Here is a 144,179-nt window from a genome sequence, read left to right as displayed (position 1 = left end):
TGGATAGGCGAAATAGAAGAACATGACACAGAATTACACTTTAATAGTGGGATTTTACAACTAGAAGCAAATTTGAATGTGCACGACCTAGACTGCAGATCGAGCACAAGACCAGTGTGAGAAATAAAGTCAGCTCCCAATATAATGGGGCAAGACAATTGCTTGGCCACAAACAATTTAACTTTCCATGTAAACTTAAAAACACGAATTTTGACCAGTAAGGAACCTAGAATTTCTAATGGAGATGAATTAGCCGAAACGTATTGAACAGGAGAAGAGACATAGTCAGGAAGTTTACAAACCGTTTTCAATTTAGAATACCATTCAGCCGCAATAATCGAACAAACACTACCTGAATCTAAGAGAGCTGTTATAGGCTCGTTATTTACCTCAATCTTAAGAAAAGGAACAGGTGCGGGGATATCCGCCGCAATCCTAAGACATTCTTTAGGGCATTCAAAAGATGAACTTGAAGGCTGATCGTTCTCTGCATTTACAATCTGTTTACTAGGGGCTGAGTCTCGGGAAGATGGATTAGTCGACTCAGCCGAAGCCACTAGTCACTTTTTATTATTGGCATAGGTGGAATTTGCACCAGAAGTTGAGCAGGAGGGGGTGCTATTTGAGTTTGGGCAATTCTTGGCGATATGTGAGAAGGCCCCACATTTAAAACAGCCTTGTGCTGAACCAGCTCCATTATTTGCCCTACTACTTTTGACTAATGGACATTTATTGCGAAGATGGTCAGGCGACCCGCAAGCATAACATTTACGGGGCGTGACTGGTCGGCGAGGTGGAGGCCGAGTGTTACTAAAGGAAGGCGGGGGTTCTTTCGCTACACGCAAAGAATCGGCGTATCTAACTCCTTCCGCTGAGACGGCCAACGCTTCAAGTTCAGAGAAAGTTTGCGGGCACGCCGCAAAACACAAGTATGACCTATAAGATGGTGAAATGCCTTCCACAATAGCTTGTACAATTTGATCCTCAGGGAAGTGAAGAGCAAACACCCTGGTATAAAACTTAATGTCTTGTATGAAATCAGCCAAGTTTTCATCCAACCTCTGTACTCGATAATAGTACTTTTGAATCAGAGATGACCTCGCGCGGGCGGGAATAAAGTTTGCAAGCAAGTGTGCATGAAAATCTTCAATAGATGACTGTTCAGCTATGGCTCTTACTATTTTGTCGGAGAGAATACCAATAGCATACGGATAGATAATTTGCAAGATTTGACATGGAGACAGAGAAAAAACAAGGGCATGATCCTGAAATTCCACTAGAAATCTTAAAAATGAAATTACGTCACTGGTGGTATTAACAGAAAACTTGGATATACCTCTGAGCAACATTGTCAATGGATGAGGCAAGCTACTGAATCCGGGTGACATAGTAGGTAAAGGTTTCAATGGCAAGGAAGTCAATTCAGAACGGATGTTACTCAATGATGCACGACGTTCAGATTCGTTGTCCAATGGGGCAGGGATAGTTTGAGCAGCAACGGTTATCCTATTAACTTCTCCCTTGGGAGGCGCTTCCTCACTACCTGGATTCACTATGGTGGGTTGATCAGATTTGGGAGGAACTTCCCCAGTTAACAATTGAGTGACCTTACTAGATAACTCGGAAATATTTTCCAGGAGCGTACTAGCTTCCTTCCTCTGAACGTCATTCAGTTTTAGAGACAACAGATCGTTAACCCTATTCGAAAAATGATATAGCCTGCCTTGCACACGCTTAATTTGATTTGGAGACGGATCATTTTCATCAAAAAAACTAACTACAGAAGCTAGCCCAGTAATATTCTCCGTGATCGTGGAAAGAGAGTCGTCAATTTCTTTCTCTTCCAAATTGGGGATGGAAATGGGCAAATCAAGGGACTCTCTAAGCTTGTTAGTGTCTACTGCAACCGTGCCTCCAGATTGTACATTTCTAATAGTCAATTCATAGATCAACTCCTCCTTGCGCAAATAGTTAAGAAGGAGAACATCGCGAGGGCCGGGCATGATGACAGAACAAGTTGGAAAAAATCAAAAAATTCCAGCAACTGAGAAAATGGTTAGAGTTCGGAACAAACAGTGTTTAGCCGTCAAAAGGGGCTAAATTGAGACCCATTCACCCACGCTCTGCTACCACTTGTTACCGAGTTTTGGTGGTAGGTAGAGGTGTAAGAAGGTGCGGGCGTGAATGGGTCTCAAACTACGGAATCAAAGTTAATGTAAAAGTTAACAAGGTTATATTTCCTTTTCAATATTAAGTAATAACAAAGAACAGGTACTTAGTAGCCGAAACACAATTTGAAATGTACAATTACAGGGATTACAGAGTTTGGGCTTCGAGCCCTGAGTCCACAATTTTTGAGCAACTAGCCCAACTTTCCGATATACAAATTTTAACAAAGGGGCAGAAGACCCCAATCAAACCCTGGAGCACTTGCTCCAAATTACACAGTAAAGCCTCCTCGAGGCATACAACACTCCGTTTCCAAAAGAGCCACACGCTCTTTAATTTAAGCCTCTCCTAGGCCACACCAAACTCCACCTTCAAGTTGTCCTCAACGGACATAAACACAGGGGTAAAATACCCAATCTACTGAGGTCTATTAAATGAAAAGCAGGTTAATTGAATGACCTCTAAAACAATTTGAGAGGAGGCGAACTTGCACTCCTAATACACTTTGATTTTAAAACCTACTTTGGCACTAGGCCGTTATTACAAGGGCTAATCCCATACTACAGAGGTGACTTAATAGCAATTTACATTACATTACGGAAGAATTGGTTGAGAGAATAAGTTCACCTCAAGACGATGTGAGTGGGAGCTCGAGAGGGTTAAGCACTCTCTATCCCGATATGTCGTTTTAAAATAGAATAGATACCAGTTGTTTTTACATTTTAGGAAAAGGTTACATGGTTGAACGCTTAGAACCCGCCCCGAAAGTTAAACTGCTGAGCAAGAAAAGAAAGAATTTATTAATCGGCCATTACCTTATTGTTGACCGCCGCCGAGGAAAGAGGCGCTTCCCGCCTCCTGCTATGTACTTAATACACTGAAAGATGGAACAGAAGTGGCCCGGAGACCCTAAAATCAGCAGTTTATATACTCTCGCGGAAGTTTCTAGGCGTTAGGGGAATGAAAACACCCGCCCACAATGTTTTTATTGGATAGGACCCCGCAACAGATACAAGTTGGGGGAAGATACACCAGATTGGTCAGAAATTACTAAAAGAAATTCGGGATTGGATAAATCTAAAACAAGGGGAAAAAGAGGGGTATACAGCCAACTTAAACAATAACAGAAAGAAATTTAACAAGAAACAAACTTTTGAAATAAAAATTTCTCCAACAAATAGTTCTTTGACTCCGCACTAGGGTGCGCTATTGTTGATCTTCAGTAGTGTCCTCTAGAAGAGAAAGTTCACACTTCTTACTTCAAGCGAAACAAAAACACATCAAAAGTGACACAGTTCAAAAACTCAAAATTTTCCACGTGGTGACATCTTCTGAGAAAGTAGAGAATTAATAGAGTAGATAAAGTTCAACCTTCCTCCAGAAGAGGAGTTTCAACTGGCGCAACTTTTAAATAAACGGTGTAGAGGTGTACCGCCCGGTACAAATATCATTACCATTCTTTATCTGATCATTATCATATTCAGTGACTACCATCAATTAATTTATTATTATCATTAATTTCAATTATAATCCTATATTTGATTATTATCATTTGTCATCCGGGATGATTATATGCCAACCCTTGCCGACGTTTCAAACGAAGGTTCGTTCTTCCTCGTAATTTATCCGCACAATTTAATGATCAGCTTCCTAATAAATATTATTATTATTATTATTATTATTATTATTATTATTATTATTATTATTATTATTATTATTATTATTATTATATTCGTAACCATGAATCATCGCCCATTAAATATCTTAACTTCCTTTCATCATAATTATTATTCTCAAATTACTGTTGCAAGTTCTTCATCTTCTGCTTCTTCAACTTTTCATTATTATTATTATTATTATTATTATTATTATTATTATTATTTCACGTTTACACTACCGTTAGCGATATTTATGGTTAAATGCCTAAACCTTTACAATTTCAGTCTACTTTGGCACTACGCAATTGATTTAAGACAAGATTCACTTGGAGTATGATTATTATTATTATTATTATTATTATTAAAAATGGAAAGATGATATTTTAATTTCCACTCTTTAGAATATAGTCACATATGTTAAATCCCGTCATGAACCACTAAGATCTGCTTTATATCGGTCGGGACAACACGGTATTCGGGACCGTACCTTCAGTTTCGTACTGCCGTTAATTTATATGGGTACACACGTCCTCCCAAGACACATCTCACAACCTATGGCACATCGCGGCTGGGCAAATACCTCCAATGCCGGCGATTGCTAAACTATTCCTTCCAATTTGAAGTCCATTTCCTTTTATCGGAACTCTTCAAACATGTAATTCATAAATTAATCCTCGGTGCGTGGATTCTGCCACTAATAACACCGGAATATGCATTTTATATCATCTTAGGCCTTGAGATTCATCTATTTCATCATTACAAACAGTACGGCTCAATTTATTCCACGCCGGATATTCGTCCCTCATGACTTCCAACTCTAAATATGGGCTCAAACCATTCTGGGCTTTTAACATATCGTGACCATTCTAATTCACGTGCCTCTATCGCTTTTAAACAAATTTTAATGGTTAAAATAAAGTCCAAACGTGAAATCAACAATTTACGTAAAATCAAACTGATTACGCGAATTAAAGTCTTTAACGCTACATGTCATCTCCACATTGATTATTATTTGCACTAGCTAACTCACGAAGCACTGTCATTATTATTATTATACTTTAACTTGCAAACGCACAAAATATTATTATTATTATTAATTTACTTTCCTTTGCCAACTCACAAACATTATTATTATTACTAGAAATCGTGATTATCGTAACCCGTAATCATCCTTGCTATAATACTTCAACTTCTCGCTCCAAGTAGCTTCTTTTTTATTCTTCTTCTCCTCCTTCAATTATTCTCATGATTATTATTATTAGTTAAAAATCTCAAATTTTTCATTTCAACTCCCAACATCATTATTATGTCCAAAATATAAAAAAGTAAATTCTTCTTCTTCTCCTTCAAATGTTTATTATTATTATTATTATTATTATTATTATTATTATTATTATTTTTATTATTATTATTATTATTATTATTATTTTAATGACCTTCCGTACGCAACACAAATTTTACATCCTCTGGCACTTTCATAATCTGGCTGTTTGGTAGAAAATATTCCTAACTAACATACAAATAATCACCGCAGTGATTGAAATCAAATAAATGGGTTAGCACAAAAAGGAATTTAACACTTGAAATGAACTTAAGTCAAAGTATTACAAACAGCATGCATTAATTGAAAGAAATATATCCCATATTTACATTATATACAACAAACAAATACTCAAATTAATTAATCTAACCCATTATTACGTTAATATAAATTAGTTCGTCCGTCTAACAAAAAAATAAAATCATGGACTCGGGAGGCGGACCATGTTAAGTAACCATAATTAATCTACATTGAACCCCGTTTAGTCGCGATAACAAACCCAAATATTAAAATTGTGTACTCATTCCTATGCAGAATTCCATTGTCTCGTAGCGGGAGATAGGCCTCACGGCCCCATGGTGATTTACTCGTCCATCTTGTTGCACAATATAAAATTAACACAGCAAAACACTTCTGTGCGATTGCCCATGATTAACATCTTATTACACTATTTTATACAAGAATGCTAATAACAAAAAAACACTTATAGGTGCTCCTAGACCCCTGACACTCGCACAATATATTCTTCATATAAGCCCGAAACACACGTCGTGACACGTTACGACGAAGTGTCGTTCATTTGAACCGGCGCGTATCGCGTCTTCAACCGGCACTTCCTGGTTTATTTCTAAGCCGTCTTGATAATCGCCTAGCTCCTATAGTTCCCTGCTCGGATAGTTATTCACCGTCTATCTTGGGCTATTTACTTCAGGCTCCGCACACTGCCTTCCAAAGGTACTATCGGCGTTCCGTTAGTTATTTATTATTTAATCACCTGACATTTGTTAAATTCAACATACAGTTGTACTGATTATTTACACTCGGTACTATGGATAATCTCACTGTTCGTCTTCATTCTCCTAATAACTCATGCACTTTCAGCTCTAACTGACTTTGAATGCGTCCCGAGGTACTGACTTACAGAGTCAACGTGTCAGAATCTCAACTACTTCATACGACTGACACGACTGGTGACCGATAACGACTGGTGACTGGTAAGAACTGAGAGATGTGAGGTCCCACTACTGGTTATTTATGGACGACATGGTTTCCCGCCGGGGTCATCCGCGGTCATCTCCTCGGGAGGGGGTTTGGTTATCCTAAATTGGCATATGCAGGTGGATTTTGATCCCTTGCTTTATCCTACTTAATAAACTGGCGATACACATTCATGTGTTGTATTCTGAACTCATATCGTTCAGTGATCATGGAAATATCACTTAATTCCTGTCCTCCACCTTTCGCGCGCTAACTCGGCGTCCCTGGTGGCGTGTTCATCCTGACCAATGGCGAGATAGCGTGGGTCATTTCCACGAATTCATTACTTTAATTTATTATGATTACAATTGATCAACATGGGAATGATATCCCAAAACTCCCCTCTATTCAATTATGTGGTTGGAATAATTTAATTATTGTTATCGGAGAAGCTAACTGGAGTTCACTCTGAGTTTTTCTGATGTTGGTTTATCTGCAGGCCTATAATGAATTTTTCCATTGGTCAACATCGCATCGGTTAGTTTAAAATCTCTTCCTTGCAACATGACAACACAAAATGCCTTGAGGCAGTGGAAAAAACTGGTACGTCACATTCTCGGTATTGGTGATACACCTGCTCGGCCTTGGTCCGAAATATATACTCTTTCACTTCCTCGTAGTCATTACTTCTGTTGTTGTGAGCTCTAGATTTAATCCTCTTATCTTTTGACTAGGAAACCTTCTCCCCATAATGACAAGCTTAACTGTGGCGACGGCTTGTCGCGATCACGGCTGGCTATGTTGAAATTCTCCCGTCCACACAAAACTGACACTGTATTCAATTTAATATTCCTATATATCTGTATTTCTCGTATCAAAATCAAATCATGAAAGCTAGAGCCTATCTCATCAGGGTACAATATGTCATAGTTAATCCTTCGTAGTCGTCGCCCTGACTTAGTTGTTCCAAGAATGTAGCGTGCGGTGTCTTTCAGTTTAGTCCGGCTCACTTGAATATGGTGATTTGTGGCTTTTGCAACAACGTTGACCTCCTTCTTCACCATTTGATCCCATTTTGTCCAATTCCCGCGAAGAATTGGGCTCCTGCTGACTTTATCCGAAGCTTACAGGTGACTGGTCGATGTTGCATTATAACGGTTTCGTAAGGAACAACTGTTGTCTATAACATCTGAGATTTCTTCGTCTCACAGCGATGTAGTCCATATGAGTTGGATAGGAGCCACTGTAGTACGTGACTAGGTGAATATGACTATTTTTGTACCGTGTGTTTGCGATGATCAGTTTCTGCATAACCGGGAATTTGTTGACCATCATCATTCATCTGTTCATATCCATGTCCATAGACTGCGTGTTCTTCTTTTCTCCGTCAGACACGTCCACTCAGGTCACCAGCAACGATGAGATATTCAGCGGTCTTCTTGTCAGGCATGACGTTTCTCCACTCCTTCATATTCCTGCACCTCACAGATGCCTCTATACCTTCTCTCAAGTGCTGTGGCTAATTTGCTACTTCATCCATACTTTAGTGATGCGATACAGAATGGGGGTACTCGCTAACTTAGCTGTCACAGCCCGTGCGACAATAACCCTTGCATAATTTTCATGCTGACTGGGCCTTGCCAACGCGCGTCCCTTCCGGAGGACACTAAGGTTGGTTCCGATTCCATGAGTCATATTTCTGTAATAATGTGACGGTATTATTTTATGGCTGGCTTGTCTTGAAGCACTCTAGGGCTCATGACAGGAGGTAGTTACGCCACTTCGGATATGAGGAACAGACGCCTTTTCCTCTGGAGAAGGAACGCTACGCTCCATTCTGCATTAGCTTCCAGAGAGGTAGGGTACCTCTTCTGCCAACTGCTTCGTACCGAACGTCTCAAACACCGTCAAAGTTGCCATTAAGGACTTTGTGCGTGTTTGGTCCGCGAGAGCTACTATATTTCTCTCACGTCTGCCCGCAGGCCAGGGGGAACCCATATCCGTCACCTGGGACGCAGCACGAGTTACAGCAGTGTAGCTGGTTCGTGGATAATATTTATCGGGTCAAAATGAAATACCATTTTACTGAAAAACTAGTTGTGAACCTGATAAATCACTTGTGATCAACGTCACGTAATCGTGTAAAGAAGAATGACCACTGACTTTGCACATAATGCTTGGTTTGATATGCCACAGAACGTATGACATACAATCCAGTGTCGTATTTTCTGCCCCCTGTTGTCTAGTGGTGTCAACATAAATATCTTGTGTGATGATCAAGAGCTCTAGCCTGTCAAATTTGTAATCAATGTCCCCCTTTCATATGTCCACTTATCTTCTCCTAGGAGTGCAGTAACAACATGTGGTCGAGCCTCCCACTACTATGCTAGTGAGGAAATCATGCATTCGACTGGGCTATGCGAATTTTACTGAATTAGACATGAATTCTGAAGTGCTACTTCATGGTACAATGTACTGTATTTTGGCCTGCGTGATCGACTTTTCCTATGTGCCTGATCTCACTTTTAACCAAGAAATTTGAACTTCTCACTCTTCTTTCCCAGAATACGTAGAACCATTCTGCGGTGGAAAGACAGGCACAGACTTGGATGCTATCCAACAATGTTATCGTTCCACTAAAAATAAGAATTTTGTCCGTGATTTTTGAAATGAAAGGAATCTCTTTCCTTCTTTTACATAGCAGCAATATCCACTACGGAGAAATCTTAATGTCCTATCATCTCAAATTTTGTCTCAAGCCTTGATTTTCATGCTCCTTCTAGCTGTAGTGTTGAAGGAACACTTGTAAGAATATTCAAGTACATGATAGCTTGCATTTGGGTTCAAATTCAGGGTATCAGAACATTGTAATAAAACACTACTACCGAAGCCATATTCTATGTCGCCTTCATAATGCCTATGATAGCGGTATCTGGAGAAGGAATGAATGCGTCAGTGTTACGGAAAGAGATCTGCTTGTTATATTCCAGCTTTTCCAGGATTTCATCAGGATTAGTGGTTCCCGTGTTGAATACGGCCTCTATTCATGACAGTAATTAAGACATAGACCGATGTAATATGTGGTAGTAAAATCTGAACAATTTATGGGCCCACGTATTCAAAACAGGACAATGTTATAATGGTTAAATTAAAACATTTCAGCTAGTAATGGGGACTAGTTTCAACGCCAATTTTTACGTCGTCTTCAGCCAAAAATTGAAAACAATTATATACACATAGATGAAAATGCCCATACAAAGCAATGCACTAGAACAATGTATCTCTATCTTTGAAATGATTGAAATATACTAAGAGCGATAATGAACTAGGATAAATTTAAATTCACTGAGTTAAAAATATTACCATTCGTTCTATAACACTATAAAAGCCTTGTGCTTCTTTTGAAAGGCTAATTAGCTATTGAGAATTTTATTGTTCCTAAAAATGCGGTCTGTAAATCAAGAGTAATTTAGATTTTCCGGGGATTTCATTTAAATTTAAACCTAAATTGAAATATTCATCTAAGGGGATGTAACAACCTTAAGTAATAGTCAATAAGGGACCTTTATTTATGTAACACTTAGGGCAATTAAAGGCATAATTACCCCAAGTGACAGCACCAAGGGTCTGACCGTGTATCAAAGGCACGGTTCAGATACGTGGAAACGTGCTAGACAAAGACAAATAAAAGGAAAAAAGGCACTTACCATTAGAAAATAAAACAGGGCCCCCAAAGGAGCGAGTAAAATACACCTGGTCATGTCAAATTATCACCCCTTTTAAAGGAAAACACCAACACCTTGGGGACCAAAAATATTTAATCAGCATAATTAAGTATTTAAACAAATAGGAAGGAATATCCTCGCTGGAAAAAATAAAGTTAAAAATTCAAAAATTTTAAACTCAAACCAAAACCCCACGGTCGACCGTTTATAAAGAAAATAATTATTTAGTTCTTAAAGGACGTAGTAAGATAACGTAGATTAATGAAACACCTCATAAGTTTTCTTACAACCAAAAGTTCTCTTTGTACAGTACCAATGTTTTTTAACATCCTTTCAACCGTGAGAAACAACCTTGACAGAAACAGTTTTTAATATTGATACTGAAAACCCCTTTTTAGGATGTGTCAAACGACCCCCTGCAAGGATGGGTAGGTATTACGTGCACTTTTCACGAAATTAAAATAATAATAATAATAAGCTCCGAAACACCGGGAGGAAAAATGAGCAGAAGGAAAAATTAAAATCTCAAAGAAAAATTAAATGGACCAAGGTAATCCGCGCACAAGGCAGATTTCATCACAGGCACATCAAATCCCAGTCATCAATCCCATCACAACAACATCAACAACGTTAGCATTCCCATGGCAACGACCAACAATGGGTCAAGGGAAGAAAGAGGCCAATCACAGGCCGCAAACAACAATAGGCGAAAACTAACAAAGGGCAAAGAAAACAGACGCAGAAAGTAAACCAAAAACCCAAAAGGAAGAATAAAATTAAGTTAAATTAAAATAAAATTAACCAGAGAAGCAAGAAAGAAAGGTACCGGGACACACTGTACACGTAACACCCACATCCCTGAAGCGACTCGCTTGTTAAATTATTCCAGTTAAATAATAGCCTTTTAGCACAAAACTTTTAGGCCTAGAAAAGCCATTAATAAACACTAGGTTACCCAATTACGATTTCGAAGAATCCAAAACGTTCTTTCACACAGTACGCAAGCCCCAATTTAACAGACATAATTACACATGCTATAAGTTCCAATTAACAAGCCGAAAATTTGAAATTCCACAAGGCAAGACTTAGTTTTTAGATGACGCCAGTTACATAATGTCGCACACACTTTCTTCACATAGGAAAATTTTCAGGTCTTTCACCAAAAAACAGTAAAGGTTTAGTTGTAACAACACTTACAGTTTCATCCAGATGAAGTTGTGAGGACGGCTTCGGTAGTATAAGCTACTTACTTACTTTGAAGAAAAACATAACATGCAAATTCCAGACGAGGAATAATAAACCAAAACAACTTGCAGAATTCACCAGGGCAAAAGCCCTACGTATGTAACCTTAACCAGGCTCGAACATTTTCGGAGAAATCATCTCCTTAGGGAGAGAGAAGCCACACATGTCCATCTCTTCCTTTTCACCAAACAGCAATGGCGACTTCCCGAGATTCCGCAGTGCACGGCCCCAACGATCACATGTGCACAGAGGGTAAGCGCCTGAATGGTAACGTAGTTCGCGAGGTAGTACATACCTACGCCACTAGAGTGCAGGAGAATACAGTCAGGCACAGACAGGACGTGCATACGATCGGCTGGACAACAAATAACCTTCTCAGCGGCGAAGTTTCCAGCAATAAGTTTTGAAAAGAAGAAATAAAGAAGCGGCGAACCACTTCTAAGAACACAGTTTTTCCACAGCCATGAGGCTAGTTCGGAAATATTTCCCACGAGGGAAAAATTGTTACGCAGGTAACAGTCTCCCTCCCCGAAACTTGACATGTCCAGCACATGTTTTCCATCATAAGGCGATGGTCTTGAAGCAAACAAAGTTTTTGGTAGAATAGTCCGAATGTGAAAATGACCACCAATCGCCAGCCCCAGTTTATGCACCACCAGCAGAACGAGTCCAACAGTCACTAAGGACCCAAACACATGTGATTTAAATTAAAGAAACAGTACAGTTCACTTAGACGACACCAAATGTCTAGCCACTTTCAATTATAATGAAGTTCCATGCACCAAACTGTGCAACACCCAAGTCGCAGGCAAATTATTAATGGTCTAGATCACAGGGAACACTTATTCTCTAGATCTCTTGCTAAACTTTAATGCGAACTATTAACTTCCGCAAGTTCGTATGCGTCATCTGATCGGAGGTTACGCTACCTTGTGGTACATACACACCTTGAGGTAAAGTTCATAACTATTTGCTTTTAGAACATTAGGTCTTAACTGCACCCGATCACATACCTAGACTTAAATCACTACATGTTTGTCAAATTTGTAATTTTATAGGACTTGCGTTAGATATGAAACGCCTTCATTTTGTTTCCACCCTTTGGTTTGGATGGTAACGAAAACCCCAAAAAAGAAAAACCCCCAGAAAGGGAAAGGAAGAGAGAGAACAACATTGGTGAGCGTAAAACACAATCATAAGGTCCTACCGGAAAATACTTAACCTAACCTTAAACTAGATTAACATGACTTAAGATTACGGTATGACACAGGAACAGAATACGATAATTATTTAAACAATCCATACCCAAAAACCAAATTACATTACATTTAAGGTATCATGCCAACTAAAATATATGGCCAAGGATACAATTTTCAATACACAAGGAAAACAATAACCTAGGAAACCAAGATGGTTATCTCCACAAAACACCTTTCAATGCATACAACCAATTCTACCAGGATGGCTACACAATAACGTCACCATTGACAAACAGAAACCAGGAGGCAAACGTTACATAGAAAGAAAAACTTACAGACAAGCACCAACTCAAGGGTGCTGAATGATTCCCATAACTGAAATGCTAAGATAATCTCCCGTCTATACATAATATTACGAAACCAAGACCCAGACCAAGGAAAAGGATGTAGACAAACGTTACACAGAACTACAAGTTAATTAAGCTTACAACCTCCCTTAAATTAAATTTAAAACGGAATAGAACCACCAATCAGTGAGCCAATTAACAAGACGTAAACCCATTAAGTACATGACCAAGGTCAAGAAATAAATTTAGCAATAAATCAATTTTAATTCCACGTATACATCCCATGCAAAACCCAAATAAACAAGAAACAGGATTGGATATAGTTTATCCTTTTTTTAAATTACCATTAAGAGAAACTCTCAGAAATGGGATACTAAGTAAGAATCAAAATTCATGGGTCACAGTAAATAATTACTCAAGACAAGATGAATGTAGAGGCTGCAGTTGGAGACTTCAAGATCTTTCAGATGGAGGGTACGCGTATAGTTGGTCATCAGCAACGAGCCAAAAACAACACCAAGCAAAGAGTAATAGGAGGGTAGCAGAGGTTATGAAACACAATCTTGAACACCATGATGAAACGGGACAGAAATTGGCCGAAAGGAAATCGGAGTGTTACCCAATCTAAAATCATATTTCTCACAATTTTACTACACATACAAACATATACCTTAACAATGGGCGACTCAATCAATTAAAAGGTTCAATGAAGCACCTCAATCAAGCCAACGCCTTTGAATATGGGAGTACAAATCTGACAAGATTCCCTACCGGCTATCCACAAGAAACCTCGGACAAATCCGGACTAGAACAAAGTGATATCCGAGACTCACACTGTGGCCACTCAGTCACAGGTAGCTCGCCAACAATTGTACAAGGGAAATAAGATATGAAAGGTAGGTCACGAACCAGGTAACTAGAAAACACTCCAAATAACAGAGAAATAAGAAACAGAACTAAACAAACACATCACCAGATAGTGGAAAGGTTTCAGTGACGCCTATGAAGCACCAGCTGATCCCCATACTCAACTGGAGCACCGTATTATGACAAGATGATAAACGATAGCCAAGGTTTTCAAACACTCCAGAAGGAAAAAGGACCAATAGGCTGGCAGGTTATTTCGAGAAGAACATTATAGTACAGGATAATTGCATGATGACGTCAGATTACTAGGGTATGCAGAGAATTAAAATCAAAATAGACCAGGTCATACAGAAATCACACATTACATGCAAACAGATAAGACACACCTACAGAGAGTAGCAAATCCAAGCCAGAGTTTATTTCCCAATCTACCGGGACACAGGGTAAATTAAAGGCAACACCGCCCATACCGAAGCGCCACAACAAGTAACCAATACTACTCTACAACAATACAACCAAAATGGACCACAACGGACATGCGTTAACTAAAAAGGTAGGAAAACAGCAACTACCCTCAACAACATGTCGTGAAGCCATCATTCCACCTCACCAAGGTAAACCTAAAACCAAACCACGGTACCGTTTACAACATTACTAAGACAGGACCGAAACCAATACCTACAAGGCACGAAAAGAGACCGCACTCCTCAGGTTCAGCTTCCATTAGTGCAATACTTGCAAAACACCACAAAAACAAATAGACTGGGCAGGACGACATGGAGCTACAACTCGTTTAAATAACATATTACAAGAATAATACACCACATTAGAGACTAATACCAGGGAAGTAAGGACTACAGAAGAGGTTAGAATTAATACCACTTGCAAGCAGAAATACAATAAGAAACCACCTAGTTAACTGCCACAACCAGGAAGGAAAACCCAAAGAAAAATTTACCAAATTAGGTTAACCGGGGCAGGATATTATTTTTCACCAGAAAACCATCGGTACAAGAATGATTAGGAATAGATAACTCGGTGAACCGGGAATTCGCCAAGGATATTAGAGCACTCGCAACCAAGGGAAACGTGTCGCCAGAAGTTGGAGACAGAAAGCAGTGAAGACTGTGAAGTCCATGCCGTAAAGGCAAACAGCTAACCACCACCAATTCCGTCCGACAGAGTTCCGCCATTGCCATTACCCACATCCAATCCAAAACATAACCAACAGGACCATAACACCGGGTATATCCAGATCCTAGTCAACTTACACCAACAAGGAAACGAAAAGATAATTATTTTCAACAAATGCACACCTAACAAAACCACAATAGGAATAGATAACCGAAATATTACCCGCAAGGAATCAGATAACAAGAACTAGGACCAAAAACTAGGACAGGGCGAGATAAATAGGGGTTAGGAGACAAACAGCTTTCCTACCGGATTAACAACAAAGCAGAAAGCAGTAAAGCCTACAATTTACCAAATGAGTACCAAACCAAGGCAACAGCAGTACAAGAGCCAATAAATAAATTTATGATCAAAATTTTGCAAACGTAAATGATCAGGATATAATCGAATTATGATAGACGGAGTGACCTGCACCCAGACCCAAGGAGTAGTTAGATATTAACAATTAAGAAATTGGGTGCCAATAGAGCAAGAGAAAGTACACACATTTCTCGCAAACCACAATTACCTTTTCAAAATACAATGATTAGAACAAGTACACGCTAGAAAGTACTACATGGTCATGCCAAGAATCACCGGAGGCGTAAACGCAGCAGATAAGGTACCAAAGCTTAAACACGTGGTAAAAATTCTCACCCAACTAAGCAACCATGGTTGACAGGAAAAGAAGTTAAGTACAATAAGCAATACCAAAACTCCTCAAAATAAATACAGTACATGAGAAAAGGAAGAAAAAAATTACATGATAAACTTCACACTAGACCAGAATAATTACATAATAACCCACAGAGACCTACCAAATTTGCTCACTGAAAAGTAGCTCTCATCCGCAAGTCCAAACATGCGTTAACCTGTTTTTAACTGGGACAAATGAACCCGTCTAATCCTCTTGGCGATGGGGTCACTCACCTGTACCGACTCCGGAGATAAAAACTGTAAAATAGTACAGGGACCATGATACCGAGGAGCAAGTTTGGCTGAAAACTTGTTAATAGCCTTGCTAATGGGATAGGTCTTGACAAAAACTTGATTTCCAACCTTCAGCCTAGGTGACTTTCTACCCTTGTTATACTTAACCCTGCCTTTCTCATAGGATACAGACAACTTCTTCTTGGCTTCATCCCAGATTTTCAGAACGTCATTTGGTTTAGACAAGTCTGGAAGAAGATCATCAATGCCCAGAACATTGGAAATAGGGGAGTACGGAGTGTAGCAGAACATAAGTGACATGGGGGTTTTACCATGAGTTTCGTGTGTGGCAGAATTGAAGGCATGAGCCAACCAGTGCAGGCAAGAGTCCCACTTGGATTGGTTATTGTGATGATATGCAATTAGAGCAGATTTGAGGTTCCTGTTCATCCTCTCGGCGTAAGAAGGGTTAGGATAGTATGGGGTAGTGGTGACATGGGAAATGCTTAGCTCAAAAAGGTACTTCTTAAACAAGTGACCAGTGAAAGCACTGGCATTGTCAGAAACCAGAAACTTGGGAGGGCCGAAGGATGCGAATATAGAATTAAGGCAACTTATATTAGTACGAGCAGTCGTAGATCTAGTGGGGAAAATCCACGAGAATCTAGAAAACGCATCAATAGCAACGAAGATATGAGTGTTTCCCAAGGTAGAGCGAGGGAGCGGACCAACGAAATCGATGAATAACCGTTCCATAGGGCGAGAGGCTTGTGAAGAAGATAATAGACATACACGGTTGTTCAAACTAGGTTTGCTGATAGAACAAATTTTACAGGACCTAATCATGTTTCGGATATCACCATTCTTTTCCAAACGAAGAACTGTCTAATTTTCTGCCTAGTTTTAAAGGTGCCTAAATGGCCACCAATGGGACAAGAGTGATAGTACTTGAAGTTGATTGGCACTAAAACCTTGGGTACGACAATTTTGAAATTAGTGTCCCTTCGACATTTACAGCATAAGATACCCTTCACCAGAGAATAAGGTTTAACCACAACACCTTCACTAATTTTGTCGATGATTTCTCTCAAATCAGGATCAGCCTTTTGATGATCTGCATACTCATGGTACAACAAAGGTAGGTCCGAAAGAATGGCACCCACACTAGCAACATTAGTTTCATCATATTCTTCAACCTTAGATTTTTCATCAAGACCAAAACTCCCGTCAAACATTCTACTAAGGCTGTCAGCGATGACATTTTCCGACCCCCTAATATGCTTTACTTGAAAACTGAAGGCTGAGATCCTAAGCGCCCATCTAGTGATTCTGCCTGTTCTTTTGGGACGGTTCAAGACCCAAGACAGAGCCTGATTATCTTTTTCCAGATCGAAATTTACATGTTCAATGAAAGGTCTGAATTTTTCAAGAGCAAAGAGCACGGCCAAACATTCTAATTCATAGATGGAGTACTTACTCTCCAGATCATTGAGGATCCTAGACGCATAGGCAACCGGTCTACGACCATCCTCATATTCCTGTAAGAGTACACCAGCAACTGCTTTTCCAAAGGCATCGGTTTGTACAATAAAACGTTTACTAAAGTCGGGTATAGCCAACACAGGAGCATTTGACAAGGCAAGCTTCAGGGTCTCAAAGGCTTCTTGCTGGGAGGGGCCCCAGATGAACTTGACATCCTTACGTCTGAGATGATTTAGAGGAGCTGCTATCTCTGCAAAATTTGGAATGAACTTCCTGAAGAAGTTCACCATGCCTACGAACCGTGCGATGCCTTTGACATCTTTAGGGGGTTGAAAGTCCCTAATAGCCTGAGTCCTAGAGTGGTCGATGGAGACACCATCAGAAGAAACCACATGTCCAACGAAAGACATACTCGGCTTAGCAAACGCTACCTTAGACAACTTAACAGTTAGTCCGGCTTTTCGCATGCGATCCAGGACCTCTCTAACGTGTTCGACATGTTCTTCAAAGGAATTTGAGAAAATTACCAGGTCGTCCAGGTAATGAAAAACGAACTTGAATATAATACCCGAGAGTATCGAATCTAACAGCCTCGTAAGAACGGCCGCAACACAAGAGATCCCGAACGGGAGCCTCAGAAATTCGTAAAGGTTCCAATCAGTAATGAAAGCAGTCAGTGGAATAGATGACTTAGACAACGGGACTTGGTAATACGCCTGATTGAGATCTAACACAGTGAAAAACTTGGCTCCTGAGAACCACCCAAAACAAGTGTGCAAATCCGGTAAAGGGATTGATTGCAAGATGATCTTGCGGTTCATAGCCCTGTAGTCAATTACAGCACGATAGCCCCCAGAGGGTTTAGGTACTAGAAAAACAGGAGATGCATAGGGAGAAGTGGACGGTCTGATGACCCCATCGGCAAGCATCTGATCAATAATCTTTTTGAGTTCTAACATCTTAGGTGGTGAAGGACGGTAAGGAGGAGATCTAACAGGGGTGTTATCAGATAGCTCAATCTGATACTCAAGAACATCAGTAACTCCTAACTTGCTAGTGAAGACATCGGGAAATTGGTGGCACAAGTCACGCACACGATTAGCTTGCTGATAATCCAAATGACTAAGATCCAACTGATCTATTTCGTTGTTTTCCCTAGGTAGCGGCCTACCTACACAAGAAACACTGAAGGTACCCAAAGGAGCATCAATAATATTGAATTTACAATTTGGAGAAAATTTAAAGTGAAATTTCCTAGCCTGGAGGTCCAAAATTTAACCAGTTCTTGACAAGAAATCCGTACCTAAAATCATGCTACACGCTAGCTTTGGAGTTACCAAGCAAAGAACCTTCCAAGTAAAATTACCAATACGCAATTTCACATCAACGGACCCTAAAATTTTCATATTATCCTTATTAGCCGTGACACAAGTAACATTGACCTTCTTCAACTCAGGCAGCTTACAAGGGGACCTCATTTCATCATACCAATTAGCATCAATTAAGGTGACGACGCTACCCGAGTCCATAAGAGCATCTATGGGTTCATTATTCAGTTCCACTTTCGCGAAGGTACTTTTAGACTCAACCAAAGCAGAAATCTTATTGCATTCCCGCGGGTAAATAAGCTTTTCGGAATCCACGTAAAATTCTGGCGCAAGCGATTCACCAGAATTACCATTAGGCCTTAGTCATTGACTGCGTTTTTGGAACGAAGTAGGGCAATTACTTTTTAAGGTGCTGCCTCGAGCCACACAAATAACAACAAGGACCAGAGCCACGCTTGACTGAGGGGCAAGCATTCCTAAGGTGATCACGTGACCCGCTATTATAACATTTTTAGAAGACCCACTATCCCTAGTTTGAGGCGAAACAGGGTTCACAGTAGGAGGAGGGTGGCAGATAGGTCTTGCAGCATCCCCGTGCTTTACATCTTCAGCAAAGGTACACGCAGCGTCCAATTCAAGAAAATTAGTCGGACTCTTTGTGAGGGAGAGGTATGAACGATAGGCAGGGGAAATACCCTTCAGAATACGGGCCACCATTTCCTCTTCTGGCACCGAAATTCTAAATACCTTGCAATAAAACTGCAAGTCTAGTACATAGTTTAAAAGGTTTTCATGGAGCAATTGAGTCCGAAAGCAATACTGAGGAATCAAACTTTGCAATGCCAAGGAAGGAATAAACTTAGACAATACAAGTTCATGAAATTCCATAATGGTTAAATTATTTGAAATTGCTTCAGAAATTTTACGTTTAAAAATTCTCTCACAATGAGAGAATAGGGCTCGGAAAATTCCCAAGTCATCAACAGAATACACACTACCTGACTCTGTCATTTCTACCAGGAACCTCAGAAACCTGGTACTTTCTTCAATAGAATTGACGGAGAAATTTTTAACTCCGTTGAAAAGATCCTTCAGTGAAGAGTGAGAGGGAGCACAATTTAAACGGGCTAACAAATTTTCAAGAACTGGGGAGGCGGCACAACATGAAGCTTGATTATTAAGTGAGGCATCAGCATGACTAGAAGGAAATGAGGTTTCCCTCTCAACAACTGATAAATTCTCCATATCCCTACTTGCTAGCATTATATCCAGTTCAGCAGAAATACTAGAAGCAATGGTTAACAGCGTAGTACATTCAGAAACATGACTAGGTTGGGGACACACAGTAATCAAATCTTGGATGCGGCCTAAATAATGCCACACCCTAGCCTTAAGTCTCTTAATCTGCCCCTTAGTGGGGGAAGTTTCAATGAATTCTTGTCTGACAACCTCTATTTCAGTAAGGGAATCCGTAATTAAGCTTAAGGACTCACCAAAGTTGCAGCACATCTTTACAGAATCTAGATTGATAGGAACCTGGACATGCGATGTCAGCAAAGAAGCGCACTCGGCAGCAGTGTTAGCAGGATTGATACCCCTGATAGTGAGCTCATAAACTAGCTCTGATTTCCTGAGTAGGAATGGGAACAGCACAGCCCTCGCCATAGTTGATGTACATGAAAAAATAAATCAAAAAGAATTAATCCAAATAAAAGCGTTCCTTTCACAGTCAGATACTTTACAAGTTTCAGTTTTACACTTTTTGAAAACTCAAATAATTTAAAGTTCCCCAATGAGGAGGTTTTTTAAAGGGACAATGCAAAAACCATGGTGGTTGGCACAAACAAAATAGAAAAGCTTAATGAAAGGGAGATAAAGCATATAGTTCACAGTGCAAAATAAATTTAATGAGGATGCAACAAACCTACGGGTAGATGCAAGTAAGAGGCACACAAATCAATTAACCACGCTCTGCTACCACGAACTGTAACACTTAGAGCAATTAAAGGCATAATTACCCCCAAGTGACAGCACCAAGGGTCTGACCGTGTACCAAAGGCACGGTTCAGATACGTGGAAAAGTGCTAGACAAAGACAAATAAAAGGAAAAAAGGCACTTACCATTAGAAAATAAAACAGGGCCCCCAAAGGAGCGAGTAAAATACACCTGGTCATGTCAAATTATCACCCCTTTTAAAGGAAAACACCAACACCTTGGGGAGCAAAGATATTTAATCAGCATAATTAAGTAATTAAACAAATAGGAAGGAATATCCTCGCTGGAAAAAATAAAATTAAAAATTCAAAAATTTTAAACTCAAACCAAAACACCACGGTCAACCGTTTATAAAGAAAATAATTATTTAGTTCTTAAAGGACTTAGTAAGATAATGTAGATTAATGAAACACCTCATCACCTCATAAGTTTTCTTACAACCAAAAGTTTTCTTTGTACAGTACCAATTTTTTTTAACATCCTTTCAACCGTGAGAAACAACCTTGACAGAAACAGTTTTTAATATTGATACTGAAAACCCCTTTTTAGGATGTGTCAAATGACCCCCTGCAAGGATGGGTAGGTATTACGTGCGCTTTTCACGAAATTAAAATAATAATAATAAGCTCCGAAACACCGGGAGGAAAAATGAGCAGAAGGAAAAATTAAAATCTCAAAGAAAAATTAAATGGACCAAGGTAATCCGCGCACAAGGCAGATTTCATCACAGGCACATCAAATCCCAGTCATCAATCCCATCACAACAACATCAACAACGTTAGCATTCCCATGGCAACAACCAACAATGGGTCAAGGGAAGAAAGGGACCAATCACAGGCCGCAAACAACAATAGGCGAAAACTAACAAAGGACAAAGAAAACAGACGCAGAAAGTAACCCAAAAACCCAAAAGGAAGAATAAAATTAAGTTAAATTAAAATAAAATTAACCAGAGAAGCAAGATAGAAAGGTACCGGGACACACTGTACACGTAACACCCACATCCCTGAAGCGACTCGCTTGTTAAATTATTCCAGTTAAATAATAGCCTCTTAGCACAAAACTTGTAGGCCTAGAAAAGCCATTAATAAACACTAGGTTACCCAATTACGATTTCGAAGAATCCAAAACGTTCTTTCACACAGTACGCAAGCCCCAATTTAACAGACATAATTACACATGCTATAAGTTCCAATTAACAAGCCGAAAATTTGAAATTCCACAAGGCAAGACTTATTTTTTAGATGACGCCAGTTACATAATGTCGCACACACTTTCTTCACATAGGAAAATTTTCAGGTCTTTCACCAAAAAACAGTAAAGGTTTAGTTGTAACAACACTTACAGTTTCATCCAGATGAAGTTGTGAGGACGGCTTCGGTAGTATAAGCTACTTACTTACTTTGAAGAAAAACATAACATGCAAATTCCAGACGAGGAATAATAAACCAAAACAACTTGCAGAATTCACCAGGGCAAAAGCCCTACGTATGTAACCTTAACCAGGCTCGAACATTTTCGGAGAAATCATCTCCTTAGGGAGAGAGAAGCCACACATGTCCATCTCTTCCTTTTCACCAAACAGCAATGGCGACTTCCCGAGATTCCGCAGTGCACGGCCCCAACGATCACATGTGCACAGAGGGTAAGCGCCTGAATGGTAACGTAGTTCGCGAGGTAGTACATACCTACGCCACTAGAGTGCAGGAGAATACAGTCAGGCACAGACAGGACGTGCATACGATCGGCTGGACAACAAATAACCTTCTCAGCGGCGAAGTTTCCAGCAATAAGTTTTGAAAAGAAGAAATAAAGAAGCGGCGAACCACTTCTAAGAACACAGTTTTTCCACAGCCATGAGGCTAGTTCGAAAATATTTCCCACGAGGGAAAAATTGTTACGCAGGTAACAATTTACAACTTCACGATCTTGTTCAATCTCAGTAGAATTATGTTTAAATTATTTCATATGTTGGCCCACTGCTGAGAACCTCTTCAGCACTGACGTGTTCTGCATATCTAATTTGAAAATTACGTCCAATTTGGTCCAGGTACTAACTCTTGTAGTCTTGACAACAGCACCCATAGTCTCCAAATTTTGCAAAAATGCTTCTCTTATTTATTGAAGCGGATTTGTGAAGAATGTCAATATTCTGCTAACAAATGCGAAATAAATTTTCGTATTTTTTTTAATGTTAGTGATGTATTTTTCTTTATTAAAAGTGAATGTTGCAAAGCCGTCAGCTTTAGATTTATCTCTTAATTAATTAGTGGTCGGGCGATGTCTGAATTGATTGATTATTCTTGCGATGATGGTTTCTTTGAATCCATTGAATTTAACTATACCAGATGTAGTGTAAATAGGACAGTTCGGCCGTCACCTCCACCTCTGGCTCTCGGGAGAGGCCTCCACCTCCCGTGGAAAATTTGAATTTTGCTGGGAAATTTGAATTTTGGCGCGAGATTTGAATTTGTAAGCAAAGCCACGTGCTTTTTGACAGCTGTCATCGCCAACAACGCATCGCTAACCTCACTGCTGCCATCTTGACGGGCCTCAACCGCAGTGCTACCAACTTAACCTTACTAGCGCGAGATTTGAATTTGTAAACAAATCCGCGTGCTTTTTGACAGCCACGTGCTTTTTGACAGACAACGAATCGCAAACCTCAGTGCAGCCATCTTGACGGACCTAAACCTTAGTGGTTCCAACTTAACCTCACTAGCGCGAGAATTGAATTTGTAAACAAATCCACGTGCTTTTTGACAGCTGTCATCCGCCATCTTTAAACTACAGAGCACCGTGCTGCCCTCTTTATCGCAGTAGCTGCAAATTCGTCACCTGTCATCCGCAGTGCTGCCATCTTAACGGGCCTAAACCTTAGTGCTACCAACTTAACCTCACAAGCGCGATATTTGAATCAGAAAACAAACCCACGTGCTTTTCTGACAGCTGTCATCCGCCATCTTTAATCTAATAGAGCACATTGCTGCCCTCTTTAGCTACTTACCTTTAAAATGTGATGGCAGATAATTTGAAAAATGCTTTTTGACAGCAGCCATCTTTAATCCAGAGAGCACCGTGCTGCCCTCTTTAGCTAGATAACTTTGAAATGTGGTGGCAGGCAATTCCACGTGACAGCAGCCATCTTTAATCAAGAGAGCGCCGTGCTGCCCTCTTCGTGGCGGTGGCAAATTTCACGTGCTCTTGTTTGGAAAGAAACTCACGCGTTTTTTGTCATCCGCCATCTTGCATCACAAACCTCAGTGCTGCACTCTTTAGCTAGATACCTTTCAAATTTGGTGGCGGAAAATTCTATGTGCTCTTGCTTGGAAACAAAGCCACGTGCTTTTTTGACAGCTGTCATCCGCCATCTTTAATCCACAGAGCACCGTGCTGCCCTCATGCGGGCAATTTAAAAAGTTCTGTTAGCTGTCATCCGCCATCTTTAATCAAGAGAGCACCGTGCTGCCATCTTTAGCTAGATACCTTTGAAATGTGGTGGCGGCAAATTAAAAAATTCCACGTGCTCTTGTTTAGTAAACAAACTCACGCGCTTTTTTGTTAGCTGTCATCCGCCATCTTACATCGCAAACCTCAGTGCTACTCTCTTAGGTATATACCTTTGAAATATGGTGGCGGATAATTTAGAAATAACAATTTTACAGCAGCCATCTCTCGACGCTAATTGCACAAGATGGTGGCTATGCATGACTCCTTATAGGTGCTTATGCAAGATGGCCGCTATACATAGGTTCTTATGAGACGCCCTTGGGATGCTTGCGCAAGATGGCGGTTATACAAGGCTCCTTATGAGACGCCCTAGGGATGCTTCCGCAAGATGGCGGTTGGTCTTATGAGGCGGCTTAAGGGTCCTTGCATAAGATGGCTCGAGACACCCTAAGGATGCTTGCGCAAGATGGCGGACGCAAGATGGCGGCTATACACGACTCCTGATGAAACGCCTTATGGGTGCTTGCGCAAGATGGCTGCTGCTCTTATGAAGAAAGCTAGCTTAGAAGCTAACGTGTCATGTTAGTTCGATTCATTAAATTTGGGGCTTAAATACAAAATGTTAAATATCTCGAAAACGGTGCATCGTAGAGCAAAACGGACAAAATATTTCTACCCAATACCTCGGTTCGCAGTATGAGGAACATGATAGCATAAGAAAAACGTAGTCTAATGATGAGATCAGCGGTTCGGTTCCTACTTAGGCCCTTTAGCATTCACTCTGTTTTAGCTTGTATTGAAGCAAGCCTTCGTAACTTGATCAGGTCTAGCTATGGTAGAGTGTATAACGTGCCGTGCATGTTCGATTCATTAAATTTGAGGCTTAAATGCAAAATGTTAAATATCTCGAAAACGGTGCATCGTAGAGCAAAACGACAGCATCTTGCTACCTAATACCTAGATTTGCAGTATCAGGAACAAGAAAAACGTAGTCTAATGATGTGATCGACGGTTGTACTTTTTAAACGTAAATCAGTGTTCGCTTGAATATGGTTGAGCTCTTTGTAATTTGTTCCCTATGAAGCTGCATTACACGCGGCTTCATGACGTTGAGAGTTGTATGTGTTCTTGAACTCCCTTCTACAATGTTGGCATTGAAAAATTGTCCGACATGATATCTCATGACGTCTCTTGTGATAGCTTCGGGAAAATGCTTTTCCATACTCTTTGCAAATATACCTAGAAATAGGTTTTTCCATGACGGACTTTTATCTTCTGCTAACAGATTCTTCTTTAAATCTACTTGACATTTGTTACTCTCTATTTCGATGATGCGAACAGCTTATCGATTAAGAGTAAACTAACACAAATGCGTATAACCTAGGTAGCAACAGTAAGGTTTAAGCACATCAAGATGGCAAGAGTGAGGTTAGCAATTTTCTAGTGTTGGATTTTAAATTCCGCACTATAACATGCAAACGGTGGCAGCCTTGGGGTTTACCGCCGTCAAGATGGCAGCAGTGAGGTTAGCGACGCTCTATTGTCCTTCAAAGTGAGGTTATTGTCCGTCAAGACGACACTTGTCACAAAAGCAAGTGGCTTTGTTTACTAAACAAGAGCACGTGGCTGTCACGTCACGGTCACGTGGCATACTGCGTCAACATGCAAAGTTCAATATTTATACTTACGTAGTTGACACTGCTTTGTTCACAAGATTTTTTACACATAACTATTCTTTATGCTTTAAGTTCGTGTACATAGGTTATATTAAGATAGCAGCAGATACAAGCGATCTTGTAGAATTAGATAGCCTGCAATGCCAAAGGGCCTAAGTAGGAATGGAACCGTTGATCTCATCATTGGACTATGTTTTTCTTGTTCCTGATACTGCAAATCTAGGTATTATGTAGAAAAAGTTTGTCCGTTTTGCTCTACGATGCACCGTTTTCGAGATATGTAACATTTTGCATTTAAGCCTCAAATTTAATGAATCGAACCTGCACGGCACGTTATACTCTCTACCATAGCTAGACCTGATCATGCTACGAAGACTTGCTTCAGTACAAGCTAAAACAAAGCGAATGCCAAAGGGCCTAAGTAGGAACCGAACCGTTGATCTCACCAATAGACTATGTTTTACTTGTTCCCCATACTGCGAACCGAATTATTGGGTAGAAAAATTTTGTCCGTTTTGCTCTACGATGCACCGTTTTCGAGATATTTAACATTTTGCATTTAAGCCCCAAATTTAATGAATCGAACTAGCACGACACGTTAGCCTCTAAGCTAGCTTTCTTCATAACAGCAGCAGCCATCTTGCGCAAGCACCCTTAAGGCGTCTCATAAGGAGTCGTGTATAGCCGCCATCTTGCGTCCGCCATCTTGCGCAAGCATCCTTACGGCGTCTCTAGCCATCTTGTGCAAGGACCCTTAAGCCGCCTCATAAGAGCAACTGCCATCTTGCGGAAGCATCCCTAGGGCGTCTCATAAGGAGCCTTGCATAACCGCCATCTTGCGCAAGCATCCCAAGGGTGTCTCATAAGAACCTATGTATAGCGGCCATCTTGCATAAGCACCTTTAAGGAGTCATGTATAGCCACCATCTTGTGCAATTAGCGTCGAGAGATGGCTGCTGTAGAATTTTTCTTTTTAAATTATCCGCCACCATATTTCAAAGGTATGTACCTAAAGAGTGTAGCACTGAGGTTTGCGATGTAAGCTGGCCTATGACAGCTGACAAAAAAGCGCGTGAGTTTGTTTACTAACCAAGAGCACGTGGAAATTTTCAATTTGCCGCCACCACTTTTCAAAGTTATCTAGCTAAAGATGGCAGCACGGTGCTCTCTTGATTAAAGATGGCGGATGACATTTAACAGAACTTTTCAAATTGCCCGCATGAGGGCAGCACGGTTCTCTGTGTATTGAAGATGGCGAATGACAGCTGTCAAAAAGCACGTGGCTTTGTTTCCAAGCAAGATCACATAGAATTTGCCGCCACCAAATTTGAAAGGTATCTAGCTAAAGAGTGCAGCACTGAGGTTTGTGATGCAAGATGGCGGATGACAAAAAGCGCGTGAGTTTGTTTCCAAACAAGAGCACGTGGAATTTGCCACCGCCACGAAGAGGGCAGCACGGCGCTCTCTTGATTAAAGATGGCTGCTGTCACGTGGAATTGCCTGTCACCACATTTCAAAGTTATCTAGCTAAAGAGGGCAGCACGGTGCTCTCTGGATTAAAAATGGCTGCTGTCAAAAAGGATTTTTCAAATTATCCGCCACCACATTTTAAAGGTAAGTAGCTAAAGAGGGCAACACTGTGCTCTATAGATTAAAGATGGCGGATAACAGCTGTCAGAAAAGCACCTGGTTTTTTTTACCGATTCAAATCTCGCGCTTGAGAGGTTAAGTTGGTAGCACTAAGGTTTAGGCCCGTTAAGATGGCAGCACTGCGGATGACAGGTGACGAATTTGCAGCTACTGCGATAAAGAGGGCAGCACGGTGCTCTGTAGTTTAAAGATGGCGGATGACAGCTGTCAAAAAGCACGTGGATTTGTTTACAAATTCAATTCTCGCGCTAGTGAGGTTAAGTTGGTACCACTAAGGTTTAGGTCCGTCAGGATGGCTGCACTAAGGTTTGCGATACGTTGTTGTCTGTCAAAAAGCGCGTGGCTGTCAAAAAGCCCGTAGATTTGTTTACAAATTAAAATCTCGCGCTAGTAAGGTTAAGTTGGTAGCACTGAGGTTGAGGCCCGTCAAGATGGCAGCAGTGAGGTTAGCGATGCGTTGTTGTCGATGACAGCTGTCAAAAAGCGCGTGGCTTTGTTTACAAATTCAAATCTCGCGCCAAAATTCAAATTTCCCGCCAAAATTGAAATTACCCGCGGGAGGTGGAGGCCTCTCCCGAGAGCCGTAGGTGGAGGTGGCGGCCGAACTGTCCTATTTACACTACTACCGGATGATGTTGAACTCCTTATTTAGGTTCATTTTCGACATAGGTATCTGGAATGCTGGACTCCCATGTTCTTAATGATATTAGTCAGGGAACTATTTTAAAATATTACGTGTTGTTATAGAATGTATGTTAACACTTTAACTCAGAGTTGTCGAATTTCCCCTGGTTCATTATCACCCATTAGTCCAACTCAGTCATTTTAATAATAGAGCTACATTGTTCTAGCGCAATGCCCTATAAGGTTATATATCTATATGTATCTATATCTGGTTTTCAATTTTGGGCTAAAGATGACACAGTAAATAGGCATTGAAACTTGTTCCAATTAGTAATAAAAACATTGTAAGTAGTATAATTGGATGGTTCGGCCGCCTCCTCCTCCTCCCGCGGCGCGGTAAATTTGAATTCTGGAGGGAAATTTGAATTTCTGGCGGGAGATTTGAATTTTGGCGCGAGATTTGAATTTGTAAACAAAGCCACGTGCTTTTGACAGCTGTCATCGACAACAACGCATCGCTAACCTCACTGCTGCCATCTTGACGGGCCTAAACCTCAGTAGTGCCAACTTAACCTAACTAGCATGAGGTAAACAAAGCCACGTGCTTTTTGACAGACAACAACGCATCGCTAACCTCAGTACTGCCATCTTGACGGGCCTAAACCTCAGTATCTGACGGAAATTGGACAGTTTAAGGGGATTTAAAATAAGCCACATTATCATTCTGCAAAGAGCTACTTGTACTGGTGCCTCCCGCAGACAGTAGCCTCCAGTGAACTTCAAGACATGTATTGTGCTGCCCTCTTGTAGCATGTACCCAACTTAACTTGTACTGTATTGTTCCTCTACACGACCATATTTTCGGTCGTCATCTGTTTTTTTTTCTGAATGGAGGATAGAAGAAGAAAAATCTTGCTCTTGCTGTTGCATCTTTAAATTATATATTAGCAGAGGAAAAAAGGTGGAAAATGTACCCTTTTGATCCGGGGTAATTCTATCGCCGTGTGGTGATAGTCACCAGTCGGTTTTGATGTATTTTATTTGTCAACTTGGGAAACTGTAAGTAACTACAATCTTCGTTTGATCCTGGAAGAATATGAATGTGATAACAGTAATTATCAGCGAACTGTTCCGTGTCGTCGGGTATATCTACACCTAAATTGTACTAAGTAAAATTCAATTATCACTGTTAGTGAAAAATTCGATTTACCAATGAACCATTCTGTTCATTGGAGCAATTGGATTAATTTGAGTATTGGATATTGGAATAATACTAGGCCACCCACGAAGCCGATGTCTTACAGTATATGTCATAAAGGGGTCCAGAAGAAGCGTTCTTATGTGAAGTGAGCGCGAGCGTCATTATGAGAAATCTCCAGAACTCATTAAAAGGAGTTATGTCCCAAGCGAAGCCTCTTGATGAAGCTTGGGGACGCTTTCCAGTTCCCGGCTAAACTTATTCTAGGAGGGAAGAATGAAATAAATTAATATCTTTGGCTACGGAAGAGTTGCATTGGATTTGAGACAAGAATTGCAACCTGTATTATTTCTGCTTTATTTTGATAGGCATTAGGGCTGCATTCATTAATGCATTCGCTAATTTGAGCTCATGATATAATTAATGCGGGAAATTTTCCCGGGCACGCTAAGATTGCACGCAGCCAAGTGGCTTGATGACGCTACCCGGAATTATAAATTAAGGCCGCCAGGGCAGATCAGGGTCATTCGTGGAACGAGAGGCTGCGGGAACGAATCGTCATACTGCGTGTTGGTCCTGAGAACAACGCTTTGTCTTCAAGCGACACCGACTACCTGTACTGCTATTTCTGCAAAGATTTACCCCAGCATCAAGTCAGAACGAGTGTTTGACAGCATCATTCCAAAGAAGCCACAACCAGGAGCTGAAGCCAACACAACAACGGGCATCGATCCAGGAACGTTGGGAGCACCTGACCAGCACAATATCGAAGAGGACACCTTCCGACTACAGAGGGAGCTGTACGAAGACACCACACCAGCAAGAATGTCTCCAAATGGTCAGCAGTATCTGATGCAAGCTCTGCAGTCTATCAGAATGTGGTAGATCCAGTGGTCCACAGGGATGGCCGCTCCGCTATGTCCTCTTCAGAACGCTAAATTAAGGTCAGAGCTTTCCAATTCTGTTTCAAGCATGTCATTTAAATTTAGATAGGTATATGGGGGCCGTCAGTCAGCAGAAATTTGTGGTAATAGGAGAATTTCCCTTGTAATTTAGAGCTAGGCCTCAAACTCGAACCCCGTACTTTAAGGTAGATGTTATTGGTAGAGTCCTTGTTAGCGTATTTATAGTTCATTTTGATTGCGTTATTTTAACGTACGTGTTTTTGTAAGGGTCTGATTGAACTCATTTGGTCATATGAGGTTAGTCTACAGATAGGTACTTTTTGTAGATCGCATTTAGGCATTTGTTTCTGCAGACGTAGAAGTGTATAGTTATGACCAAGTCGTGACCAAGCCGTGATCAGTAATTCACCCAGATTCACTGATAGAGCGAACGAGTCCAAATATTTAAGAGTTTTGAGCCCATGAGAGGCAGAAATAAGATTTGCAGTTGGCATGAGAGAGCCCAACCATTGAGAGTTTATTGAATATATTTTGGAAATGCCTAGTATGGCAATGTGATGATCGCTTAATGATTAGTGTTTTGTAGCACCAGGATTTAGCCCATGAGAGGCAGTAGTAAGATGAGCGAGATTGCGGAAGGTATTGAGACGAGGGCAGATAGCCCAGGTATATTTAAATGAGGGCTTTAGCAGCTGACTACGTGAAGTGTTCTTTTGAAAGGCAAGACTTTTGCCTGTTTTCCCGTTTGAGCTCGTAAATTAGGGGCTGCCGCAAGTGGAGGGGTGAGAATGGAGGTCATTGAGCTTGACGTCACAGGCTGGTGTGTTGGTCGTCTGCAGTATTTCAAGTATGCTATGAGGGGAAGAAACGACCTTCTTGTTTGAACGCAGTGAGAGATTTGTTTTATGTCCTATTTGTTTTACGTAAGATTTTAACTCTGGCCCGTTTTTATACTGATACCCATGTATGTGTAGATTGGATCCTTTTATATTGTTTGCATAAGTATCTTGGACACCTTACCTGTCATAGGACTAGGGTTCGTGACCGAGTCAGGTCATTGTAAATTTTGTGGTGATTTTGTTTGCACCGGGGTTCGATGGCGCGAGGCATTGTAAATATTTTTAAAGGAATCATTGTTTTTGTGTCAGTAAGCAGATATCCATCGTTCTAAACTTCGTTACTTACCCTATGGTTACATGCTTGTTGCAGCTCACGGATTCTCGTGAAGGCAGTGAACTGATAGTCATCGGCTCAGCGTCATTTTTCCATCTCATATTAAAATGATATTTTATTTGTATATAATTCAATTTTATGTAATAAATCCCTATTTGTTAAAATTTTGAATGCAGCGGTGTTTTCTGTTAGATATTTATTTTAATTCTTTTTACTTAGTCGAATTCTTACCTGAGTAGGCACATGTCCTAGTGTTTGAGCTTTATGTTGCCCCATTATACCCATATTATCCCTGAGAAGAGCGCTCTCCCGGCTGATTGAAGAGGACAGTGTTCAGGTAAGACTATGTGCACCAGCTCACGTCTGTGAGAGTTCGTTCACTACTGTACTCTAGGTTCGAGACCGGCCTTCGCCTGGACGGAACTTTATAGTGCAGTAGGGCACATAGTTTAATTGGCGCCCAATACTCGTGGAGCTCGATAACTTAGTAAAAAGGGGCTCATTAGGCCATAGCGCCATAGTTTAATTGGCGCCGAGCAACGTGGTGGCCGAAATTCCGTAAAGGAGGCCATAGCGCCATAGTATAAATGGCCAAGCAACGATGGGGCTCGATAACTTTGAAAAAAGGGCTAACCATAGCGCCATGGTATTAATGACGACGAGTAACGAATGGCCCGATATTTCTGTAAAAGGGACCAGAGCGCCTTTGTCTACATTGTGAACTTGGTGTGGCTAACTGAGGACCCGATATTGCAGGAAGGAGGGTCATACAGCTTATTTTATTATGCCGTCAGGTGATGCTTGATATTTGTGTAAACGAGCTCACACAACCAAGTGGTATTTTGTTGATTTTCCCCATAAAATAGGGCGATAGGTCATAATGTGTGTCTATAAAGGCAGGACCTGATATTTCGGTAAAGAAAGGTCGTGCAAGGCTTGATTTCAGGCATATGTTATGACAGCTGCATTCAAGTACGTGTTGTGCAGGTATACCAAGTTTGGTCGGTGATCTGTACTGTTAGCTTGGTGATATATTTGGAGTATGTTGTTAAACTTGTGAGGTTGAATGACTGCCAGTTCAGAGAGATATTTTGTGATGTTCTGTCTTTGATCTTACCATTAGTTTATGGATATTGCTGTTGGTGGTGGTTAGCGAGGATGTGCTGATTTTGTGGTTTTCTTGAAGTTATGGATGATATTCGTGCGGGGATTTGACCTGCAAGGTGTTGTGTTTTACAGGTGTATAATCGGATAGCTTGGATTTGTGCATGTGGTAGTTTTTGCTGGTTTATGACATATTGTGGGAGAATTTTATGTTTGTGTTGTATATATATTTTGTATAATAGTGTTGTACTGACGGTTACCCTATGTTTGAATGACATGATATTAGATTGAGGTAGCCAATTTAGGCTTTGAAAGGTCGAGAGTTTAGCAGTAGGAACATTTTGATAAATTAGAAAGTGTAGGAAATTTATAGTATTTGAAATTTAAGCGAGGACATACGGAGCGGCTTTTCCCGCCGGACTTTATAACAAGTGAGTAGAATGTCGGTAGACATAGGAGAGGTGCTGAGGCAACTCAGTGAGGAGATGAAAGAACAATTTGTGGCGCTTAAAGAGGAACTTAGGGAAGATATAGGTGAACGTTTGAACGAACAAGTGACTAGGAATAGTGAGCTGTTCACGGAACAGTGTGCCAAAAGCGAGGTACAGTTTGTGGCGCTGGGGGAACGTTTGAACGAACAAGTGACTAGGAATCGTGAGCTATTGGTTCAGAACGGGGAACGTTTGAACGACCAAGTCAGTGCACAATTTAAAGAACAAGAAATTAGGAACTCGGATCAGATAAAAGAACTTAAAGTACACGTAACCGAGCAACTCACAGATCCATTCGCGGGGTTCAAAGAACGCTTGACCGAACGATTAAGACTCACAGAGGCACGGATAACGAGCCAAATAACTGAGTTTAAGGAACATCCTAGCATGCGTTTGAAGCCATTGGCCTCTAGAAATGAAGCGACTAGGGAAACCATAGCCAAGGTAGAAACGAAGATAGAGATCAATAGTAGACCATGTGTTACCCCTACAGAGGAAGTGAATAGACAGGTAGAAGAGTCACACAGGACAATAGATGAACAGATTTGTAAGGTAAAGGGCAGTATCGGAGAAATAAAACAGCCTATTGAAGAAGAGGACAAGGAGACTCAGGCCGAACTGAAAACCGTTAGAGAAGAACTGATAGCAGCAATAGATCGCATAGACCATACGCAAGAGAGGCTAGAAAAAATAGAGCAGAAAGTAGAAGACAGTATGGAGGCGAGGACTCGAGAAGGAGTTGGGAGGAAAGAGCAAACCACGGAAGAGAATAAGGAAGGTAAAGTCAGCGATAAGGTGTCCGAGGATGAAATTATCGAAGAAGTTCAGCGGTCTGATGCACCGGTTGAACCGCCCGAAAATGAAGTGATGCGAATGGAGCAATCTGATACAAACAGTCCAATGGTTCAGGAGGCAGAAGCAGAAAGGGAAGATACACCAGGAAACGAGAATATTACCGTAGCCTCAGAAGAAGGATTGAATGACACAACAAGCAAGGAAGCTGGGGAAACGGCAACTTTGGTTTGGCTACAGGAAGGAGAAGAAGAGCAGTTCAAGAATCACATTGAGCAGAGATCTGGCAACATAGCCATAGTCCTGTCAGAAGGGGCCGAGCTCAAGTACTACGCGACGACATCTGAGGGCGAAGACCTCGTAAATTCTGCGGTAGAAGAAAAGAGTCAGGAATGTGTGACAGCATCCAAGGTCGAGGCCGATGATATAGGAAGGAAAATAGCGAACAACGTTAATGGGATTTCTGGACAAATAGAAATTGGAGACCCGACCGGGGACGCACAAAATAATCAAAGGGAAACGGTTGGAAAGTATCTACAAGAAATAGCAGCCGGAAATGAAGGAGACGATCAATGGTATAACCAGCATTCGAAGCGAAATGAAGGAAAGAGAACTAAGTCATACAAGAGACGCAAGAAGAAACAAAAATACCGATACCAGTTTGGTTGGTTCGGGAAACAAGTGAGAATACGCCGGAGGTGGAAGATTGGAACCATCAAGAGAAAGAAGAAGCGGCGAAAAGAAGATATGAAAGAGGGACGAATGCTTGAACCGAGAAGCTACGTGGAACAGTTGAGGAGAAAACGTGCTGTTGCGAAGAGGTGGCTTTCCGCATGTCGTGAAATAAGGCGGAAGAAAAGTGACTGGAAAACCGAGAGAAAGGAATGTCTCTTACTCCACAAAAGAAAGAGCGGAACAGAGAGAGGGAACCTCTCTAACTACAGAAGGAAACAAACATGTAGTGCCAGGAACCTCTGAAGGCTAGAAGGCCGCATGAATGAGACAGGGTGTGAAGAAAGTTGCGAAATGGCCGTGAGACAGGGAACTTCTGTAAGTTGGGCAAATAGAAGAGCCATTTAAATAAACACCACTGTGTATAAGTAGTATTGTAAATAGAAAACTGATGATAACCAGTAGTTATAAATTTATTTTATGAATTATATTAATTGAACATCATGACGAATGAAGAGAATTTAAGATGAATTTAACAGGGATCCGCAACTAGATCACGAGTTAGTGTTAGTCAAGACACCCACTGTCTCTAACCCTACGGAGAGATACTACCATAAGTTCGCTGAGCTATACACTGGACCGTATAGAATAATTCATAGTTACGAAAATAACTCATACAAGGTACAAAGCTTGGACGCTACAGTGACTAAGGTCTTTAACTCATCAAACCTTAAGCCCTTTTTCCAACCCGGCCAATATCAATTAGACAATCAGGAAGAAGAAGAAGAAGAAGGAGGCGAAGAAGAGGAAGAAGAACCTGAGGACGAAGAGACCGAAAATATTGCCAGAGAGGAGGTTATCATTCCGGAAGAAGATGAAAATGACGGCGAAGAAGAACAACCAGAGGTACCCAATGGTGAAGAAGAAGATGAAGAAGAAGCAGAAGAAGAAGTGAATATGATTTCTCCAGGCGACCAGCAACAGCTATCTGAGCAGCGCAACGAAACGGAGTGTCAAGACTGCGAGAGTAACCACCGGAGATTTCTAGCTCTGCTGGAGGCCTATTACCAAGTTAGGAAGGATAGGGAGGCTATCATGTCTGTAGCTGAAGATAGTCCCATGCCCTGAAGTTTTGAATATTGACAGCAGATATAATTGCAATGAGAAAATGATCTTGGAATTTGGGAAAATAAAATTCTTGACAAAATTTTATTTTGTCGTTCACGGGGGGCTATGAACCATTCTGTTCATTGGAGCAATTGGATTAATTTGAGTATTGGATATTGGAATAATACTAGGCCACCCACGAAGCCGATGTCTTACAGTATATGTCATAAAGGGGTCCAGAAGAAGCGTTCTTATGTGAAGTGAGCGCGAGCGTCATTATGAGAAATCTCCAGAACTCATTAAAAGGAGTTATGTCCCAAGCGAAGCCTCTTGATGAAGCTTGGGGACGCTTTCCAGTTCCCGGCTAAACTTATTCTAGGAGGGAAGAATGAAATAAATTAATATCTTTGGCTACGGAAGAGTTGCATTGGATTTGAGACAAGAATTGCAACCTGTATTATTTCTGCTTTATTTTGATAGGCATTAGGGCTGCATTCATTAATGCATTCGCTAATTTGAGCTCATGATATAATTAATGCGGGAAATTTTCCCGGGCACGCTAAGATTGCACGCAGCCAAGTGGCTTGATGACGCTACCCGGAATTATAAATTAAGGCCGCCAGGGCAGATCAGGGTCATTCGTGGAACGAGAGGCTGCGGGAACGAATCGTCATACTGCGTGTTGGTCCTGAGAACAACGCTTTGTCTTCAAGCGACACCGACTACCTGTACTGCTATTTCTGCAAAGATTTACCCCAGCATCAAGTCAGAACGAGTGTTTGACAGCATCATTCCAAAGAAGCCACAACCAGGAGCTGAAGCCAACACAACAACGGGCATCGATCCAGGAACGTTGGGAGCACCTCACCAGCACAATATCGAAGAGGACACCTTCCGACTACAGAGGGAGCTGTACGAAGACACCACACCAGCAAGAATGTCTCCAAATGGTCAGCAGTATCTGATGCAAGCTCTGCAGTCTATCAGAATGTGGTAGATCCAGTGGTCCACAGGGATGGCCGCTCCGCTATGTCCTCTTCAGAACGCTAAATTAAGGTCAGAGCTTTCCAATTCTGTTTCAAGCATGTCATTTAAATTTAGATAGGTATATGGGGGCCGTCAGTCAGCAGAAATTTGTGGTAATAGGAGAATTTCCCTTGTAATTTAGAGCTAGGCCTCAAACTCGAACCCCGTACTTTAAGGTAGATGTTATTGGTAGAGTCCTTGTTAGCGTATTTATAGTTCATTTTGATTGCGTTATTTTAACGTACGTGTTTTTGTAAGGGTCTGATTGAACTCATTTGGTCATATGAGGTTAGTCTACAGATAGGTACTTTTTGTAGATCGCATTTAGGCATTTGTTTCTGCAGACGTAGAAGTGTATAGTTATGACCAAGTCGTGACCAAGCCGTGATCAGTAATTCACCCAGATTCACTGATAGAGCGAACGAGTCCAAATATTTAAGAGTTTTGAGCCCATGAGAGGCAGAAATAAGATTTGCAGTTGGCATGAGAGAGCCCAACCATTGAGAGTTTATTGAATATATTTTGGAAATGCCTAGTATGGCAATGTGATGATCGCTTAATGATTAGTGTTTTGTAGCACCAGGATTTAGCCCATGAGAGGCAGTAGTAAGATGAGCGAGATTGCGGAAGGTATTGAGACGAGGGCAGATAGCCCAGGTATATTTAAATGAGGGCTTTAGCAGCTGACTACGTGAAGTGTTCTTTTGAAAGGCAAGACTTTTGCCTGTCTTCCCGTTTGAGCTCGTAAATTAGGGGCTGCCGCAAGTGGAGGGGTGAGAATGGAGGTCATTGAGCTTGACGTCACAGGCTGGTGTGTTGGTCGTCTGCAGTATTTCAAGTATGCTATGAGGGGAAGAAACGACCTTCTTGTTTGAACGCAGTGAGAGATTTGTTTTATGTCCTATTTGTTTTACGTAAGATTTTAACTCTGGCCCGTTTTTATACTGATACCCATGTATGTGTAGATTGGATCCTTTTATATTGTTTGCATAAGTATCTTGGACACCTTACCTGTCATAGGACTAGGGTTCGTGACCGAGTCAGGTCATTGTAAATTTTGTGGTGATTTTGTTTGCACCGGGGTTCGATGGCGCGAGGCATTGTAAATATTTTTAAAGGAATCATTGTTTTTGTGTCAGTAAGCAGATATCCATCGTTCTAAACTTCGTTACTTACCCTATGGTTACATGCTTGTTGCAGCTCACGGATTCTCGTGAAGGCAGTGAACTGATAGTCATCGGCTCAGCGTCATTTTTCCATCTCATATTAAAATGATATTTTATTTGTATATAATTCAATTTTATGTAATAAATCCCTATTTGTTAAAATTTTGAATGCAGCGGTGTTTTCTGTTAGATATTTATTTTAATTCTTTTTACTTAGTCGAATTCTTACCTGAGTAGGCACATGTCCTAGTGTTTGAGCTTTATGTTGCCCCATTATACCCATATTATCCCTGAGAAGAGCGCTCTCCCGGCTGATTGAAGAGGACAGTGTTCAGGTAAGACTATGTGCACCAGCTCACGTCTGTGAGAGTTCGTTCACTACTGTACTCTAGGTTCGAGACCGGCCTTCGCCTGGACGGAACTTTATAGTGCAGTAGGGCACACCAAAGAGACTGAATTGTTGGTTATCTTTATTGTGAATATGTTATAAACCTTCGTGGGGCCTTTATGTAATTATTCATAGAATGATTTTAGGTTGTTAACCACTCTAGAGATATTCTTTTAATACGAAAATTAATGTATTCAAAGATTTTGTGACAAGTTCGTCTCCATACTTCTACTATACCTTCGAGAGTACGTCTTAATTTTAAAAAGGGGTATTGTGCATTAATCCTGTCTGGAAAATCTTTAATATCTTACTATACGAAGCATTGTGAGAAAATGGAGAATGTACGAGTAGAAAAATTGTTTTCGAATGACTGGTTCTAGCTTTGGTTCATTATCTTGTAAGGGTAGCCATTTTCTTGGTCATGTGACCGGTTACCTTGGTTACATTCACAACCCTTGGTTGGTGAATGTAATTATTATAGTTTGACATTTGACGTCTGATACGACTGTTGCTGGTGGACATATGACGTGAGTTGAGTGTTTTTTGTTCTGGTTGGGTATGTGAATCGGAGTTCGTGCTTCGTATTTCTGCGGTTATTGGTGTTCTAAAGTATTAACATTTTAAACTAGATAATTAGTTTACTTGGTGGCTTTTGTTTCTAATTTCTCCTCTATGTTTTATTTTAATTACGTGCGCCTGTTCTGCTCTTGGTGCTATTTTGGGATCTGTAACTTGGCTTTTCTGATTTATGTTGATAAATTTCTGAAGTAGTCATACAAAAGCATTTTTCTACTCTACTACCATAGTGTAATCAAACCGAGACCTTAGGGTTGGAATTTTCCTTGAGTACTACGTTTCCTAATTTACCCTGAAAAATATTCCAGATTTATCTTACGATTTGAATAGTGAAAGCAGTTTCTTTTGATTTTAATTTGAATCTAACTTGATGTCCAAGGCTTCCTAATTTAATTTAATCTTCCCTGTGTCTTATATGCAGGACTTATTAGCTGATTTGTGTCAACCTTTCTTTCATATTATTAAAGTTCCTGTTTAACTTAAGTCTGTTGTTTTATTTTAGTCAGTATTAACTTCTTTTACTTAGTAGTAAATTATTTTTTTCTTTATCCACCTGACCTTGGTGGGCCCTAATATCTTCCACGGGTTGCTACGACCTTCTTTTGGTTTTTGGTGTTTAAAGTACCCATGGTCGTGCAAATACTATCGTGATATATCTCCTTGAAAGTACGCGATAAGTAGTACCAACTTAACCTAACTAGCGCGAGGTAAACAAAGCCACGTGCTTTTTGACAGCCACGTGCTTTTTTGACAGCTGTCATCCGCCATCTTTAAACCACAGAGCTCTAGGTTGCCCTCTTTATCGTAGTAGATGTAAAATTCGTCACCTGTCATCGGCAGTGCTGCAATCTTGGCGGGCCTAAACCTTAGTGCTACCAACTTAACCTCACTAGCGTGAGATAAACAAATCCACGTGCAGCTGTCATCCGCCATCTTTAATCACCGTGCTGCCCTCTTTAGCTACTTACCTTTGAAATGTGGTACGTCACAGCTGCCATCCGCCATCTTACATCGCAAACCTCAGTGCTGCACTCTATGTGGTGGCGTTAAATCCCACGTGCTCTTGTTTGGAAACAAAGCTACGTGCAGCTGTCATCCGCCATCTTTAATTCATAGAGCACCGTGCTGCCCTCTTTAGCTACTTACCTTTGAAATGTGGTACGTCACAGCTGTCATCCGCCATCTTGCATCGCAAACCTCAGTGCTGCACTCTATGTGGTGGCGGCAAATTCCACGTGCTCTTGTTTGGAAACAAAGCCACGTGCAGCTGTCATCCGCCAGAGAGCACCGTGCTGCCCTCTTTAGCTACTTACCTTTGAAATGTGGTACGTCACAGCTGTCATCCGCCATCTTGTACCGCAAACCTCAGTGCTGCACTCTATGTAGTGGCGGCAAATTCCACGTGCTCTTGTTTGGAAACAAAGCCACGTGCAGCTGTCATCCGCCAGAGAGCACCGTGCTGCCCTCTTTAGCTACTTACCTTTGAAATGTGGTACGTCACAGCTGTCATCCGCCATCTTGCATCGCAAACCTCAGTGCTGCACTCTATGTAGTGACGGCAAATTCCACGTGCTCTTGTTTGGAAACAAACCTATGCGCTTTTTTGTCAGCTATCATCCGCCATCTTTAATCCAGAGAGCACCGTGCTGCCCTCTATGTGGTGGTGGTAAATTCTACACGCTCTTGTTTGGAAACAAACCCATGTGCTTTTCTGACAGCTGTCAACCGCCAGAGAGCACCGTGCTGCCCTCTTTATGCCGGTGGCAAATTCTACGTGCTTTTTGACAGCTGTCATCCGCAAGAGAGCACCGTGCTGCCATCTTTAGCTAGATACCTGTGGTGGCGGCAAATTCCACGTGCTCTTGTTTAGTAAACAAAGCCACGTGCTTTTATGACAGCTGTCGTCCGCCATCTTTAATCAATAGAGCACTGTGCTGCGGGTAATTTCGTCAGCTGTCATCCGCCATCTTTGATCTACAGAACACCGTGCTGCTCTCTGTAGTAGCGGGCAATTTGAAAAGTTCTGTTAGCTATCATCCGCCATCTTTAATCAAGAGAGCACCGTGCTGCCCTCTTTAGCTAGATACCTTTGAACTGTGGTGGCGGCAAATTCCACGTGCTCTTGTTTAGTAAACAAAGCCACGTGCAGCTGTCATCCGCCATCTTTTATCAACAGAGCACCGTGCTGCGGGCAATTTCGTCAGCTGTCATCCGCCATCTTTAATCTACAGAACACCGTGCTGCCCTCTTTATGGCTACTACCTTAAGCACGTAGTAGCGGGCAATTTGAAAAGTTCTGTTAGCTATCATCCGCCATCTTTAATCAAGAGAGCACCGTACTGCCCTCTTTAGTTGAAATGTGGTGGCGGCAAATTCCACGCGCTCTTGTTTGGAAACAAACTCACGTGCTTTTTTGACTGCTACCATCCGCCCTGCTCTCTGTAGTAGCGGGTAATTTGAAACGTTCTGTTAGCTGTCATACGTCATCTTTGAGCACCGTGCTGCCATCTATGTGGTGGCGGCAAATTCCACGTGCTTTACAAACTCACGCGCAGCTATCATCCGCCATCTTACATCGCAATCCTCAGTGCTACACTCTTTAGTTGAAAAATGGTGGTGGATAATTTAAAAAGAAAAATTCTACAGCAGCCATCTCTCGACGCTAATTGCACAAGATGGTGGCTATACATGACTCCTTAAAGGTGCTTATGCAAGATGATCGCTATACATAGACGCCCTTGGGATGCTTGCGCAAGATGGTTGTTATACAAGGCTCCTTACGAGACACCCTAGGGATGCTTGCGCAAGATGGTGGTTGCTCTTATGAGGCGGCTTAAGGATCCTTGCACAAGATGGTTAGAGACGCCCTAAGGATGCTTGCGCAAGATGGCGGATGCAAGATGGCGGCTATACATAGCTCCTTATGAGACAGCCAGTACTCGATACAACATGTGATCAGAACATTGATTGATGTGTTCAGAAAACAAAATAAGTAGAATCGAACACTATACTCGATATCGTTAACTTCAACATGTGATTAAAGCATTGTCTGGTGTGTTCAGAACACTACATAAGTAGAATCGAACGCTGTACAACATGTTAGGGGATACCTTTGTTCTAAGAAGATCAGATTGAAACATAACAAGACTAGAATTGAACACTGCACTCGATGTCGTTACATGTGATCAGAACAATGATTGATGTGTTCAGATCACTAAACAAGTAGAACCGAACACTGTACAACATGTTAGGGGATACCTTTGTTCTAAGAAGATCAGATTGAAACATAACAAGACTAGAATTGAACACAGCACTCGATACAACATGTAATCAGAACATTGATTGATGTGTTCAGATCACTAAACAAGTAGAACCGAACACTGTACAACATGTTAGGGGATACCTTTGTTCTAAGAAGATCAGATTGAAACATAACAAGACTAGAATTGAACACAGCACTCGATACAACATGTGATAAGAACATTGATTGATGTGTTCAGATCACTAAACAAGTAGAACCGAACACTGTACAACATGTTAGGGGATACCTTTGTTCTAAGAAGATCAGCTTGAAACATAACAAGACTAGAATTGAACACTGCACTCGATACAACATGTAATCAGAACATTGATCGATGTGTTCAGATCACTAAACAAGTAGAACCGAACACTGTACAACATGTTAGGGGATACCTTTGTTCTAAGAAAATTAGATTGAAACATAACAAGACTAGAATCGAACACTGCACTCGATGTCGTTAACCTTAACATATGATCCGATACAACAAGTTAGGGGATACCTTTGTTCTAAGAAAGTTAGATTGAAACATAGCAAGCCTAGAATCGAACACTGTAAGAACATTGTTTGATGTGTTCAGTACAACTTCAATGATTTACGTAGAGTAAAACAAACTTTGTGCATATATCGCATAGCTATCTCGCCTATCACGAAAATCAAAAAACACACTGTGCACATATCGCATAGCTAACACTTCAAATGATTTGCTTAGTATGAAAATAAAAAAACTGTACCGCGTAGCTAACTCGTTCATCACACTGCTAAGACGCTTAGTAATTGTGAATACACTCATACGAAAATCAAGAAAGCACACTGCGTAACCAACTCGCTCGGGTCACTCGCTTAGTAATTGCAACACGACTAGAACACTGATACACACACGGATGAGAATGTTGCGAGATACTACATACTTACATGTTAAAAAAAAATATTGGGGGTGAAAGATCATAAATTATATGTACACATGTCGTCTCCTCCAAGTTGTAAGATGAAATAGACGCAGTACTGCGAGTTTCCGCTCTAGCTGGCGAACGGAAGTAGCATGATATCTCAGCAAAAAAAAAAAAAGAATAATCGTGAGCTTGCAAGTCAGACAGAATGATGGATACCGCGATTCAAATCCTGGCAACTTATGATGTCAGGAAGGGCATCCGGTGAACATCTAGCTGTAAATCCCCGATTCTCATGTTAGAAGTTGTAAAACATTCTTAATCCCAGTTCTCTGACGTCAGGAAGGGCAACCGGTCGAAAACAATAGTGTATGATGTAAGAGGCTGGATACTGCCAGTTTTGCGTCAGGAACGGCAACTAGTCTTAAAACAAATTCTTGCGATTTAAAATCTCAGTTTTGCGTCAGGAAGGGCATCCGGCTTCTCGTGTTAGAAGTTGTAAAACAGATTCTTAATCCGAGTTCTTTGACGTCTGGAAGGGCAACCGGTCGAAAACAATAGTGTATGATGTAAGAGGCTAGATACTGCTAGTTTTGCGTCAGGAAGGGCAACTAGTCTTAAAACAAATTCTTGCGATTTAAAATCTTAGTTTTGCGTCAGGAAGGGCATCCGGCTGTAAAACAATATTTCACGATACAGCGATTTAAAATCTAAAAAGAGCATCTTGCTGTAAATCCCCGATTCTCGAGTTAGAAGTTGTAAAACAGATTCTTAATCCGAGTTCTTTGACGTCAGGAAGGGTAACCGGTCGAAAACAATTATCGAACACGCATCGCGAAGGCAAGAGTGTGCAGCGATATGCATGTTTAGACTTGCGGATTACGAAAGAAACATAACAAGACTTGAGTCTTAAAACAAATTCTTGCGATTTAAAATCTTAGTTTTGTGTCAGGAAGGGCATCTGGCTGTAAAACAATAGTTCGTGATACAGCGATTTAAAATCTAAGAAGAGCATCTAGCTGTAAATCCCCGATTCTCGTGTTAGAAGTTGTAAAACAGATTCTTAATCCGAGTTCTTTGACGTCAGGAAGGGCAACCGGTCGAAAACAATGGTGTATGATGTAAGAGGCTAGATACTGCTAGTTTTGCGTCAGGAAGGGCAACTAGTCTTAAAACAAATTCTTGTGATTTAAAATCTTAGTTTTGTGTCAGGAAGGGCATCCGGCTGTAAAACAATAGTTCGTGATACAGCGATTTAAAATCTAAGAAGAGCATCTAGCTGTAAATCCCCGATTCTCGTGTTAGAAGTTGTAAAACGGATTCTTAATCCTAGTTCTTTGACGTCAGGAAGGGCAACCGGTCGAAAACAATAGTGTATGAGGTAAGAGGCTAGATACTGCGAGTTTTGCTTCAGGAGGGGCAACTCAACAAATTCTTGCGATTTAAAATCTTTGTTTTGCGTCAGGAAGGGCATCCGGCTGTAAAACAATAGTTCGTGATACAGTGATTTAAAATCTGAGAAGAGCATCCAGCTGTAAATCCCCGATTCTCGTATTAGAAGTTGTAAAACAGATTCTTAATCCGAGTTCTTTGACGTCAGGAAGGGCAACCGGTCGAAAACAATAGTGTATGATGTAAGAGCTTAGATACTACCAGTTTTGCGTTAGGAAGGGCAACTAGTCTTAAAACAAAACAGATTCTTAATCCGAGTTCTTTGACGTCAGGAAGGGCAACCGTTTGAAAACAATAGTGTATGATGTAAGAGGCTTGATAATGCTAGTTTTGCGTTAGGAAGAGCAACTCAACAAATTCTTGCGATTTAAAATCTTAGTTTTGCGTCAGGAAGGGCATTCGGCTGTAAAAAATAGTTCATGATACAGTGATTTAAAATCTAAGAAGAGCATCTAGCTGTAAATCCCCGATTCTCGTGTTAGATTCTTAATCCGAGTTCTTTGTCGTCAGGAAGGGCAACCGGTCGAAAACAATAGTGTATGATGTAAGAGGCTAGATACTGCTAGTTTTGCGTCAGGAAGGGTAACTCAACAAATTCTTGCGATTTAAAATCTGTAAAACACATTTTTATTCCCAAGAGAATCGAACCCGAGACTGCCGGGTGAGAGGCATGCACACTAAACTAAACTGTAGGCTATAGGTTACACTTTTTTTTTGTTCTGCAGTCCTTGAAGATGTATCAGCGCAGTCATTCTGAGCGAGCGCGGAATGCATGTGTTAGCTGAAATTGTACACGTATCTTCCGGCTGCTGTAGTAACCTTGAACGAAGACACTGCGTGGTGATAAGCTACTTGTAACTCACCGTGTAAGCTCCTAACATGATTGTACGGAGAGGTTAAAACACACAGTGCCCCCTTACTTAATGCTAGCTTTTTTGCACACCCCGCCTCTTAGATCATACACCATAGTTCTACGACCGGTTGCCCTTCCCGACTAGGATTTTAATTCGCAGTATACGCGATAAATTTGTTATAGCGGGTTTTATAACTAGATATCCCGGTACCGGCACATAGCCTACTCCTACCGAAGAAGCCTGCACAAGGCTTATTGCCTCCATCCGACAGATGAATCACCATCAACGTCTTGTACTCAAAATCATTTTCGAAGGAGTCTGAACAAGGTTTAACGCCCCCCTATCAACAGCACTTACTTAATACTGGCTTTTTTTGCACACCCCGCCTCTTAGATCATACACCATAGTTTTACGACCGGTTACCCTTCCTGACTAGGATTTTAAATCGCAGCATGCGCGATAAATTTGTTGTAACGGGTTTTATAACTAGATGTCCCGGTACCGGCACATAGCCTACTCCTACCAAAGAAGCCTGCACAAGGCTTATTGCCTCCATCCGACAGATGAATCACCCTCAACGTCTTGTACTCAAAATCATTTTCGAAGGAGTCTGCACAAGGTTTAACGCCCCCCTATCAACAGCCCTTACTTATTGCTCGCTTTTTTGCACACCCCGTCTCTTAGATCATACACCATAGTTTTACGACCGGTTACCCTTCCTGACTAGGATTTTAAATCGATAACTAGATGTCCCTTTACCGGTACATAGCCTACTCCTACCGAAAAAGCCTGCACACAGCTTAACGCCTCCATCCAACAAATGAATCACCCTCAAACACTCTTCAATCATTCTCACTACTTCGGATGATAGCGGGTTCGAACTCCTACTGTTAGAAGCTGTAAAAAATAGCAAATGCTAGGCGAAGGACCTGCGCGATCGTCATAACATGATCTAGCTTGATGCCCTTCCTGACGGCATAAGTTGCCAGGATTTGAATCGCGGTATCCATCATTGTGTCTGACTTGCAAGCTCACGATTATTATTTTTTTTGCTGAGATATCATGCTACTTCCGTTCGCCAGCTAGAGCGGAAACTCGCAGTACTGCGTCTATTTCATCTTACAACTTGGAGGAGACGACATGTGTACATATAATTTATGATCTTTCACTCCCAATATTTTTTTAACATGTAAGTATGTAGTATCTCGCAACATTCTTATCCGTGTGTGTATCAGTGTTCTAGTCGTGTTGCAATTACTAAGCGAGTGACCCGAGCGAGTTGGCTACGCAGTGTGCTTTCTTGATTTTCGTATGAGTGTATTCACAATTACTAAGCGTCTTAGCAGTGTGATGAACGAGTTAGCTACGCGGTATAGATTTTTTTATTTTCGTACTAAGCAAATCATTTGAAGTGTTAGCTATGCGATATGTGCACAGTGTGTTATCTTTATTTTCGTGATAGGCGAGATAGCTATGCGATATGTGTACTGTGTGTGTTTTACACTAGGTAAATCATTGAAGTTGTACTGAACACATCAAACAATGTTTTTACAGTGTTCGATTCTAGGCTTGCTATGTTTCAATCTAACTTTCTTAGAACAAAGGTATCCCCAAACTTGTTGTATCGGATCACATGTTAAGGTTAACGACATCGAGTGCAGTGTTCGATTCTAGTCTTGTTAGTTTCAATCTAATTTTCTTAGAACAAAGGTATCCCCTAACATGTTGTACAGTGTTCGGTTCTACTTGTTTAGTGATCTGAACACATCAGTCAATGTTCTGATTACATGTTGTATCGAGTGCAGTGTTCAATTCTAGTCTTGTTATGTTTCAAGCTGATCTTCTTAGAACAAAGGTATCCCCTAACATGTTGTACAGCGTTCGGTTCTACTTGTTTAGTGATCTGAACACATCAATCAATGTTCTTATCACATGTTGTATCGAGTGCTGTGTTCAATTCTAGTCTTGTTATGTTTCAATCTGATCTTCTTAGAACAAAGGTATCCCCTAACATGTTGTACAGTGTTCGGTTCTACTTGTTTAGTGATCTGAACACATCAATCAATGTTCTGATTACATGTTGTATCGAGTGCTGTGTTCAATTCTAGTCTTGTTATGTTTCAATCTGATCTTCTTAGAACAAAGGTATCCCCTAACATGTTGTACAGTGTTCGGTTCTACTTGTTTAGTGATCTGAACACATCAATCATTGTTCTGATCACATGTAACGACATCGAGTGCAGTGTTCAATTCTAGTCTTGTTATGTTTCAATCTGATCTTCTTAGAACAAAGGTATCCCCTAACATGTTGTACAGCGTTCGATTCTACTTATGTAGTGTTCTGAACACACCAGACAATGTTTTAATCACATGTTGAAGTTAACGACATCGAGTACAGTGTTCGATTCTACTTATTTTGTGTTCTGAACACATCAATCAATGTTCTGATCACATGTTGTATCGAGTACTGGCTGTCTCATATGGAGCTATGTATAGCCGCCATCTTGCATCCGCCATCTTGCGCAAGCATCCTTAGGGCGTCTCTAGCCATCTTATGCAAGGATCCTTAAGCCGCCTCATAAGAGCAACCACCATCTTGCGCAAGCATCCCTAGGGTGTCTCATAAGGAGCCTTGTATAACAACCATCTTGCGCAAGCATCCCAAGGGCGTCTATGTATAGCGATCATCTTGCATAAGCACCTTTAAGGAGTCATGTATAGCCACCATCTTGTGCAATTAGCGTCGAGAGATGGCTGCTGTAGAATTTTTCTTTTTAAATTATCCACCACCATTTTTCAACTAAAGAGTGTAGCACTGAGGTTTGCGATGTAAGATGGCGGATGACAGCTGCGCGTGAGTTTGTAAAGCACGTGGAATTTGCCGCCACCACATAGATGGCAGCACGGTGCTCAAAGATGACGTATGACAGCTAACAGAACTTTTCAAATTACCCGCTACTACAGAGAGCAGGGCAGATGGTAGCTGTCAAAAAAGCACGTGAGTTTGTTTCCAAACAAGAGCGCGTGGAATTTGCCGCCACCACATTTCAACTAAAGAGGGCAGTACGATGCTCTCTTGATTAAAGATGGCGGTTGATAGCTAACAGAACTTTTCAAATTGCCCGCTACTACGTGCTTAAGGTAGTAGCCATAAAGAGGGCAGCACGGTGTTCTGTAGATTAAAGATGGCGGATGACACCTGACGAAATTGCCCGCAGCACGGTGCTCTGTTGATTAAAGATGGCGGATGACAGCTGCACGTGGCTTTGTTTACTAAACAAGAGCACGTGGAATTTGCCGCCACCACAGTTCAAAGGTATCTAGCTAAAGAGGGCAGCACGGTGCTCTCTTGATTAAAGATGGCGGATGATAGCTAACAGAACTTTTCAAATTGCCCGCTACTACAGAGAGCAGCACGGTGTTCTGTAGATTAAGGATGGCGGATGACAGCTGACGAAATTACCCGCAGCACAGTGCTCTATTGATTAAGAATGGCGGACGACAGCTGTCAAAAAAGCACGTGGCTTTGTTTACTAAACAAGAGCACGTGGAATTTGCCGCCACCGCAGGTATCTGGCTAAAGATGGCAGCACGGTGCTCTCTTGCGGATGACAGCTGTCAAAAAGCACGTAGAATTTGCCAGCGGCATAAAGAGGGCAGCACGGTGCTCTCTGGCGGTTGACAGCTGTCAGAAAAGCACATGGGTTTGTAAAGCGTGTAGAATTTACCACCACCACATAGAGGGCAGCACGGTGCTCTCTGGATTAAAGATGGCGGATGATAGCTGACAAAAAAGCGCATAGGTTTGTTTCCAAACAAGAGCACGTGGAATTTGCCGTCACTACATAGAGTGCAGCACTGAGGTTTCCGATGCAAGATGGCGGATGACAGCTGTGACGTACCACATTTCAAAGGTAAGTAGCTAAAGAGGGCAGCACGGTGCTCTCTGGCGGATGACAGCTGCACGTGGCTTTGTTTCCAAACAAGAGCACGTGGAATTTGCCGCCACTACATAGAGTGCAGCACTGAGGTTTGCGATGCAAGATGGCGGATGACAGCTGTGGCGTACCACATTTCAAAGGTAAGTAGCTAAAGAGGGCAGCACGGTGCTCTATGGATTAAAGATGGCGGATGACAGCTGCACGTAGCTTTGTTTCCAAACAAGAGCACGTGGAATTTGCCGCCACCACATAGAGTGCAGCACTGAGGTTTGCGATGCAAGATGGCGGATGACAGCTGTGACGTACCACATTTCAAAGGTAAGTAGCTAAAGAGGGCAGCACGGTGATTAAAGATGGCGGATGACAGCTGCACGTGGATTTGTTTATCTCACGCTAGTGAGGTTATGTTGGTAGCACTAAGGTTTAGGCCCGCCAAGATGGCAGCACTGCCGATGACAGGTGACGAATTTTACATCTACTACGATAAAGAGGGCAGCACAGTGCTCTGTGGTTTAAAGATGGCGGATGACAGCTGTCAAAAAAGCACGTGGCTGTCAAAAAGCACGTGGCTTTGTTTACCTCGCGCTAGTTAGGTTAATTTGGTACTACTGAGGTTTAGGCCCGTCAAGATGGCAGTACTGAGGTTAGCGATGCGTTGTTGTCTGTCAAAAAGCACGTGGCTTTGTTTACCTTATGCTAGTTAGGTTAAGTTGGCACTACTGAGGTTTAGGCCCGTCAAGATGGCAGCAGTGAGGTTAGCGATGCGTTGTTGTCGATGACAGCTGTCAAAAAGCACGTGGCTTTGTTTACAAATTCAAATCTCGCGCCAAAATTCAAATCTCCCGCCAAAAAATCAAATTTCCCTCCAGAATTCAAATTTCCCGCGCCGCGGGAGGAGAAGGAGGCGGCCGAACCATCCAATTATACTACTATTGTAATTGAACTACTATAGCATTGAATCTTTATTGAATAGATGGACTCTTAAGTTGTTGCTATTTTACTCCGAGCTCAATACATATATATACGATGAAATTTATAAATTTCAATGCATGCTAGCAAGTATGAACTCATTATATAAACCTAGCGTCCTATATGTAGGTCGGCTGTGTTTGTTTGCACATCAAAGCCTTCTAATTAGAAATAAACACACTGTGATGTAATGGAATGCTACACTGGTAGGACAACAGATTACAAATATATATGTATGTTTGCGTGACAGTAAATAACCGTCATAAAGAAAAAAACATGGTTCAGAAGATCTTGCAGACTGTCGGCAAACAATGTTCTCAACTTTATTAATATCGACAACACTCATATTCCCTCAAACAACCTCAACAACAAGGGTTTTTACAAAAATTATTACTTGACTGCCACAAAGCGCAGAGCGGTTTATCAAGATCAAAACTCCAAAGCATATGCCGTCTTTTATGTAGAACAGGTATATACGGATTTCAATAGATAAATGTGTGCCGGATTAAAGAGCTTGCATTTCTCCTCTTGGGTTGGATTCCTTCTGATGCTTTCTTTAAATAAGGTTGTCTATTACCTCGTACAGTCCTAAATCGTCAAAAGATTCCTGCGCGTCATATCGTTATTCGAGAGGAAAGGCGCAACAATCCTCCTAACAAGCGAGACCTTTTAAAATATAAGACTACATTCAGAATTTGATCTTAGGTGATGTTTACCCTCAAGAATGTGATGTTCATGAATAACGAGCTCTCTCAATGGGATATCAGGGAGTGGAATGTTCAGTAGCAGTTCCTTTGTGTTAGATTCGTAGTGGAGTTGGCTGTTGAACTATTGATCACATGGTTTTAATTTGTCATTGTAGATCGAAGCCCGAGGTCGGCAACGCAGATTATCAACCTCCGGATGGCGAAGTACATTATTTTAGGTGCAATGTGTGCGGTAAACTCCTGGCCAGGAAGTTGGGCCTCTTGCGACATCTGAAGACACACAAAGAAGATCATCCCTTCAAATGCGATCACTGCGGAAAGGTGTTCGGTAGCAGAGGCAGCTTGTCGGAACACCTCAGGAACCACCAGCTCTTAGTGTGCGGATTTTGCCATGATTGCTTTACAATGAACAAAATGCTGACAGAGCATATGCGGTTGCATAGAAGTAGGATAGCAAATGAGTGCACAATATGTCCAAAAAAGGTTCAGGAATTCGTCGCGCGTAACAAACCGCATAAGTTCTCATACAAGCTGCATGTCATACTGTTGCAAAGTGTGTTGCAAGTCATTCGGTAGTATGTCACACCTAACTCGTCACGAGCGAATTGACAAAGGCGAGAAATAATTCTCCCGCTCTGTCTGTGGCAAATATTTTAGAACGTTATCGAACCTTGTTTGTCATATGCGCTCACACACTGGCGAGAAACCGTACTCCTGCAATACTTGCGGTAAGCACTTTACGGATAAGAATACACTCACGAAACACATGCCGATTCACGTAGGCCAGAAGCCCTACTGTTGAAATGTCTGTGGCAAATCTTTTGGCCGCTAAGAGTACGTAACTGTCCGCATGAGGACTCTCACGGGCGTGAAGGTTCTCTGCTGCCATATATGTGGTAATGAACGTCTCGTACGTATTCATACAGAAGAGAAGCTGTACTTTTGCAACCTGTGTCGGAAATCTTTCAGCCAGAAACACCATCTACCGGATCATATGCATACTCACACACGAGGAAAGCCGCATTATGCAACGTCTGTGTAAAAAGATTCATCCGCAAACGTGACCTAGCAGTTCACATTCGGTCTCACACGGGCGAGAAACCGTTCTGTGTGCGATATCTGCGGCAAATACTTCAGCATCAAATCCAGCCCAGCAGATCACATCCGGACTCACACAGGCGGGAAACCATTTTTGTGCATGGTCTGTGTCAAGTTATTTAATAGGAGATTCCACCTAGCACGTCACATGCGTACTCACACGGGTTAGTGGCGCTCTGGTCCAATGTCTGAGAAATATCATTCATCCAGAATGGCGACCTAGCAGTTCCCATTCTGACTCATACGGGCGATAACCTTTAGTGCTGTAATGTCTGTGGCAAATATTCACCCAGGAAGTCAGTCTAACAGTGACACACAAGAATGCTCAATATTGCGATAAAATGTTCAGAGTTATGTAACTTAACGATGCACATGTGAACAACACTGGAGAGATGCCGCACTGCTCCGTATTTTGTTGCAATTCGTTCGCACGCTGTAGCTGCAAACAGGCGAGACGAGACAGCAGCGTCACGTCACGAAGGGATGAAGACCCACGGGATTAAATACTAGGATTGGGGCAAAAGTCATGGCAACCTTTTTTTCTTGCAGATATGTAAACGGATCACAAACGTATATGTGTCGTGCGGAAGTTCGGCAATCATAGTGTGTATACAGAACAACACATGGCTCTGTGATAGCCGGTCGTAGCGCAGCGATGGCTTTGTAGTCAGTCAGTAGGTGACTGTCTTGCGAGATGAAATTAACGCGTGTTGAGCCGCGCGCTTACATCGAAATAGCCGTTCTCCGAGGGGTAAACGCTATTGAATGTCAAAGTGAATTAGTGGAAGCCTTTGGGAATAATGCCCTAACATACCCTGCAATAGCACGGTGGGTAGGAAGTTTCAGCAAGGACGTTAGTCAACCAGAGACGAGCTACTTTCGGGACGACCTATCAGTGTGCGGACCAAAGTGGCACGCGCTGTCATTGAGCAGCTCCTGGATGAAGACACGATGGATGCTACTGGAGTTAGAGAGGGCATGTGGCATGGGGAAACGCACCGTCCACAGTTATTGCGTAATGAGCTGCATCTGCGCAAAATCGCATCGCGCAGACGGAATTTCAAAGGTTGGTGCGCTATGCAATATGCTCCGGCCACCTTGCACGCTGGCAACAGGACGGCGATCAATTCTTGTCACGAATAATCGCCATCGAGGAGTGGCGACATGCTGGATCACAGAATGTCCGTCAGAATCTTTCCGAGTCAAATTGTTGGTGATCGTCCCGTATGACGTCTGGGGTGCCATTGCTTGCCTCTTTGCTCCACATGACAGAACAGTGACCGCACAGTACGGGTGGGTTTCCATTTGAGATTAACTTGGAGATTAACTTTCGATACCCGCTCTCAGATTGTTGTCCATTTGAGAGTTAATTTCGGCCCAAATAACTATCGAGAGTACCCGGCGAGTCCCTCGCCAAGATAGCTTTCACGAGTTCTCGTCACACCCTGTCCACTTGTGCACCTGTAGAGAGTAGAGAGTAGTCGAAATGTTATCACACTACTACTGACAAGTCGCAGCAGCTGTGATTGTACTATGTAAAAAAAAATGTACTTTGGTAATTGTCATCTGTCCCGCTACAATTTTTTCTGTTTTTCATTTTTGTTCTATTCTTAAGATACCTTAACAATAGAGAGTGTACCGGGCGGTACACCTCTACACCGTTTATTTAAAAGTTGCGCCAGTTGAAACTCCTCTTCTGGAGGAAGGTTGAACTTTATCTATTCTATTAATTCTCTACCTTCTCAGAAGATGTCACCACGTGGAAGATTTTGAGTTTTTGAACTGTGTCACTTTTGATGTGTTTTTGTTTCGCTTGAAGTAAGAAGTGTGAACTTTCTCTTCTAGAGGACACTACTGAAGATCAACCATAGTGCGACCTAGTGCGGAGTCAAAGAACTATTTTGTTGGAGAAATTTTTATTTCAAGAGTTTGTTCTTTGTTAAATTTCCTTCTGTCATTGTTTAAGTTGGCTGTATACCCCTCTTTTTCCCCTTAGTTTGGATCTAGCCAATCCCGAATTTCTTTAATTAATTTTCCACCAATAATGTGTTTCTTTTTCCTCTATGTAGGGGTTTCTTTTCCCGAACCAATAAAGATTTTGTGGGAGGGTGTTTTCTTTCCCCTAACGCCTAGAATCTTCCGCGAGAGGATATAAACTGCTGATTTTGGGGTCTCCGGGCCACTTCTGTTCCATCTTTCAGTGTATTAAGTACATAGCAGGAGGCGGGAAGCGCCTCTTTCTTCTTCAGCCGTTCAACACCAGGTAATGGCCTATTAATATCTTCTTTTCTTGCTAGGTCGGCAGTTTAACTCTCGCGGCGGGTTCGAAACGTTTTCCATCATGTAACCTTTTCCTAAAATGTAACTACTCTTTTCTCCTATTCTCTTGTAAAGCTACAGTATGGGATAGAGAGTGCTAACCCTCTCGAGTTCCCACTCACATCGTCTTGAGGTGAACTTATTTTTCTCAACCAATTCACCCGTAATGTAATGTAAATTGCCATTAAGTCACCTCTGTAGGATGGGATTAGCCCTTGTATTAACGGCCTAGTGCCAAATAGGTCTTAAGCAAAGTGTATTAGGAGTGCAAGTTCGCCTCCTCTCAAGTTGTATTTTAGAGGTCATGCATTAATCTTTTCTCACCTAATAGACCTCAGTAGGTTGGGTATTTTACCCCTGTGTATATGTCCTTTGAGGACAACTTGAAAGCTGAGTTTGGTGTGGCCTGGGAGAGGCTTAACTTTAAGAGCGAGTGGCTCTTTTCTAAAACTGAGAGTTGTATGCCTTGAGGAGGCTTTGCTGTGTAATTTGGAGCAAGGGCTCCAGAGTTTGATTGGGGTCTTCTGCCCCTTTGTTGAAATTGGTATATCGTAAAGTTGAGCTAGTTGCTCAAGAATTGTGTTTTCAGGGCTCGAAGCCCAAATTCTTTAATCCCTGTAATTGTACATTTCAAGTTGTATTTCGGCTACTAAGTACCTGTTCTATTTGTTGTTACCTAATTTTGAAAAGAAAATATAACCTTGTTAAATTTTAAAATTTAATTTCTCTTTAGTAGCTTGAGACCTATTCACCACCCAGCACCTTCTTTCATGCTTAACTACCACAAAAACAACGGTAACAAGTGGTAGCAGAGCGTGGTTGAATGGGTCTCAATTTAGCCCCTTTTGACGGCTAAACATTGCTTTGATTTGAACTCTAACAATTTTCTCAGTTGCTGGAATTTTTTTTTCAAAATTGTTCTGTCATCATGCCCGGCCCTCGCGATGTTCTCCTCCTTAACTACTTGCGCAAAGAGGAGTTGATATATGAGTTAACTATCAGAAACGTTCAATCTGGAGGCACGGTTGCAATAGACACTAACAAGCTTAGAGAGTCCCTTGATTTGCCCATTTCCATCCCCAATTTGGGAGAGAAAGAAATTGATGACTCTCTTTCCACGATTGTCGAGAATATTACTGGGCTAGCATCGGTAGTCAGCTTTTTTGATGAAAACGACCCATCTCCTAATCAAATTAAGCGTGTGCAAGGCAGGCTGTATCACTTTGCAAATAGAGTTAATGATCTGTTGTCTCTAAAGGTGAATGACGTTCAGAGGAAGCAAGCTAATACGCTCCTTGAAACTATTTCTGAATTGTCTAATAAGGTCACTCAATTGCTAACCGGCGAAGCTCCTCCCAAAACTGATCAACCCGCCGCGGTGAATGTAGGTAACGAGGAAGAGCCTCCTCAGGGAGAAGTCAATAGGATAACCGTTGCTGCTCAAACTATCTCTGCCCCATCGAACAACGAATCTGAACGCCGTGCGTCATTGAGTAACATCCGCTCTGAATTAACTTCTTTGCCATTGAAACCTTTAACGACTATGTCACCTGGGTTCAGCAGCTTGCCTCATCCATTGGCAATGTTGCTTAGAGGTATCTCTAAGTTTTCCGTCAACACCACCAGTGACGTAATTTCATTTTTAAGATTTCTAGTGGAATTTCAGGATCATGCCCTTGTGTTTTCTCTTTCCCCATGTCAAATTTTGCAAATTATCTATCCTTATGCTATTGGTGTCCTATCTGACAAAATAGTTAGAGCCATCGCCGAGCAATCTTCTATTGAGGATTTCCATGCCCATTTGCTAGCTAACTTCATCCCGGCTAGGGCCAGGTCCTCCCTTATTCAGAAATACTACTATCGGGTACAGCGCTTGGATGAAAACCTGGCAGACTTCATCCAAGATATTAAGTTTTATACTAGGGTGTTTGCTCTCCACTTCCCTGAGGATCAGATCGTGCAAGCTATTGTCGAAGGGATTTCACCACCCTACAGGTCATATTTGTGTTTCGCGGCGTGCCCGCAAACCTTCTCTGAACTGGAAGCATTAGCCGTCTCTGCGGAAGGAGTTAGGTATGCCGATTCCTTGCGTGTGGCGAAAGAACCCCCGCCTTCCTTTAGTAACACTCGGCCTCCACCTCGCCGACCAGTCAATCCCCGTAAATGTTATGCTTGTGGGTCGCCTGACCATCTGCGGAATAAGTGTCCTCTGATCAAGTCAAGTGGGACAAGGAATGGAGCAGAGTCATCACAAGGCTGTTTTAAGTGTGGGGCCTTCTCACATATCGCCAAGAATTGCCCAAACTCAAATAGCACCCCCTCCTGCTCAACTTCTGGTGAAAATTCCAGCTATGCCAATAATAAAAAGTGACTAGTGGCGTCGGCTGAGCCGACTAATCCATATTCCCGAGACTCAGCCCCTAGTAAACAGGTTGTAAATGCAGAGAACGACCAGCCTTCAAATTTGTCTTTTGAATGCCCTAAAGAGTGTCTTAGGATTGCGGCGGATACCCCCGCACCTGTTCCTTTTCTTAAGATTGAGTTAAATAACGAGCCTATAACAGCTCTCTTAGATTCAGGCAGTGTTTGTTCCATTATTTCGGCTGATTGGTATTCTAAATTGAAATCTGTTTGTAAACTCCCTGACTATGTCTCTTCTCCTGTTCAATACGTTTCGGCTAATTCATCTCCATTAGAAATTCTAGGTTCCTTACTGGTCAAAATTCGTGTTTTTAAGTTTACATGGAAAGTTAAATTGTTTGTGGCCAAGCAATTGTCTTGCCCCATTATATTGGGAGCTGACTTTATTTCTCACACTGGTCTTGTGCTCGATCTCCAGAGTAGGTCGTGCACATTCAAATTTGCGTCCAATTGTAGAATTCCCTTGTTAAAGTGTAATTCTGTATCATGTTCATCTATTTCGCCTACCCAGGATGAGATGTTGTTAGACCTTAGACATCTACCTGAGGAGCAGGCTGATAGTATTCGCAAACTGTGTCAGTCGTTTCCCGAGGTGTTCTCCGATACTCTTGGTGTTACTGACCTTATTGAATACAAAATTGAGGTTACGGATTCGATTCCTGTCCGTTTTCCACCGTATAGGCTATCTCCACCTAAAATGAAGGCTCTGAAAGAAATCATCGATCAGATGTTGAAGGATGGTATTATTAGGCCCTCTAAGTCAGCGTATTCTTCGCCTATTTTTCTAGTCCCGAAACCCCAAGGAGGCTTCAGGCCCGTCATTGATTACAGGGCTCTCAATCGGAAGGTGGTGTTGCAATCTGTGCCCCTTCCCGACCTTCATTCTTGCTTTTCATGGTTTCGTAAGGCCAAGTTCTTCACTATCTTGGACTTGAATCAGGCCTATAATCAAATTCCCCTTGCCGAAGAGTCTAAACATCTTACAGCGTTTGCCACGGACTGGAATTTATATGAATACAACCGCGTGCCTTTCGGGCTCCCCACGGGAGCAGCTGTACTCACTAGGCTACTAGATAGGGTCTTCTCCGACATCAAATTTGAGTACTTATATCACTACTTGGATGATGTCGTCGTATTTTCCGAGACTTTTGAAGAACATCTAGATCATCTGCGAGAAGTTCTGAATCGCCTTCGTAAGGCTGGGTTAACTGTCAAGTTGTCCAAGGTTGCCTTTGCTAAGCCCTCTATGTCATTCCTAGGGCATATTGTGTCACCCGATGGGGTAGCTGTCGATCATTCTAGAACACAGGCCATCCGTGATTTTAAACCTCCTAAGGACATCAAAGGTATCGCTAGATTCATTGGTATGGTGAATTTCTTCAGGAAGTTTATTCCTAACTTCGCTAATAGAGCGGCGCCCTTAAACCTTCTTCGCAGGAAAGGCATCAAATTCGAGTGGGGACCTTCTCAACAAGCCGCTTTCGAAGATCTTAAATTAGCTCTCTGTAATGCCCCTGTACTTGCTATGCCTGATTTCTCGAAGAAATTCATCGTCCAAACGGACGCGTCGTCGTCAGCTGTAGCTGCAGTCCTTCTTCAAGAGACTGAACTAGGGAGGCGTCCCATCGCCTATGCATCTAGGACTCTATCGGCTCAAGAAGCCAAGTATTCCATCTATGAGCTCGAAGGGTTGGCAGTCTTATTCGCCTTAGAAAAGTTCCGTCTCTATCTGGAACATGTCAAATTCGACCTGGAGACAGATAATCAAGCCTTAAGCTGGGTCTTAGGTAGGCCGCGTCGTACTGGTCGTATAGCCCGTTGGGCCATCCGTATTTCTGCCTTCCAATTTGATGTACGACATATCAGAGGTACCGAAAATGTTGTTGCTGATGGACTCAGCCGTATGTTTCATAACGACGTCGGATCCCACGAACCGGTCGACAGTTCATCACCTTCCGAGTCCATACTATCCGAGGTTAATGCCATCCTAACAGATGCTCCCATGCTTTTTAGGGATATCGAGAAATACCAACGTGAAGATCCGACGCTGGCTCCGATAATGGAAACCCTTTCTTCTGGGGAGCATGTCGTCCCTTATGTTCTGAGGAATGGTGTTCTATGTTGCCCTTCGAGGCATGATAAGTTGATGAAAGTTGTTGTTCCAGCGGTTCTTGTACCTATGATCTTCAAGTATTATCATGAGACCCCATTGGGGGGGCATCTTGGAATCTTTAAAACCCGTGAAAAGATTCGTGAAATGTTCATATGGAAAGGTATGGACGGTGAAATCCGTGAACTTGTAAAAGCTTGTAAATCTTGTTTGCTCAGTAAACCCACCATGTCCACTAAAGTAGGCCTTTTGTCTTCTCATCAAGCGTCGCGCCCCATGGAACGCCTGTATATTGATTATGTCGGACCCTTCCCCCAGTCAAAGGGCAATGCCAACAAGTTCATCTTTGTGTGTGTAGATGGTTTTACAAGATTTTCCTGGTTATTTCCGACTAAGCTGGCTACCGCTCAGTCAACCATTACTTGCTTAAATTCTATATTTGCTTCTTTTGGTCCGTGTCAATATATTGTATCTGATAATGCTAAGGCGTTCACATCAAATTTATTTCGTAAATTCTGTTTTGACTTGTCCATCTCTCATGTAACTACTTCTGCTTATTACCCTCAACCTTCTCTGGCTGAACGGGTTAACCGTAATCTCAGGTCCGCACTCATTGCCTATCATCATGAAGATCCTTCCAGGTGGGACACGACCCTGCATTGGATAGCTTTTGCTTTGAATTCGGCGGTTCATGAATCTCACAAGTTTACTCCAGCTTCCTTGATGTTCAAGTTTGTTCCCAACTCGCCGCTCTCTAACCTCTGGTCTTTGAATGACATTCTACCCGAGACAATAGATCCGGATAACATTAAAGATCTTTGGAAGAAGGCTAAAGCCAATCTTAAAGTGTCTCATGAAAAGGTTAGGGAAAGGTATGATCGTGGACGGAGACCCACCACTTTGAAGGTAGGTGACCAGGTTATGGTCAAAAATTTTGTTCCCGCGGGCAAGCTTGCCCCCAGATTTCATGGGCCTTGTATCATTCTCGATTTTCTTACGCCGGTTACCTTATTGCTAAGTAATCCAGCCACCGAGAGGATATTTAGAGTTCACCTGTCCCAGGTGAAGCCGGTGTAATTTTTGTGTTAACTTGCTTTATATTATTTTGAAAGGAATATGAAGGTTATATTTTTTTTTTGAGTTTCCAAATTCTAGGCATTCTGCCCCTTCTATAGGATTTTGTTTCTTATGTAAGCATGTTTGTGAAACCTGCCCCGACCCATTAAACTGCCATCCTGTCTTTGCCACGGCCATTACCACGCTCCCGTCTCCTGCTTCACCTTACACTGTGGCTTCATAATAGTAAATGCCATGGATATCTACACGCCGCTGGCCCCTCAACCTCTCCACAAGCCTGTACCCTCAAAGAAAATGATTGTCCAACACAATTCTGCCGCCTAGCTTTAATGTTTCAGCGCCCCAGCAGCCGCGCAGCGCCGTGCAGCGACTGGGGAGGGGGATGGGCCCCCTCCTCTCCAGCGAGGACGACATGTGCACGGCGAGCCGGAGCTCTCCCCCCGGCCAAGGCTGATGTGCGGCGCACGTCCTGCTACATGCCCGCAGCCTGTATCTGTTCACCGCGGGCGCGGCGTACTTCAACACCTCTGCTCCCCTCATAGTGCGGGCGAGCGGTATCTCAGGGTACTTGAGGGGTCCGAGCGGCCTCCGTTGGACGCAAGCTGCAACGGCCGGTCTGGCCATCAGACTCAATCTACATCAACTACATGGACAGTCACCATAAGCAATAATTACATTTGGGAATTTAACAACAATATTTGGTGGACATTGCAAATTTTTCCTTCACTTTTAAGTATTAAAAGCTTATCTTCAGAAATTCAACTTCTATAAACATAAAGACTTTACTTCACCTGCAACAACAAAATTTTGGAACCGACTTAAGAAATTTCTCAAATACTTCTGCAAGTTATCTTAATCTCAACATCAAACTTGGAACTTATTTCAAACAAAAGTTTATGTTCTTCTGTGTTACCCCTTGGAGGAACTTTTGGGGGGGGAGGTCTGTACCGGGCGGTACACCTCTACACCGTTTATTTAAAAGTTGCGCCAGTTGAAACTCCTCTTCTGGAGGAAGGTTGAACTTTATCTATTCTATTAATTCTCTACCTTCTCAGAAGATGTCACCACGTGGAAGATTTTGAGTTTTTGAACTGTGTCACTTTTGATGTGTTTTTGTTTCGCTTGAAGTAAGAAGTGTGAACTTTCTCTTCTAGAGGACACTACTGAAGATCAACCATAGTGCGACCTAGTGCGGAGTCAAAGAACTATTTTGTTGGAGAAATTTTTATTTCAAGAGTTTGTTCTTTGTTAAATTTCCTTCTGTCATTGTTTAAGTTGGCTGTATACCCCTCTTTTTCCCCTTAGTTTGGATCTAGCCAATCCCGAATTTCTTTAATTAATTTTCCACCAATAATGTGTTTCTTTTTCCTCTATGTAGGGGTTTCTTTTCCCGAACCAATAAAGATTTTGTGGGAGGGTGTTTTCTTTCCCCTAACGCCTAGAATCTTCCGCGAGAGGATATAAACTGCTGATTTTGGGGTCTCCGGGCCACTTCTGTTCCATCTTTCAGTGTATTAAGTACATAGCAGGAGGCGGGAAGCGCCTCTTTCTTCTTCAGCCGTTCAACACCAGGTAATGGCCTATTAATATCTTCTTTTCTTGCTAGGTCGGCAGTTTAACTCTCGCGGCGGGTTCGAAACGTTTTCCATCATGTAACCTTTTCCTAAAATGTAACTACTCTTTTCTCCTATTCTCTTGTAAAGCTACAGTATGGGATAGAGAGTGCTAACCCTCTCGAGTTCCCACTCACATCGTCTTGAGGTGAACTTATTTTTCTCAACCAATTCACCCGTAATGTAATGTAAATTGCCATTAAGTCACCTCTGTAGGATGGGATTAGCCCTTGTATTAACGGCCTAGTGCCAAATAGGTCTTAAGCAAAGTGTATTAGGAGTGCAAGTTCGCCTCCTCTCAAGTTGTATTTTAGAGGTCATGCATTAATCTTTTCTCACCTAATAGACCTCAGTAGGTTGGGTATTTTACCCCTGTGTATATGTCCTTTGAGGACAACTTGAAAGCTGAGTTTGGTGTGGCCTGGGAGAGGCTTAACTTTAAGAGCGAGTGGCTCTTTTCTAAAACTGAGAGTTGTATGCCTTGAGGAGGCTTTGCTGTGTAATTTGGAGCAAGGGCTCCAGAGTTTGATTGGGGTCTTCTGCCCCTTTGTTGAAATTGGTATATCGTAAAGTTGAGCTAGTTGCTCAAGAATTGTGTTTTCAGGGCTCGAAGCCCAAATTCTTTAATCCCTGTAATTGTACATTTCAAGTTGTATTTCGGCTACTAAGTACCTGTTCTATTTGTTGTTACCTAATTTTGAAAAGAAAATATAACCTTGTTAAATTTTAAAATTTAATTTCTCTTTAGTAGCTTGAGACCTATTCACCACCCAGCACCTTCTTTCATGCTTAACTACCACAAAAACAACGGTAACAGAGAGCATCACATTAGTGATTAAATATTGTATATATGTACTTTATTTCATTCTGGTTATTATAATAATTACAATATATTTATTTTAATGCGAATAGATGTGATTATAATAAAATATAAACTAACTATTTTCTCTTAATTCACCTTTATTAAACAAACTTAAGTTATTTGATCCCTTAAGTTGTGGAATTTCCTTTGCACTTCAGCTCCAGAACACGAAAACTTCACTCCTATTTCTCTAAATTTGTATGCTTCTTCACTCTGTCACGGTAATCGATACATTTCACAATGAAAATCCACAGCCTGTTTCCAGTCATTTGACCGGGTCATGGAAGAAATGAATGAAGCCTCCATGTAGCGGCGAGGATAGGAAATGTGCCGGCTGCCGAAGCCTGGAGAAAAACCTGTCCCGCCTCCGTTTTGTCCAGCACAAATCTCACATGGAGTGACCGGGATATGAACCACGGAACCCAGGGGTGAGAGGCCTGCGCGCTGCCGCCCGAGCCGCGGTACAAAGTTTCTCGACGTTTGTACATTTCAATTAACAGTTTTGTATCCTCCAGTGACCAATTTTAGTCATCTTGAAATTGAAAATAAAACCAAGCTCTCAATAGCTTCGCCACAATTCGAACACAGTTCGTATCTGGAGAGCTAATCTCCGAGAGGGCGGAGGAGTACGTGTCGACTAGCGAGTACGTTGAGACAAGTTAGCTCTCGGAGATTTGCGAGCGAATTTCCGTTAGTCGCTCTCGGCACTGTGTCCATTGGCGAGTAACTGCTATCGAGATGTTCTCACTAGTATTTACTCTCAAGTGTACGGGCACCTTACTGCAGGGACTTCCTGTGCGACAGGTACGATGTGGTGTTCTGGAGAAACGTCCGAATCTTGTGGACAGTGCAGTAATCCTGCACGACAGTGCAAAACCACATAAAGCAGATTCTGTATGGCAGCTACTGCGACGTTAGGGATGGAAAGAATTTGAGCACCCACCGTACTCTCCTGACATTTCGCCCTGAGACTTCGATCTCATTCGAAAGATTAAGGAACCACTATGTGGTAGGTGGTTTGCAACACGAGAGGACATTGCTAATGCTGTGCACCAACAGATGACCCGTTTCACACGTGGTGTGGCAAATGCTGAGGCAGATGGTATTCAGCGCTTGCCACATCGTTGGCAGCGTGTGGTGTCAGTAGCAGATGCCTACTTTGAGGGTTTTTAGGCACAGATTTGTCTTGTCAACTTTATGTGTACTGTGTCGTCATTCTATTGCACCGGAACGTCCATATTGCCCTGTATACTATTCTATTGCACCGGAACGTCCATATTGCCCTGTATACTACCGTAATAAATTAGTGCGTCACGATATTTCAGTGCTATTCATTGTCCACACATGTAGTTAACGCCTTGTCCTTTCGTCTGTCTATGTCACATTTTCCAACCGGACTGCTATCTTCAAGAAAAAAATAGTTGCCATGACTTTTGCCCCAAACCTCGTAATAATGTTATTTTACTTTACGTACCACTAACTACTGTACGATTTTGGAGTTCCACAAGACTTCCAATTCTGGAGATGTGACCAGACACATGGGATCGCTCACAGCAGAGAAGTAATAAGTTCTTCATTCAGAATGGCACCTTCTCGGCACACATCTTGTACACCAGAGGGCAGTCCATCCTTTATGTCGTTTTCTCTGAGATACAGTTTTTAGGTAACTTAATGCCAGGTCCGTTTGCGAAAGGAGTTATCTCCTCACCAATCCCAGATATGTGACACCTGATTGTTCTCGGCCATGGACGACCGTTTTTTCTGTTTTCGGACTTCACTAGAAGTGTGGTCAATAACACTCATTGAGGACCCGTTCAGATGTGAGGATTGGACATGATCCGGATGAACTCAGAGGAATCATATGGCAAAGACAAGTGGTAAAAGACTAGAAGCGCAGGAAAAAATATTCAAACGATTGAATAAATAATTCAAGGGTTTAAAGAAGTGCCGAATCAAGTCATAATAGCGTATGCAATTGAAGAAATTGCTGCTGAACACTGAGCATATCTGTGCTCCACTTGTACATGTCATTAGTGCGTTCCTTTAATTATGAGTAGACCAGTAGCTCAAAACTGTACCTGCTTCCCTGGCTCTTGTACGATAAAATTGTGTCTATCAACTGGTCCTGAATGCTAATTGAAAGTCCAAATTCAGTGCCCACAGCTATTCATAAAGATCACTTACTTCTGGAGGAGGCGTCTGTAAGTAAGAACTCGTATGTTGACAGCTGTAGTATACTCGCGCTTAAGTTTCTCCATTTTTGTTTACTGGGTACAGTGAATTTGCCACTCGCTTTTCTTTAATGAAACCTGAAATAAAACACTAAAAAGCTCTTATTCCTCTACATTGCATGTTTTACAGAGACATACTGAGTACTGAACGCTTTTCGTCATGTCAAAAAAATATATGCCTGTTCCATGTCTTCAGCATGAATTGTTAACTCTTGTGACTCAGGGGGTTTTAATGGCTCCTCATCCCTTCCAGATATGAAGACCGGGTATCAAGGAAGGCCTGCTTACATAAATTAAATGCTTACATAATCTGGCTATGTTCATTCAATTGCAAAAATTGAAATTAGATGGCGGATGTTTTTACAAATAAGGCTATAAGCAGTGGTCTGCGGTCAGTGGCCTTAATATGACGCTGCAGCTGGATGATTTCGGGATGAACGGAATAAAAAAAGTGTCAAATCAAGTCATAATAGGTATGCAATTGAAGAAATTTCTCCTGAAGTCTGAGCATACCTGTGCTTCCCTTCCTACATGTCACTATTGTGTTCCTTTGATCACGAATGAAAGCCTGAACGGATATTTCAGAAAACTTCTTTGTGGTTAACTAGAAAACCACAACATGATATTCAATTTGCTCGGCTCCATAAACAACTGTGCATTATTCTTCTGATTTCTCGAACGTATAAACATCAGGAAGTGAACTCCAGCCTTTTTTAATTTAGGCTGTCCAACAACTGACCATCAGCATAGGACGATATATCTGGACCCTCAATTGAATCAGAGTTGCCTCCAATTCACATCACTGAAGTAGCACGGTCATCCAATAACGTGAATGTTTAAGGTTAAGGAAATGTGCCTGATGACCAAAGTGACCCCTCATTGAAGTTAACTTAGTTGAACATGGATGATGACCAGAGTCAGCCTTCACTGAAGTGAATTGAACGTGCTCCCGCCAAAGCAAGAGGATTTCCAGTGCCAGACCATTAAGTGCAATATTACACAACTTAAAACAGTATGATTTAAAAGTTTTTTCACGAACCAAAACAACAGGTTGAAGTCGGTGATTGGAATAAACCCATGAAAACCTGTGACGGGAAATCCTATACTACTACAATTTGATTCATGCTCTCATGTTGTTATAACGTTCAATCAAACCCGAACATAAACTCTACTCATGGGTAACCCTTAAATATTATTGGTCACAGATTTCAACTACATTCACTTACATAGCCCTACTTAAATATAAACACGCAAAATATTACAACTCTTTTATGAAAAATATGACCACAATTCAAGGCTACATCTTATGGAATACCATGTGGTACCAACTCTTTGTGTCAAACTAGGATTCTCACCTCTCGTCTAGGAGCATTTGGCTAGCTACATCATTTCATGATCCTATCATGGCCAACTAATCCCAGGAATCCCTTCCAAGCACTGGAACCACTATCCTAGGTTTCCACTGGAGGACACGCCATCGACAATTCTTAACACCTAGCTGCCCTACGAACATATCAAGAAATGGAAATCCTAAATATCTAAGGACATCCTTCTGACACCTATATAATTATTTAAATGCCCAGTGGGTATACGAACTATGACTTTGTCATGGAAACATCGATACTTGAATTCAACTTAAATGTTCGGAACTGTTATTGAAAATTCGATGTATCATTTGCCTATACAATGGAATTGAAATTCATATAAATTCCCATTTATTTTAACATGAATAATGTTATAACACGCTCTTCTGTTTCCGAACAGGGTCCGCCTCATATAAATATGAACACCTGTTATCTCGTCAAACAGGTCAAACTTGCCGCTCTCCACTGGCTCCGCTCGCTACGGACGGCCATATACTGCAGCACAAATCTACGTCAAAATACTTAATTCATTATACACTTTATCAATCAACACTATTGCCTCCTCGAATGAACTCAAGTCTAATGCGATCTGTGGAATATGATATACGTTTCACTGGTATTAATGTAGTTATTAGATGAACAAAGGATCTCTCTGGATATAGGATCCTATTCAGTGTTCAAATCATGGACATTACCATATTTCAAAACATTCTGTCCTGACGATTCTCACTCGGACCTATTTACAAAGGAACCTCGGAGTTATCTACAGTGTTATCTCTCGGAAGTCTACTAGAAACATATCTCACTGGGTCACACGGTTTCATAACTACATGGACAAATAGAACATATCTACCACCGACAGTTATGGATAGTTACGAAGTTCCTCACTTCCCTTGGAAATACAGTACTCCAGACGCATATGACACTGACTTCAACATTAACCCCAAACCACATTAGGCCGAATCCCATGCTATCACCTCCTGACAAATTTATCGCAGACTGACCTTTCACAAAACAAATCTTACCAAACGGATAGTAACTATTACTCATTCCATTACTTATTATTATCATTTCAAAATATTGTGCCCAACTAAGGAGCGCAATTGTACTTATTTTGCAAGATGGATGTGCTTTCTTCTCTTCCCAGACTCTCTTCTTCCCTCGCTGTGCTTTTCATCCATTCTCCCGTTCATGCAGTGGTGTTCTTATCTTGGTTTTTTTTTTGTTGCAAAATGATGTTTGTTCACCAACGTTCTAAGGCTAGGCGTATCTCATACAATTTCATCTTGTATGCTGATTCCAGGAAGGTCTGTTTCGATTATCCAATTCTTGACTTTTAGCGAGGAGGCATAATTAAATATATTTTTACTGAGTCTTTTATCATCCATTCTTTGAATATGGCAATCAAATTTCAGTCGCCTTTTTCCAAATGTATCAGATACTTTCTTAGTATGTTGGTATAATTCCGGAGACCTCTTATTCCTTCCCTACTCCTATGCATATCGCGCCAAAAATTTCCCTGAAGACTTATTTTTCTCTTTTTTCGATAATTTTCGATAGTGATCTTTCTCCAATGATCAAACTTTCTGAGGTGTGTAATGCTTGAGGCTTACTTACGGTGTTATAATATTTCAATTTAGCGTTCTGGGATATTGATTTATTGTTTTATCCTTTCCATGTGATTCTATGGGCTACTTGTAATATAGGAATCTATCCTTCTTTCCGTCATGATTTAATGCAGATAGTGGAATGATTTCCCCAAGTTTTTTAAATTCTTTAGGTGAGAAATTTCGCCAAATTTATTTACCAGATTTTGTTTGTGAAAGTATCGAGTAGATCCTTCCATATTTCGGGTTTCCTTACATGAGATTTGGATTCATTTTAGATGCAATACCATGAAGTTTTTCCAGGGACTGAATTCATTCTTGCCTATTGTTGGATGAAACGAGTAGACCACCTATGAAGGCCAAATATTTGATAATAATTTTCTCATTAAGTAGCTTGTCAGAAAATGTATCGAGGCACACTCTAATGCTAAATAAATACCTTAGATAGATTAAAATCGAATTCGCCCTTGTCCTCAACTTCCTAGCGTGATGGAATCAATTATTATTAGTATAGATACTTATTGTTAATATTAATTGTTTCTAGTGAAGTATCCATACGATAAATAAATAATGATCATTGCAATTATTCATATTTACAAATTATAAGTTGACCAAAACTTTCCAATTGGAATACACAACTGGTTTTATGTATGGACATGAAATCTCGCAAACGAACGTACTTAAAATTCCTCTAAATTTCACTGCTCTTCTGCAAACATGTTCCTCATTACGTCAGAACAAATTCGATGAGAAATGCACTAAATTTAATGTCCCATCCTGCGGAAAAATATAACATTTCTGTTATAGCATAGTGACACTTCTAACACACGCAAACATCATAAATTTCGCCTCGTGTCTTCTCACCACAAAATTTAATCGTTGAAACAGTGATAGATTTCCACTAAAATAACATAGTATCAAATCAGCCCTACACATAGCAAAATACACCGGACTATGTTGTCGAAGTTACTGGAATACCCAGACCTTATTTAACTCTTATCAGCTCCCATTTTCTGCTCAACGTCGTCCTCTGCAGGTATGGGTTTACTGGTTTATTTTACGTAAGTTTGCATAATATTTTGCATTTTGATTATTTTATTTATATTATTGACTTAAGTCTATGAATCTGAAAGGCAACATGTATACCCTCGCAATTTTCTCCACGCGCTAATAATATGCATTCAGGAAACTCTTCGAAACTAGAATCTTAGCTGTCCAAAAATCAAGGGCATGCGTTTAGTGGTTGAACACAATCAGTGCTACCCAGCATCCAGATCTTCTCCCGTTATGACATTGAAACTCTTACAGTACGGCTCAACTAATAAGCCAGCAGGTACCGTATTTAGATTTGTGGAGCATTTCAGCATCAATATGTGAAGGTTGTGGTTGGTGATTTCAACAATCATAATACAACTTAGGTACCGACAAGAGAGATAGGCTGGGGTAGAATGGGCAGATTCGTGTGATCTAATTCTACTGCATAACAACAAACTTCCAGCATCATTCAACAATGCGAGATGGAGGCACGGATATAACCCAAATATTAAATGACAGTACCTGAGCCACATCTCAGTCATCAGTGAAATGAGTGGGGCAAGCAATCCTTCATCGTCGTGTTATATGCTGCAATCTGGCCGCAGACAGTTCCTTTTCATACTCACATCTTTATTACAGACTGTTATGTCTTTTAGCTTTCAGTCTGCAACCGCCTGGGAATTTACTATTCAACACAACAATCCTGTATTTGCAGCTAGTTCAGTGGCCTCGTCTTAGCTCTGTACGTCTTATCTTTATATCGTTAGAATCTGAGTACCTTCTCGAAGAAGATATCCTTTAAAGAACGCTGATTGGGAGAAATGTACCATTTCACTGGACGAGAACATTCTGAATATAGAGTCTTTTTCTGTACCATATGATGATTTTGTAAATATTGTGAAGCATTGTTCTCGTATCTCATTTCACTGAGGCTGCACACTTTATACATAAACTAGCGAAATATTGAGAATCCATCGTGATCTCGTAGACAACGATCCTTTGAGCTCCCATACCGTCCAAACTGGGGAAGATTTCTTAAAAGCGATATTTGATAACAGGAGAGATGGAGGAGAGTGATCTAAGGAAGTGTTGCCAGAAATCCTGGAGGTTTCTTAAGCGTCTGGGTTGTGACCCAACAGCTAGAGAGGGTCATACGAATGTAACAGCTAACTAGACTTCAAAATATTACGGTTGGAAGAAATAGGGTATAGTCCTCCAATGCGGTTTTTCTGAATGGCAGCCATCGACTGTTGTAAGAGCGGTAAGCCAGAAGGGATAGATACCAGCAGATTAACCACGAACCTACTATGCTGTCATAGCAGGGGGAGAGGTGTTACTTCCACGTGCTGCGCCCCAGTTGGCGAGTAGGGGGTCCTACCTGGTCTTCCGGCCGAATTGAGCGAAGTCAAAAATCTCTCGCGGACCGAGCACAAAAACCTCTGTGGGAGGGGTACGAGTCCAAGGGATACTGAATTTTGAACCGTATTACCCGTGTTTTGTTCTGTCATCTTTGTGATGAGTACCACAAACTCAGGAAAACAAAGCGTCTGTTGGAGGATCACTATGGGTTTACAAGTACGCGTGTATAGTATCGACCACTATGACGGAAGCTAACACTTTGCCTGAAATTCGGTGGGAGAATCCCAGGGAGAGAAAAAGAGGCTAACCTCGCTCGGGTGTTCAGTATGTGCTTGTCGACATGATGTGTCTGCATTCCGAGGAACACCACGCGATAGTACGGGTCCCTGAGGTTTGTACAACTATGTGAGGAACACCATGGGTGTGCGTTTGAGGAACATCGTTGGTCTAGATTTTAAAGGTAGTAGAGGGGTTGGGCGTGTTTCTGAAACTCTTCGTCGTCATTCTTTGCGCTGAGTCAGAACCCGAGGTAATTCTCCCCACGACCACGTGACGTCATGATCACGTGCTATTGTTTACAAACATGGCTACGTGTTCTTGACAGATCCTAACCTCATTTTCTGAGCTCGCGGGCGCGGCTAACCTCACTGCTGCAATTTTCACAGGTCCCAATCTTACTTTTTGTGAACAAGTGAACGTGGCTATACTCACTGCTGCCATCCTGACAGCTCCTAACCTCGTGTAGTTGTTTTGGTGCGGAATTTGAGTAAGTAGGAGATCCTAACCTCTCTGCTGTCATCTTCACAGGTGCTAACCACGTGCACCTGTTTGGCAGGATATTAAATAAGCGCGCACGGCAAACCTCACAGACGGGATATAACCCCGTGCTGAGGCGGGCAATTTTGCATGACTAACCTCAGAGAATATTTTTGCTTTGTTGAATTCGGGGAGAAGGTAGGCAGGTAGTCGTCTTTTCCCAGCTTCTTTACCAGAAATAGGGGATGGGTGAGTCAGAGATGTTCTCTCTCTCGACCCCACCCCAAGAGGTCCACCGCCTTGTCGATGAGTCCTCTACCAGAAATACTGCCCCGGCTAAGACGCCAGGTCACGGCCGCCACTCTTGCGGTAACTGCGATTAGCATGTGTATATAAACCGTCGTTGAGCGGGTATGGGGTATGCGCAGATCCTTGTGCAGTAGAAAGGGTAATGCACGCACCTTGACAGGCATTTTTTGCGCACTCTGGTGAAAGAAATTATAAACTCGCCTCGAATTTTTTCGATTGTCGATGCGTGCGCATCAATCTGTATAGTTACGCACTCTGGTAAAAGAAAATATAAACTCATCTCCAAATTTTTGGATTGTGGATCCGCGTGCATCGACTGACGATAGTTTCGCTCTCTGGTAAAAGAGAGTGTAAGCTCATCCCCTAATTTCTTCGAATGCCGACGCGTGTGCATCTTGACGGGATCTAGCCACACATCACATGCTTCTAACAGGTTTCTGCCGCGGAAGTTTGAAAAATTGAATGATCCCTAACTTTACTTTTGTCATCATGACGGGACTTTGCCACGTGCAGCCGCGGAATTTTGAAGAAGGGAACATGGCTAACCTCACTGCTGCCATCTTGACAGGACTTAGCCACCCTTCCAGTCACCATCTTAGAGAGGCCTAAGGACCCACGTTTTAAGGCTAGAAGCGCTTCTAGTTTGCCGTGTGGTTAGAGGTGCGCGGCTGTGAGCTTGCATCCGGGAGATAGTGGGTTCAAATCCCACTGTCGGCAGCCCTGAATATGGTTTTCCGTGGTTTCCCATTTTCACACCAGGTAAATGCTGCGGCTGCACCTTAATTGAGGCCACGGCCGCTTCCTTCCAACTCCTAGGTCTTTCCTATCCCGTCGTCGCCATAAGACCTATCTGTGTCGGTGCGACGTAAAGCCAAGAGCTGCATTTCTCGACATGCCCCTTCCTGACACCATCTTAGAGGAGCCTAAGGAGCCAAGTTTTAAGGTAAAATGCCCTTCCCGACACCATCATAAAGGGGGCCTAAGGAACGTATTTATGATGATTAGCTGCCCATCTAGCCGGGTCCCCTTTTACGATACTATCTTGGAGGAGCGTAAACTGGAAGAATCTAGTTTTAAGACTAGCTGTACTTCTCGACATGCCCCTTCCCCTACACCACCTTCGAGCCGTCTAAGGGTCGTAGTTTTATGGTAAGCTGCCTTCTCGGTCGACATACTCCTTCCGGTCACCATCTTAGAGGAACCTAAGGGCCCTAGTTATAACGCTAGTTACCCCTCTCGACATGTCCTTTCCCAACTCCATCTTAGAGGGGGCCTAAACACCGAGGACCCTAGTTTTAAGGCTAGCTGCCCTACTCGACATGTCCCTTCCATCACACATCTTGGTGGGGTTTAATATTACAGTGCATAGTTTTATAACGAGATGCCCCCTACCCGACGTCATCTTGCGAGATGCCCCTTCCAGACGTCACCTTATTTGCGTGATGTGAAAATAGAAAACCATGGAACGCTCTGTATCCGACAGCGTGACGTCCCGAAGGTCAGCTTAATCCCTCCCCATCATAGTTTTACTGTTATCGGACGCAGTTTTTACGGACAGAATCCCTATGGCGCTAGATACCCCCATTCTACTATTTTTGGAGGAAGCCCAACTACACCGTTGCTAAGCCTTTACGTCTCCATCCGATGCGTGACCTCCCCTTCTGAGCAAGATAAAACACGTTGTTAATCGGCACAGGATCAATCCTCTTACGGAGGACTGGAAAAATTACATTGTGCTGTGCCTCCTCTACCAAGAACAACCATTTTTTTGTTTAGAGCATATATAGATTCTATTGTTATCTTACAGTAAAGATTTGAATAGTCAGCATACATTCCCATCGTGTCCTGAACAGAAAAATCTTACCTTGATTATAAATATATGATAGGAGGAGGGCCTGGTATCTTGTTGATAAAAACTGTAACGTCAAAATATCACCAAATATTTATTTGGCATGTCTACTTGTGTACTGAAATGTTATCTACCGTTATCGCCCATTGTTTGGAAGTGTCATCTATTGGTGAAGCCTACCATGCATATTTAATTTAAAAATCTATCTCCAATTATTTCGTCATTGCTGGATCCTTCTGAACGCTCTGAACGCTGGGAGCAGTCTCACTCCCGTCCTCGCAAGGAAACCATTTGCTTAAGTGCCACCTTTCAAAGATGGCTGTGTTCTGCCGTGTCCGTGGGAAGACTTTTTGAGATACACGGAGCGTGTTAGAAATGGAGTGGAATACTCCTGGTTAATTGTGAGGCGACTAAGGGTATGCGTTTTTGTTCTTTTTTTATATATCCGTGAGGTCCAAACTAAAGTTTGATTTATTTGTGTAAATAGAAAGTATTGTGAGTGTCGACCGTTACAAAATATAAGTACTGGAAATCATAATTATTACGGCAGATCTTAGAAGACCGCGGTTGATCTGAAGTAAGATACCTTACCGTGAATTTGGCCTATAATTTTATGGATCCTATCGACAACATTTCTTTATTTAATTGAACTGTGTTCTTTTTGGCAACGTCGGTTGTTTAAACTGTGTGAACTTTGGTAAACAAAATTTTCTTATATTGGTTATGGACTAAATTTCTAAATGTAAATATAATTAAATTATGTGGGAATTTGGAATCGCTAGTTATGAGGTTGTGTTTTGTGTGAGTTGTTTAAATTTATGGTTTTATCGTTCGTGTTTGATTGTCAATTTATGCTTCGTGATTATTATTACTTAATTTTGATGTGCGTTTTCCTTCCTAATTTTCTTGCTTGTTTGAATTTGCCTCCTAACTATGTTGCTATTGCGTTTACTGCCTGACGATTTGTATGGGATAGTTTTTGTGCTGTTCTGGACTTTAATTAAATGACAACTCATGTATGCATGTGGCATTATCCAAAGCCCCCATCCATTCAAAATTATGTAAGTTTTCGGCGAACTGTTTAACAAAAGTAAATGTAATTTCGTACTATCATCCAAAACTGTAATTATAATTATTCTTATTAAGATTTTTAAAATATCGAGTCTGCAAAAAATTGAAATTTGCTGGTCGACGTTTAATTTAATATGTGCCGTTCTGTTGACGTTTTCTTGTCACATACTACCCATTGTTTGGGGTCTTTGCCTTTGTTTATTATTACGTAATGTGTCATCTTATCTTATCTGATGGGCACGTCTTTAATTTTGGTGGCTTTGACGACCTTTATGGGACGATGGCTTGGCATCGGTAACTACTAGCTTCTTTTGTTTGCTTCCGTGTTCTGTTATTAAGTGTGAAACGTATATATTATTTTTCTCTTGTAATACTTGACTTGGTTGGGAAAGCTTTCTGCTATATTTAATATTCTTTCATGTAATTGTGTAATATTTATTCGCCGTTGGAGCCACAGTCGATTGTAGTATGTGTGTCCTTGTGTGTTAATTGTAATTATTAATCTAGGAAGTGTAGCAAATATCAATTTTGAACAGTGTTAGTAGTTGCGGGCCCGTATACTAATTATCAAGTATTTATGATTCAAGTATTTATAAATTATATTGGTTGCAACCTATTTTTCTTTTTAATATTCTAGTTCTTCAACATTTTAATTAAACATTGTTCACCAGATTATTTAAGGATATAAGTTTTTAAGCCCTCCAAATATTTAATTCCTTAAAGAAGCCTATGTTGATATCAGCTTCATTTATGTGTACTTATAATTTTTATGAAGTATTATTTCACAATTTAATTTTCTTTGCATTATTGTTTTTCAAAAATATATTTAATTGTGCATATATAAAATTAAATTTAAAGCTTAATTTATTAAGTAATTTTTTAATTTAACTTTAATCTCGCTTCTTATTTAGTAGTTAGTAATATTGACCTGGCTACCTTTCAAGCGTGAATTTTAAGATCCCGTCCTTTTATCCTTCATGTTTTGGCCCTTCACGCGTTATATTTTGTGTTACTGCCCTCATGGTGAGTGATTGTGATTTGTTTTCATTTTGCTATTTAAGTTTTCTCATTGTTATGTCTGTCTTCTTCTTAATGGGGTTACAAAAGCAACAGAAATTGTCATGCAGGCAGATGATGATGATTGCATGGAAAAATCTACCCCCTTTGCCTCTTTATTTTGCGAATATAACATCAACTTTATGACGCAAACACAACAGTCACCGTAACAGAATGAATAATCACGGATTCCAACACTGATCTCTCTCTCTCTTCAGGATTAGAATAAAAATCTCTAATACATGCATCACATGGATTTCGAACCCTGATCTCTCTGATCACCGCAAGAATAAAAAACGACCACACTTCTTATTTCATGTGCTGTCTACATATGAATCAATACAGCGTTAATTTTATGACACAAACATATAACCACTATAAAAAATCTCTATTACCAGGATGTATTCCTACACTGATCTCTCTCTTGAATGCCAGATTAAGAAAATGGAAATCTCTATCACATACAGCAGAAGGTTTTGCATTATGGATATAGATACGAACTCTGCTCTCTCTCTCTGATATTCTTACCGTAACCGTTGCTATACAACACACTGTAATCTGAATTGATTAATTACTATACAATAAACTTGGTGTATTAATATGCAACGTACTGTACTCTGAGATCACTATTTACTATAAATTACACTTAGTGCATTTACTATACAACGTATTCTATTCGGTATTCATTATTTACTATAGAATATACTTGGTTTATATACTATACAACGTACTGTATTCTGAGCTCACTATTTACTATACACTTGGTGCATTTCCGATACAATGTCCTGTAGTCTATGTTCATTATTTACTATACAATATACTTGGTGTATATAATATACAACGTACTGTATTCTGAGATCACTGTTATCTGTACAATACATTTAGTGCATTTACTATACAACGTACTGTATTCTGAGATCACTATTTACTATTCAATACACTTAGTGAATTTACTATACAACGTACTCTATTCGGTATTCATTATTTACTATACAATACATTGGCGTATTTACTATACAGCGTACTGTATTCTGAGCTCACTATTTACTATACACTTGGTGCATTTCCTATACAACGTACTGTAGTCTATGTTCATCATTTACTATACAATATACTTGGTTTATATACTATACAACGTACTGTATTCTGAGATCACTGTTATCTGTACAATACATTTAGTGCATTTACTATACAACGTACTGAATTCTGAGATCACTATTTACTATACAATACACTTAGTGCATTTACTATACAACGTACTGTATTCGGTATTCATTATTTACTATACAATATACTTGTTTTATATACTATACAACGTACTGTATTATCAGATCACTATTTATTATACAATACACTTAGTGCATTTTCTATACAACGTACTGTATTCGGTATTCATTATTTACTATGCAATATACTTGTTATATATATACTATACAACGTACTATTTTCTGAGATCACTATTTACTATACAATACACTGTGCATTTACTAAACATCGTATTGTAATCTCTGTTCATTATTTACTATACAATATTCTTGGTTTATATACTATACAACGTACTGTATTCTGAGATTATAATTTACTGTAGAGAACTCAATTTGCTGGGTTCAAACCCGGTTCAGTCCGGTCAGTCTCGTCTCGGTACAGTTTCTGCCACGTAAACGAACACCTTCGGGACAAAATTCCGGCGGCTCAGCGTCTTCGAAGACCATGAATGTTCAGTGAAGGGTCTTGACCTACGAATTAATTTATTTTCGTTTAGTTTAGTTCTGTTGTCGTCTGTGTGATCCCTCACGAGCCGTCACTGCACATCACGTAGCCTATCAACAGGCTTAATAGCAAAACAAGAGGTAATCGTAACGGAACTGATTTTAATGGTTCCCCGCTAAATGGTGTTTTAGAAAGTAACAGAACTGCCAACTAACATCAAGGGAGTCCTCATCCACATGTCATCTTAAATATGTCTGCCTATATCGGTCCCTCAATCCTGAGGATCGTGATCTCTTAAGATATTTCTTTGTACCCGTTTCCATCCTCCACGATCTTCGGCTATATGGGTAGATTGTATGAACGATGTCTTGTTGCATGTTTAATGCCATCTGCCCAGCGTATAGGTGCTCGCCCACAGAAATGTAGTGATCGTTCCAAATATGATATAACTGAGATAATATGATATTCTTGGCCATGGCAATCCTTCTCCTGATCTCTATTTCACAGCTGTTATTGCTAGTTATAATGGCACCCAGGTAAAACATTTCTGAAACCATTTCCATTTCGTTGAAGGCACTGAGTTGTTCAGGTTGCCAGGCCTACAAACTACCAAAATTTTTGTCTTTTGCGTGTTGATATGCAAACCCAAACTGATGCTCTCAGTTCTGACCCGGTCTAAAAGCTCTGCCATTTCTGCCTCATCCATGGCAATCAATACAGTGTCATCTGCATATCGGAGATTCGATATCTTTTTTGCCACCAATAGGAAAATATACAGCCGTGGCGAACGCCCCTTTGTGTCTTGAATATTTCAGATATCTTGCCATTTATCCTGACAACTGCTGTGTTAAATATAATTGGGAATAATTATTTCCCACACCTTACATATCACTGACATCTAATTACCCACATTATGTTAACCAACCCATACTTTGCACATTACAAGTCTCAATGCATTTGGCATTGTTCCCTTTTGCAAACTATAATCAGATCATTACTTCAGATACCCAACTATATCCCGACCCTTTACCTTTTTTGTGTATTCCCTGGTTCCTTATCAATTTCAGCTTTCGTTCTTAGTATTCTTAGTATCTCTCTTGTAAGGATCTTTATTATTATACGCTAATTTCCGTCCTTCGCTAGTATTAGTCACCACCTGTACCAGGACACTACCCTCGATCATTCATGATCCCTGGAATATACTTCTAGGAACCTATTTCTCCCCTAATGTGTCAATAAATAGCTCAACACTTTCACTAACATTCTCATGACTTCCAAGTAACCAACCCATTATGCTTTCCTTGACTTTTATCGTAATTTAATTTTCCTAGAAAAATCCAGCAGTATGTCCTTTCTTCACTCCAATTGATAAATAGATTTTCTGACCTGCACCTCTTTCCTAAACTACTTTATTGTCTGTTATATTATAGTGGGCCGTAACAACTCTTGCTTTTCACCATGAAAGGTACATACCTGTTTTTAAACATCTCGAGAATCGCTTTAAATCTTTCTGATAGTCCGTTTACATGTTCATTTACCTTTTTCCACTGATCACAATTGCTTCATAAATTCTTCTTCGTGCCTCCCTTCTCTATTCGATACTGCTTAGTAGTCTGGTCGGAGGACGACTCCCAATACAGAAGACGCAGAAGTTCCCCTCGCCAAAGACCGGGATAGGCAATATGCATGTCATCCAGCTGGTCGACTGAACTACTCTAGTGTTATGTACTGACCGGCTGTCCTCTCCTCCTCTCTCCCTCCGTACCACTTATCAGCTCGGACATACAGTCCACTATCCGTAACCTCGGCACTTGGTGGGGCAGAGTGGTTAGCTCTACGCCTGGCCGCCTTTGCCCCAAGGAATTAACCGGGTATAGACTGAGCGACTCTCAGGATATTGTGCACTTCCGGAGAGGAAATCTATTTTCTGAAATTTGTCGACTTTCTGACGAGGAATCGAACCGACGTTCTTCCGTGTGATCCGACCACACCCTGGACAAGGCTGTCCCTATTGTTGAGCTGCTAACCAGTTAACATATTACCTATTTAATTTGTTTCTCGACTATGGAGAGGACCGTTAATATAATAGTACTTAAAACTTTTCAGCCGAAATGTGTACTGTATTGCTTTTAATGACTAAGAATATGGAACATGTGCTACCTTCAAACTAAGGAAGATATGTCCGTCCCTCTACGAAAGAGGAATCTAGTTCGTTTTTCCCTGCTGAAATTGGTGTACATCAAGATTCAGCCATGATCCCAACTCCAGTCTTCAGAGCAGCTGATGTCAGAACTGCCATGAACAGGTTTCATCGGGATAATGACATGGGAAATGACTAGGAGCGAAAGGAAGCGACAGTGGTCTTAATGTTTTAATATTTATCAGTCTTACTAATAAATTAACACACTTTTATACAAGGTTTATACACCGTTGATGTGCAATTTGTTACTAATAAACCGTGTATAAGCTTCCTGTGTATACGTCTGTTATAGTTATTCGCTGAATTACTTATACAGACCAGAACTGAGTGACGAAAAAGAAACGAGTGATCAGTTTATCTGCAGTAATATAATCGTGGTGAAACATCCGACTCATCCATTGAGCAAACATTGAAAGAACGGAAAATAACGTTGATGATCTCCAAGATATTGTAAGATGTAGTAGAAGACAGAACATTTTGTGATTATGGAGGCGTTCGTAAAATAAAACACTGTAGGAGGTGGAGTGATGCAAGATGACGGAATTTTTAAAATTAAATGTCGATTTACGAAGGCGCATGCTCGAATTCTCCTTAACACAGCCAGAAATGACTTAATGAAAGATCCTAGAGGCGGCTTCATATCTTGCGAAATTCAAGTTCTCACAGCACTGCGGACATGAGCGAGGAAAGAGGTTAGTAATTATTATCAGTGACAATTATTACTTTGGAACGTTTCTTCATATTTTGAAGATCCATTGTGCAGGTTTCTGCACTTTTGCTATGAACTAAAAAGCCCCACGCAAAAGCACGCACTCTCAAATTACACAAAACTTCACAACCACAATCCACTTGTCCTCAAGAGTTCATTTATCACTGATTTTTATTTCATCAGTATTGTACTGCTAATGAAAGGAACACTGGAGTGCGTACGACTGTCTGGGGATTTAAATGCACACGGAATGTGATATCCCTACTGGCACATCAGCAGCCAGCAGTGTCACGCGTGAAACCTAAACAAACGAGACGTTCTTCCTGTCACAAATTAAGAACTAAGCGAGATAAAAACTTGAGGTTTGTTTTAAAAGTAACTTCCGTATCCGGAGACCATTCGCCTTGCTTTTCCCCTCCCCTCAATGTAGAGTTAATAGTAAAGACATTGGCCAGCGACTGACGTTTTCGTGCTTGCACACACTAATTTCTGAACATGACTGTAAGGAATGACACGTACTGATATTTTATCATTCAAATATAAATCAAACTTATCTACGTTGAGCCGAAATGTTTCTTTACCACCCGTGAAATAATTGAAAACTTAATGAGGATGAAATGGAAGTCATGACATAGTAGGTTCCATGCTATGAAGATTCTTTATCTGAAGTAACTTTCCATTATATTAATATTTTCACACTCGATTCCTTTTTAACATTATTTTTGTTAACGGCATTAAATGCGGCTTGAAATACCTTTCCTAGGACCATACAACCTTCGACATCCTTGCACTTCTCCTTCAGCCATTCTTCCTTAGCTACCTTGCACTTTCTATTCACTTCATTCTTTAATCGCTTGTATTCTTTTCTGTCTTCTTCATTTCTAGCATTTTCGTATTTTCGTCGTTCGTCAATCAGGTCTAGGATCTCCTGAGTTATCCATTGATTCTTACTTGATCTTTTCTTCCTCCCAAACATTTCTTCAGCAGCCCTACTGACTTCTTTTTTCATGACTATCCACTCTTCCTCTATTGTGTTTCCTTCAGCCTTTTCATTTAATCCTTTTGAAAAATGTTCCTTGAAACAATCCCTCACACTCTTTTCTTTCAACATGTCTAGATCCCATCCCCTTGCATTCCTTCCTTTCTTCAATTTCTTCAACTTCAGATGGCATTTAATGGCCAACAAGTTGTGGTCGGAGTCCACTTCTGCTCCTAGGAAAGTGTTGCAACCCAACACCTGGTTTCTGAATCTCTGCCTAATCATAATTAAGTCTATTTTATACCTTCCAGTGTCTCCAGATCTCGTCCACGTATACAGCCGTCGTTTGTGGTGTTTGAACCAAGTATTAGCAAGGACTAAATTATGATCAGTGCAGAATTCACCCAGCCGACTTCCTCTTTCGTTCCTTTGTCCCAATCCGAATTCTCCTACTATATTACTTTATCTTCCTTTGCATACCACTATATTCCAGTCTCCCATCACAATTAGATTCTCGTCACCTTTTTTTTTTTTTTTTTTTGCTAGGGGCTTTACGTCGCGCCGACACAGATAGGTCTTATGGCGACGATGGGATGGGAAAGGCCTAGGAGTTGGAAGGAAGCGGCCGTGGCCTTAATTAAGGTACAGCCCCAGCATTTGCCTGGTGTGAAAATGGGAAACCACGGAAAACCATTTTCAGGGCTGCCGATAGTGGGATTCGAACCTACTATCTCCCGGATGCAAGCTCACAGCCGCGCGCCTCTACGCGCACGGCCAACTCGCCCGGTTCGTCACCTTTTACATATTGTATTAAATCTTCTATCTCTTTATATATTCTTTCGATTTCCTCATCATCAGCTGAACTAGTTGGTATATAGGCCTGCGCTGACGTGGTGTGCATTGGTTTGGTGTCTATTTTGACGACAATAATTCTTTCGCTATGCTGGTCGTAGTAGCTTACCCGCTACCCTATTTTCTTATTCATTATTAAAAAACTCCTGCATTTCCCCTGTTTGATTTTGTGTTGATAATTCGGTAGCTGCCTGACCAAAAATCCTGTTCTTTCTGCCAACGTACTTCACTTATCTTATAAATAAAGTTGTTCGTGTCTGTTTGTTTGTTTGTTTGTTTGTTTGTTTATTTGTTCCACCATCACGTCGAAACGGCTGGATAGATCTCAACCAAACTTCATATTTTGAGTATACTCACCCCGGGGAAGTTTTCGATATGCATATCATTTTAAAATCTTTGAAAAGTCGGGGGTTTTATAGGAAAACCACAACGGTTTTCCTCCATTTTCTCTTATACTATTGATTTTCTGTAAACTCTGTGGACCGTATGTGAAGGGTCTCTTCATTATAAACAACTTTTGTTATGTTCATACTTTACCTTACTCTTCAAATGACGGAGAAATTTACTATTTTCTGCCGATACCATGCTCTGCATTGAGTGACCGACAGACCGATAACGAATATATGGGTTACCATGGCAACGTCTCTGACTGCTTGCCAGCATGGAAGTAACGTATTGCCATTTTCCTCATCATTCCTTTAAATTCATGGTTGTTCCTTGGGTAGAAAGCAAGAGAGTCGTCAATCGGCCATTCTGCGGGATACTGGCGGAATATCATTGGAGGTTATAACCGTCCTCGAATAGCTTAAGTAATAACACAAATATTCATCTTCTTATCTGATTACCTAAGAATCCCTGCGCCTAAATTTCTCTCCGATTACAGCTTTCTGATATTCATAACTCACACCGGCATAATTTATTGACGAGCATTTGATTTTCCAGTACGTTCACTTGGTATTTACATATTTGTCGTCATCCGGATGTCCTCAGTTATAATCCATTTTCTATTAATTTCATCTTACTAAACTGTATTATTTTCTTCCCTAATTACCGCGTATGTATGCGAGTGCTAATCCCGAATGCTGGACACTCTTTCATTTGAGGAAATGTTCTAAGCTATGCAAATGTATAATTTTTGGCCCAGGAAAATTCCGAAATATGGATGCAATTTTAACGGCGGTGCAGACCTTCGTTTCGGGATAATTGGTGGCTAATCAGTAAGTCGTATCAGAAGTCATAAGGAAAATGGCGCTTCATTTTGTAGAGATCTACAACTTTTGTCCTATGACTTTTCGTCGTATTTCTATCCCTAATACATTGCCATTTCTCGATTTCAAGTTGATTTTGCACTTTTACACGTATATGTTATCATTTGACACACTTATAGGAAAGGTAGAATCATGACATTCGGCACGCACATTGACATGACCATTGGCAATGTTATAGCCAAATTTTATGATTCTAGCTGTCATATGAGAATCAAAAATATAAAGTAGCATCCAAAAACTGTACAAAATTTCACCCCATTCAATGACTGTAACTCAATCTAACCCATGAATATAGGAGATACGAGAAGATGTCATAGGACCTACCATGTAGATCACTGAAAGAGGCGTCTGATGATGAAGTCCGTTTGTAGATACGTCGTACAGTTACAAAGCAGTAATTATCGAAATAAAGGTCTGCACTTCTAGAGTGTGTCTGTACATTGACAATTTTGGCGAAATTTCCGTACAGTTATCCGTTTCAGGTGTAATAATGACCATCTGCATACATTCAGTTCTGGTGTCTGTCTGTTTGTTTGTTTGTCTGTTTGTCTATAACTTGGAAACTACTGGATATATTTCCACCAAACTTGATGTTTAGAATCCACCTGTCTTTTGGTAGGTTTTAGGGCAAATATTTTTTCTAAATCCCTGAATTGACTGGGGGATTATACGAAACCGAAACCGTCATTTTGCATTCCCACAAAATATAGACAACCAAAATTAATGTAAATTTACCTGCCTTAATGGAAATTCATTTCTAAGCCTTTTTCCTCATGTGCATCATTTCAATACGAGGATTAATAAGGGATATATCATTAACGGACCGTTTTCCGGTACAAGTCCCACCGCACTTAACTCAAGAGCGGGTGCGTGTAAAGCGTATTTTTTACAACTTGAAAACTACTGAAGATATTTGAGTCAAACTTTACATTAACATCCACCTGTCAAACTCTAGGTGTTAATCGTCAATAACATTTCATGTTCCCGGAATGGACTGGCGGCTTATAGGCAGCCGAATTGGTGATTTTACTCTTACACAATATATACAGTACAAGACCAATCTGACTGGAAATGGACCAAACGTGATGGAATTCCATCTCTAAAACTTTTTTCATGTGCATTTTTTCGACAGGAGGATTAATAAGGGAGTTATCATAAACGGTCCGTTTTTTCGGTTAAGTCCAGCGGATATAGCCCAAAAGGTGTTGTACGTGGAGCAGGTTCCTTATCTATCTATGTAAATAAAATCGTAACGACTGTGTGCCTGTACATTGACTATTTTGGCGAAATTTTCGTACAGCTACACGTTTAAGGGGTAATAATGACCATCTGCATATTTTTTGGTTTAGTTTCCTGAAAGTCCTAATTTTTACACTCCTCACCGAAAACCCAGATTGCGGCATAATCTGACAGTCGAAGAAGGGTATTGAAATATGGCAAAATTATACGTTTTAGCCTATAACGGACGGAAAACTTCCAAGATATTTAAATTTTTCCCTTTCTATCCCGAAGAACATCGAAATATGGAGGCAATTTTAATGATGGTGCAGACCTTCGGGAAGTATTATCATATAACGGATGGCACAATCCCCGTTCAATTTGGAGTGATCTACAACCTTGGTCTTACGAATTTTTGTCGTATTTATATCTATTTTACGTTTGATTTTTCTCTATTTCTCGATGTTAAGTAAATTTGTACTTTTCACATACATAATTCATACCTTCCATCACTTAGAGGAAAGATAGAATCATCAAACTCTACACGAAAATTGGTCCACCCAGTAGCCATATGTGAGCCAAATGCTATGTATGTAGCTGTCACTCTATTATCCGAAAAGCAATGAAATGTGAGATAATCTTACACAAATCTTACATTATTCCACGTTTCTAACTCAATCTGACCCATTAATATATGAGATATAAGACCAGCAATTTAGGCTCTTAAATCCGGCGTCTTATGGTACAATCCTTTCTCGATATGATGTACCGTTTAGCAGCAGTTAATCTGTAAATGAAGGTCTGCAATATTGTAAACAAGCACATACTTTCGTATGTCGAAATGTATATATTCACTGATGTCGACTTTGTAGCGATCGAGAAAGGGTGTGTCTGCTATTGTAATCAGTACTCCCCACACCGACTTTGACTGGCAGTAGGAATGGGGGCCTTCTCCAATTCCAGTGTAACTGGCATTAATAAGGCAGGCCTACCATTGTAATTAATAATTCACTTCTCGATTTGATTTGCAGAAGGCAAGGGAGCATGCAGTTTTGTTCAAAACTCCCCTTACCCGATTGTGTTTGGCTGTGGGCAAGCGTTCCCGCAGTTATAAACAGATGTACCCATCTAAAATGTGACTGGCATTAGTCATACTGGCCTGCTATTTTGATGGAAACTCACCAACTTGGTGTGACTGGCAGTAATCTGGCTGGCAGTTGGAAAAGGGGCCTCTCATTATAATGATAACTGCACAATTCAATTTTGACTGGTTGTAGGGAAGTTTCCTGCCATTATAATAAAAACTCCTCAATTTGTAATATGTCTGGAAGTAGGAAAGCGGGGCTGCCATTGTAACGGAAACTCCCCAAATCGATTGTGACCGCGCAGTAGGCAATGGGGCCTGCAATTATAATGTAAACTTCCCAACTCGATTGTGAATGGCAGTAGGCAAGTGAGACTGTCGTTATCATCACAAATCCGTAACAAGCACTTTACACTGGAAACAACTTATGGGGACCTCTCCATGCTGTTTCTCGGATAACGCTAAGAGACATGCTATTTGAAACAATCTTATTTACTGCATGTACAGTATTTACTTCTATATTCGTATACAATGCAGAACACCGTACCGAAGCACGGGTACATTTGCTATTATCAACTACATCTAACTTTAGTCCATCCTTCTCCCTCTCAGATTCTCTAACCTACCACAACGATTCAAGCTTCTAACATTCCACTCTCCGACTCGCAGAATGTCAGTATCCATCTTCCTGATGATCTCCCCCTCCCGTGTAGTCCCCACCCGGAGATCCGAATGGGGGACTAGTTTACTCCGAAATATTTTACCATGGAGGAAGCCATCATCAGTGCATCATTCATACATAGAGAGCTACATTTTTCGGGAGTTTGTTATTGCTGTGGTTTCCCGTTGCTTTCAGCCGTGTAGCAGTATCAACACAGCTAATCCATGTTGAGTATTATTACAAGGCCATATCAGTCAATCATCTAGACTGCCGCCCTTGCCTCTTCCGAAAGGCTGCCCCTGGTCTCTCAACAGATACTCATCCGATAAGGTTACACCCCAGGCTCTGCTATCTCCTTCATTGGGAAATAGTTGCAGTCAGTGGAGCAGAGAACCAGCTCTGTCCAATATAACGTGGTCGCACATCCAGCAGGGCTCCCGATCAACCTGCCGGGTTAGGCCAGTGACACATATTTATATGAATGTGGATTCACTTTGGAAGTTACTAGAAGTATAACTAACGGCAGGGGAGCGGAAGAGTCGGGTGATTGGCCAAGATGGCGGCCAGTATGTGAAGAGCAAGGGTGGAAGAAGGTAGTACACAGAGACAAGTTCCTACCTTCTGTTGCAATTTGTTAAACACCATCATTCCTTCTCTGAAATCTGTCTGGGTCAATACTACTAGCTAGGGTGTTACAAAACAAGAGATGTAGCATTTAATAAAGCTAGCATTATTAGGAAATACCATTGTTTACAACAGTGGCATTGGGGGGGAAAAAAAAGCAATTATGACCAATGGAAAATGGTAAATAAAAATGTAAACCGCCTATGGGATGGGTTTTAAGCAATAGCTGAGGAGTGTGAAAAAGAATATGTACCTTTGAAAGTGGCAAGGGCCCAATATATCATAACAGGGAAATAAAGAGATTAAGAAGGATGTGCACATTCGAAAGAAATAGAGTTAGGAATAGTTGCGGGATTAAGGAGAAATTGAAGGAGCTCACTAGGAAATTGAATTTAGCGAAAAAGTCAGCAAAGTTAACATGATGGCAAACATAACTGACAGCCAAAGGAATTTCAGGAAGCAATGGAAGGATATGTAAAGATAGTCTAATGCAGAAGCAGGTACCAGGAAGGACATTCCAGGGATCGTTAATGAACAACGGGAACCAATATGCGAAGATTTACACAAGGCAGTTATTCAGTCAGCAATATGTAAGGCTAGCTGAATGTGAAGATACTGTCCTTGTAGAGGAGGCGACTAACATTGGCGAATTACCTATATTTATACCTGATAATAATGACATTTACAAGTTGCACAAGTGGAAAGTAGAAAAGTAGAAAGCTGGAAAGGCAGCTGGGACTGGTAAGATTTCTGGGGATATATTAAAGGTTGTGATATAGTGCCATATCTGATATACTTACTTGATTACTGTTTGGATGAAGGAGCGATACCAAATGAATTGAGAATTGTTAGAGTAGCCCCATTGTACAAGCGAAAGCCGATAATTGCAGGCCAGTCAGCTTGATATGTGCTGTTTGTAAGCTCCTTCTTGCTGAATATATTAGACACGTGGGCGAAGTTACTAACTGGCTTGATTGAAGACAGTTCGGGTTTAGGAAAGGTTATTGCTGTGAAGTTAAACTTGTAGGATTCCAGCAAGGGATAGCAGATATTTTGGACACTTGGGGTCAAATTGACTGTATCACTACCGACCTATCGAAGGCTTTTGAAAGGGTTGATAATTGGCGATTAATGTTGAAAATAAGGGCTGTTGGTCTAGGCAAAAAAGGTTTTGAATTGATGGCTAAATTTGTATCTAATAGGACTCAGAGAATTAGAGTAGGGGAAGTATTATCTGATCTTGTAATGATTAAGACGGCGATCCCGCAGGCCGTTTATTTTTCTTTTACATATAAATGGTACAAGTAAAGAACTGCAATCACAGATGACGCTACACTGTGTAGAGCAGTAACAGAGTTGCCGGATTGTGAGCGACTGTGCGGGAATGGAATGGATCAGCTACAAGGGTTCGGGCATTTCTCTCTCTTCGTCCGATTACGAGTCTTTTTGTGAGATTATGAGCATAAGGACATTGCACTCACGCCGCAGATGTGCCAATACACTCTTTCTTTATAAGTCTCTGACGAATAGAGTGGATTTCTCAACATTACTGGAGCTGATTCCATTACATGTTCCTCGTCGCAATACTAGGCAAAGGTGTATTTTTCATCTGCCTAAAGTGAGAACTGTGGCTCGGGCTAACTCATGGCTTGTGGAGGCACTAACATCAATGAATGAGGTGGGTGACTCAGTGGACCGTTTTCACTCACCCCCGTTTAAAATCAGACATGCCCTATTGACCTCATGAATGTAAGGCCCTATCTGTAAGATATGTAAATACGTAAATGTTAATAGATGTAGTTTAATAATTTCAATTATTTAAGGAGATTTAGTTTTATTTATTTATTTATTTATTTATTTATTTATTTATTTATTTATTTATTTATTTATTTATTTATTTATTTATTTATGTTGAGAATATTCATATGACTCTGGCTGAGCCACCATCAAGTAGCGCCACCTAAACACTACAGTTTCTTTGTCCATTCTGACACTTCATGATTGTAATCTCCATGTCTATTGTTTCACTGCATCCATCCTGTGATTTTCGTATGTAATAAATAGTGTCATTTTAATATAAACCGTGCTGATCTTATTACTTTCCGATTTATCGTGCCTTTTCAACAGGTTACGGGCACAGGATGCGCGTTTAGAAAGTGAAAACATCGTGTCGCGCACGGTTGGCGAGATTGAGTTAAACATTTAGACAAGTGTCTTCTGCGAAGAAATAGTGTGTGAAGATGAACACTTCAAATATGGTGCGCATCGAGACGTTATCAAAGGACAACTTTGACCGTGGAAAATTCACATGAAGGCTGTGTTAGTAAAAAATCGTACGTGGGCGTACGTAGCTGGAATAAAGGTTAAACCTGAACCGGTCAGCGAGAATGCGGCCGCTATTACAGAATGGGAAGAACGTGACAGTGAAGCAATGTCAGATATCATCTTGGCGATTCAACCCTCGGAATTGAAACAGGTAAAAGACTGTGTCACTTCGCGCGAACTGTGGCTAAAACTAGAGTCGATTTACCAATCGAAGGGGCCAGCGCGGAAAGCAACATTATTAAAGCAGATCGTGCTTCAAAGAATGAGTGAAGATGGGGATGTAGGCGATCATTTGCGGAGATTTTTCGACGCCGTGGACAAGCTCAATGGTATGGACGAAGCAATCAACGATGATTTGTTATCCATATTACTTCTGTATAGCTTGCCAGCCAGTTTCGAATACTTTCGGTGCGCGATCGAATCTCGCGACGAACTTCCAAAGCCCGAGGTATTACGCGTAAAAATTGTCAAAGAAAGTGCCGCGAGGAGCAGTGATCCGAACAACATATTGCAAAACTGTATAACTGTTGAACGAAAATACAAGAACAAGAATTATAGAAAGCCCACAAGCAAAGTCGATAAAGGCGAAAAAGGAGGATCCACATCTCTTCGTTGTTATCGTTGTGAAAAGACAGGTCATAAAGCGAAGGAGTGCAAATCGAGTAAAAATGATCATGACAATTCTCACAAGGCCGAAGGAAGTACCTCGCTATGTATTACATCAGAACTGAACTCGTGCAAGTTCGTGACGGACCGCGACGCATCGACAGCGGCTGTACATCGCACATGTGTAAAAATCTGGACTATTTTTCACAAGTAGAATCAAATGTGTCTGAAGATTTAAAGTTAGCGAACAGTTCTACAACGAAAATAAGTGCAAAAGGTGTTGTGACAATGTCAATGAACGTTAGTAGTATAATACAGGGATTCGGCCGCCTCCTCCCGCGGGAAATTTGAATTCTGGCGGGAAATTTGAAATTTGGCGGGAGATTTGAATTTGTAAACAAAGCCACGTGCTTTTTGACAGCTATCATCGACAACAACGCATCGCTAACCTCACTGCTGCCATCTTGATGGGCCTAAACCTCAGTAGTGCCAACTTAACCTAACTAGCGCGAGGTAAACAAAGCCACGTGTTTTTTGACAGCCACGTGCTTTTTGACAGACAACAACGCATCGCTAACCTCAGTACTGCCATCTTGACGGGCCTAAACCTCAGTAGTACCAACTTAACCTAACTAGCGCGTGGTAAACAAAGCCACGTGCTTTTATGACAGCTGTCATCCGCCATCTTTAAACTACAGAGCACTGTGCTGCCCTCTTTATCGTAGTAGATGTAAAATTCGTCACCTGTCATCGACAGTGCTGCCAACTTGGTGGGCCTAAACCTTAGTGCTACCAACTTAACCTCACTAGCGTGAGATAAACAAATCCACGTGCAGCTGTCATCCGCGATCTTTAATCCATAGAGCACCGTGCTGCCCTCTTTAGCTACTTACCTTTGAAATGTGGTACGTCACAGCTGTCATTCGCCATCTTGCATCGCACACCTCAGTGCTGCACTCTTTAGTTTGAAATGTGGTGGCGGCAAATTCCACGTGCTCTTGTTTGCAAACAAAGCCACTTGCAGCTGTCATCCGCCATCTTTAAGCACTGTGCTGCCCTCTTTAGCTACTTACCTTTGAAATGTGGTACGTCACAGCTGTCATCCGCCATCTTGCATCGCAAACTTCAGTGCTGCTCTCTTTAGCTAGATACCTTTGAAATGTAGTGGCGGCAAATTCTACGTGCTCTTGTTTGGAAACAAAGCCACGTGCAGCTGTCAACCACCATCTTTAATCCAGAGAGCACCGTGCTGCCCTCTTTAGCTACTTTTGAAATGTGGTACGTCACAGCTGTCATCCGCCATCTTGCATCGCAAACCTCAGTGCTGCACTCTTTAGCTTGAAATGTAGTGGCGGAAATTTGAAAAATTCTTTATGCTCCTGTTTGGAAACAAAGCCACGTGCAGCTATCATCCGCCATCTTTAATCTAGAGAGCACCGTGCTGCCCACTATGTGGTGGTGGTAAATTCTACACGCTTTACAAACCCATGTGCTTTTCTGACAGCTGTCAACCGCCAGAGAGCTCCGTGCTGCCCTCTTTGTGCCGGGCGACCACGGGGCCCTCAGCTGAGACATGGCATTGCTTCCACTTACTTGTGTCAGGCTCCTCACTTTCATCTATCCTATCCGACCTCCCTTGGTCAACTCTTGTTCTTTTCCGACCCCGACGCTATTAGGTTTGCGAGGGCTAGGGAGTCTTTCATCTTCACGCCCTTCGTGGCCCTTGTCTTCCTTTGGCGGATATCTGCATTTTTCGAAGTATCGGATCCCTTCCATTTTTCCCTCTGATTAGTGTTATATAGAGGATGGTTGCCTAGTTGTACTTCCTCTTAAAACAATAATCACCACCACCACTCTTTGTACCGGTGACAATTTCCACGGGCTTTTTGACAGCTGTCATCCGCCATCTTGCATCGCAAACCTCAGTGCTGTACTCTTTAGATAGATACCTTTGAAATGTAGTGGCGGCAAATTCCACGTGCTCTTGTTTAGTACACAAAGGCACGTGCTTTTTTGACAGCTGTCGTCCGCCATTTTTAATCAATAGAGCACTGTGCTGCGGGTAATTTCGTCAGCTGTCATCCGCCATCTTTAATCCACAGAGCACCGTGCTGCTCTCTGTAGTAGCGGGTAATTTGAAAAGTTCTGTTAGCTGTCATCCGCCATCCTTAATCAAGAGAGCACCGTGTTGCCATCTTTAGTTGAACTGTGGTGGCGGCAAATTCCACGTGCTCTTGTTTAGTAAACAAACTCACGCGCTTTTTTGTCAGCTGTCATCCGCCATCTTACATCGCAAACCTCAGTGCTACACTCTTTAGTTGAAAAATGGTGGCGGATAATTTAAAAAGAAAAATTTTACAGCAGCCATCTCTCGACGCTAATTGCACAAGATGGTGGCTATACATGACTCCTTAAAGGTGCTTATGCGAGATGATCGCTATACATAGTTTCTTATGAGACGCCCTTGGGATGCTCGCGCAAGATGGCGGTTATACAAGGCTCCTTATGAGACACCCTAGGGATGCTTGCGCAAGATGGTGGTTGCTCTTATGATGCGGCTTAAGGATCCTTGCACAAGATGGCTAGAGACGCCCCCCACCCCTAAGGATGCTTGCGCAAGATGGCGGACGCAAGATGGCGGTTATACATAGCTCCTTATGAGACAGCCAGTACTCGATACAACATGTGATCAGAACATTGATTGATGTGTTCAGAACACAAAATAAGTGATCAAGACTAGAATCGAACACTGTACTCGATGTCGTTAACTTCAACATGTGATTAAAACATTGTTTGGTGTGTTCAGAACACTACATAAGTAGAATCGAACGCTGTACAACATGTTAGGGGATACCTTTGTTCTAAGAAGATCAGATTGAAACATGACAAGACTGGAATTGAACACTGCACTCGATGTCGTTAACCTTAACACGTGAACAGAACATTGATTGATGTGTTCAGATCACTAAACAAGTAGAACCGAACACTGTACAACATGTTAGGGGATACCTTTGTTCTAAGAAAATTAGATTGAAACATAACAAGACTAGAATCGAACACTGCACTCGATGTCGTTAACCTTAACATCTGAACAGAACATTGATTGATGTGTTCAGATCACTAAACAAGTAGAATCGAATGCTGTACCACATGTTAGGGGATACCTTTGTTCTAAGAAGATCAGATTGGAACATAACAAGACTAGAATCGAACACTGCACTCGATGTCTATAACCGTAACATGTGAACAGAACATTGATTGATGTGTTCAGATCACTAAACAAGTAGAACCGAACACTGTACAACATGTTACGGGATACCTTTGTTCTAAGAAGATCAGATTGAAACATAACAAGACTAGAATTGAACACTGCACTCGATGCAACATGTGATCAGAACATTGATTGATGTGTTCAGATCACTAAACAAGTAGAACCGAACACTGTACAGCATGTTAGGGGATACCTTTGTTCTAAGAAAATTAGATTGAAACATAACCAGACTAGAATCGAACACTGCACTCGATGCCGTTAACCTTAACATGTGGTCCGATACAACATGTTGGGGGATACCTTTGTTCTAAGAAAATTAGATTGAAGCATAGCAAGACTAGAATCGAACACTGTAAGAACATTGTTTGATGTGTTCAGAGCAAAAGTACAACTTCAATGATTTACCTAGTGTAAAACACACACTGTGCACATATCGCATAGCTATCTCGCCTATCACTTGCCTAGTATGAAAATCAAAAACACACTGTGCACATATCGCATAGCTAACTCGGCAACACTTCAAATGATTTGCTTAGTACAAAAATAAAAATTCTATACCGCGTAGCTAACTCGTTCATCGCACTGCTAAGACGCTTAGTAATTGCAAATACACTGATATATGTCATACGAAAATCAAGAAAGCACACTGCGTAGCCAACTCGCTCGGGTCACTCGCTTAGTAATTGCAACACGACTAGAACACTGATACACACACGGATAAGAATGTTGCGAGATACTACATACTTACATGTTTTTTTTTTTTTTTAAAGTTGGGGGTGAAAGATCATAAATTATATGTACACATGTTGTCTCCTCCAAGTTGTAAGACGAAATAGACGCAGTACTGCGAGTTTCCGCTATAGCTGGCGAACGGAAGTAGCATGATATCTCAGCAAAAAAAAAAAAAAAAAAACGCGTGAGCTTGCATACATGCAAGTCAGACACAATGATGGATACCGCGATTCAAATCCTGGCAACTTATGCCGTCAGGAAGTGCATCCGGCGAGAATCTAGCTGTAAATCCCCGATTCTCATGTTAGAAAAAACAACTTGTTGTAAAACATTCTTAATCCCAGTTCTTTGACGTCAGGAAGGGCAACCGGTTGAAAACAATAGTGTATGATGTAAGAGGCTAGATACTGCTAGTTTTGCGTCAGGAAGGGCAACTAGTCTTAAAACAAATTCATCTGATTTAAAATCTTAGTTTTGCATCAGGAAGGGCATCCGGCTGTAAAACAATATTTCATGATACAGCGATTTAAAATCTAAGAAGAGCATCTAGCTGTAAATCCCCGATTCTCGTGTTAGAAAGAGCAACTTGTTGTATAACATTCTTAATCCTAGTTCTTTGACGTCAGGAAGGGCAACCGGTCGAAAACAATAGTGTATGATGTAAGAGGCTAGATACTGCCAGTTTTGCGTCAGGAAGGGCAACTAGTCTTAAAACAAATTCTTGCGATTTAAAATCTTAGTTTTGCGTCATGAAGGGCATCCGGCTGTAAAACATATTTCACGATACAGCGATTTAAAATCTAAGAGGTGCATCTAGCTGTAAAACCCCGATTCTCGTGTTAGAAGTTGTAAAAGAGATTCTTAATCCAAGTTCTTTGACGTCAGGAAGGGCAACCGGTCGAAAACAATAGTGTATGATGTAAGAGGCTAGATACTGCCAGTTTTGCGTCAGGAAGGGCAACTAGTCTTAAAACAAATTCTTGCGATTTAAAATCTTAGTTTTGCGTCAGGAAGGGCATCCGGCTGTAAAACAATAGTGTGCGATACAGCGATCCAAAATCTAAGAAGAGCATCTAGCTGTAAATCCCCGATTCTCGTGTTAGAAGTTGTAAAACAGATTCTTTATCCGAGTTCTTTGACGTCAGGAAGGGCAACCGGTCGAAAACAATAGTGTATGATGTAAGAGGCTAGATACTGCCAGTTTTGCGTCAGGAAGGGCAACTAGTCTTGAAACAAATTCTTGCGATTTAAAATCTTAGTTTTGCGTCAGGAAGGGCATCCGGCTGTAAAACAATAGTTCACGATACAGCGATTTAAAATCTAAGAAGTGCATCTAGCTGTAAAACCCCGATTCTTGTGTTAGAAGTTGTAAATGAGATTCTTAATCCGAGTTCTTTGACGTCAGGAAGGGCAACCGGTCGAAAACAATAGTGTATGATGTAAGAGGCTAGATACTGCCAGTTTTGCGTCAGGAAGGGCAACTAGTCTTAAAACAAATTCTTGCGATTTAAAATCTTAGTTTTGCTCAGGAAGGGCATCCGGTCGTAAAACAATATTTCGCGATACAGCGATTTAAAATCTAAGAAGTGCATCTAGCTGTAAAACCCGTGTTGAGGGTGATTCATTTGTCGGATGGGGGTGATCCTACTGTTGCATATTACATTCTCAGGTAGTTTCGAGGGCGTGCAAAGAGTAAGGGCTGTTGATGGAGGGGTGTTAAACCTTGTACAGGCTCCTTCAACAGGAGTAGCCTACATGCCTACGCCGTGCAGGCACTCTCCGTACAATCATGATATTTTATGTTAGGAACTTACATGGGCTAAATGCTACATATTCCGTGGCAGAGCCGGGAATCGAACTCGGGCCTCCGGGGGTAGCAGCTAATCACACTAACTACTACACCACAGAGGAGGACTATTTTAGTTTTACAGAACAGAATATTTTACAACCTTAATACGCTTATAATCTAGCAATAAGACGTTGTATGAGTTACAAGTTGCTTATCAGCACACCGTGTCTTCGTTCAAGGTTAGTGTAGCCGGAAGCCGAGTGTACAATTTCAGCTAACACATGCATTCCATACCTCGCTTCAGACTGCGCCGATACAACTTCAAAGATAGTGTTCTATGCAGTAGAACAAAAAATGTAACCCATAACCCGTTCCTAAAGCTTAAAACTGTAAATGCTTGAAGCTCCTGTTTTTTCACCTAGATGTGGTTCCTAACGTAGCTGGGCCGGGATTAAAAATGTTTTAAAGCCGAGTGCCTCCTCCTGACGCATGAGTTTAAAACGCAGGAATTAGTTTTACGACCGGTTGCCCTTCCTGACGCGAGATTTTAAATCACAAGAATCCGTTTTACAACAGGATGCCCTTCTAGGATTTTAAAAAGCAGTATCTAGCCTCTTACATCATACGCTATTGTTTTCGTACGGTTACCCTTCCTGACGTCAAAGAACTTGGATTAAGAATCTCTTTTACAACTTCTAACACGAGAGTCTGGGTTTTACAGCTAGATGCACTTTTTAGATTTTAAATCGCTGTATCGTGAAGTATTGTTTTACAGCCGGATGCCCTTCCTGACGCAACACTAAGATTTTAAATCGCAAGAAATTGTTTTAAGACTAGTTGCCCTTCCTGACGCAAAACTGGCAGTATCTAGCCTCTTACATCATACACTATTGTTTTCGACAGGTTGCCCTTCCTGACGTCAAAGAACTCGGATTAAGAATCTGTTTTACAACTTCTAACACGAGAATCGGGGTTTTACAGCTGGATACACTTCTTAGATTTTAAATCGCTGTATCGTGAACTATTGTTTTACAGCCGGATGCCCTTCCTGACGCAAGACTAAGATTTTAAATCGCAAGAATTTGTTTTAAGACTAGTTGCCCTTCCTGACGCAAAACTGGCAGTATCTAGCCTCTTACATCATACACTATTGTTTTCGACCGGTTGCCCTTCCTGACGTCAAAGAACTAGGATTAAGAATGTTTTACAACAAGTTGCTCTTTCTAACACGAGAATCGGGGATTTACAGCTAGATGCTCTCCTTAGATTTTAAATCGCTGTAACGCGAACTATTGTTTTACAGCCGGATGCCCTTCCTGACGCAAAACTAAGATTTTAAATCGCAAGAATTTGTTTTAAGACTAGTTGCCCTTCCTGACGCAAAACTGGCAGTATCTAGCCTCTTACATCATACACTATTGTTTTCGACCGGTTGCCTTTCCTGACGTCAAAGAACTTGGATTAAGAATCTCTTTTACAACTTCTAACACGAGATCGGGGTTTTACAGCTAGATGCACTTCTTAGATTTTTAATCGCTGTATCGTGAACTATTGTTTTACAGCCGGATGCCCTTCCTGACGCAAAACTAAGATTTTAAATCGCAAGAATTTGTTTTAAGACTAGTTGCCCTCCCTGACGCAAAACTGGCAGTATCCAGCCTTCTACATCATGCACTATTGTTTTCGACCGGTTGCCCTTCCTAACGTCAAAGAACTCAGATTGAGAATCCATTTTACAACTTCTAACACGAGAATCGGTGATTTACAGCTAGATGCTCTTCTTAGATTTTAAATCGCTGTATCATGAACTATTGCTTTACAGCCGGATGCCCTTCCTGACGCAAAACTAAGATTTTAAATCAGAAGAATTTGTTTTAAGACTAGTTGTCCTTCCTGACGCAAAACTAGCAGTATCTAGCTTCTTACATCATATACTATTGTTTTCAACCGGTTGCCCTTCCTGACGTCAATGAACTGGGAATAAGAATGTTTTACAACAAGTTGTTCTTTCTAACATGAGAATCGGGGATTTACAGCTAGATGCTCGCCGGATGCACTTCCTGACGGCATAAGTTGCCAGGATTTGAATCGCGGTATCCATCATTGTGTCTGACTTGCATGTATGCAAGCTCACGCGTATTTTTTATTTTTTTGCTGAGATATCATGCTACTTCCGTTCGCCAGCTATAGCGGAAACTCGCAGTACTGCGTCTATTTCGTCTTACAACTTGGAGGAGACAACATGTGTACATATAATTTATGATCTTTCACCCCCAACTTTTTTTTAAAAAAAACATGTAAGTATGTAGTATCTCGCAACATTCTTATCCGTGTGTGTATCAGTGTTCTAGTCGTGTTGCAATTACTAAGCGAGTGACCCGAGCGAGTTGGCTACGCAGTGTGCTTTCTTGATTTTCGTATGGCATATATCAGTGCATTTGCAATTACTAAGCGTCTTAGCAGTGCGATGAACGAGTTAGCTACGCGGTATAGGTTTTTTTATTTTTGTACTAAGCATATCATTTGAAGTGTTGCCGAGTTAGCTATGCGACATATGCACAGTGTGTTTTTGATTTTCATACTAGGCAAGTGATAGGCGAGATAGCTATGCGATATGTGTACAGTGTGTGTTTTACACTAGGTAAATCATTGAAGTTGTACTTTTGCTCTGAACAGATCAAACAATGTTCTTACAGTGTTCGATTCTAGTCTTGCTATGCTTCAATCTAATTTTCTTAGAACAAAGGTATCCCCTAACATGTTGTATCGGATCACATGTTAAGGTTAACGGCATCGAGTGCAGTGTTCGATTCTAGTCTTGTTATGTTTCAATCTAATTTTCTTAGAACAAAGGTATCCTCTAACATGCTGTACAGTGTTCGGTTCTACTTGTTTAGTGATCTGAACACATCAATCAATGTTCTGATCACATGTTGTATCGAGTACTGGCTGTCTCATAAGGAGCTATGTGTAGCCGCTATGTGTAGCCGCCATCTTGGATCCGCCATCTTGCGCAAGCGTCCTTAGGGCGTCTCTAGCCATCTTGTGCTAGGATCCTTAAGCCGCCTCATAAGAGCAACCACCATCTTGCGCAAGCATCCCTAGGGTGTCTCATAAGGAGCCTTGTATAACCGCCATCTTCGCAAGCATCCCAAGAGCGTCTCATAAGAAACTATGTATAGCGATCATCTCGCATAAGCACCTTTAAGGAGTCATGTATAGCCACCATCTCGTGCAAGTAGCGTCGAGAGATGGCTGCTGTAGAATTTTTCTTTTTAAATTATCCGCCACCATTTTTCAACTAAAGAGTGTAGCACTGAGGTTTGCGATGTAAGATGGCGGATGACAGCTGACAAAAAGCGCGTGAGTTTGTTTACTAAACAAGAGCACGTGGAATTTGCCGCCACCACAGTTCAACTAAAGATGGCAACACGGTGCTCTCTTGATTAAAGATGGCGGATGACAGCTAACAGAACTTTTAAAATTACCCGCTACTACAGAGAGCAGCACGGTGCTCTGTGGATTAAATATGGCGGATGACAGCTGACGAAATTACCCGCAGCACAGTGCTCTATTGATTAAAGATGGCGGACGACAGCTGTCAAAAAAGCACGTGCCTTTGTTTACTATACAATAGCACGTGGAATTTGCCGCCACCACATTTCAAAGGTATCTAGCTAAAGAGTACAGCACTGAGGTTTGCGATGCAAGATGGCGGATGACAGCTGTCAAAAAGCACGTGGAATTTGTCACCGGCACAAATACGGCAGCACGGTGCTCTCTGGCTGTTGACAGCTGTCAGAAAAGCACATGGGTTTGTAAAGCGTGTAGAATTTACCACCTCCACATAGAGGGCGGCACGGTGCTCTCTAGATTAATGTTGGCGGATGATAGCTGCACGTGGCTTTGTTTCCAAACAGGAGCATAAAGAATTTTTCAAATTTCCGCCACTACATTTCAAGCTAAAGAGTGCAGCACTGAGGTTTGCGATGCAAGATGGCGGATGACAGCTGTGACGTACCACATTTCAAAGGTAAGTAGCTAAAGAGGGCAACACGGTGCTCTCTGGATTAAAGATGGTGGTTGACAGCTGCACGTGGCTTTGTTTCCAAACAAGAGCACGTGGAATTTGCCGCCACTACATTTCAAAGGTATCTAGCTAAAGAGTGCAGCACTGAGGTTTGCGATGCAAGATGGCGGATGACAGCTGTGACGTACCACATTTCAAAGGTAAGTAGCTAAAGAGGGCAGCACAGTGCTTAAAGATGGCGGATGACAGCTGCACGTGGCTTTGTTTCCAAACAAGAGCATGTGGAATTTGCCGCCACCACATTTCAAAATAAGAAAGAATGCAGCACTGAGGTTTGCGATGCAAGATGGCGGATGACAGCTGTGACGTACCACATTGCAAAGGTTTGTAGCTAAAGAAGGCAGCCCGGTGCTCTATGGATTAAAGATGGCGGATGACAGCTGCACGTGAATTTTTTTATCTCACGCTAGTGAGGTTAAGTTGGTAGCACTAAGGTTTCGGCCCGCCAAGATGGCAGCACTGCCGATGACAGGTGACGAATTTTACATCTACTACGGTAAAGAGGGCAGGACAGTGCTCTGTAGTTTAAAGATGGCGGATGACAGCTGTCAAAAGAGCACGTGGCTTTGTTTACCACGCGCTAGTTAGGTTAAGTTGGTACTACTGAGTTTTAGGCCCGTCAAGATGGCAGTACTGAGGTTAGCGATGCGTTGTTGTCTGTCAAAAAGCACGTGGCTGTCAAAAACACGTGGCTTTGTTTACCTCGCGCTAGTTAGGTTACGTTGGCACTACTGAGGTTTAGGCCCGTCAAGATGGCAGCAGTGAGGTTAGCGATGCGTTGTTGTCGATGACAGCTGTCAAAAAGCACGTGGCTTTGTTTACGAATTCAAATCTCCCGCCAAAATTCAATTTTCCTGCCAGAATTCAAATTTCCCGCCAAAATTCAAATTTCCCGCCAGAATTCAAATTTCCCGCGGGAGGAGGCGGCCGAATCCCTGTATTATACTACTAACGTTGATGGTTGTGATAAGAGTTTCGACCTATGCGATACATTGTACGTACCCGATCTGCGTACTAATCTACTCTCAGTCGGGAAGATTGTAGACAGGGGTCACCGCGTAGTGTTTGACAAGACATCCGCTCGAGTTACAGATGCGAACGATAGTACCTTATTCATTGCACATAGAAAAGACGGACTTTATTACGTTAAAGGGTCGTACACCGAAGAACAGGGAAAATTGTCCGAGAAGATACCCGCAAAGCGTCTATTATGGACTGGCACATTCGATTGGGACATCTAAACATAACGGATCTACGTCAGGCAGTGTAGAATAAAATGATGGAGGGAATCGAAGTCATCGACACTGAAGAGGATTTTGAATGTGAGATCTGTCTCCAAGGAAATATGACACGTACCCCTTTTCCGAAGAAGTCCGATAGGAGAATGGAACCAGGGGAATTGATTCATTCCGATATTTGCGGCCCTATGAGGATTTCCTCGAATGGAAACGCGCGATACTTCGTCACATTCGTCGACGATGCGACTGGATGGTGCGAAGTGAAGTTTCTTCGTCAGAAAAATGAAGTCGTTAATGAGTTTCAGGACTTCAGAAAACGTCTGGAAACACAGAAAAACGCGAAGATAAAGATTTTGCAGTCTGATAATGGTACGGAATACGTAAATTCCCAATTCGACGCATTGTTGAAAAGCTGCGGGATCCTACGACGCCTGACGATTCCGCGTAACCCGGAACAAAATGGAGTAGCGGAATGGAAAAACCGTACACTCGTCGAGATGGCCAGATGTTTATTAATGCAGTCCGGACTTCCTACTTCTTTCTGGGCAGAGGCTGATTCAACAGCGAATTACATTAGGAACAGATGTCCTACAAGTAAACTGGGTGGACGAACTCCTTACGAAGCCTGGACTGGAAAGGTTCCGAATGTTAGTAAATTCGAAAAATTTGGATGTGAAACCTACTGCCTAAATCGATCGCCGAACATAGGAAAATTCGACCCTCAAGGAAGAAAGGGCATATTCCTCGGATATGCAGAGCAATCCAAAGGTTTCAGAATTTGGATACCACAGGAACGAAAAGTGGAAATCTCACGTGATGTCAAGTTTCTGAAAGGAGACTGAAAAGAGCAAAAGTACGATCTTGATATTTTCCCAAGTCAGCGCCCAAATGTAGAGCACTTTGATGAAGATCATCCCAGTAGAGCCAGAGCAGGTTGATCCTTTCGTCAATGTAAACATCACTCCTAGAGACACAGAACGTACAGAAAGCACCAAAGATTCGGATAGTTCTGATGAAGAATTTCTTGGTTTCGAAAATGAACCAGAACCAGAAATACGACAATCTCGACATGCTACAGGAAGGACAAAAATTATCCGTGCGGGAACACGAGTCATACCTCATAAGCTTTACCAGGAACACGATGGAGGACAAATTGATTAGATATGTCTGGCTGAGGTTCCAATTCAGATGGCATTTTCAGGTCCAGAGAAAAATGAGAGGATGCTGGACATGGCAGATGAATTTGTCTCTATTCTAAGAAACAAGACCTGGGATCTTGTAGACCGCCCGGAAAATAGGACGTAGATTGGAAGTCGTGTAGTCCTTAGGAATAAGTACGGAGCAAATGGCGAGATCACAATAAAGAAGGCTAGAGTCGTGGCCAGGGTGCTTTCCCAGAGGCCAGGTATAGATTACACCGAAACTTTCGCACCAGTAGCACGACTCAGCTCAATACGAATGGCTATTGCACTCGCTGCTCATCACGGAATGTATGTCCGACAATTCGACGTAGCAACTGCATACTTAAATGGAATTGTTGAAGAGGAAATCTTTATGGAAGTACCAAAGTACACCAGAGAAATACTCAAATTCATCATACAGGAAAGTAATGCAACATCCGAGATCGTAGCTGACACCAAGGGACTACTGAAGGATAAGCACTGGAAGTGTTTAGAGTGTCTGGGTGACAGAGGACCGAAACTTTGAAGCTGGTTCAGCCTTCGAGAGGAGGTGTTGAGAATATTTATATATATTCATATGACTCTGGCTGAGCCACCATCAAGTAGCGCCACCTACACACTACGGTTTCTTTGTCCATTCTGACACGTCATGATTGTAATCTCCATGTCTATTGTTTCACTGCATCCATCCTGTGATTTACGTATGTAATAAATAGTGTCATTTTTATATAAACCGTGCTGAAATGATTACTTTCCGATTCATCGTGCCTTTTCAACAATCAATTTAGTCAGTCAGTCAGTCAGTCAGTCAGTTAAGGTGTAGTTGTTGTATTTTATGTCTTGTTAAATAATCTTTAATTGGGAAAATAACCTGTTGATGATAAATAAATCTATGTGTAATGTTGTGAGATGGTGGTAAATGGGATGGAAAGATAAGAGAAAGTCCTGTCAGTTGTAATTAGTGTGTTGATGAGATGATGGTACCTCGTGGAGAACACTGTAAGTATCTAGTTGTGACTGATCTTCACTGGGGTAATCATATTAAAGAGGTTGTTAGGAAAGGTTACAGATCTCTTCGCATGATTATAAGAGTATTTAGGGGTCGTAGTAAGGATGTAAAGGAGAGGGTATATAAGACGGCAGTTAGAGTACGGCTCCACTGTGTGGGTCGCACACCGGGACTACTTGATGCGAGAACTGGAAAACATCCGAGAGAAAGCAGCACGATTTGTTCTTGGCGGTTGGCGACAAAGTCTTCTTATTATTATTCTATATGCCTTGTCCAGTCTCTCGGACGTTGGCGATCGGTATGGGGACAGTGTTCATTCATCTTCAGCAACGCGGTGGAGTTGTGCGACGGTTCGCATTCCAGTCCAGTCTTGAATGTTCTTGAGACATGACGTTCTTCTTCTGCCTACTCTTCGCTGTCCTTCGATTTTGCCCTTTAAAATGAAGTGTAATACAGCACAGCCTATGTTCCACCACGTAACACATGCCACAAGTACGCAATTTTTCTGCATTTGATGTTAATCAGTAGTTCTCTTTAGAGTTTGCTCTCTGTAATATTTGTTCATTAGAGACGTTCTCTATCTAGGAGACTCGTAGCATTCGTCTATGAAACGACATTTCTAGAGCTCCCAGCCTTTTTATGGTGGTTATTTTTAAAGTGCAAGCTCCAACTCCATAAACCAAAATTCACCAAACATAACATTTAACCATGCGCTGTCTCAGATTTAAGTTTAAGGCGTCATCACACAGTAAAGCCTTCATTTTCTTGAATGCTGATCTTGTCATTTCTGTACGGATTTTAATTTCGAGATCTGGGTCTAAATCATCTGATATCCAACAATAGAGGTACCGGTATTTAAATTTGTCAACTTGCTGAGATTACAGCTTTCAGCTTCGAGCTCTTCCTAAACTACAAACCGTTAATTTAGTTTTCTTATAGTTGATAATGAACCCCATTTCTTCTCCAACTGTATTAACTTGTCTAAGTACAGTTGTAGGCTTTCAATATTATGCAAGAAATACTGTGTCATCTGCATATCTGAGTGTGCATATTAGTTCTCCGTTGACCTTAATTCCCAATTCTGTATCTGTTACAGGCTTAAATGCAGCTCCCGATTAGATATTGAATAATAACAGAAGTAGTATAATTGGATGGTTCGGCGGCCAACACCCCCACCGGCTCCCAGATGCCTCTTCCACCAAAATCACAGCCAGAGCCCTCCCAGAGGCCTCCTCCACCACCACCACAGCCAGAGGCCTCCCAGAGGTCTCCTCCACCACCCGCGGGAAATTTGAATTGGTAAACAAAGCCACGTGCTTTTTGACAGCTATCATCGACAACAACGCATCGCTAACCTCAGTACTGCCATCTTGACGGGCCTAAACCTCAGTGGTACCAACTTAACCTAACTAGCGCGAGATAAACATATCCACGTGTTTTTGACAGCCACGTTCTCTTTGACAGACAACAACGCAATCGCTAACCTCAGTACTGCCATCTTGGCGGGCCTAAACCTCAGTAGTACCAACTTAACCTAACTAGCGCGAGATAAACAAATCCACGTGTTTTTTGACAGCCACGTGCTTTTTTGACAGCTGTCATCCGCCATCTTTAAACCACAGAGCACTGTGCTGCCCTCTTTATCGCAGTAGCTGCAAATTCGTCACCTGTCATCCGCAGTGCTGCCATCTTGACGGGTCTAAACCTTAGTGCTACCAACTTAACCTCACTAGCGCGAGATAAACAAATCCACGTGCTTTTTTGACAGCTGATATCCGCCATCTTTAATCCAGAGAGCACAGTGCTGCCCTCTTTAGCTACTTACCTTTGAAATGTGGTACGTCACAGAAGTCATCCGCCATCTTGCATCGCAAACCTCAGTGCTGCACTCTTTAGCTAGATACCTTTGAAATGTAGTGGAGGTAATTTGAGAAACTCTTTATGCTCTTGTTTGTAAACAAATCCACGTGCAGCTGCCATCCGCCATCTTTAATCCATAGAGCAACGTGCTGCCATCTTTAGCTACTTACCTTTGAATGTGGTACGTCACAGCTGTCATCCGCCATCTTGCATCGCAAACCTCAGTGCTGTACACTTTAGCTAGATACCTTTGAAATGTAGTGGCGGCAATTTGAGAAATTCTTTATGCTCTTGTTTGGAAACAAAGCCACGTGCATTTTTGACAGCTGTCATCCGCCATCTTTAATCCAGAGAGCACCGAGCTGCCCTCTTTAGCTACTTACCTGTGAAATGTGGTACGTCACAGCTGTCATCCGCCATCTTGCATCGCAAACCTCAGTGCTGCACTCTTTAGCTAGATACCTTTGAAATGTAGTGGCGGCAATTTGAAAAATTCTTTATGCTCTTGTTTGGAAGCAAACCAATGCATTTTTTTGACAGCTATCATCCGCCATCTTTAATCCAGAGAGCACCGAGCTGCCCTCTATGTGGGGGTGGTAAATTCTACGCGCTCTTGTTTGGAAACAAACCCATGTGCTTTTCTGACAGCTGTCAACCGCCAGAGAGCACCGTGCTGCCCTCTTTGTGCCGGTGACAAATTCCACGTGTTTTACAAATTCCCGTGCTTTTTGACAGCTGTCATCCGCCATCTTGCATCACAAACATCAGTGCTGTACTCTTTAGCTGGATACCTCTGAAATGTGGTGGCGGCAAATTCCACGTGCTCTTGTTTGGAAACAAAGCCACGTGATTTTTGACAGCTGTCATCCGCCATCTTTAATCAATAGAGCACTGTGCTGCTATCATGCGGGTAATTTCGTCCGCTGTCATCCGCCATCTTTAATCCACAGAGCACCGTGCTGCTCTCTGTAGTAGCGGGCAATTTGAAGAGTTCTGTTAGCTGTCATCCGCCATCGTTAATCAAGAGAGCACCGTGCTGCCATCTTTAGCTAGATACCTTTGAAATGTGGTGGCGGCAAATTCCACGTGCTCTTGTTTAGTAAACAAACTCACGCGCTTATTGTCAGCTGTCATCCGCCATCTTACATCGCAAACATCAGTGCTACACTCTTTAGTTGAAAAATGGTGGCGGATAATTTAAAAAGAAAAATTCTACAGCAGCCATCTCTCGACGCTAATTGCACAAGATGGTGGCTATACGTGACTCCTTAAAGGTGCTTATGCAAGATGATCGCTATACATAGTTTATTATGAGACACCTTTGGGATGCTAGCGCAAGATGGCGGTTATACAAGGCTCCTTATGAGACACCCTAGGGATGCTTGCGCAAGATGGTGGTTGCTCTTATGAGGCGGCTTAAGGTTCCTTGCATAAGATGGCTAGGGACGCCACCCCCCTAAGGATGCTTGCGCAAGATGGCGAAAGCAAGATGGTGGCTATACATAACTCCTTATGAGACAGCCTAGGGGGTGCTCGCACAAGATGGCGGCTACTCTTATGAAGAAAGCTAGCTTAGAGGCTACTGCGCAAGATAACGGTTGCTGTTATGCATGCGGTGGAGAGCAAATTGAAATTCTATGTGCTTAAACAACAGAGCTCCCTGCTACCATATTTAGCTGAAATGTGGTGGTGGATAATTAGAAAATTCTTTTGACAGGTGTAATCTTTAAACAATGACGACTATACATAGGCTGTTAAGACCTTAACATTCTCCTCCTCCTCCTTCTCTACCTCCGCCTCTTTTGTCAAGGCATAGCTTTATATCGAACAATTTTAAACCTGCATCGCGAAGGCAAGCGTGTGCAGCGATAACATTATTGTATATGTTTAGATTTGGGAAACATAAGAAGGGTAGAATCAAACGCTGTACTCGATACAACATGTGATCAGAACATTGATTGATGTGTTCAGAACACAAAATAAGTGATCAAGACTGGAATCGAACACTGTACTCGATGTCGTTAACTTCAACATGTGATTAAAACATTGTTTGTTGTGTTCAGAACACTACATAAGTAGAATCGAACGCTGTACTTAATACAACATGTTAGGTGATACCTTTGTTCTAAGAAGATCTGATTGAAACATAAGACTAGAATTGAACACTGCACTCGATGTCGTTAACCTTAACATGTGATCAGAACATTGATTGATGTGTTCAGATCACTAAACAAGTAGAACCGAACACTGTACTCGATACAACATGTTAAGGGATACCTTTGTTCTAAGAAAATTAGATTGAAACATAACAAGACTAGAATCGAACACTGCACTCGATGTCGTTAACCTTAACATGTGGTCAGAACATTGATTGATGTGTTCAGATCACTAAACAAGTAGAACCGAACACTGTACAACATGTCAGGGAATAACTTTGTTCTAAGAAAATTAGATTGAAACATAACAAGACTAGAACCGAACACTGTACTCGATACAACATGTTAGGGGATACCTTTGTTCTAAGAAAATTAGATTGAAACATAACAAGACTAGAATCGAACACTACACTCGATGTCGTTAACCTTAACATGTGATCCGATACAACATGTTAGGGGATACATTTGTTCTAAGAAAATTAGATTGAAACATAGCAAGACTAGAATCGAACACTGTAAGAACATTGTTTGATGTGTTCAGAGCAAAAGTACAACTTCAATGATTTACGTAGTGTAAAAATCAAAAACACACACTGTGCACATATCGCATAGCTATCTCTTGCCTAGTACGAAAATTAAAACCCACACTGTGCACATATCGCATAGCTAACTCGGCATCACTTCAAATGATTTGCTTAGTGCGAAAATAAAAAATCTATACCGCGTAGCTAACTCGTTCACCGCACTGCTAAGACGCTTAGTAATTGCAAATACACTGATATATGTCATACGAAAATCAAGAAAGCACACTGCACAGCCAACTCGCTCGGTCACTCGCTTAGTAATTGCAACACGACTAGAACACTGATACACGTTCCTCTTTTTTTCTCGAAACACACACACACGGATAAGAATGTTGCGAGGTACTCCATACTTACATGTTTTTTTAAAAAAGTAGGGGGATGAATGATCTTAAATTATATGTACACATGTTGTCTCCTCCAAGTTGTAAGACGAAATAGACGCAGTACTGCGAGTTTTCCGCTATAGCTGGCGAACGGAAGTAGCATGATATCTCAGCAAAAAAATATGCGTGAGCTTGCATACACCCAAGTCAGACACAATGATGGATACCGCGATTCAAATCCTGGCAACTTATGCCGTCAGGATGGGCATCCGGCTAGATCATGTTATGACGATCGCGCAGGTCCCTCGCCTAGCATTTGCTATTTTTTACGGCTTCCGACAGTAGGAGTTCGAACCTGCTATCTCCCGAAGTAGCGAGAATGATTGCGGGTACAAGAGTGTTGAGGGTGATTCATTTGTCGGATGGGGGCGATCCTACTGTTGCATATTACATTCTCAGGTAATTTCGAGGGCGTGCAAAGAGCCAGCATTAAGTAAGGGCTGTTGATGTGGACGTTAAACCTTGTGCTGACTCCTTCGAAAATGATTGTGAGTACAAGATCTTGATAGTGATTCATCTGTCGGATGGAGGCGATAAGCTGTGTGCAGGCTGAGGGCGTGCAAAAAGCCAGCATTAAGTAAGGGCTGTTGATGGGGGCGTTAAACCTTGTGCAGACTCCTTCGAAAATGATTATGAGTATAAGATGTTGATGGCGATTCATCTGTCAGATGGAGGCGTTAAGCCTTGTGTAGGCTTCTTCGGTAGGAGTAGGCTATGTACCGGCGCCGGGTTTTACCCTCTCCCTACTATTGTATATTACATTCTTAGGTAGTTTCGAGGGCGTGCAAAAAGCCAGCATTAAGTAAGGGCTGTTGATGGGGGCGTTAAACCTTGTGCAGGCTTCCCCGAAACTGATTGTGAGTACAAGATATTGAGGGTGATTCAACTTTTGGATGGAGGCGTTAATCCTTGTGCAGGCTTCTTCAGTAGGAGTAGGCTATGTGCCGGCACTGGGTTTTACCCTCTCCCTACTGTTGTATATTACATTCTTAGGTAGTTTCGAAGGCATGCAAAAAGGCAGCATTAAGTAAGGGCTGTTGATGGGGGCGTTAAACCTTGTGCAGACTCCTTCAACAGGAGTAGTCTATATGCCGGCACCGTGCAGGCTCTTTCGATAGGGGTAGGCTATGTGCTAGTACTGAGTTTTAACCTCCCCGTACGATCATAATATGTTATGTTAGGAACTTACACCAGCTAAATGCTACACGGTTAAGAAGACGTTCCTTGAGTTACAAGTGGCTTATCAGCACGCAGTGTCCTCGTTCAAGGTTAGTACAGCCGGAAGCCGAGTGTACAATTTCAGTCAACACATGCATTCCGCACTTCGCTCTGAATGACTGCGCCGATACAACTTCAAAGACTGTGGAACAAAAAAATGTAACCTATAGCCTACAGTTTGGTTTAGTGTGCTTGCCTCTCACCCGGCAGTCTCGGGTTCGATTCTCTTGGATTAAAAATATGTTTTACAGCAGAGTGCCCCCTCCTGATGCAAGAGTTTAAATCGTAAGAATCTGTTTTACAGCCGATTGCCCTTCCTGACGCGAGATTTTAAATCACAAGAATCTGTTTTACGACTGGTTGCCCTTCCTGACACAAAACTAGCAGTATCTAGCCTCTTACATCATACACTATTGTTTTCGACCTGTTGCCCTTCCTAACGTCAAAGAACTGGGATTAAGAATCTGTTTTACAACTAGTTGCCCTTTCTAACACGAGAATCGGGGTTTTACAGCTAGATGCTCTTCTTAGATTATAAAAAGCAGTATCTAGCCTCTTACATCATACACTATTGTTTCACGGTACGGCCGGTTGCCCTTCCCGACGCGAGATTTTAAATCACAATAATCTGTTTTACGACTGGTTGCCCTTCCTGACACAAAACTAGCATTATCTAGCCTCTTACGTCATACAATATTGTTTTCGACCGGTTGCCCTTCCTAACGTCAAAGAACTGGGATTAAGTATCTGTTTTACAACTAGTTGCCCTTTATAACACGAGAAACGGGGTTTTACAGCTAGATGCTCTTCTTAGATTTTTAAAAAGCAGTATCTAGCCTCTTACATCATACACTATTGTTTCACGGTACGGCCGGTTGCCCTTCCTGACGCGAGATTTTAAATCACAATAATCTGTCTTACGATTGGTTGCCCTTCCTGAAACAAAACTAGCAGTATCTAGCCTCTTACATCATACACTAGTGTTTTCGACCGGTTGCCCTTCCTAACGTCAAAGAACTGGGATTAAGAATCTGTTTTACAACTAGTTGCCCTTTCCAACACGAGAATCGGGGTTTTACAGCTAGATGCTCTTCTTGGTGCAGGAACTAAGATTTTAAATCGCAAGAATTTGTTTTGAAACTAGTTACCCTTCGAGATGCAAGGAATAAGATTTTAAATTACAGTATCTAGCCTCTTACATCATACACCATAGTTTTACGGCTATTTACTCTCCTTGACGTGAGGACTAAGATTTTAACTCGTGAGAATCTGTTTTACTCCTAGATACCCTTCCTAACGCGGGAACTAAGATTTTAAATCACAAGAATTAATTTTACATCCGGGTGTTACTTTTGATGAGAGAAACAAGATTTTAAATTGTGTCCCACAGCACAAACTATTGTTTAATAGCTACATGCCCTTCTTGACGCATAAACTATTAGTATCTAGCCTCTTACATCATACACTATTGTTTTACGGTCGGTTGCCCTTCCTGACGTCAAAGAACTGGGATTAAGAATCTGTTTTACAACTAGATGCTCTTTTCAACACGAGAATCGGAGTTTTACAGCTAGATGCACTTCTTAGAATTTAAATCGCAGTATCAAGAACTACTGTTTTACGGCCGGATGCCCTTCCTGACGCAAAACTAAGATTTTTAAATCGCAAGAATTTGTTTTAAGACTAGTTACCCTTCGTGATGCAAGAAATAAGTTTTTAAATTACAGTATCTACCCTCTTACATCACACACCATAGTTTTACTGCTTTTTACCCTTCATGACGCGAGGACTAAGATTTTAACTCGCGATAATCTCTTTAACTGCTAGATACCCTTCCTAACGCGAGAACTAAGATTTTAAATCACAAGAATTAATTTTACAGCCGGGTGTCATTTTTGATGAGAGAAGCAAGATTTTAAATTGTGTCCTACACCACAAACTATAGTTTAATAGCTACATGCCCTTCTTGACGCATAAACTATTAGTATCTAGCCTCTTACATCATACACTATTGTTTTACGACCAGTTGCCCTTCCTGGCGCGAGATTTGAAATCGCAGTATACGCGACAAATCCGTTGTAGCTGGTTTTATAAGTAGATGTCCCGGTACCGAAGAAGCCTGCACAAGGCTTATCACCTCCATCCGACAGATGAATCACCCTCAACACTCTTGTACCCGCAATCATTCTCGCTAATTCAGGGGATAGTAGGTTCGAACTCCTACTGTCGGAAGCCGTAAAAAATAGCAAATGCTAGGCGAGGGACCTGCGCGATCGTCATAACACGATCTAGCCGGATGCCCTTCCTGACGGCATAAGTTGCCGGGATTTGAATCGCGGTATCCATCATTGTATCTGACTTGCGTGTATGCAAGCTCACGCATATTTTTTGCTGAGATATCATGCTACTTCCGTTCGCCAGCTATAGCGGAAACCCGCAGTACTGCGTCTATTTCGTCTTACAACTTGGAGGAGACAACATGTGTACATATAATTTATGATCTTTCACCCCCTATTTTTTTAAAAAAAACATGTAAGTATGGAGTATCTCGCAACATTCTTATCCGTGTGTGTGTGTGTGTGTGTGTTCGAGAAAAAAAGTAACGTGTATCAGTGTTCTAGTCGTGTTGCAATTACTAAGCGAGTGACCGAGCGAGTTGGCTACGCAGTGTGCTTTCTTGATTTTCGTATGATATATATCAGTGTGTTTGCAATTACTAAGCGTCTTAGCAGTGCGGTGAACGAGTTAGCTACGCGGTATAAATATTTTTATTTTCGCACTAAGCAAATCATTTGAAGTGTTGCCGAGTTAGCTATGCGATATGTGCACCGTGTGGTTTTTAATTTTCGTACTAGACAAGAGATTGCTATGCGATATGTGCACAGTGTGTGTTTTGATTTTTACACTAGGTAAATCATCGAAGTTCTACTTTTGCTCTGAACACATCAAACAATGTTCTTACAGTGTTCGATTCTAGTCTTGCTATGTTTCAGTCTAATTTTCTTAGAACAAAGGTATCCCCTAATATGTTGTATCGGATCACATGTTAAGGATAACGATATCGAGTGTAGTGTTCGATTCTAGGCTTGTTATGTTTCAATCTAATTTTCTTAGAACAAAGGTATCCCCTAACATGTTGTACCGAGTACAGTGTTCGGTTCTACTTGTTTAGTGATCTGAACACATCAATCAATGTTCTGATCACAGTTTAAGGTTAACGACATCGAGTGAAGTGTTCGATTCTAGTCTTGTTATGTTTCAATCTAATTTTCTTAGAACAAAGGTATCCTCTAACATGTTGTATCGAGTACAGTGTTCGATTCTAGTCTTGTTATGTTTCAATCTAATTTTCTTAGAACAAAGTTATTCCCTGACATGTTGTACAGTGTTAGGTTCTACTTGTTTAGTGATCCGAACACATCAATCAATGTTCTGATCACATGTTAAGGTTAACGACATCGAGTGCAGTGTTCGATTCTAGTCTTGTTATGTTTCAATCTAATTTTCTTAGAACAAAGGTATCCCCTAACATGTTGTATCGAGTACAGTGTCCGGTTCTAGTCTTGTTATGTTTCAATCTAATTTTCTTAGAACAAAGGTATCCCCTGACATGTTGTACAGTGTTCGGTTCTACTTGTTTAGTGATCTGAACACATCAATCAATGTTCTGATCACATTTTAAGGTTAACGACATCGAGTGCAGTGTTCAATTCTAGTCTTGTTATGTTTCAATCTGATCTTCTTAGAACAAAGGTATCCCCTAACATGTTGTATTAATTACAGCATTCGATTCTACTTATGTAGTGTTCTGAACACACCAAACAATGTTTTAGTCTCATGTTGAAGTTAACGACATCGAGTACAGTGTTCGATTTTGGTCTTGATCACTTATTTTGTGTTCTGAACACATCAATCAATGTTCTGAGCACATATTGTATCGAGTACAGCGTTTGATTCTACTCTTCTTATGTTTCGCAAGTCTAAACATGTACAATAATGTTATCGCTGCACACGCTTGCCTTCGCGATGCAGGTTTAAACTTGTTCGATATAAAGCTATGCATTGACATAAGAGGCGGAGGTAGAGAAGGAGGAGGAGGAGAATGATAAGGTCTTAACAGCCTATGTATAGTCGTCATTGTTTAAAGATGACACCTGTCAGAAGAATTTTTCAAATTATCCACCACCACATTTCAGCTAAAGAGTGTAGCAGGGTGCTCTGTTGATTAAGCACATAGAATTTCAATTTGCTCTCCACCGCATGCATAACAGCAACCGTTATCTTGCGCAGTAGCCTCTAAGCTAGCTTTCTTCATAAGAGTAGCCGCCATTTTGTGCGAGCACCCCCTAGGCTGTCTCATAAGGAGCTATGTATAGCCGCCACCTTGCGTCCGCCATCTTGCGCAAGCATCCTTAGGGGGGGCGTCTCTAGCCATCTTGTGCAAGGATCCTTAAGCCGCCTCATAAGAGCAACCACCATCTTGCGCAAGCATCCCTAGGGTGTCTCATAAGGAGCCTTGTATAACCGCCATCTTGCGCAACCATCCCAAGGGTGTCTCATATGAATCTATGTATAGCGATCATCTTGCATAAGCACCTTTAAGGAGTCACGTATAGCCACCATCTTGTGCAATTAGCGTCGAGAGATGGCTGCTGTAGAATTTTTCTTTTTAAATTATCCGCCACCATTTTTCAACTAAAGAGTGTGGCATTGAGATTTGCGATGTAAGATGGCGGATGACAGCTGACAAAAAGCGCGTGAGTTTCTTTACTAAACAAGAGCACGTGGAATTTGCCGCCACCACATTTCAAAGGTATCTAGCTAAAGATGGCAGCACGGTGTTCTCTTGATTAAAGATGGCGGATGACAGCTAACAGAACTTTTCAAATTGCCCGCTACTACAGAGAGCAGCACGGTGCACTGTGGATTAAAGATGGCGGATGACAGCTGACGAAATTACCCGCCTGATAGCAGCACAGTGCTCTATTGATTAAAGATGGCGGATGACAGCTGTCAAAAAAGCACGTGGCTTTGTTTCCAAACAAGAGCACGTGGAATTTGCCGCCACCACATTTCAGAGGTATCTAGCTAAAGAGTACAGCACTGAGGATTGTGATGCAAGATGGAGGATGACAGCTGTCAAAAAGCACGTGAGTTTGTAAAGCACGTGGAATTTGCCTCAGGCACAAAGAGGGCAGCACGGTGCTCTCTGGCGGTTGACAGCTGTCAGAAAAGCACATGCGTTTGTTTCCAAGCAAGAGCGCGTAGAATTTACCACCCCCACATAGAGGGCAGCACGGTGCTCTCTGGATTAAAGATGGCGGATGATAGCTGTCAAAAAAAGCGCATAGGTTTGTTTCCAAACAAGAGCATAAAGAATTTTTCAAATTGCCGCCACTACATTTCAAAGGTATCTAGCTAAAGTGTGCAGCACTGAGGTTTGCGATGCAAGATGGCGGATGACAGCTGTGACGTACCACATTTCAAAGGTAAGTAGCTAAAGAGGGCAGCTCGGTGCTCTCTGGATTAATGATGGCGGATGACAGCTGTCAAAAATGCACGTGGCTTTGTTTCCAAACAAGAGCATAAAGAATTTCTCAATTTGCCGCCACTACATTTCAAAGGTATCTAGCTAAAGTGTGCAGCACTGAGGTTTGCGATGCAAGATGGCGGATGACAGCTGTGACGTCCCACATTTCAAAGGTAAGTACCTAAAGAGGGCAGCACTGTGCTCTCTGGATTAAAGATGGCGGATGTCAGCTGTCAAAAATGCACGTGGATTTGTTTATCTCGCGCTAGTGAGGTTAAGTTGGTAGCACTAAGGTTTAGACCCGTCAAGATGGTAGCACTGCGGATGCCAGCTGACGAATTTCTAGCTACTGCGATAAAGAGGGCAGCACAGTGCTCTGTGGTTTAAGGATGGCGGATGACAGCTGTCAAAAAAGCACGTGGCTGTCAAAAAACACGTGGATTTGTTTATCTCGCGCTAGTTATGTTAAGTTGGTACTACTGAGGTTTAGGCCCGCCAAGATGGCAGTACTGAGGTTAGCGATGCGTTGTTGTCTGTCAAGAAGCACGTGGCTGTCAAAAACACGTGGATTTGTTTACCTCGCGCTAGTTAGGTTAAGTTGGTACTACTGAGGTTTAGGCCCGTCGAGATGGCAGTACTGAGGTTAGCGATGCGTTGTTGTCGATGATAGCTGTCGAAAAGCACGTGGCTTTGTTTACCAATTCATATTTCCCGCGGGTGGTGGAGGAGACCTCTGGGAGGCCTCTGGCTGTGGTGGTGGTGGATGAGGCCTCTGGGAGGCCTCTGGCTTTGGTGGTGGTGGAGGAGGCATCTGGGAGCCGGTGGGGGTGGTGGCCGCCGAACCATCCAATTATACTACTAACAGGGACAAAACAGAGCCTTGTCGAACCCCTTGCCCAATTTGCATATAGTCTGATCTTCACCACTCCTCTTTGATTCCAGTACAGGTTTTCCATTACTCTTATATCTTTACTGTCAATTCCAGTTTGTAAGAGTATTCTGATTAGCTCATCGTGTTTTACTCTATCAAATGCAAATACATATTTCTGATGGTCCGAACATTCTTGGAGACGTGTTATTAATCCAAATAAAGCACCACGAGTTCCATAACAATTTATTAATCCAAACAGGGTATATTCTACCTGGTCTTCACATTTCTATTTTTTGCGGGCGAGTATAATTCTCAGGAAGGATTTCTACAAATGGCTCATTGAGCTTACAAGACGATATTCGTTGCATTTGTTAGAAGTTGATTGTTTTGCCAGGGGAATGAAAGTAGAGAATAGGAGGAGTAGTGTTGCAGACTTTGGGCTGGGAAAGCTTGGGAGTAAGGAGAAGAGATGTTCGACTGTGTTGTATGATCCGGGCTGTGACTGACGAGACATTAGAAGACGAATAAGCTTGGACGGAGGGAAGCTAATATGAAGATGAAGTTGGAATTCAAGAGGACATTATAAGACGAGGAGCAAGAAGAAGCAATTCATAAGGAATCTGGGCGACAACGTTAAATGCAGATCATTGATGGTGATGGATTGATTCTGTTACGCGTGCCAGGTATGTGATAATTCTTTTCTGCTGAAGGTGTTTGTCTTATGGCTTTACTCCAGCGAAGTGCCAGGGAGCGGTAAGCTGTGTTATGGGCCTGCACTTAATCACAGCTCTGAGTGCCTTGAGAGGAGGATTAAGGTGCAAGGTCGGATGATGCAACAAGAACCAAACAACAAAATCAAGGCCACAGTGGGAAGGCTGGAAAAGGAGAAGGGAAAGATAAATTGGGGTGATAATTTGGGATGCAATTTTGCCGATTTGCGTATTTTATTCCTGTAATAAAGAACGTAATATGTTAAGGTATAAATAAATGCAATAGTATAATTATGGCGGCGTTATTTTTTGCGTGCTTCCTCTAATCCTTGGTGGGGTTATTTGAGGATCCAACCAGCATGTGGACTTAAACTTAACATGCGGAGGTTATGGAGGCGATTAGTTCATTTATAGAGATTTGCATAGAATGCTAAAATGTACAAATGTTACTAATAATAATAATAATAATAATAATAATAATAATAATAATAATAATAATAATAATAATAATGTCATCTGGTTATAGTTTGGATACATTTCAGGTGATCCAATAGATGTCACAAGGAGGGTGCCTGTGTCTCTCACTAAATAGAAATGACTTGACTGAAATAGTGGAATTCACAGAAGTAAGAATTCTTAGAAACACGCTAGGTTCGGCATTGGAAGATGTGGAATACCGGAACTCTACTCTCCAAAGGAGTGGCTCTAATACTGTGCCAGGAAAAGGAGACTGGCCTTCTATGGTGATGTGGCAAGACTGTTTCTCAACCACCTGAGTAGTATAATTGGATGGTTCTGGCGCAACCGCCACCGCGGTCTCCCAGAGGCCACCTCCACCGCCATCACAGCCAGAGGCATCCCAGAGGCCACCTCCACCGCCACCGCACTGGGGGGCCTCCCAGAGGCCTCCTCCACCGCCACCGCAGCCAGAGGCCTCCCAGAGGTCTCCTCCACCACCCGCGGGAAATTTGAATTTGTAAACAAAGCCACGTGCTTTTTGACAGCTGTCATCGACAACAACGCATCGCTAACCTCAGTACTGCCATCTTGACGGGCCTAAACCTCAGTAGTACCAACTTAACCTAACTAGCGCGTGGTAAACAAAGCCACGTGCTTTTTGACAGCTGTCATCCGCCATCTTTAAACTACAGAGCACTGTGCTGCCCTCTTTATCGCAGTAGCTACAAATTCATCACCTGTCATCGGCAGTGCTGCAATCTTGGCGGGTCTAAACCTTAGTGCTACCAACTTAACCTCACTAGCGCGAGATAAACAAATCCACGTGCTTTTTTGACAGCTGTCATCCGCCATCTTTAATCATTAGACCACAGTGCTGCCCTCTTTAGCTACTTACCTTTGAAATGTAGTGGCGGATAATTTGAAAAAAAAATTGATAGCAGCCATCGTTAATCAAGAGAGAACCGTGCTGCACTCTATGTGGTAGCGGCAATTTGAAAACTTCTAAGTGCCCCTGTTTGGAAACAAACCACGTGCTTTTTTAACATAAAACATCCGCCATCTTTAATCAAGGGAGCACGGTGCCGCACTCTTTAGTTGAAATGTGGTGGCGGCAATTTGAAAAATTCCACGTGCTCTTGTTTGGAAACAATGCTACATGCTTATTTGACAGCTACCGTCCACCATCTTTAATCCATAGAGCACAGCGCTGCCCTCTTTAGTTACTTACCTTTAAAATGTGGTGGCGGATAATTTGAAAAATGCTTTTTTTCAGCAGCCATCTTTGAGCACCGTGCTGCCCTCTTTAGCTAGATACCTTTGAAATGTAGTGGCAGGCAGTTCCACATGACAGCAGCCATCTTTAATCAAGAGAGCACCGTGCTGCCCTCTATGTGGTGGCGGCAATTATAAAAATTCTACATGCTCTTGTTTAGAAACAAACTCACGCGCTTTTTTGACAGCCGTCATCCGCCATCTTTAATCAACAGAGCTCAGTGCTGCCCTCTTTAGCTAGATACCTTTGAAATGTGGTGGCGGCAAATTCCACGTGCTCTTGTTTGGAAACAAAGCCATGTGGTTTTTTGACAGCTGTCATCCACCATCTTTAATCAATAGAGCACTGTGCTGCTATCATGTGGGTAATTTCGTCAGTTGTCATCCGCCATCTTTAATCCACAGAGCACCGTGCTGCCCTCTGTATGACATGTAGTAGCGGGCAATTTGAAAAGTTCTGTTAGCTGTCATCCGTCGTCTTTAATCAAGAGAGTACCGTGCTGCCATCTTTAGATAGATACCTTTGAAATGTGGTGGTGGCAATTTGAAAAATTCTATGTGCTCTTGTTTGGAAACAAAGCCACGTGCTTTTTGACAGCTGTCATCCACCATCTTTAATCAATAGAGCACTGTGCTGCTATCATGCGGGCAATTTCGTCAGCTGTCATCCGCCATCTTTACTCCACAGAGCACGGTGCTGCCCTCTGTAGTAGCGGGCAATTTGAAAAGTTCTGTTAGCTGTCATCCACCATCTTTAATCAAGAGAGCACCGTGCTGCCATCTTTAACTAGATACCTTTGAAATGTGGTGGCGGCAAATTGAAAAATTCCAACTGCTCTTGTTTAGTAAACAAACTCACGCGCTCTTTGTCAGCTGTCATCCGCCATCTTTTATCAATAGAGCTCAGTGCTACACTCTTTAGGTACATACCTTTGAAATATGGTGGCGGATAATTTAAAAATAAAAATTCTACATCAGCCATCTCTCGACGCTAATTGCACAAGATGGTAGCTATACATGACTCCTTAAAGGTGCTCATTCAAGATGGCTATTATACATAGGTTCTTATGAGACGCCCTTGGGATGCTTGCGCAAGATAGCGGTTATACAAGACTCCTTATGAGACTCCCTAGAGATGCTTGCGCAAGATGGCGGTTGCTCTTATGAGGCGGCTTAAGGGTCCTTGCACAAGATGGCTAGAGACGCCCTAAAGATGCTTGCGCAAGATGGCGGACGCAAGATGGCGGCTATACACGACTCCTTATGAGACGTCTTAAGGGTGCTTGCGCAAGATGGCTGCTGCTCTTATGAAGAAAGCTACCTTAGGGGCTAACGTGTCGTGCTAGTTCGATTCATTAAATTTGGGGCTTAAATGCAAAATGTTAAATATCTCGAAAACGGTGCATCGTAGAGCAAAACAGACAAAATTTTTCTACCCAATACCTCGGTTCGCAGTATGGGGAACAAGTAAAACATAGTCTATTGATGAGACCAACGGTTCGGTTCCTACTTAGACCCTTCGGCATTCGCTCTGTTTTAGCTTGTTTTGAAGCAAGTCCTCGCAACATGATCAAGTCTAGCTATGGTAGAGAGTATAACGTGCCGTGCAGGTTCGATTCATTAAATTTGGGGCTTAAATTGAAAATGTTAAATACCTCGAAAACGGACAAAATTTTTCTACCTAATACCTAGGTTTGCAGTATCAGGAACAAGAAAACATAGTCTAATGATGAGATCGACGGTTCGATTCCTAGTTAGGGCCTTTGGAATTGGCAGCTATCTATTTCTACAAGATGGCAGCTATACATAGCTTCTTATGAGACAGCTTAAGAGCGCTTGCACAAGATGGCTGCTGCTCTTATGAGACGCCCTAGGGGTGCTTGCGCAAGGTAGCAGCGACAAGACGGTGACTATACACAGCTGCTTATGATACGGCCTAGAGGTGCTCATACAAGATGGTGGCTGCTCTGATGAAGAAAGCTAACTTTGCATCGCGAAGGTATTTTTACAGCACTAAACCTCATACCTTTGAAATTTGGTGGGGGGCAATTTGAAAAATTCGACGTGCTTTTTCTTCACAGCAGCTATCTTTAGACAATAGCGGCTATACATAAGCTGTTAAGGCCTCCTCTTATGTCAAGGCATAGCTCTATCGAACAAGTTTAAACCTGCATCGGAATAGCTAGAGTAAGCACGTGCTGCAGTGATGACGTCATTATGCATGTTTAGACTTGCAAATCGCTAAAGAAACATAACAAGACTAGAATCGAACACTGCACTCTATACCGTGATCATGTGATCGGAACATTGATTGAAGTGTTTAGAACACTCAATAAGTGATCAAGACTATAATAGAACACTGTACTCGATACAACATGTGTTTATAACATATCAGGGGATACCTTTGTTCTAAGAAGATTAGATTACCGCACATTCCTTGTAGAGCTAATAGGCTAAAGGGCTAATGGGCTAAAGGGCTAAAGGGCTAATGGGCTAAAGGGCTAAAGGTGCAACAACCTCATCGATCGCTATCAGCAAGAACGCTTGTACTTTGTTAAGTGTAGAAAATTAATCTTTATTTGTAAATGGTTTCATGTTCAGAACAAGGAATGGAATCTAGGGGTTACGTCTTACTTAATAAAATCCCCGAGGTGCGATGAGTTACGTTTTTCGAACTAGTGTTTGGAACACTGACCTTTTCAAGATGATAGCAGAGAGTTTAGCAATGTTCTGATGTTGGATTTTAAATTCCGCGCTATAACATGCATAAGGTGGCAGCCTTGAGGTTTACCGCCGTAAAGATGGCAGCAGTGAGGTGAGCGACGCACTATTGTCCTTCAAAGTGAGGTTAGGGTTCGTCAAGAAGACAGCTGTCAAAAACGCACGTGGCTATGTTTACCAAACAAGAGCACGTGTCTGTGACGTCACGGTCACGTGGTATGCTGCGTCAGCATGAAACGATCAATGTCTACACCTACGTAGTTAACACCCTGCTATGTTCACAAGATTTTTTACACATAAGTATTCTTTATGCTTTACGTTCGTGTACATAGGTTATGTTAAGATAGCAGCAGATACAAGCGATGGTTGCACGCTCTAGTAGAAGATGCATGCATTATCAAAAGGTGGTGTGTACACGCTTTTAAACATTGCTATTCTTACCGCTGCCATGTTCACAAGATTTTTAAACATCGCTATTTTTTGTACTTTAAGTTCATGCACATAGGCTATGCTAAGATAGCAGCACAAACACATGCGAACTTTGTACATTCTAGTGGAATAAGTTTAGTACTGCGTGCATCATAGATACATGATGTGTACGCGCATTTAAACATGGCTATACTTAATGCTTCTGTCATGTTTACAAGATTTTTATACATTGCTATTCTTTATGCTTTAAGTTCGTGCACACACAAGCGATAGTCGTACGCTCTAGGAGAAGAAGTTTAGTACGATAGTCGATACATACATTATCGATAGGTGATGTGTACACGCTTTAGAACATAGCTCTTCTTTGTGCTTTAATTTCATGCACATAGGTTAGGGATACACAAAAGCGATTGCTACATGCTCTAGCGGAAGAAGCCTAGTACGATACTCGATGCATGTAAAATCGATATGTTATGCTAAGATAGCAGCACACTTACACGATTTTAGCACAAACTAACAGGAAAAATTTAGTATGATAGTCGTTTCATGCAAAATCATTAGGTAATGTGTACCCGCTTTGAAACAAGGCTGTTCTTTGTACTTTAAGTTCATGCGTACAGGCTATGCTAAGATAGCAGCACAATCTAGCGCAAGAAGTTTAGTACGATATTTGTTGCTTGCAAAATCGGTAGGTAATGTGTACACGCTTTGAAACATGGCTATTCTTTGTACTTTAAGTTTATGGGTATAGGTTATGCCAAGATAGCAGCATAATCTAGCGGAAGAAGTTTAGTAAGAGATTCGATGCATGCAAAATCAATAAGGAATATGCACACGCTTTGAAACTAGGCTATTCTTTGTACTTTAAGGTCATGCGTGTAGGTTATGCTAAGGTAGCACCACAATCTAGAGGAAGAAGTTTAGTACGAGAGTCGATGCTTGCAAAATCGATAAGTAATATGTACACGCTTTGAAACATGGCTATTCTTTGTACTTTAAGTTCATGAGCATAAGTTATGCTAAGATAGCAGCACAATCTAGTGGAAGAAGTTTAGTAAGGGGGTCGATGCATGTAATATCAATAAGTAATATGCACACGCTCTAAAACATGGCTATTCTTTGTACTTTAAGGTCATACGTATAGGTTATGCTAAGGTAGCAGCACAATCTAGAGGAAGAAGTTTAGTACGAGAGTCGATGCTTGCAAAATCGATAGGTAATGTTTACACTCTTTGAAACATGGCTATTTTTTGTACTTTAAGTTTATGGGTATAGGTTATGCTAAGATAGCAGCACAATCTAGCGGAAGAAGTTTAGTAAGAGATTCGTTGCATGCAAAATCAATAAGGAATATGCACACGCTTTGAAACATGGCTGTTCTTTGTACTTTAAGTTCATGCGTATAGGTTATGCTAAGTTAGCAGCACAATCTAGAGGAAAAAGTTTGTTACGAGAGTCGATGCTTGCAAAATCGATAAGTAATATGTACACGCTTTGAAACATGGCTATTCTTTGTACTTTAGGTTCATGTGTGTAAGTTATACTAAGATAGCAGCACAATCTAGCGGAAGAAGTTTAGTACGGGAGTCGATGCATGTAATATCAATAAGTAATATGCACACGCTTTGAAACATGGCTGTTCTTTGTACTTTAAGGTCATGCGTATAGGTTGTGCTAAGGTAGCAGCACAATCTAGAGGAGAAAGTTTAGTACGAGAGTCGATGCTTGCAAAATCGATAAGTAATATGTACACGCTTTGAAACATGGCTATTCTTTATACTTTAAGTTCATGTGTATAAGTTATGCTAAGATAGCAGCACAATCTAGTGGAAGAAGTTTAGTACGGGGATCGATGCATGTCATATCAATAAGTAATATGCACACGCATTAAAACATGGCTATTCGTTGTACTTTAAGGTCATGCGTATAGGTTATGCTAAGGTAGCAGCACAATCTAGAGGAAGAAGTTTAGTACGAGAGTCGATGCTTGCAAAATCGATAGGTAATGTGTACACGCTTTGAAACATGGCTATTCTTTTTACTTCAAGGTCATGCGTATAGCTTATGCTAAGAAAGCAGCACGATCTAGCGGAAGATGTTTAGTACGAAAGTCGATGCATGCAAAATCGATAGTTGATGTGTACACGCTTTGAAACATGACTATTCATTGTACTTTAAGTTCATGGGTATAGGTTATGCTAAGATAGGAGCACAATCTAGCGGAAGAAATTTAGTACGATATTTGATGCATGCAAAATCAATAAGTAATGTGTACACGCTTTGAAACATGGCTATTCTTTGTACTTTAAGTTCATGTGTATAAGTTATGCTAAGATAGCAGCACAACCTAGCGGAAGAAGTTTAGTACGATATTTGTTGCATGCAAAGTCGATAGGTAATGTGTACACGCTTTGAAACATGGCTATTCTTTGTACTTTAAGGTCATGCTAAGATAGCAGCACAATCTAGCGGAAGAAGTTTAGTCCGAGAGTCGATGCATGCAAAATCGATAGGTGATGTGTACACGCTTTTAAACATGGCTATTCAATGTACTTTAATTTTATGTGTATAGGTTATGCTAAGATAGCAGCACGATCTAGCGGAAGAAGTTTAGTACGATGGTCGATGCATGTAAAATCGATAGGTGATGTGTACACGCTTTGAAACATGGCAATTCATACTGCTGCTTTGTTCCCAAGACTTTTAAGCATAGCTAATCCTAATGCTGCTCTTAACGACGTCGAGCTAAGGATTGATTACGTGACCGTGACGTCACAGCCACGTGCTCTTGTTTGGTAAACATAGCCACGTGCGTTTTTGACAGCTGTCTTCATGACGAACCCTAACCTCACTTTGAAGGACAATAGAGCGTCGCTAACCTCACTGCTGCCATCTTTACGGCGGTAAACCTCAAGGCTGCCACCTTATGCATGTTATAGCGCGGAATTTAAAATCCAACAACGGAACAATGCTAACCTCACTCTTGTCATCTTTACGGCGGTAAACCTCAAGGCTGCTACCTTATGCATGTTGTAGCGCGGAATTTATAATCCAACAACAGAACATTGTTAAACTCTCTGCTATCATCTTGAAAAGTTCAGTGTTCCAAACACTAGTTCGAAAAACGTAACTCATCGCACCTCGGGGATTTTATTAGGTAAGACGTAACCCCTAGATTTCATTCCTTGTTCTGAACATGAAACCATTTACAAATAAAGATTAATTTTCTACACTTAACAAAGTACAAGCGTTCTTGCTGATAGCGAGCAAAGAGGTTGTTGCACCTTTAGCCCTTTAGCCCATTAGCCCTTTAGCCCTTTAGCCCATTAGCCCTTTAGCCTATTAGCTCTACAAGGAATGTGCGGTAATCTAATCTTCTTAGAACAAAGGTATCCCCTGACATGTTCTAAACACATGTTGTATCCAGTACATTGTTCTATTATAGTTTTGATCACTTATTGAGTGTTCTAAACACTTCAATGAATGTTCCGATCACATGATCACGGTATAGAGTGCAGTGTTCGATTCTAGTCTTGTTATGTTTCTTTAGTGATTTGCAAGTCTAAACATGCATAATGACGTCATCACTGCAGCACGTGCTTACTCTAGCTATTCCGATGCAGGTTTAAACTTGTTCGATAGAGCTATGCCTTGACATAAGAGGAGGCCTTAACAGCTTATGTATAGCCGCTATTGTCTAAAGATAGCCGCTGTGAAGAAAAAGCACGTCAAATTTTTAAAATTGCCCGCCACCAAATTTCAAAGGTATGAGGTTTAGTGCTGTAAAAATACCTGCGCGATGCAAAGCTAGCTTTCTTCATCAGAGCAGCCACCATCGTGTGTGAGCACCTCTAGGCCGTATCATAAGCAGCTGTGTATAGTCACCGTCTTGTCGCTGCTACCTTGCGCAAGCACCCCTAGGGCGTCTCATAAGAGCAGCAGCCATCTTGTGCAAGCGCTCTTAGGCTGTCTCATAAGAAGCTATGTATAGCCGCCATCTTGTAGAAATAGATAGCTGCCAATGCCAAAGTGCCTAAGTAGGAATCGAACCGCCGATCTCATAATTAGACTATGTTTTCTTGTTCCTGATACTGCAAACCTAGGTATTAGGTAGAAAAAATTGTCCGTTTTCGAGATATTTAACATTTTGCATTTAAGCCCCAAATTTAATGAATCGAACCTGCACGGCACGTTATACTCTCTACCATAGCTAGACTTGATCATGTTGCGAGGACTTGCTTCAATACAAGCTAAAACAGAGCGAATGCCAAAGGGCCTAAGTAGGAACCGAACCGTTGATCTCATCAATAGACTATGTTTTACTTGTTCCCCATACTGCGAACCGAAGTATTGGGTAGAAAAATTTTGTCCGTTTTGCTCTACGATGCACCGTTTTCGAGATATTTAACATTTTGCATTTAAGCCCCAAATTTAATGAATCGAACTAGCACGACACGTTAGCCTCTAAGGTAGCTTTCTTCATAAGAGCAGCAGCCATCTTGCGCAAGCACCCTTAAGACGTCTCATAAGGAGTCGTGTATAGCCGCCATCTTGCGTCCGCCATCTTGCGCAAGCATCCTTAGGGCGTCTGTAGCCATCTTGTGCAAGGACCCTTAAGCCGCCTCATAAGAGCAACCGCCATCTTGCGCTAGCATCTCTAGGGCGTCTCATAAGGAGGCTTGTATAACCGCTATCTTGCGCAAGCATCCCAAGGGCATCTCATAAGAACCTATGTATAGTAGCCATCTTGCATAAGCACCTTTAAGGAGTCATGTATAGCCACCATCTTGTGCAATTAGCGTCGAGAGATGGCTGATGTAGAATTTTTATTTTTAAATTATCCGCCACCATATTTCAAAGGTATGTACCTAAAGAGTGTAGCACTGAGCTCTATTGATAAAAGATGGCGGATGACAGCTGACAAAGAGCGCGTGAGTTTGTTTACTAAACAAGAGCAGTTGGAATTTTTCAATTTGCCGCCACCACATTTCAAAGGTATCTAGCTAAAGATGGCAGCACGGTGCTCTCATGATTAAAGATGGTGGATGACAGCTAACAGAACTTTTCAAATTGCCCGCTACTACAGAGGGCAGCACCGTGCTCTGTGGAGTAAAGATGGCGGATGACAGCTGACGAAATTGCCCGCATGATAGCAGCACAGTGCTCTATTGATAAAAGATGGTGGATGACAGCTGTCAAAAAGCACGTGGCTTTGTTTCCAAACAAGAGCACATAGAATTTTTCAAATTGCCACCACCACATTTCTAAGGTATCTATCTAAAGATGGCAGCACGGTACTCTCTTGATTAAAGACGACGGATGACAGCTAACAGAACTTTTCAAATTGCCCGCTACTACATGTCATACAGAGGGCAGCACGGTGCTCTGTGGATTAAAGATGGCGGATGACAACTGACGAAATTACCCACATGATAGCAGCACAGTGCTCTATTGATTAAAGATGGTGGATGACAGCTGTCAAAAAACCACATGGCTTTGTTTCCAAACAAGAGCACGTGGAATTTGCCGCCACCACATTTCAAAGGTATCTAGCTAAAGAGGGCAGCACTGAGCTCTGTTGATTAAGGATGGCGGATGACGGCTGTCAAAAAAGCGCGTGAGTTTGTTTCCAAACAAGAGCATGTAGAATTTTTATAATTGCCGCCACCACATAGAGGGCAGCACGGTGCTCTCTTGATTAAAGATGGCTGCTGTCATGTGGAATTGCCTGCCACTACATTTCAAAGGTATCTAGCTAAAGAGGGCAGCACGGTGCTCAAAGATGGCTGCTGAAAAAAAGCATTTTTTAAATTATCCGCCACCACATTTCAAAGGTAAGTAACTAAAGAGGGCAGCGCTGTGCTCTATGGATTAAAGATGGCGGACGGTAGCTGTCAAATAAGCATGTAGCATTGTTTCCAAACAAGAGCACGTGGAATTTTTCAAATTGCCGCCACCACATTTCAACTATAGAGTGCGGCACGGTGCTCCCTTGATTAAAGATGGCGGATGTAGCTGTCAAAAAAAGCACGTGGTTTGTTTCCAAACAGGGGCACTTAGAAGTTTTCAAATTACCGCTACCACATAGAGTGCAGCACGGTTCTCTCTTGATTAAAGATGGCTGCTATCAAAATTTTTTTTTCAAATTTTCCGCCACTACATTTCAAAGGTAAGTAGCTAAAGAGGGCAGCACTGTGGTCTAATGATTAAAGCTGGCGGATGACAGCTGTCAAAAAAGCACGTGGATTTGTTTATCTCGCGCTAGTGAGGTTAAGTTGGTAGCACTAAGGTTTAGACCCGCCAAGATTGCAGCACTGCCGATGACAGGTGATGAATTTGTAGCTACTGCGATAAAGAGGGCAGCACAGTGCTCTGTAGTTTAAAGATGGCGGATGACAGCTGTCAAAAAGCACGTGGCTTTGTTTACCACGCGCTAGTTAGGTTAAGTTGGTACTACTGAGGTTTAGGCCCGTCAAGATGGCAGTACTGAGGTTAGCGATGCGTTGTTGTCGATGACAGCTGTCAAAAAGCACGTGGCTTTGTTTACAAATTCAAATTTCCCGCGGGTGGTGGAGGAGACCTCTGGGAGGCCTCTGGCTGCGGTGGCGTTGGAAGAGGCCCCTGGGAGGCCCCCCAGTGCGGTGGCGGTGGAGGTGGCCTCTGGGAGGCCTCTGGCTGTGGTGGCGGTGGAGTTGGCCTCTGGGAGCCCGCGGTGGCGGTGGCTCCAAAACCATCCAATTATACTACTCACCTGTTCACCTTCTAGCGTTATAAGAAAGTCCGCACCACATGGCTGTGCGATAGAACGTGAAGAATAATGGTGAACTCTGGTTGAAGGAGATGTGACAACACTGGGCAAAGAAAAAAGCCCAACAGTTGTGCAAGCCTGGACATTGGTAAAAGAAGAAGAAGAAGAGTGGTGGGCGTGATCACTCTGTTGCACTCGGGCAGTCTGTATCTTATCGCCCCAATGCTTCTCACAACAGTTGTGGAGATTTGTTGTCTTGTCTTGTCTCATCCAAGACCAAGAGTCTCCCAACGTTGAACTTTAGGTGTCTTAGGTAGTCGGAAGTCTTCGGAAGTACTTCGCAGCTAGTCATTGCCTCTTCTCCATCTTCTGTTAGTTAATTCATCTCTACTAATATTATGAACAACCACTCAATCGGTTTATTTTGTCCTAGACTGAATCTGATAGTTCATTTCTACTGAAGGGAATTGAGACTGTTCCACACGTCCATTCTCTATAGCGTTTTAAACTCAGGTATTCGTACTTTGGATTGCGACGGACCCTGCTAGAGAACATGCGTGATGAAGCTGTGTTTCGGCCAACACTTCCTGCACCTCGTGAGAATGACTACGGTAAGTGTATTTGTTGTGCTCTGAATAGGGAAGCTTTATACAAAGAAAAAGACTGTGATGAAGTGTGGCTTGTTATACGGACTTCCCAATTTCCGACGCCTTTCTGCACTGAGTCTGCAAGCTTCTGTGGTCTCATTTAGTTTCTCACCTTTAATATTTAACTCATTAGAAATTGAGTCTAAACATCATCGTCTTGGTCTCTCTCTCCTTCTCTTACCCTCTATGGCAGAGTCCATTATTCTCCGTAGTAACCCAACATCCTCCATTCGCCTCACATGACCCCAACACCAAAGCCGGTTTGCACGTGAAGCTTCACCCAAGAAGTTCATTTCTAACTTCGCCTTTATCTCCCCTCATTCAGAATTCATATTACCCCACTACCATTGTTCCCACCAGTAATAAATCTCACTACTATTCAGTCTCTTACTTCTAACTCATGAGCAAGATGTCCCAAGTCCAACTATCTTTCTCTCCTGTGAAGCAAAGTTGGTCTCAAAACAGACAGATATAAAGATACAGTAGTTTGGTCCGAGAATTCTCTCTCACAGAATGCCTTTGATCACTACTGCCAGTTCACTGCACAAACTCTTTACAAGAAGAACTACGACTCAAAATATTGGCGAGGTGCCCACTTATATTCTCAGGACCGCTTAAAAGGTTACTCTTCTGTTGAAGGACGTGAGTACATTGACCTGCTCCATGATCTATTTTTATTAATATAAAACTTAAAATATGGTAGCAAATTTAAAACTTAGTTGCGTATCCGCAAGGAGTCTGTAGAAAGTAGACCTAGTTTTCATGAACGCACAATTCAGTACAAGTGGCTGTCAACATACAGAACCTTATTTCCAGGTCAAAGTAGGAGTTTTGATACTCTTGGCAAGTAAAATATTATAAAGTGCGTGTTTTCAAATAAACTCTACCTTATGTAGTGACTGCGATGTGAAGGACAAGAGCTGAAGAACAGTCAATACCAAAAATACTGCCTCCTCAGTTATAGCCTAGTCCCTATCAACCAATTTGTCGCTGAAAGTCTATTGACATTAAGGTGATATTATACGCGGAGAGAGATTGTGAATTTGCACGTGAGTTTTGATACGCTCCACAGGAAATACAGACGGCGGTCTACAGATAAATAACTTTCGGAAGAATCATTACTGCGAAGGTATTTTAACATCATGCCTTTACAAAAGATTGATTACCGAGCTCGATAGCTGCAGTCGCTTAAGTGCGGCCAGTATCCAGTATTCGGGAGATAGTAGGTTCGAACCCCACTGTCGGCAGTCCTGAAAATGGTTTTCCGTGGTTTCCCATTTTCACACCAGGCAAATGCTGGGGCTGTACTTTAATTAAGGCCACAGCCGCTTCCTTCCCACTCCTAGCCCTTCCCTGTTCCATCGTCGCCATAAGACCTATCTGTGTCGGTGCGACGTAAAGCAACTAGCAAAAAAAAAAAGATTGGTTGACGAAAGAAATGCAATATCCGGTGTCCACGCGTGAACCACAAAGAACCTTGGCCCAGGGTGAAGATGAAGGCAGTACGCAAATTTCACGATTAGAAGAATTACTAGGCACGAACGTTGAGCCATTACGTTGGTACGAGGTTAGTATCCCCTGGCTGGAATGAACCGTGAACATATGTGGCGGTAAACGCTTATCAAGCCACATTGACTACACTTCCCAAACGATTTTGGCTTGCAATTACGCGAAACATACCGGACGTTCTCACAATTCCTACATTTAATAGTAATCGACACCCTACGGTGTGACCTGGAGACCTGTCTTGACTCAAAAGGCCATTGGTGTCACGATCAGGGTGATGATGTGATTCTAAAATAAAGGCCAAAAGGCTTTAGTATCTCAAACACAGGCAGGCGATTTGGCGAAGGAAACTAAACATTTTCGGCACAGTATGGCAAACAGTATCAGGGAAAGATGATTTAGCAGGAGAAGGGGGAACATGATACAGGTTTTATAATCACAGCAATAGAACCAGCTTTTGGGTGGTTAGGCCGTGTGCATTATGCAGAGTTTCGTCCAGACGTGCCATTTGGACTCATCAGCTGGAATGGCACGCCCCTCCGTGAAAGCCTTTTTTGATATGATACAGGTTGTTAAGGTGCAGTGTTGATTCAAATCCACAACCAAGATTAGTGATATCATAGACGCAGTTTACATCGGAATTCTTTAAAGATAATTTGTATCGAGGGGCTAGATTTCGATACAAAGTGTAAAATATTTCATATTTTTGGACAGTAACGTCGAGCCGATTGAACAGGTTTAAAATAACCGTAACATATTCATCAATGGGCTCTTTCTGATCTTGCGGCCTTCTGAGTATTTCTTGTTTGAGAATGAAATCCATATCGGACAAACCAAACCTAATCTTGAGTTCATTTGCAAAATCAGCCCAACGTCGAATCTTATATTTGCATAGACGGAACGATTTACCGGCAAAACCTTCTAACATTTCAGGAATGACAGGAGTAAACAGGTCTAAAGACATTGAGACACATGCCGCAATGTCTTCTACTCTCTCTAAAAATTCAGTGACAGAAGGCCCTTTTCTTTCACCGGAAAAGTTCAAGTTCCATTTACGGACGATTTTCAGAGCAGGACTAACATGGGGTGACATATCCGTAATAGAATGGGGAATCTGACCCATTACATTCACACTGAGATCGGGTACAAGTTCATTACCACCATTTCTAATCCCTACATCAACATTGGAATGACTAACGTGAGATACAAAGGAAACGTTATCATGTGTTACGTCGTTAGCCTTTTTTGATTCATTAGTGGGAGGGTTATCTGACGTCATTTCGTTATCACCGCATGCATTTCTATTAGTTACATGACCCATGGTTTAATGATAGAGTAGACAACGTAGAGGAGAATATCTTAGAGCAATAATCAAAATCAAGAATGAAATCACCAAGATTTCGCCCGAAAAGAAATTAATAAAACATATAGGGAAGTCGATATTGACCGTAGAAGGATTAGGATGTCAAATAATGCATACAATGACAAAGTGAATTCAAAATATGGGGTTTAAACAAGTTCAGCTCTGTTCCACCAAAATAATGTTTTGATGAAACATTTCGATCAAACCACGCTCTGTCACTATTTGAACTCAATTCCCCCCCCCCCCCCATAATTAGAGGTAGCAAAGTGACGCATAGGGACGATAAAAGTAGATAGTGTTCGAAACTGAGAGAAAACCAATGGACCAAGCACAGGAAGCGACACTAAAATCGATACACATACATTAAAACAGGGATAGCCTTAAATAAAAGGGATTTTATTCAAATGAAAAGGAAACGCACAATAAAAATTGCCTTATCCTCATAATAGAGAATAAAGGAATACGAAGGGGTACCTTACCTACAGGTACATCAGAATATGTACGATTGAGCCACGTCAGGCTCGCTCTCTCTCTCTCTTCCCCTTTTTTTGTTTTACAATACTATCAGAATGAAATATGAACGCCACCCAATTAGGAAGTCACCTCTCTCGTGCAGAAAAAGGCTATTTGAACGTGATCCGTCTACATAGAGATGAGGTGTCCGATAATACAATAGATCTCACGTCAAAGAAGGGAAATAGTATAATGAATAGTAAGGTGTGGTTGAGGCCACGGCCGGTTCCTTCTTACTCCTAGCCCTTTGGTATCCCATCGTCGACAGTAGAGATATCTGGTGGTATTTAATGGTATGAAATGAAAAATACACAGCCATTGGACATTGATTCAGAAAATACAGTTATGAAGCACGTTCTACCTTCTTCTGTTTAGTTTTTATCGTTTCTGTTAACTCCGTACATAAGAAATTCCTTCCAAGTATGTATTTATGAATGTTGTTTGAAATTATTATTGAAAACTGTGGACGTAGGATTAGTTCGAATATGCATTTGAGAAACAAGTTTCATTACTGTAAATATTGTTAACATATAGGAATGATTGTATTAATAGTTATTCATCATTCCACATGCCTGTCTTCATGTTAATCTTGCCCCACCCCCTCCCAATAATTACCCTAAATCGCCGCGCCTGCTGTGCTATAGTCTGGAGCGATAATTTTAGCAGGATAATACGTTCTTTATAGATAATCGACAAGCATTTGTGATGATCAGTCTGGAGATGATCACTGCAATTCTCAGACTACTTCTAGCAACTTGAGTGTGATTGGTTAGTATGAGCAGGTAGAAATATTTTAAAAGATGCTGGGTTATTTTTGGTACATTGATGTAAATCCCACATTATACAAAGGAGCACGTTTTGTAGCACCACATTTTAACACTTTATAGCACTTCCTATCAGTGGTTATGTGATGTAAAACCAGAATATTTCATACGTTTTAAAAATACGTTTTAAGAATTTGAGCAGATAAAAATAATTTTTCATATGTTTAACATATAACAAGCCGCTCCTGAGTTGTACCATCGCTACCCGAACGATTAGCGTTGTTCGCCGTTGATGGCCGCTTTACTGGGGCTCGTAGACTGGCTACTAGAGATTCTATAACTTTTTTAGCCGTTATAGGACATATTTAGATTTCTGTTCAGAAAAGTAGTAATCTGGAATATTTCATTTCATTTACCATTGATCTTGCCCGTGTGGCATTTGTTTACTTAAGTTTTCCTTTAATGTTTTCAGTTTTCCCAAGAACGCATATTTGTCCTCCTGAATTCCAATAATAAATTGTCTTTGTATTATGGTTCTTCGCGCCGTTATTCGTCTACTCATGCCACCATCCCATCACTCCACTCACTTTCTTAGGAACACCAAGACCATGACTTACCCATGATGGATTGGCCTCAGACTCGAGTTCCCTGAGACATTCTGTACTCTTTCTCTTCATTTGCTGGTCTAACCTTCTTAAATTTCAGTTCTCTGTCTGTCCTCGGATTGTATGGTTATATGGAGGTACCCTCCTCCCCCAATCACATGACGAGATGACGCGCGGCTGCTGGGAGAGTAGTCGCACCCGGCCTGCCTCCATAGAGCGGACGCCCTCTGCAGTATCCAGCACTACCTCGGCTTGCGAGCGTGAGCCCTGGCATTGCTGCAACCGACTTGCGAAAGGCTCCTCATTTTCATCCGACCTCTCTTGGTCAACTCTTGTTCCTTTCCGACCCCGACGGTGTTAAAGCATTCAAGGGCTTGGCAGTCTTTTATTTTCGCGCCCATCGTGGCCCGTTTCTTCCTTTGCCCGATACCTTCATTTTCGAATTGTCGGATCCCTTCCAGTATTTTCTCTCTGATTAATGTTATATAGAGCATGGTTGCCTACCTGTACTTCCTCTTAAAACAATAATCACCGCCACCACTGTCCTTCCCCTCTAGTGCTTGGTTTTCCCACAATGGAAATTATAGAGTTCACTCGTGCTGTACAGGGACACAGCTCCTAGCCGGACAAAATTCACAATCAAATGCTTAAACATTTGAGTGACTAATGTCTCAAGGATATCCTCACCTTTGTCAACAGAATATGGAGTGTTTCCCTGTCAGTGGCGTGAGGGCATTGTTATACCAGTTCCCAAGCCAGGTAAGGATCCAAAACTTCTGGATAATTATGGGCAAATATGACTTACAAATGGCCCCTGTGAGCTGTTTTAATGGATGGTGAACCGGCGTCTTGTGTGAGTCATGGAAGAGAGAGATCTGTTGATTAATTACCAGTGACGTTTTCGGTCTTCTCGGTCTACCACCGGTCATTTCGTCAGACTGGAGGTCTTTCATGGGAAGGAACACCTACTGCCAGATTCTTTTTTATTATGGACACTCGTGTTTAGGCGTTAATTACAAACGAACCGACAGGCTTATTTCAAAAGTAGTTATACCGATATTTTCCTTGCTTACCTCTGCATTAGGGGCTGCCTGACCGAGGCGGTAAAGGCGTGCTCGGTTCGCCCGGAAGGACGTGGGTTCGAATCCCCGTCAGGAAGTCGTAAAATTTAAGAAACGAGATTTCCACTTTCGGAGGTTCAAGTTCGTGGAACACATAGTCAGTTCTTGGACTTTTCATTGATTCTAGACCATCTGAAGGCTTTATTAATATAGACTTGCAACATTTATTTTCAGAACTTAAAGGACAATGCTGGCCGTATTTTCTACGGATAGCAAGTACGCCGCATTCCCGGAAGCCCCAGAATTCATTCTCGGACAAGTCAGAGATTATTACCAGACTCCGACAACTAGTTGCTGGTCCAGTCAGGCTATATGAGAACAATGAATGTATTAACTGATAGAGAGGTAGAGTTCTTAGTCTAAAAAACCAAGAATAATGGCCAAGAAAATTTGTTGTGCTCATCACACATCAACTTATAAACTGCAGGCCATCAGGCTGAGCAGAGGGCGCTTGGCAGGTTAATGCTCATCGGAGATGTACAGCCACGGGTTTTGGTTTGGTGTTAAAAGGACTCTGTTCAGGGAGTTTAAAACTACCTAATATGTTTCCTAGACATGAGCAGCAGTAGTGGCGATAAGGGAGGGGGCGAGAGGGGACAGTGCCCCCCCCCCCTACTTCGTGGAGAAAAATAATGTTTTATTCCATTTTAGCCCACAGAAACTGGGAATTATTTTTAAAAACGATTTGTACAAAGCCTGTTGTGTTTTCAGCTAATTCTTTCCTTTAGTTTATTCAATTATTAAGAAAAATTCTCAGTGATAATACGCAAAAAATGTCATTCGTCGCGGCTAACCGAACTGTACAGCGCCACAGCAAGTAGTGAAGACCCGCGGAGCAAAGTGTAGCATGTTCTGCGACGAAGGGTAAAAGGGGTATAATTTTGCCAAGGTCCCACGATTACCGCGCGCATTCGTCAGTCTGGCAATTTCACTCAATGTGTTTGTGTAGCTGTACCTAGTGTCTTTTAGCTTGTTAGTGTGTAGTCATAAAGTAATTACTTTTAAATTATATAATCAGGCCGTACGTATATTTAATTGTAATACATGCGTAACTATTGTTACCTTCGTGAACGTTTTATTGTATAGTACGATTATTATCGCACTTAAGTTGGTAAACTGTCAACCTGAGTGGTGTCTTTAAAAGAAGGAAAGATCACAATATGAAGATAAAGTTGTAATTCAAGAGGAAAAATTGGGGCAAATACTCGTTTATAGGAAGGGAAGTTAAGGGTTGGAACAACTTACCATGGGAGATGTTCAATAAATTTCCAATTCCTTTGAAATCTTTTAAGAAAAGGCTAGGAGAACAACAGATAGGGAATCTGCCACCTGGTCGAATGCCCTAAATGCAGATTAATATTGATTGATTGAACCTTTACGTCAATATCTAAAATCGCTCAGAGACAGTGTCCGACAGTGGTCTGGCTGGGGTTTTCCCACGGTTTCCCCCAGTCTCGCTAGGTAAATACCGGGGTAGTGAGGTCATATAAGGCCGTGTTTATGACAGTGAAGCAGAAACAGATAATTGCATTGCTCAAACCTGGTAAGGAAGGTAATCATCCTAAAGACTTCAGACCTGTTACCCTTTTGTGTCATCTATATAAATTACTGGAAAGGATGATCCTAAATCGCATTCAACCCATGATTGACCCTCTCCTCATACCACAACAAGCTGGATTTCGTCCGGGTAAGAGCTGCACTGAACAACTACTGAATCTTACACAATTCGTTGAGGATGGCTTTGAAAGGCACAAGGTGACAGGTGTAGTCTTTGTCGATTTGACTGCAGCGTATGACACCGTCAACCATCAACTTCCGCTAGTTAAAGTCTATAATCTGACCAAGGATATTAAGAAAACCAGATTTATCGCAACCCTTCTTCAGAACCGCAGGTTTTTTGTGGACTTCCAAGGACAGCGCAGTCGGTGGAGGACACAGAGAAACGGTTTACCTCAAGGAAGTGTGCTGGCACCAATCCTCTTTAATATGTACACGAATGACCAGCCGGTAGCTCCAAATAGCAGAAGTTTCTTGTATGCTGATGATCTTGCTCTGGCAACACAATGTGCAGACGTTGAGTCAGTGGAAAGGAATCTAACCATCGCCCTCGAAAGTTTGTCATCCTATTACAAGGTAAACCAGTTAAGGCCTAACCCTATGAAAACACAAGTTTGTGCCTTTCATCTGAAAAACAGGGAAGTTCATTGTAAGCTGCATATAGTGTGGTCAGGTGTTGAGTTACAATACTGTGAAACTCCAAAATACCTAGGAGTGACGCTTGATAGAGTTCTTACATTCAGGAAACACTGCATAACACTAAACTTATAGTTTCCACCAGGAATCATCTTCTACGTAAATTATCTGGATCAGAATGGGGCAGTCAACCAAAAACTATTCGTGCTTCCGCCATGGCACTATGTTATTCTGCAGTGGAATACGCCTGCCCTGTTTGGTATAATTCATCTCATGCCAGACAGGTAGACATAGCACTTAATGAGACCTGCAGACTTGTTACAGGTTGTCTAAAGTCTACTCCAACTGAAAAACTCTATTGTCTTGCAGGGATAGCACCACCCGGTGTGCAAAGAGAAATAGCTGCAAATAAGGAAAGGACAAAGGTTAAGCACGAAAGTACTCATCTATTGCATGGACATGAGCTTCCAGTACAGACACTCAAATCTAGGAAGAGCTTCCTACGAACATCTCAGGAACTTATATTACCAGCTGAGAAGGCAAGGATACAGCTATGGAAGACGAAGATCCCCCAAGGCTCTGAGCAGATGGCGGTTGAGGAACGTTTGCCACCCGGTTGCAATGAGAGCTGGACAATCTGGAAATCTCTCAATAGGTTGAGATCAGGAGTGGGAAGGTCCAAAGTTAATTTGGCAAGATGGGGCTTCATCAATGGCGTCAACACCAAGTGTGACTGCGGAGAAGATCAAACCATCCAGCATATGCTTCAATGTCCGCTGTGTCCATCTTTGTGCACGCAAGATGACCTGCATCGAGCTACGAAGAGAGGACTCGAAGTAGCGTTGTATTGGTCCAAGATTATTTAAATGTTACTTGAAATTATTGTAACTGTTTTTTTATGTATCTGACACGAGAATAATAATAATTCCGTCTTATAGGATATTACATTTTTCAATACGGTTCATGTTCTCGCATCGAGAACTGACGTTGTAACCACTGTAATGAACATATTGTGGTACCCGACCATAGGTTAAGGATATAAAACAAGAACTGCAAGTAGCTTCTCTGTAAGAGGATCAGAATACTTCTTCATGCAGAGCTTCCTGCTCAGTAACTGAACAGTTGTTGACAGTGCCATGGTAGAAACTGACATCTTATCACCAATATACCGTATACGTTTCCTTATGTCGTTGACCTTCTTAATATTAATGGTACTTAGTATATACTGAGTGAACGAACGGATAATAACGTAGAATATTAAAATATGATAAGAAAATTAATTTTCACACTTGACAACACCAAGTATTACAAGTAACAACTCTCATTATTGTTCCGTATTGAAGATGACGTAAGGCATAAAATTTCAATTTAAGTTTTGAACATAATTTTAAGTTAAATACAATAGAACTGCCAAGTTAAAACACAGTTAATTTAAATTTATATTTTCAGTCTTGACCAGCCTACAATTAACAATCAGTTCAAAAATCTCCACTTGGTTGTTGACAACACATCCTGACATCAGTTACGGTACGTCAAGAACATGATATGATATAGGGATCAAATGAACCCCGGTATGTAATATCCTCTTTACCCAAGACTTATGATAGAGAAAGAAGATCCATCTTAGTTTTGGACATATTTTAAAATTAGATAGAATAGGACCGACAAATTTTAATGTGTTAAAACACCATTAAATTATGTTACCCACTGTTATGTTTAGTTCACATTTTAAAAATTATTATCCTGGCATGTTAGTCTTAAGAGATCATTAATGTTTGTATATATTGTATATATTGGTTTGGATATATTGGTTAAAAAGTTCCAAAACCTTGACCTAAAGGTTGTCTACAGGCTGAAGATGCCCAAAATAATGGGTGAAACATGTACCTGACCTCATAAGTCTACATAAATTCATGTAGATTCAAACCATATTAAACGTGGAAAGTATTGAATAGGTGGTTTTTTAAATTATCCTTAAAATTCTATGCCTAACACCAAGTATGTAATACTTTTTTTATAAAAATGCAAGTGTATTTTGCACAATTACACCTTCTGACAGGGCACACTTACATTCAGTGAATTCGTCTATAGCAGAAAGTGTATTTTCATCTTCCGCAGACGTGTTCAACTCCGAAAACTGTGTCAATCAGCGGTAAAGGTCTAACAGATCCTTGTACTTTTCCTTGGAAATCGGAAGTGCAGTGTTGAAGAAATATTCGGCTATAGTTTATTCGATACACACAGTTTGTGTCATCATTCAGTGTGTATTCAGATTTCAGTCGAACTGAATGATTCACCTGATGAAGAGAAATTTCGTTTTTGATCTCTCGTTGCTCTTCACCCTTGGCTAGCTTCAATTTATTTGTAGAGTTCCACACTTGCGACATATTTGAAAGATATTCCCTAGAATATACAGTGCGATAGACAGGGAGTACATAGTGATCAAATCAAGATATATCTTGTGGTTGTTCACCTTCTTCTGTAATGAGATTGAAACGAACGAACCTCAGCCGCACATCGCATGACCAGGTGACTATAATATTGAAAACATTTCTTAGCTGACAATGAAGAGGTCCCACAAAAGTATGCAATTTTCTCAATTGTGTTGGGAGTTGAGGGGCTAATGTGCCCGGAACGGTGTTATATTTTGAGTACTGGAAAACTCTATCATACCAAAAAAAAATTCGAACATCACTTCGAGCATAAAAGCCTAAAATCGCTTGGTTTGTTACTCGTATTCCTTCTTATTCAAATCCTAGCCGAAATATTCTTCCTGTAATGCGTTCCTTGGTTCAATACCCTCAGGGATCTTTGATTTTTTGATAAATATCCGCACTGAAGGCTTAAGTGAAACTGCAGAGACTCACTTTAGCGCTCGTAGTGGTGCATAAGTGACACAATGCATTGACACACACTAGCGCCCGTAGTGGTAGAGAAAGGCAAACTGCTAATCTAATCGACCGGATAACGATGATTAAACAAAGGGTTGCAGTTTTTAGTAATAAATACAGAATCTATTCTCATAGTGTATTATATTTTGTTTACCTTAAAATCGTAGTTCATATCCCTAGGATATTTTCAGCATCGAGTTGCTTTGCCAATTCCTAGAACTGTGGATTTTTCCTCTGTTTTCTTCTTGCGTTATGCCAGATGTAGAAGCAATTGTGCTCATTACCGCCAACGTGCTCATAAAACATCCCATGCACACTTTTACTCATATCACACCTGTCTTAAGATATAAAACATATGACACAATTCTAAATGTTCCCTTATCAGATCACCTGTTCTGTATCATCATGTGATGTTCTCTCCTGCAACTTTTACTCATACTACATCTGTCTTAAGATATGAAACATATGACACAATTATAAATGTCTCCTTATCAGGATCACCTGTTCTGTATCAACATGTGATGTTCTCCCCTGCAACTTTTACTCATACTACATCTGTCTTAAGATATGAAACATATGACACAATTCTAAATGTCTCCTTATCAGGATCACCTGTTCAGTATCAACAAGTGGTGTTCTCTTATCTCTGCTGCCAAGAAACCAATATTCTTTCAATAATCTTTCTCGTACGTCTTCATGAAGTCTCTCTATACACGTTGCTCGACGGTCTCTAAGTGGTTCCGTTACTCTGGCTCTAAAGTGGTATAAGATTTTCTCTTTCCGCTGATTTGAACCTGCGAGCAGCATTCCTCTGGCGCGAAACGCGATGGAAAATATTAACATCTTCTTCACTTGAGCTTTCCGCTTACACAGGCACAAAGTCTGGATCGTTTCCCCTTTTGTCATTCACTTCTTCACCTTCATCTTTGGCCATTGGCCACAACACTGCCAAACTCAAATGACTATTGTTATATTCCTGAGCACGTAAACCCGTACACTAAGGGTGCAACCTTACTCCTTCTCCCCTGTAATGTAAAGGTAGTGATTTATAGTTAATTTTCTAACTGTTGGGTTTCTATGCAGTGTCGCTAACCATACAGTTTAAGCATCCTACTATCCGATACGACGTCTGGCACGTTGGCACTACACAGTCATGATTTATTTCGTGAATTGCCGGAATTACGTGTTGCCACTGCAGTCACTAGTCTTACATTGGCGGTATAATTATGTTTTCTTTTTCTGTGGGTCTGTAAATCTGTTTGGCTAATACCAGGTGGCATTTGATAACGTAGTTTGTGACAAATGACAAACGCGGCATTTTATTAATTTTGGTTTTATTTCTTCCAATACTTACGAACAGAATTCAATTAGGATGCCTAAGGAGCACGAAATGTCATCAAGGACTACTACGAAATCAAAGCAACGTTACCTCGTTCACAAAAATCACTTCAGACATCGCTACGGGGTATTGAAAATGGAAGGCGACGAGTTGTAACTCGTAGTGATGTGGACTTTATAGCAAGAGCTTCGCAATTAATTACGGCAAGTGTTAATTTTAACTTTATTTCTGTGATAAGTTTCTGACAATGAGAATAAGTTGAAATGGAAAATTAATTCGTTATGAACCTAACCTAACCTAATCTAAACATATCTTGTCTCAACTTCGATACGGATTGCAGACCTAGCCTTTGTGTATCCTTATTGACTTACGGCATATGTGTATGTAATATACTTGCTCATGTGTATTAATACAGCGAGGTTTCGTTTAGATTTCTATTCTGTTTACAGGGTAACATCTGCCACCTGGGCGACTGTCCTAAATGCTTTCAGTAATTTCCAGAGGTGAAATCCAACATTCTCCAGTAAATTAATAGTTTCAAACTGAAACTGAAGAGCATCCTGTATATTGTCACAGCTGCTTATAGGTCATCAGCATAAACATCTCTGCGAACAAATTGTGCGTCTCTGAGGAACCTCATTCTTCATCTTCAGCAAGTTGCTTCTGAGATCTGGAGGCTAGGAAGGTTGCTGCTGCTGTACAATATGTTACAGTTGTCAGTTCATAGTGATATGATGTGTCCCTAGGTGATTCCCTCCAGATAATCCGCTGAACGTTCCTATCATCTGCATGAACCATGAATTACCGCTACATTTAAACAATATCTGCAGTGATGGCAAAGGGATGCACTCTAAATCTTAGAATATTATCCTCTTGTATTGCCGTTACAACTATGTATATATCATTTAATGAAATACTTTTGGATGTTTTATCAGGTGCATCATACACAACCCTAGTTTTTTGTAGTTGAGCTACTAAGCATAAAAACTGGACGATGACATATACAATAGCTTCCGCCTCCATTCCCTGACCTTAACCATATGCCCCATGACCTCATACTCGTGAAGAAGGTTCCAGTACTCGTGCTTAGTGGGGGCTGCCTACTGAAACGCCGTTCTAGTTGAGTTAGTCTTGACATGGCATGAATGAAGGAGTTTCCCAGAACCTCAGGTTTCTTCTTGAGGGATAAGCGAACTATAAATCCACCAGTAGCTTCCCTAGTGGTATTCTCTGTAAAGTGCCTTTCTGTGGCTCTCTCTTGTCATGACTGGGGACATAAGCTATTCTGTTTCCCAGAACTGCTGTAGCTGGGTGTCCAACGTGTCCTCTGACTTCATGAAGCATGTGATTAGAGTACGATATCATTCTCTTCCCTCTGATGGTAGTGTTCAGCAATAATCCATCCTAGTTCAGGGCTTTGAAGAATAGGTTAATCTGGTGATCGAGTCCTGTGAAAAAGTTTCAGTAATGAAAAGAAATGTTCTGCGCCTATTAACAACTCAGTGTCACCTGGCGGGAAGAACTTGGAGTCAGCGAGTTTCAAGTCAGTGAGCAAGTTCCAATGTTCATGCTGAATGTAGAGATAACCACTCTACCCCACCAAGTGCCAAAGTTATGGATAGTGGAAGCCTTTACCTTTCATCATTCCAATGGCCCTCATGGCTTGTAAGAAGATGACTTTGCTTTTTTGCTTTGTAAATACTAGTACTCATGTTTATTATGTTTGTTTATTCGTACTACCTGCTTTGTAATTCAGTGGCTATGGAATGACTCTTGATGTTTTAAATTGCCATATATTTATTTCTTATTGCATACTTTTGTTTCTGTTATATTATTACTACATATCTGTTGTCCGACTCGTTGGCTGAATGGTCAGCGTACTGGCCTTCGGTTCAGAGGGTCCCGGGTTCGATTCCTGGCCGGGTCGGGGATTTTAACCTTCATTGGTTAATTCCAATGGCCCGGGGGCTGGGTGTTTGTACTGTTCCCAACATTCCTGCAACTCACCCACCACACATAACACTATCCTCCACCACAATAATACGCAGTTACCTACACGGCAGATGCCGCCCACCCTCATCGGAGGGTCTGCCTTACAAGGGCTGCACTCGGCTAGAAATAGCCACACGAAATTATTATTACTACATATCTGTTAAAATGTAAGTAAACTAATATTTAATATAATAAATTATGCTTATCTCTTTGGATTCATATATCTATTTGCATATTGTTATTGCTGTGACAACATGACTTCTGTATGATGTAAACACAGTATAAAAGTGTTTCTTCCCAAATAGATTTGTTATGCATCCCCTGTGGGCGAGGGACGCAGGCGAAGAATACACACACGGTATACCCTGCCTGCTGTAAGAGGCGACTAAAGGGGGCGACCAAGGGATGATAATGTTAGACCATGAAACTACTTGTGATTAGTACCAACATGTGGAGAACACCATGGGTCGCCTTTACTTGGGAGTAGTACCACTATGTTAGGTACACAATAGGTTTAGGATTAGTAGCAACATAAGGTGAGTCTGTGAGTCTGTATGGGTCCCATTAGGGACTGATCAGTACGATTGTGTGAAACAGCACGGGTCTCGGCGTTGCCTGTGATTAGTACCCATTATGTGAAGAACACCACGGGAATAGCGGCGCCCGTGATTAGTACACCTAGGTGAGGAAAACCATGGGTTTGCGTTTCCTATGAGTAGCGTCATAATGTGAGAAACACCATAGGTCTGCGTTAGCTGTGCGAAGTACAATGCTTGTGAGTAGTACCATAATGGGTGGAACATGGTGAGTCTACGCTATTTTTGATTAGTACCGCAACATGACAAATGCCATTATTTTACTTTAGTAGCGGTAAATATCATTATGAGGGGCATTTGACCGGGATTTTGGACCCCTTTAGACAACAAGCATCTTCTATTCAGGATTATGCTTTAGAAGCTGTCCCTTGGTCAGTAATACTATCGTTTATGACAGTTTCTGTGTCGGATCCACCGATTGTTTTAAATTCATATCCACCCATTTATTCTTCATCATCACGTTTTTTATTGTGGCCAGTGGATAATTTTGAACGTATAAATTGTCATTACATTTCGTCTCATTTCATACCATTAGGGACTGATGATCTAGATGTTAGGCCCCTTTAAACAAGAAGCATCGTTATCATCATCATCAGGCTTGTTATACCTGCACCAATCAGGGAGGTCTCTTTTATTACGGTACATAATGTTCTCACACATATGCATAATTGAAGAACTGAAGATGCATATACAGCTAAGTATATGGTAGAAATCCAAACTGTGTAATTTGGGAGAGAGTTAGCCCGTGTGGTATTGCGCATCACAAGGAACTGTGCAGTTCGACCACATTGCTGTGAGCTTGCTTTCGGGAGGTGGTGGATTCGAAACCCACGGTTGGCAGATCTGAAGTTCCTCATTTTCACTTCAGGCTAATTCTATGGCTGTACCTGTATTAAGGCAAAGAAAGCTTCCTTTCATTTAAGTTCTAGCCCTCTTTCCTATCCCATTCTAGCCTTACAACCTGTCTTCAATCAGTGTCAGTTAAGCCAAAATACAGGGTGAACAAAAAATGGAGGTCGTCATGAGGTTCCTCGTCGAAATTCACGACAAAAGTTAATCTTACAAAACCTAGTCCCACCAATACGTTTAATAGTAATGCGAGTCAAGGACGACAACAATGTAACGACGTGCAGCGTGGCTAAGCACAGGTCGCATGAACTCGGCGCTCTGCCGGAGCTGTCTCATTATCTCAGTGAGGCGAGGTAATGTCATAAATGCCGGTTGTGCGGACACGCCGATTTTTTCAGTTAATATATCAAATTATATTCAATGTACACCT

This window comes from Anabrus simplex, chromosome 10, assembly GCF_040414725.1.
Source record: "Anabrus simplex isolate iqAnaSimp1 chromosome 10, ASM4041472v1, whole genome shotgun sequence".
NCBI classification, from domain to species: Eukaryota; Metazoa; Arthropoda; class Insecta; order Orthoptera; family Tettigoniidae; genus Anabrus; species Anabrus simplex.
This window is presented reverse-complemented; position numbering follows the sequence as displayed.